Genomic DNA, 144,179 nt, shown 5'->3' on the forward strand with positions numbered 1-144,179 from the left:
CACTGCCTTAAAAATGCTCTGGGCTCTGCTTGTTCATCCCTCCTCTCCCCCCCTCATTGATATCCCTACCCCAACTTTTGGGCAAGCACTAATCTATGGTCTTCATAGTTGTGGCTTTGGCAGAATGCCATGTTATAGAGTTAGAACCATACAATATGTAGCCTTCTTAGATTGCTTTCTTTCACTGAGCAATATGCATTTAATCCTGCTCCATACATTTTCATGGTTAGATAAATAATTGCTTTGGGGCGCCTGGGTGGCTCAGTTGATTGAAGGTCCGACTTCAGCTCAGGTCATGATCTCACAGCTTGTGAGTTCAAGCCCCGCATCGGGCTCTGTGCTGACAGCTCGGAGCCTGGAGCCTGCTTCTGATTCTGTGTCTTCCTCTCTCTCTGCCCCTAAGCCACTTGCATTCTGTCTCCATCTCTCTCAAAAATAAACATTTAAAAAAATTGCTTCTCATCACTCACTAATATTCCATTGTATAACTATATTATAGTTGCTTTTTGAAGGATGTCTTAGTTGCTGACACATTTTGGTAATTATGAATAAATCTGTTATAAACATTACTGTGCAGGATATTGCATGGAGAGTTTTCAGTTGATATGGAAAGTAAGGTGAGTCTGTTTAATTTTGTAAAAAAACCTATCAAACGATCTTCCAAAGTGGCTGGAGCATTTTACATTTCTACACAAAATGAATGAGATCTCCTTTTGCTCCATATTCTCCCTCGCATTTGGTGTTGTCAGTGTTTTGAGTTTTAGCCATTCTAATAAGTTTGTAGTAGCATCTTGTTTTAATTTGCAATTCTCTGATGACTATGTTGAGCATGTTTTCAGGTGCTTATTTACAATCTGTAATTCTTCGTTGATGAGGTAGCTTACTGCTCAGATCTTCTGCCCATTATTAGTGATTTTTCAAAGGTCTTTGTATATACACAAGTCCTTCTTCAGATAAGTGTTTTGCAAAGACATTCTTCTAGTTTGCAGTTTGTCTTTTCTTAACGATGTCTTTTGCAGATAGATGTTCTCAATTAACTTAACCTCTTAAGGAAGTTCTTGAATTTTTTTTCTTGAAATAACCCAGGTTTCGTGATCATTATTAATCATCATTACACTTAACTCTTGCACTAGTAAATTTATCTGTGTTATTCAAATGGTAAGTTTATATATGCATACTAAAATATAATTTTAATCTTAAATTTTTTCAGATATTTTAGCTCCAAATTGTATATTTAAATATCCAATTATTAAGAATAAATGTCAATTGAACCTTTGTTTTTACTACAGACATGATTTAACTTTAAATATCATGACAACTTCTGTTATCAACTTATTATTGATTAAGCACAAGTTTCAGGAAATTAAGTAAACATTTGCTCCTATGGCCTGAGCATGCTCCATTCTTCCTTACTACTAGTCTCTCTAACTGCTGTGAATAGAAACAGTCACAGAAAATGGGAGTAAAAATTTTAAAGTGTCTATTGTAAAGGCTGAGATATTTTCATACTGTACATTAAACATTACGGAAATAATTCTCCACAAAGAAATTTGTGAACCCGGGATAATTCTCTGGATATCACTAACTGTAGTGAGAATGGTTTAATAAAATGCCATGCCCATAAAGCACAAGCCAGATTGACAACCATGTATGCCTAAATGCAGAGCCTTTACTCCTTACAATATAACACATTAAGTGATGGTGCAATGTGTGAGTCACTTATAGTATTTCTAATATGATGGTTTAGAAGGTAGCAGTAAGCTAAGAAAATATGGCAGACAGTACTGTTGTTCATACAATCAACTATCAAGCAGTGGGGTATTGGCAAAATGTTAACAATTGACTCTTTAAAAACAAAAACAAACACCAAAGTGGTACTTTGTAATATTTGAAGACTTTTTGTAGTGTGAATATTCTCACCTGGGACTATTTCAAGCTGCTAAATTTCTTTTTTTTTTTAATCTTTATTTATTTTCAAGAGAGAGAGAGAGACAGAACACAAACAGGGGAGGAACAGAGAGACAGGGAGGCACAGAATCTAAAGCAAGCTCCAGGCTCTGAGCTGTCGGCACAGAGCCTGACACGGGGCTGGAACCCACGGACTGTGAGATCATAACATGAGCTAAAGACGGACGCTTAACCGACTGAGCTCCCAGGCACCCCTCATGCTGCTAAATTTCAAGGACCATGAAGGGTGTGAGTTTTTACTCCAACTGCAAGCAAATAGATTAGCTTGCCACAGTTTCATGGATGCTGGGAGAAGAGCTGAGACTCTTGAATCCGAGCTAAAGGACAGTTTATTCCTCACAGCAATAGCAGTTGTCAGAATACCAGAATTCGTGCCACCCTCACACCCCAAATACAACAAGGTGAGACAATGTGGTATAGATAACACCTGCACGTATGTTACAGAAGAGAAACCTTGAGTGTAGGGTACCTGAATCTTTCATAATGGGCAATATGGAAATAAACTTTTCCCAGAGATGGCATCTGTATTATGTTGGGTAATAAATAAGTCCATGTTTTTCACAGAGGTAAGATACTTTCTTTCAATTTTGTTTACTATACAAACTTCCTTGAAAAGATAGATTATAACAAGGTAGTCAATGCCTTTTTTCACAAGAAACCAATAAAGAATTATCCCCCGATACTACTGTGATATCCTTGAACATGGGAGTTAGGAAGACACATGCACAATTAGCTGTTGTGAGTCAGGACAAGCCACTCTAGGACATCATCTCAAGCAAGCAATGCTACAAAGAAATATTAGAAAGCTCTTTATAGGTAGATAAGACCAACAATGTAACAATTATAAGACATATATTAGAATCATAATTATTTTTATTGAAAAACTTATGCTATCTCTAAAAGAATAATTTGCTAAAATAGTATAATAATTTTGCAATCCTTCCCGATATCAGCACTGAGTAGAACAAGTGTTCAAATTCTTTGCAGATTGCGTGTCACATGTAAATTAAGGGATAAGGATATCACATAATTTTAATATTATGATTCCATCAAAATAAAATATTTGGGCAATTCTAAGAAAGTGAGTTGAAGGCAAAAGGGTTGAACAAATACAGGTGATTTGCTAGTATTTGTTTTCATACAGATTACTTATAATTTTCAAGATAAATGTACTTTTGGAAAGTCGTTTACAGCTAAATAATTGGAAAAATCACTCAGTAAATTATGATTTATTCAATTAGCTAATTTGTTTATAAGTTTCCTTAGTTCTTTGCATCCCTACATCATCATATTTGTCACACTGCACTGTAATTATCCACTTACCAGTATGCCTTTCTTTGTAAGTATTCTGGGACTTTGTTTTTAACAAATGTTTTCTTTATTTTTGAGAGAAAGAGAGTGAACCAGGGAGGAACAGAGAGAGAGGGAGACAGAGGATCCGAAGCAGGCTCTGCACTAACAGCAGCAAGCCTGATGTGGGGCTCAGATCCACAAACCATGAGATCATGACCTGAGCCGAAGTCAGACACTTAACCGACTAAGATACTCAGGTGCCCCGCATTTTGGGGCTTTTAATCAGAGCTGCATAGCAGAAGAATGAGCTAGATGATGTGAAACACACACACACACACACACACACACACACACACACACACATACACCCCTGGGCCTATACATAGAAACTCAGTCATTGGATTTGGGAAGTAGTCAATATCTATATATTTTTTTAATTACCACAGGATACTGTAATATACATCATGATTTAAAACAACTGTCCTACAACGTGTTACATTGTATGGCAGTGAAATTACTTGTGCATCTTTGTTTTCCTAATATCCATCATAGTTTTTGAAGCATGGTTTTGTGCTTAGTATATATTAACTACATTTGTTTCCAGCTCACCTTAACACATTCCACTATTGCTTTTCATAAATAATGACTACTCCAACAGCTTCCTATATGTTTTTCCATTTATTCCTGCCGCTAATAACATTTCTGCCCAATATAGGAATTAATTTAAAATTTATAACTACTGTACTTACTCAGAATTCCCAATGCTTTATTCTTCCAGTAATAAGTTGAACCATAGAAAATTACTGTCTTTATAGCAAAATGGTCAAATATTAACAATTTCATATGGTTCAACCTAAAAAACTACAATTCAAAATTCTTAACATGAACTATAAGCCATCACATAATTTTATACCTATATATTCAAACTCATTTCATGCCATCTCCTTCTATTCTCCCCATAACAGGGATACATCTGCTTCTCACCAGAGTAAATTTATTTCAGATTCACAGACTCAGTAAATGCAATTGCTGTCTAAGCATTATATCAGAAGTAGCTTTTTCTCCCATGACTCTCTCAGCTCCTTATTGATTTCCTTTGTCATTTAAAAGATTTATCTAGGGGCGTCACTGTGGCTCAGTCGGTTAAACAGCTGACTTTGGCTCGGTCATGATCTCATGGTTCGTGAGTTCAAACCCCACATTGGGCTCTGCGCTGACAGCTTAGAGCCTGGAACCTGTTCAGATTCTGTGTCTCCCTTCCTGTGCCTCCCCTGCTCATCATGCCTTGTCTTGCTCTGTCTCTCAAAACTGAGTAAATGTTCAAAAAGTTTTTTTTAATATAAAAGATTTATCTAAGTTTATTATTTTGTCCATTTTGATAGCTATTTCTCAAAATAAATCATTTATACCTATGTCTCCATAATTTGGAGATATTTTTGGTATTTTTCTTGCCATGTGCTCCAAAAGTGTAATAGAGACCCTGACAAATGTTTGTGTGTGTGTATATATGCATATGTATGTGTGTGTGTGTGTGTACATAATAAATATTTAAAAATATTTTGAGGAAAATATGATTAAGTATAATATCATATCATAATAAAATGATACAAACTGCTATAAAATAAAATCCTGGCTATGTGGAAATGGTAATCTTCATAAATCCTAAAAACTGTCTCACACTTGGTTCTTTTTTTAAGTCTGAAAATAAATACAGATATATATTTGATTTTTTCTTATATATATTTTCTCATATATATGTTTATCTTTCACAAAACTTAACTGAAAAATCCACTTAAAGCCATAGATTAACCCCCAAATGAAATGCTTTCCTACTAAAGAGAACTGGAATGTTCACCTATATAAGGTATTGTTTCTATGGCTGTGATTATTTTCCACCATATGTTGCTTCATGAAATACGAATAAAACAATGTATAAATACTTACTGAGATGAACTGTTGAGATAAAGATATTTCATTCAAAATGTAGTATTTCCCATTGACAAGGATGTGAAGACAAAGAAACTCTCATGCACCATTAGTGGAAATGCAAACAGGTACAGCCACTGTGGAAGACAGTAATGAGGTTTCTCAAAAAATTAAAAATATAACTACCCTACAATACAGCACTCACATTACTGGGTATGTATCAAAAACCAAACAAAATATGAAAACATTAATCTGAAAAGATATAGGCACCCTTATGTTTATTGCATTATTTACAATAGTCAAACTATGGAAGCAGCCCAAGTGTCTATTGATAGAATTATATTCAGCCATAAAAAAAGAATGAAATCTTGACATTTGCAACAACATGGATGGATCTAGAGCATATCGTGCAAAGCAAAATAAGCTAGGCAGAGGAAGACAAATACCATATGATATCACTCGTGAAACTTAAGAAAAAGTACAATGGAAAAAGAGATAAACCAAGAAATAGACTCCTCACTATAAAGAACAAATAGATGGTAACTGCAGAGGAGGTGGGTGGGGGGATGGGTGGAATAGGTGAAGGAGATTAAGAGTGTGCTTATCTTGATGAGGGCTGAGTAATATATGGTATTGCTGAATCACTATATTGTACTCCTGAAACTAATATAACATTGTATGTTAACTACACTGGAATTAAAATTTAATAAAAGAAAAGTCAACTTACAGAATGAGAGGAAATATTTACAAATCGTATATTTAATAAAGGATCAAGATCCAAAATATATATACAACTCAATAGCAAAAAAACTAACAATCCAGCTAAAAATGGACAAACTAACTGAATAGACATTTTTGTTCTGAAGAACACATACAAATGGCCAAAATGTACATGAAGAGATAGTCATCGACACTAATCATCAGAGAAATGTAAGTCAAAGCTGTAATGAAATATCACCCCATACCTGTTAAAATGGCTATCATCAAAAAGACAAGAGACAAGTGTTGGTGAGGATGTAGAGGAAAGGGAACCTCGGGAAGTAAATTGGTATAGCCACTGTGGAAAACACTATGAATGGTCCTCAAAAAATAAAAATACAACTTATTACATAATCCGGCAATTCCACTTATGGGTATATATTCAAAGAAAACAAATAGGATCTCAAACACTTACCTGAATTCCATGTTTATTGCATCATTATTTACAGTACCCAAACTATGGAAGCAGCTCAAGTGTCCATGGATAGAGCAATAGATAAAGAGATGTGATGTATGCAATTCAGCCATAAAAAAGAGGGAAATCCTGCCATTTTTGACAACATGAATGGATTTTGAGGGACTTATGCTAAATGACATAAGGCAAACAGAAAAGGCTAATACCAAAAAGTACCACATATATATATAGAATCTAAAAAATAAAGTCAAACTCTTAGAAACAGGGAGTTTGAGGATGGTTGCCATGGGATGCTGGTAATTGAGTCCAAACTTCCATCTGCAAAATGAGTAAGTCTGAACATCTGATGTGAATAATGATAGCTATCATTGATAACACTGTATTCTGTATTTGAAATTTTGTAAAAGAGTAGAGCTTAAATGTTCTCACCAAAAATGAGAGAGATAAATAGGTGAAGTGATGGTTATGTATATTAATTAACTAGATGGAATTCTTTCATAATGCATATCAAACATCACAATGTATACTTGAAGTATATTTAAAATTTTGTCAGTTATACTTCAATAATTCTGACATATGAAAAATAGAGATAATGAAAAAAAATCAGATATTTATAAATATCAAAATAGAGTATTTCCACAAAGCACAGTAATAGTCATAGTGTTGCTTCTACAGATGGTATTATGCGTTAAAGTTGAGACATGACTGAGTGCATGGCCTGTATTTTGGGCCAAAAATCGTTCTATTAAAAAAGTCGGATGCAAAAATCTGTGCTTTATCTATAAATGTAAATCCATATCCAGATATAATATATCAAAAGTTTGTTTTTTTTATCCACAAAAGGCCCTAGCAATTAGTAATGATAAAAAAACCCACAAAAACTAAACAAAGCAAAAAACTACAAACATATACCACATGTGCTCAGTTTACTTTACTTTAGCAAATTTTTAGCAAATATTATATCCCAGTACAATAAAGGTAAATAAGATAATATAATTAACAGTGGTTCACTTCTTTATTCAACAGCACTCAAAAGAATTCAGTCTTAAGATCTAATTATATATATATATGTGTGTATATATATATATACTCTCAATGTCAATTATGCAGTTTAGGGATTAGGGATTATAGGGATAATTAGGGATTAGGGATATAGGGATTATATGTAATATATGTATATGTATGCATATATATAATATACACTGTGTATATATATATATATATATACACACTATATATATATATATATATATATATATATATACACTCTCAATGTCAATTATGCAGTTTAGGGACAGTCTTTTGAAGAAATACTATGGTTCAAAGTGAAAAAAATATTTGGTTTATTAATAAAATGCTATATTCCTCAGAATTAAAAGGAAAATCCATTATTATCGTTATTGTTATTATTATTAATTTATTTTTAATTAAACTGGTATCTTTGAAATGCAGAGACATTTTAAAACAAATTAATACAGTTTAAAATTTTTTTTACATTTATTTATTTTTGAGAGATAGAGACAGAGCACAAGTAGAGGAGGGGCAGAAAGAGAATGAGACACAGAATCTGAAGCAGGCTCCAGGTTCTGAGCTGTCAGCACAGAGCCCAACACCAGGCTCAAATTCACAAACCATGAGATCATGACCTGAGACAAAGTCTTACACTTAATCGACTGAACCACCCAGGCGCCCCATAAAAAAGAGATTAATACAGTTTAAATTGCTGGAAGTCACAGGTAATATGTAAATTTTCCACATGCAGTCTCTGGGAGTCAACAGTTACATAATCCAACAGCTAGATAGGAGAGATGAATACAACTGTGGGCTTTGGGTATATCCTTAACATATCACCAGTCACCATCAAGAGAGCCCAATGGAGAGTGATACTAGACTGTCCTGTTAGGTAATGAGAAGACACCCAGGAAAAAACAAGAAATGGTTCTATTCTCTGAATTTCCTGCAAGTAGTCAGGAAAGAAAGAATTCATCAAGAAAGAATTTTAAACAGGTGACAGACAATAGTTGAAACAATGAGCTTTAGTCTCCAAATGAGGTAGGCTGAGGATTTCAAGGTATTTTAGGAACAAGATTGTACATATTAGGAAAATATAGGTTGTCAGTACTAAGATGAACACGAGAAAAAAAGAAAAAAAGTTTCAGTTATCCAGACAGGCATTTATTTTGGGGATTATATCTCCAAATGAAAGCTGATTTGTTACTTTCAGAGCACAGAAGAGACCTCACTGAGGAGAAAGACCACACATCGAAGACTTGGAAAACCAATCTCATGCAGAGTGATTCTAGAGGTGGTATTGGAAAAGAGCATTCAAATATAAGTTCCAGTTTAGAGAGAGAAGAATGAAGCATTTTCTGACACCACAAAAAATACAAAAGATAATACAGTAACATAACATCAGCTCAAGAGATTTTCATTTATTTGAAATAACATGTCATTAGAAAATATATTTTTTCTTGTGTTTTTTTTTCATATAATGGAGTCAGAAAGGAGAAATACAAACAAGATGTGGAATAGTGGCGATTAATACAAGAGATAATTTTTTTAATGTTCAGCAGTAACAAGTATAACAAATAAATGAAGGGAAGAAGAAAGAGCATGAATCAATAAAGCCCTACAATTGTTTTGGCAGAAATCAGTGTGAAGGAGTGTAAGGACAAAAATATGTGATTGGGGTATAAAATCTGTATTTCCAAAAGTTTCGTAACCTGACACAAACTTTATTGAATTGCATTTGAGTGCTTTTACCATCCCCAAGCCCACTTTGCTAGATTATGTCTTATTTGATCTGAATACTTAGCAAACTTACCATAACCATGATATTTGTAGGAAACAACATCAAATATTTACAAATTCTGCAGTCAATATTTTTTATCCTTATACTTGCTGTTTCAGAAAAATATATATTTTAGATGTTTTATAGTTTATGATAAATTATGGCATAAGGATTAAATAATTTTATGTCAACTTTTTCAAAAACATAGTAAAAACTGAAATATATGCAGAGTATATATGCAGAATAAAAGCTGGCTTCTCTAGACTTTCACCTTCATTTGGGAGAGAGAAAAAGAAGCATTTCAGGGGCCACAGTCTTTTTCTATAATGCATTTTTAAATATTCTTGTTTGAGGATTTGATTTTTCTTGTATCTCTAAAGCTACTTGGAAGCTGAAAAGAAATAGAAACACTCTTTGAAATTAGCATATGAGGCCACTTTACTCAAAACTTAAGGGGCTGGCATTTAGTATTCACTACACAAACTGAAAACAATTTAGTATACAGATTAATACACAACAAATAAGGGTTTTTTTTCTAATTAGAAACTTTTTCCCAATATAACCTTTAGTATACAAAATCCTAGAAAAAATTGATTTCTTTCATTTCAGTCCTAAATTGATCTAGTCAACATGTCACCTGAAGTGACCTGTGTTATTTTTTATGTTGCACTATTTAGATTTCTCATTTAGTGATTCTATTTTTGTTTAGTTACTTTAGATTAGAAATACATGATATAGTATGACTCTATTCTTCATTGATACAATTTTAATGGTAGCAAATTACATAAAATGTTATGCTTAAATAACTGAACATATATTTTAAAAATCATAATAGGATAGAAAAGATGTCTCCTTAAGAATATTTTTGTAAAAATAAAATTATTTTATACTGGACAATTGGTGGGTCACATGGTCTCTATATCAGTGAGATTAATACAAGATTTTGAGTTCTCATTACCAACTTTTTCTAGAAGGATTTATTCTCTATATAGTTAGCTCGATGAAACCAATCTTAACACTTGATGATTTTATGGAATCTTGTGAGTTAAAGGAATTCTTAACTTTTTAGTCTACTGGGTAAATTATTAAAAGTGCTTCTATAAACTGATATTCTTCAGAAGTTCTCACTGGTGTAGATTTTCATGAAGTTAACTGTATTAAACTTAAAAGTCTCTCCTTATTCTGGCATTGTATCTTTCACATACTTTTATTACTAGAATGTTCTTTGTAATATGAAAGTATGATGTTTGATAGTATTTTTATTTTTTCTAACATTTAATGTGAAAAAATGGTAGCACAATGCATTTCTCCATTTTACATAATAAAGAAAAAAGATGTTGCTTTGTTAAATGCAAAACTATTATAGGACTACTATTAGTTACTAGATTAGACCACTATTAGTTAATATTTATAGATTATAACTATTATAGTTATAATCTTGACATGAGCTCACATGCTACATAGAAAAGTTCTTTTCATTTATTCACCTAGAGGATTTCTTTATGAAAGTCAACATTAAACAAAAAGTATAATAATAAAGGGAAGGCTACAAGGCCATTTTCAAGACCAAGAAAAGAGCAAGAAATTGTATAAATATGACAGTAAAAAAATAAAGCATCATCCAAGACTCAGTTTGGGGATTACTCTACCAGAAAATGTGGTGAAGTGTCAATAATGTAGTTTGGAAATTAAAACAAACACACATGTTTAATTGGTAAACTTAAGACTTTAAACAGACTTGGTAAAATTAGTTAATGTCTCTGAGTCTCAGCACATCTAGACAAGTTGTAATAGAGACTAAATGAGCTAAACAATATGAAAAGCCTTGTTTTATACCTCACCTAATATTAATTTTTTTCCTTATAAATTTGTGTTCTCATCATCAGTTAACAAACATACACACATATAGTAAAAAAATGGAATGATTAACTCCTAAATGTTTAGCTCACTCTCACATGATTTGTGAGTGTATATCATCTTACTGATCTTCATTTTTTTAAGTTTTTTTTTAATGTTTATTTATTTTGAGAAACAGAGAGGCAGAGCATAAATAGGGAAGGGGCAGAGAGAGGGAGACACAGAATCCAAAGCAGGCTCCAGGCTCTGAGATGTCAGCACAGAGCCCGATGTGGGGCTCGAACTCACAGACCATGATATCATGACCTGAGCCAAAGTCGGACACTTAACCGACTGAGCCACCCAGGCGCCCCTGATCTTTATTTTTAAACTATTAAGAACATAATACAAATTTCACTTAAGTGTCTTAAAAATAGTAAAATATATAGAAAAAAGGAGTACAAGAAATAATCACAACGAATATATTTGTATTTGTGCTTTTCTTTCAAGCCAAGTGTCCTGTACAATGTTAAACAATATTATAACCATATATCATATATTTAAATAAATAAAAATATACTTTTAGCTCTAGTTCATTAATATTTCTGGTTCTGGATAAAGTCAACTGTTTCTGATATTAATTCTAATGGACTTATTTTCCTTTTTACATAAACCTCAATAAAACCTATTCCAGATGTATTTCCTTCCAATTAAATATTTGAATAAATCTTTCATTATTCAAATATATATATGTAGAATCTTTAATATACAGTATTACTAAATTCATTTAAAACATTTTTAAAGCCCCCAAATTTGGACCAAATCTATCAGGAGGACTCCATATCCATTAACAGTTTTATACTGTGTGTGTCTGTGTCTCTGTGTGTGCTGTTTTCACATAATATTAAAACTGAGAATTATGAATGGATAATATATCCCCTTCTCCTTCCTAAACTAAAGATTAATTACTTGGTTTCTTTTATAAGATTATGATTGAAAGATAGGAATTCCAAGAAACAGATACCAGTTAAAGGGGTTTTTTTCAACAAATCCTTTAGTTTATGCTCAAGATGAGATTAAGCAATGGTCAAATACTGGCAAATGCTGATTATTAAGCCTTATTATGGAGAATGATTCTTCATTTTTATGGGTTATAAACTGATGGAAAGAAAACATTAACATATATAACTACATAATAATCCTAATTTCTCTGGAGGGATACAAAACTTGGAGGGAAGTAAAGATAGCCACAAAGTCGTCCTAGATGCAGCATATCCATCATAGCCCCTTTTGTGTGCAAATGTCCTAAAGGGAGTACTTGGCAGTGACTATCATGTACTACTATGACTAGTAAGAGAAGTAAGGTCTTAGTAAGTCTGAGAAAGTCATTTCTCTTTCTGTAAGGTCCTTTCATATTCCTGGCTTACACCATATTTCACATGAATTTGTTTCTAAAAACAACTGACACCTCAAAAAAAAATAGGAGCTGCAGACATCCAGAGCTTTCTGCTTCTCCTCCTGGATCCCAAATCAATTTTCTGCCCATAGCTTTCTAGAATCACAGATTCCTTACTTTTTGTTTAAAATATTCCAATTCCTTGTAGGAGGGGCACAAAAAAAAAAAGTAAAGCCAAACAAACAAATTCTGTTTGTGTTAACACACAAAAGCAAATGGCTAAAGAGTTGAAGAAGTCTCATGTGAATTATTGAACTTACCTAAAACTTTTTTTATATTTTTATTTATTTATTTTTATTATATGAAATTTATTGTCAAATTAGTTTCCATACAAACACCCAGTGCTCATCCCAAAAGATGCCCTCTTCAATGCCCATCACCTACCCTACCCTCCTTCCACCCCCCATCAACCCTCAGTTTGTTTTCAGTTTTTAAGAGTCTCTTATGCTTTGGCTCTCTCTCCCATTCTAACCTCTTTTTTTCTTTTTTTTCCTTCCCCTCCCCCATGGGTTTCTGTTAAGTTTCTCAGGATCTACATAAGAGTGAAAATATGGCATCTGTCTTTCTCTATATGGCTTATTTCACTTAGCATCACACTCTCCAGTTCCATCCACATTGCTACAAAGGGCCATATTTCATTCTTTCTCATTGCCACGTAGTATTCCATTGTGTATATAAACCACAATTTCTTTATCCATTCATCAGTTGATGGACATTTAGGCTTTTTCCACAATTTGGCTATTGTTGAGAGTACTGCTATAAACATTGGGATACAAGTGCCCCTATTCATCAGTACTCCTGTATCCCTTGGGTAAATTCCTAGCAGTGCTATTGCTGGGTCATAGGGTAGGTCTATTTTTAATTTTTTGAGGAACCTCCACACTGTTTTCCAGAGTGGCTGCACCAGTTTGCATTCCCGCCAACAGTGCAATAGGGTTCCTGTTTCTCCACATCCTCTCCAGCATCTATAGTCTCCTGATTTGTTCATTTTGGCCACTCTGACTGGCATGAGGTGATATCAGAGTGTGGTTTTGACTTGTATTTCCCTGATGAGGAGTGACGTTGAGCATCTTTTCATGTGCCTGTTGGCCATCTGGATGTCGTCTTTAGAGAACTGTCTATTCATGTTTTCTTCCCATTTCTCCACTGGATTATTTGTTTTTTGGGTGTGGAGTTTGGTGAGTTCTTTATAGATTTTGGAAACTAGTTTCCTTTGTCCGATATGTCATTTGCAAATATCTTTTCCCATTCCGTTGGTTGCCTTTTAGTTTTGTTGATTGTTTCCTTTGCTGTGCAGAAGCTTTTCATCTTCATGAAAATAGTTCATTTTTACTTTTAATTCCCTTGCCTTTGGGGATGTGTCAAGTAAGAAATTGTTACAGCTGAGGTCAGAGAGGTCTTTTCCTGCTTTCTCCTCTAGGGTTTTGATGGTTTCCTGTCTCAAATTCAAGTCCTTTATCCATTTTGATTTATTTTTGTGAATGGTGTAAGAAAGTGGTCTAGTTTCATTCTTCTGCATGTTGCTGTCCAGTTCTCCCAGCACCATTTGTTAAAGAGACTGTCTTTTTTCCATTGTATATTCTTTCCTGCTTTGTCAAAGATTTGTTGGCCATACTTTTGTGGCTCTAGTTCTGGGGTTTCTATTCTATTCCATTGGTCTATGTGTCTTTTTTTGTGCCAATACCATGCTGTTTTGATGATTACAGCTTTGTAGTAGAGGCTAAAGTCTGGGATTGTGATGCCTCCTGCTTTGGTCTTCTTCTTCAAAATTACTTTGGCTATTCGGGGCCTTTTGTGGTTCCATATGAATTTTGGACATGCTTGTTCTAGCTTCGAGAAGAATGCTGGTGCAATTTTGATTGGGATTGCATTGAATATGTAGATAGCTTTGGGTAGTATTGACATTTTAACAATATTTATTCTTCCAATCCATGAGCACGGGATGTTTTTCCATTTCTTTATACCTTATTCAATTTCCTTCATAAGATTTCTATAGTTTTCATCATACAGATCTTTTACATCTTTGGTTAGACTTATCCCTAGGTATTTTATGCTTTTGGTGCAATTGTGAATGGGATCAGTTTCTTTATTTGTCTTTCTGTTGCTTCACTATTAGTGTATAAGAATGAAACTGATTTCTGTACATTGATTTTGTATTCTGCAACTTTGCTGAATTCATGTATCAGTTCTAGCAGACTTTTGGTGGAGTCTATCGGATTTTCCATGTATAATATCATGTCATGTGCGAAAAGTGAAAGCTTGACTTCATCTTTGCCAATTTTTATGCCTTTGATTTCCTTTTGTTGTCTGATTGCTGAGGCTAGCACTTCCAACACGATGTTAAACAACAGCGGTGAGAGTGGGCATCCCGGTCGTGTTCCTGATCTCAGGTAAAAAGCTCTCAGTTTTTCCCCATTGAGGATGATGTTAGCTGTGGGCTTTTCATAGATGGCTTTTATGATGTCTAAGTATGTTCCTTCTACCCCGACTTTCTCGAGGGTTTTTATTAAGAAAGGATGCTGAATTTTGTCAAATGCTTTTTCTGCATCAATTGATAGGATCATATGGTTCTTATCTTTTCTTTTATTAATGTGATGTATCACATTGATTGATTTGCGAATGTTGAACCAGCCCTGCATCCCAGGAATGAATCCCACTTGATCATGGTGAATAATTCTTTTTATATGCTGTTGAATTCGATTTGCTAGTATCTTATTGAGAATTTTTGCATCCATATTCATCAGGGATATTGGCCTGTAGTTCTCTTTTTTTTTACTGGGTCTCTGTCTGGTTTAGGAATCAAAGTAATACTGGCTTCATAGAATGAGTCTGGAAGTTTTCCTTCCCTTTCTATTTCTTGGAATAGCTTGAGAAGGATAGGTATTATCTCTGCTTTAAACGTCTGGTAGAACTCCCCTGGGAAGCCATCTGGTCCTGGACTCTTATTTGTTGGGAGATTTTTGATGACTGATTCAATTTCTTCGCTGGTTATGGGTCTCTTCAAGCTTTCTATTTCCTCCTGATTGAGTTTTGGAAGTGTGTGGGTGTTTAGGAATTTGTCCATTTCTTCCAGGTTGTCCAGTTTGTTGGCATATAATTTTTCATAGTATTCCTTGATAATTACTTGTATCTCTGAGGGATTGGTTGTAATAATTCCATTTTCATTCATGATTTTATCTATTTGGGTCATCTCCCTTTTCTTTTTGAGAAGCCTGGCTAGAGGTTTATCAATTTTGTTTATTTTTTCAAAAAACCAACTCTTGGTTTCGTTGATCTGCTCTACAGTTTTTTTAGACTCTATATTGTTTATTTCTGCTCTGATCTTTATTATGTCTCTTCTTCTGCTGGGTTTGGGGTGCCTTTGCTGCTCTGCTTCTATTTCCTTTAGGTGTGCTGTTAGATTTTGTATTTGGGATTTTTCTTGTTTCTTGAGATAGGCCTGGATTGCAATGTATTTTCCTCTCAGGACTGCCTTCGCTGCATCCCAAAGCGTTTGGATTGTTGTATTTTCATTTTCGTTTGTTTCCATATATTTTTTAATTTCTTCTCTAATTGCCTGGTTGACCCATTCATTCTTTAGTAGGGTGTTCTTTAACCTCCATGCTTTTGGAGGTTTTCCAGATTTTTTCCTGTGGTTGATTTCAAGCTTCATCGCATTGTGGTCTGAAAGTTTGCATGGTATGATCTCAATTCTTGTATACTTATGAAGGGCTGTTTTGTGACCCGGTATGTGATCTATCTTGGAGAATGTTCCATGTGCACTCGAGAAGAAAGTATATTCTGTTGCTTTGGGATGCAGAGTTCTAAATATATCTGTCAAGTCCATCTGATCCAATGTATCATTCAGGGCCCTTGTTTCTTTATTGACTGTGTGTCTAGATGATCTATCCATTTCTGTGAGTGGAGTGTTAAAGTCCCCTGCAATTACCACATTCTTATCAATAAGGTTGCTTATGTTTGTGTGTAATTGTTTTATATATTTGGGGGCTCCCGTATTCGGCACATAGAAATTTATAATTGTTAGTTCTTCTTGATGGATAGACCCTGTAATTATTATATAATGCCCTTCTTTATGTCTTGTTACCGCCTTTAATTTAAAGTCTAGTTTGTCTGATATAAGTATGGCTACTCCAGCTTTTTTTTGACTTCCAGTAGCATGATAAATAGTTCTCCATCCCCTCACTTTCAATCTGAAGGTGTCCTCAGGTCTAAAATGAGTCTCTTGTAGACAGCAAATAGATGGGTCTTGTTTTTTTATACATTCTGATACCCTATGTCTTTTGGTTGGCACATTTAGTCCATTTACATTCAGTGTTATTATAGAAAGATATGGGTTTAGAGTCATTGTGATGTCTGTAGGTTTCATGCTTGTAGTGATGTCTCTGGTAATTTGTCTCACAGGATCCCCTTAGGATCTCTTGTAGGGCTGGTTTAGTGGTGACAAATTCCTTCAGTTTTTGTTTGTTTGGGAAGACCTTTATCTCTCCTTCTATTCTAAATGACAGACTTGCTGGATAAAGGATTCTCGGCTGCATATTTTTTCTGTTCATCACATGGAAGATTTCCTGCCATTCCTTTCTGGCCTGCCAAGTTTCAGTAGAGAGATCGGTCACAAGTCCTATAGGTCTCCCTTTATATGTGAGAGCACATTTATCCCTAGCTGCTTTCAGAATTTTCTCTTTATCCTTGTATTTTGCCAGTTTCACTATGATATGTCATGCAGAAGATCGATTCAAGTTACGTCTGAAGGGAGTTCTCTGTGCCTCTTGGATTTCAATGCCTTTTTCCTTTCCCAGATCAGGGAAGTTCTCAGCTATTATTTCTTCAAGTACACCTTCAGCACCTTTCCCTCTCTCTTCCTCCTCTGGAATACCAATTATGCGTAGATTATTTCTCTTTAGTGCATCACTTAATTCTCTAATTTTCCCCTCATACTCCTGGATTTTTTTATCTCTCTTTTTCTCAGCTTCTTCTTTTTCCATAATTTTATCTTCTAGTTCACCTATTCTCTCCTCTGCCTCTTCATTCCAAGCCATGGTCGTCTCCATTTTATTTTGTTGCTCATTAATAGCATTTTTTAGCTCCTGCTGGCTGTTCCTGAGTTCCTTGATCTCTGTAGCAAGAGATTCTCTGCTGTCCTTTATACTGTTTTCAAGCCCAGTGATTAATAGTATGACTATTATCCTAAATTCACTTTCTGTTACATTGTTTAAATTGTTTTTGATCAGTTCGTTAGCTGTCGTTATTTCCTGGTGGTTTTTTTCAGCGGAATTCTTCCGTTTGGTCATTTTGGATAGTCCCTGGAGTGATGCGGGGCTGAGGGGCACTTCCCCTGTGCTGTCTTGACTAACTTGCATTGGTGGGCGGGGCCCCAGTCAGAACTGATGTCTGCCCCCAGCTCACCGCTGGGGCCACAGTCAGACTGGTTAGTGTACTTTCTCTTTCCCTCTCCGAGTGGTGGGATTCACTGTGGGGTGGCATGGCCCGTTTGGGCTACTTGCACACTGCAATGCTTGTGGTCCTGGGGATCTGGCATATTAGCTGGGGTGGATCGGCAAGGTGCACAGGGGTGGGAGGGGCAGGCTCAGCTTGCTTTTCCTTCGGAGATCATCTTCGGGAGGGGCCCTGCGGCACCCGGCAGGAGTCAGACCTGCTGGAGGGACAGATCTGCAGAAGCACAGCATTGGGTGTTTGCGCAGTGCAAGCAAGTTCCCTGGCAGGAACTGGTTCCCTTTGGGATTTTGGCTGGGGGATGGGCAAGGAAGATGGCACTGGCAAGCGCCTTTGTTCCCTGCCAAGCTGAGCTCTGTCGTCCGGGGCTCAACAACTCTCCCTCCTGTTGTCCTCCAGCCCTCCTGCTCTCTGAGCAGAGCTGTTAACTTATAACCTTTCAGGTGCTAAGTCCCACTTGCTGTCTGAACACACTCCGTCCGGCCCCTCCGCTTTTGCCAGCCAGACTCGGGGGCTCTGCTTGGCCAGCGGGCCGCCCCTCCACCCAGGCTCCCTCCCGCCAGTCCGTGGAGCGCGCACCGCCTCGCCGCCCTTCCTACCCTCTTCCTTGGGCCTCTCGTCTGCGCTTGGCTCCGGAGACTCAGTTCTGCTAATCCTCTGGCGGTTTTCTGGGTTATTTAGGCAGGTGTAGGTGGAATCTAAGTGATCAGCAGGGCGCGCGGTGAGCCCAGCGTCCTCCTACGCCGCCATCTTCCCAGAACCCTCCTAAAACTTTTATTAGTGATTAAAGGCAAAAACCAGGGACAACATTACTTTCTGAAGAAGCTTGAGTCCGTGAGTACAGTTTCTAAATGTCCTCTTCTTTCTAGCTCTAATCAAATTTTGGATTAACAGAGGATTTCTGAATGATGTGTGCAGAATCATTACTCTTAAGGGAATATGTTTCAGGTTGGGTGCCCTGCAGTTTTATATTTTCTAGGTGCAACACAAAAAAATGCCCATGTGGCGAATTCCCATTTTTGTACCAATGATTCCATTCTTCATAAGCCAATAATTCTAATTTTATTTAAAATAAACTATTGACAAATATGTTTTATATCACAAAAAACAGTTTTCAATATTCTTTCAAATTTTGAAATAAGACAAGAATTATCTAGTTCTCTGACTCTGCTCAAATGTTGACAATTGCCCCAAGGGTCTCTTTAATAGAATATGGATCCCTTTCAGATTTGTTTCACAATATTCTTAGGTTTCTTTCAGTCTACATTGGTTCCTCACATTATCCTTGACTTTCAGGGCTTTGACACCTAAAACACATTTCTTAGATAGGGTATCTATTAAGTCTACTGATAAGTACCATTAGCATGTTTACAAGAAAGCCTGGCAGGAGGCATTCTTTGGATGGGATATCACCTCAGTAAGGGAAAAATGAGTTTCACTCCTTGCCTTTTCCTTTCCCAGGTACTTGATGTACTTAATCTGTTCCTTCAGGGAAAGGCAACATGAATCCTTATCTTATAACCAAGATAACAAAGAATGATAAGTTCTAGTTAGAGTTCTTTATTCATCATTTGATGCTCATGGCATTTATCTGGTTGCCAATAAAATTTTTATAAAAACCCTCCTGTCTGTTTTATCTCCTTATTGTAACCTATAAAACTATACTATAGAAGGGCAAAGGTCAGGCCTTGAAATACTATGTTACAGAAGCAGTAATAAAGTATTAGACCCATATTTTTCAGATAAAATTTGGATTATCACAAAACAAATGGCTACAAAGTACCTAGTCCTTCATCCTTCAAACATTTCCAAGTGTTTCAAGTGTACCTTTGGGTACATTCATGTATGTATGTATATTTTATTAAAACCTTATTTGTGGGTATGATATGTATAAATACCTTAACAAATTTCTTATTGATAGATTCAATTATACAAATTGTATAATAAATATAAATATATAAATAAATGTAAGGAGTTTTCTTTTTTATCTTTAAAATTTTTTAATCAAAAATTTTGTACACCTTTCATTATAATTCCTAAAACTTAAATTGTTTTCTATTAACACTTCCATTTGAATTTTATAATGTGTTTATATTCTCAAGGTCGTATTAAATTCCAGTTTGTAAACATTAATTAAAAAAAAAAAAAGGAGGGTGCACCTGGGTGGCTCAGTTGGTTACGTGTCTGACTTCACCTCAGGTCATGATCTCACGGTTCATGAGTTCAAGCCCTGAATCGGACTCTGTGCTGACAGTGCAGAGCCTGCTTTGGATCCTCTGCCTCCCTCCCTCTCTGCCCCTCCCCCACTTGTGCACCCTCTGTTTTTTTTCTCTCTCTCTTTCAAAAATAAAAAATAAACATTAAAAAAATACGTTTGGTTAGAAAAAAAACAAAAAACAAAAAACAGCTACCAGGATGAATTTTCAGTTAAGGTTTTTAATCTAATAATATCAGAGATGCAAGAATTTTGGTGGGGATGACCACTGATGTACACTTTTAATATATTATGCAGAGAGACAGAGGAACATGTCCGTGAGGTATCAAAGAGCACTAGTCAGATGGTCTGCAACACAAAGAGCAACATAGTAGGAATTTTAATTTGACCACATCAAGGGAACAGTGAGCTTTCTAAAAGTCCTGGCATTTTAGTTTGTTTCCACTATCTTTGTAGAAGAGATTGATTGTGTTAATGTTTTCATCCGCTTTATGATGATAATCATTCTGGTGATGGGAGAGATAGTCTCTACCTTTCCCCATGTCCAAACAAAGAATATGAGATTTCTATATTAGTTAGAAAGCCCTATATATGCATTCTTAGAGGGTCCTATGTGGCGATAGATGAATGATGGAAGAGAAATTTTGTTCTTTATATGTCTGAAATGGGTCCATTGGATAACCTTTCTACTGAAAAGGGAAATTTTTCTATTTAGGTTTATGGCCCAGATAAATAAATAAGAATTTGTCCTAGTTTTTAATCTGCTTCTCTTCATAGCACTATTTTCCCTCACAGAGCAGGCAAATAGCAGAGTTCATTTAGCAAGGTAAAGGTCTTCAAATACACAAATGTTCTATTAATGGGTTTGCAACTTATTTTTGTACCCTCAAAGGTACTTCATGCTTCTAGATGGGCAGAGTAAGTTATTTTAATAGATATACTAATAAAAGAGAAGAGAGCTTTCAATTTGTATATCGTGCTGAGCTGCAATCTGTATTTAAATGCATCTGGGGCTCCCTTTGCTAGTTGGCTAGCAATTAATCATGATTACAGTGTTTGATTGCCTAACACCTACAGGCCATTACCAAGAGATTGTTTTGTAAGTACCATAGGAACCACATTCCATTGTTGTATTATTTGATTTGAACTTCCATCACAATGTAGATTACAATTGTGTATAATAATAATATATATAGACGTATAGATGTATATTTATAGATGCATATTTTAGAGAGAAGGTGATGTCAGGAAAATACTAAGATTTTGATGGTATAAAATTTAAAACATTAAAATATAGCCAAGTTAGCAATGTTATAAATCTATTCCAAAAAAAAAAGAAGAAGGTATTTTGATACTGCCTAAGAGTAGTTAGGGATCCTACTAAAGATTATTCAAAAGTGACTAAGAATATTAGGATGAACCTTAGCCAGATAGCTACATATTGGGATTTTGCTCTAGGCATACATAATACACTATTCTTCAGCCTCACTGAACAAGGCATTACCCTAGAATATATGATAAAATGCATTTGTTCTTTGACAGGTGAAGTCACATGCTTAAGTCTGATAGTTATTAATTTTTTTGCAATTTTTGATCTGTACAAAACCTCCATTCTATTTCTAGTCTGTTGCGAATAGATTTTTTTAAAAGGATGGTTTAAATCTAATGCTATTGACATTAAAACACAATAGTATCACATCGTCATCACTGATTATTTTATTTCCACAGGGTATGCAAGAAGATATCCAAATTGAAACAGAGAAGTAAAAGAAAAAGGAAAGAAAAGGAGGGGTAGAATGGAGGGAGAGAGAGGAAGGGAGGGATGGAGGAAGGAAGGAAAAAAGAACAAAGAACTGCAGGAATTCTGTGATAGTGCCAAGACTTAGAAAATAAGCACACATATGTAACAAGACTCTTTAGTAAATGGTAAGCACTGGGGTAAAAAGCATTTCATTTGTTATTAGTCTATTACATGGAAAATATAATTTACTTAAGGCCATTTGGAAACATTCATTCAGAGTCCATATTAAGCAAACCAAGCATCCTAAGTCATTTAATTTTTGCATTTCCGTCTGAAAATTTAGGCATAATAGAAATAAACCAAAGAAGCTTTTAAATCAAATAATTCCACACTGCTATTTTCCCCTTAGCAAATGTATATGTCTGCATAAAAGTCTGAATAAAATTGGGGAATGTTACTTTACATGATTTTTCAAGGACAATCACCATTCATTGGAAATGAAAGTCCTTAAATTTTTACTACAAAGAAAAAATTCTGATGATTGTTATCCCTGGAATAACAATAATAGGCTTAATGCTGCCTAGTCAATTTCATTAAAAAAAAGAGAACCTAGTCTTACTGGGATTAAAAAAAAAGGTTAAAACTGTGTAAAAGGAAAACTTGTAGGAAGCAGTATAGTTAATATCATTCAGGGGGACATATCCTCAACATTCCATGAGTCCCCATGTGAAATAGCTGTAAACTCCTGATATATTTTAATCCAAGCCCTTAATTATGAAGCCTTCTCACGATTAAGGTTATCCACTGCTTATGGTAGTGTTATTAAAACATATAAAATGGTTTGAAGATTGTTGAGCGAGTTTCAATAAAACAACCTATGAAGTAACAATTATAAAGAAATGAAAAAAAAATGTTCACTGCTATATCACAGCTGTTTAGCACAAGGTTAATTAGGGTTTTCATTTAGAATCTTGTTGTATCAGTTTGATAAAGCTGAATTATGCTGCAAAACCAAGCAACCCTAAATTCTCAATAGCTTAAAACAATTTAAATTTATTTATAACTCGATTGACATGACATCGCGAGTTTCTCAGGCTCTGCTCCATATTCTTCTCTGGCACTTCATCACAGATGATTATATGAAAATGTTTTTTCTTTGTTATGATGTAAAGCTATTTAATGCCACTTCGAATTTATTTATAGGCAAGTCTGAAATCTTAGACAGATGCTTATTCAAGTTATATTTTATAGGAATAAAAATAACTATTGTTCTTATCTGGTAAAAATCAAAATGAGAGCCTAGAAGTAAACACAATATATAGAGATGAGGAAATTAGGAAAAGAGAAAGAGAGAGAGAGAGAGAGAGAGAGAGAGAGAGAGAGAGGGAGAGGTGTAATGAGACAATTGCATTCATTACCTTTGATGAGGTATGGTCTTTTTTTTTTTTTTCTTAATAAGTGCTAGGTATAGAAGGAACATAGTAAATAACATTAGGTGCTTACAAAAATATGTGAAAAACTTTGATTCCCAGATATCAATAAAGATGATCATGGGGTGCCTGGTGACTTAGTCAGTTAGGCGTCTGACTCTTGATTTGAACTCAGGTCGTGATCCCAGGATCATGGGATGGAGACCTGTGTCAGGCTCCACATTGAACATGGAGCCTGCTTAAGATTCTCTCTCTCTCCCTCTGGCCCTCTCCCCTCCTCACATGCTCTTGCTCTTTGTCTTTCTCTAAAGTAAAATAAAATAAAAATATTTAAAAAACAATAAAGTTGGCCATAATTAATATCAAGTATTTCATCATTGCTTCCTGAAAATTTTTGTTGAAATAGGTATGATTTTATTTTTTTTAACTTTTTTAAACTTTTATTTATTATTGAAAGACAGAGACAGAGTGCTAGTGGGGAAGGAGCAGAGAGAGAGGGAGACACAGAACCCAAAGCAGGCTCCAGGCTCTGAGCTGTGAGCACAGAGCCCGATGTGGGGCCTGAACTCACCAGCCTTGAGATCGTGACCTGAGCGGAAGTCGGACGCTTAACTGACTGAGCCACCCAGGTGTCACAAGATAGGTATGATTTTAGTGGAAAATATCTAAAAGATATCTGAACACACAGACTTGTATCATATATTTTAACAAGTAATATGGATTATTTATTCTATAAAAATGCATTTGTATTAAGAAACATATTCAGTGTTACATTTTCAGTATTTAGTAAGATTTGTTTTTTAGTATTTTATAAATAAATGAATAAAACCTATGCATATTTCTATCCCTCTACAACTTTTATTTTACAAGAGAAGACAATTTGGAAAAAAATATTCAAGATTTTGACAAATGGTATAAAGGGTGTTATAACATAAAGATGAGAGTAAAGGAGTTATTTTAGATAAAATAACAAGAGGGCCTCCATTGCCCTTGTAGTGACATTGAAGGTTGGTATCTAAAAGATGAGAAGTAGTTATTCATTTCAAGATACAAGGGAAAAGTGCATTGAGGACAATGTAACCTGGAAGGATTGATGTGTTCTACAAACTATCAAAAAGCCAGACTATTGATTTTAGATTCAGCATCTGAAGAACTTAGAAGTCTTCACTCTTATTCTTACAATAAGAGGAAGGCACAAAAAATAAAAATCAATTACTTTTTTGGGGGGCTCATATGAAAACGGAGGTTATATGGCAAACCATCACTTCAATGTCTAGAAAATAAGGCACACCTAGCGACATACGGCAACCAAGGTCTGCTTAGATGGAGCAGTGGGTGCTACAGTCGTAAAATGGTAACAACACTTAAACGGCACTTTTAATCAATAGCTGCAGACTGAGTGCCAACTAGTGTGAGGGTGAGAAATTGTTGAGACTTCTGAGGAGCCCTATATACTTTCACACCAGTTTTGCTTTGTTTGGTCTGCTTTGATGGTTTTGTTTGTTTCTTTTTCTTTTTCTTTTTGTTTTTGGTAAGGATTACAAAGATCACTTTGTGTCTATGGCAAAGGGAGGTGCGATCATTGTGAAATACACCCAGATAAAGACAGTACAAGAAATCTCTGCTGAATATTAATACAAAAATTCACAGCAAAATATTAGCATACCAAATTCAACACCGTATTAAAAGGATCATTACCCATGACTGAGTGAGATATGTCTCTGGGATATAAGATTGGGTTAACATACACAAATCAATAATTGTGATAAAATACATTAATAGAATGAAAGGTAAAAATCATATGATCATGTCAAGAGATGCAGAAAAAGCACTTGACAAAATACAACATCCTTTCATGATATAACCCTTCAACAAATTGAGTAAAGAAAGAACATACCTCAACATAATAAAGGTTATATATGACAAGCCAGTGCTAACATCACACACACCTAATGAAAGCTTCCCTCTAAGATCAAGAACAAGACAAGTATATATAGTCTCATTACTCTTCAACATAGTACTGGAATTCCTGACTAGAGCAGTCAGGCAAAACAAAGAAATAAAAAGCATCCAAATTGGAAATAAAGAAGAAAAATTGCCATTATTTGCAGATGATATGATCTAATATGTAAAAATCCTAAAGACTTCAACCCAAAATTTTGGAATTAATCAAGGGATTCATGAAATTGTAGGATATAAAGTCAACATACAAAAAATTGGTTGCATTTCCATATATTAGCAATTACAAATCCAAAAAAAGAAATAAAGAAAACTATTACATTCACAATAGCATCAAAAACAATAAAATACTTAGGAGTAAATTTAACCAAGGAAGTAAAATATCTATACAATGAAAGCTGCAAGTTTTTGATTGAAAGAAACTGAAGAAGACACAAGGAAATGGAAAGGCATCCCATGTTCATGGCATGGAAGAATTAATATTGTTAAAATGTACTTAATACCCAAAGAACTCTATAGATTTAATGCAATCTCTATCACAATTCCAATAGCATTTTTCACAGAAATAGCAAAAATAAAACCCTTAAAATTCCTTTGAAACCACAAAAGATTCTGAATAGCCAAAGGAATACTAAGAAAGAAGAACAAAGCTGGAAACATCACATTTCATGATTTCAAACTACACTACAAAGCCACAGTAATTAAAACAAAACAGTACAGTACTAACATAAAAATAGATATGTAAACCAATGGAACAGAACAGAGCCCAGAAATAACCCTCTGGATATTCAGTCAACCAATATCTGATAAGAAGAGCAGGAACATCTAGTGGATGTGGAGAAAAGGGAATGGTTGTGCACTGTGGTGGGAATGGAAATTGGTTCAGCCCCCATGGAAAATAGTATGAAGTTTCTCAAAAAAAAAAAATGAGAACTAGCATTATTATCTGACCCAGCAATACCCCTTCTGGGTATATCCATAGGAAATGAAAACAGGATCTTGAAGAGATATTTGCACTCTCATATATATTGCAACACTATTCACAATGGGCAAGATAGGGAAGCAACTTAAGTGTCTGTCCACAGATACACAGATAAAAATGTGAGACATTGTATAACATGACTATTTATTATTCAGCCACAAGAAAGAAGGAAATCCTGCCATTTGTGACACTTCGAGGGCATTATGCGTAGTGAGATAAGACAGGTAGAGAACAATCAACAGTGTATGATATCACTTATATATGGAATCTAAAAGAAATGAACTTATAGAAATAGATCTAGCCTCTTAGCTAGTTTGAAGTTTAAAATACTGTTTTGCTGACTATAATTACTCTTCTCTGCATCAGATCTTTAGAACTTATTAATCTACCAGTAGCAAGCCTGTACCCTTTAACATCTCCTCAATTTCCCCCTCCCTCAGCCCCTTTTACCACCCAAATCTGTGCTCCCTGAATGGCAATTCTAAGACCCTCAAATAAACGTGTTTGTTTCATTTCAATTCTGTGTTTTTTCTTGGTTGACACATGATAGACAAACAAAATTTTTTAAAGAAATGACAAAATCACAACAGTCAAATCCTACAATTCCCAGCCACCCATTCTACTGGTGAGGCCACAACTCAAATCTGGCAAAGTGGAAGAGTGGCAAGTACAAAAGGAGCCTGGGTCTCTGTGCATCACGGCACCAACACAGCAGTAGCTGCTTAACCTCCGACCTAATGTAGGTGAGAAAGAAACTCCTATCCTGTTTACATCGAAGTTAATAGTGGTTTTTGTCTTCACAGCTAAATATAACCTAATGAGTATAAGGATAGCTTACAGTGAGTATACCTGTCTTCATTGAATGGTTGGTATGAAATTAGTTTCTTTTCCTATTACCCAGTACATGAGGCATGTAAGGAAGATTAGTGAGTTGAGAGAGAATATAGACAGGTTATTTGCTCTTCTGATATATACATATATATAATATATATATTATATAATATATATATATATATATATATATATATATATATATATACACTTACTTATTTATTCATACTTGGTTTCAAGCTATAACATACAAAAGTTTTTGCTGCTCTTATACTCCTGAGCTACTGAGTAATTTGAGTTTGGGTGCTGGAAAGTTGTGAGCTACCATTTTTAATATCATAGTGTGAATCAAAAACAAGCCAAAAGTATGGAAAATATGGTTTAAAATAAACATCACCAATTTATTTGTTTATAGCTATATTCTCCTGAGCATGCAGTTTCTATTTCCTTCTCCCTAATGCATAGATCAAGCTTCAGATTTGTGTTGCCTCCAGAGAACATATTGTGAGGAATAAACTAATTTTTTTTTCTTTACAAAACTTGGTACTGTCCTTCACCTTCTACATTCGTTGAAAGTTTGTCTCTCATTTAATCTATTTTATGGCACCTCAGTGCCCTACAGGAGTCTTCCACTGTTCTATTTATCTTTTCTATGGAGAATTATTTTAAAGTTTAGCTGTTTAATAGTGACTAAATATAGTAGAGAGCATACATTAGGACACATTAAACAAACTTTTAGTTATTTTGGTGTATAGGATAAAAATATTACTATACATTTGATGTGTTCTATTATGTTATTATGTCTATAAGCCTTTTTAGATTATTCATCTAAAGAGTATTTTTAAAACATGGCACTCCATGTGGAATATATTTTGGTAAATGCCAGCATTTCAAAGTCTATTAAAATTGGTTCTCCTTAAAGATGATCAAATGAAGGAAAACATTTAAATGGAAAATTGGAATAAATACACTTTACTAAGTACTTCAATAGATCTATCACAAGGCAATATTAGCTCTTTAAAATAGATATAAAATCTGGACAGGAGAAGCTTTTCGGGATGAATGTAACAGTAAGTGAAATCCACAGGAGCAGAGTAAAATAGCAAGGGGATTCAAAGGGATATTGTACCAGAGGACATGCAGGTGTAATAACCCAGAGGCTTGAAACATTGTAACACATTTTAAGAATTTTATTTATTTATTTATTTTTTTGAAAAGCTTAGAATGCCTGGAGGTAAGTATGTCTATTATGTAGCAGAGTAATAGGAGCTGAGAAGACAAGAAGTCAGGCATCAAATTTTGAATTGATTGGTCAAATGAAGAGTGAAATTTATCCCAGGAAGCCTGGGTGGCTCAGTCCATTAAGCTTCTGACTTGGGCTCAGGTCATGATCTTATGGTTCGTGGGTTCATGCCCCGCATTGGACTCTGTGCTGACAGCTCAGAGCCTGGAGCCTGCTTCAGTTTCTGTGTCTCCCTTTCCCTCTGCCCCTCCCCCAACTGCCCGCGCGTTCTCTCTCTCTCTCTCTCTCTCTCTCTCTCTCTCTCTCTATCTCTATCTCAAAAGTAAATAAATATTTAAAAAGGGGTGAATTTTACCCCAATAACTATTTTTACACCTGGAAATATTACTCTTAGAAGAATGGCAAGAGAAATATTACATGAGTAGAATATTTTGAAATAGTACTTTTAGAAGAATGGTAAGGAAATATTACACCAAAAGAATGGTAAAAGACAAGAAATACAATTAAAGTTATAATGAGAATCTGAATTAAATGAGAAGTGGTAGAAGGTTGTGCATGATACAAAAAATGCAAAGAGTGTGTAATATATGTGATCTTATGATTGATAAAGGAATAGTAGCAAAGACAATTTCCTGGCTTGGGTAATTGTGTGAGGAGGTATAATTCTTCATGTAGACTGTGATGGACAGATTGTTGAAAAGAAATATAAGTTCATGTTGGCATTTTGAATGTAACTATAGGACACATGGACAAAAGTATTAAGTAAGAAACTTGAAACAGAACGCTAAAACTCAGTAAGGGGGGATATGTAGAGATTTCTGGCTTAAAATGACAAGCTATATATGAAAATGTTTAAGTAAGAAACATTTTTTATGTTTTAATGGAAAAAGCAGAAAATATTACGTAGCTACACTACAACGTCTCCCAAGATTTCCAAGTTTAATTATAGAAAAAAAAATTTTAATTATAGAAAAAATAGTCATTATACTAAGGATAAATGAGTAAAATATCACTTTCAGGGGGCGCCTGGTTGGCTCAGTTGGCTAAGCGTCTGACTTCAGCTCAGGTCACGATCTCACAGTTCGTGGGTTTGAGCCCCATGTCGGGCTCTGTGCTGACAGTTCGGAGCCTGGAGCCTGTTTCAGATTCTGTGTCTCCCTCTTTCTCTCTGACCCTCCCCTGTTCATGCTCTGTCTCTCTCTGTCTCAAAAATAAATAAACGTTAAAAAAATTAAAATATCACCTTCTGAACACCAAATATTAATATGGCTATTATAGCTCTCTTGTAATTTCCAAGGCACACATACTCTTTGGTGGGGCTTGGAGTTTTTTTTTTTTCTTTAGTGTATACATCTCTTTTAGAAGACTCAAAATTATACTGTCAAAACTTCTGCTTCTGGCCATGATAGAGTAACTCTTAATGAATAAACCCTTCCACTGTAAACAACTATAAAACCAGATAAAATGTATGAAGTAATAGTTTTCTTTCAGCATATAAGACTATAATCCCTGAAAGAAAGGCAAATTACAGACCATGAACATTCTAATTAAAAGAAAATTAAAAAAAGGAGATAAGAAAAAACTAAATATGAGATAATAGTAGAATACAACTCAGGAATAAGGTGATCAAAACAAAAATTACACTGTATAATTTCCAACCCTGTAGTGGAAAAAGTGGAGAGGGGACAAATGAATCATGTTTGACATGGTACAACAGTGAGAAATAAACCATAAAGTAATTTAAATGAGGGAAAAACTGATGTAATAAGTATTTGCTGTTACAGAAAGGCAAACACCATATGATTTCACTTATATGTGAAATTTAAAAAACAAAAAAAAATGAGTAAATAGGCAAAAAGCAGAAATAGTCCCATAAATACAGAGAACAAACTGACGGCTGTCAGAGGGGCGAGGGTGAGTGGATGGGCAAATGGGTGAAGGAGAGATACGGGCTTCTAGTTATGGAATTAATATATCATGGGCATAAAAGATACAGCAAAAGGAATACAGTCAGTGGTAATCTAATAGCGTTGTATGGTGACTGATGGTAGCTATACGTGTGGTAAGCATAGCATAATGTATAGACTTTGAGCCTTATGTTGCATACCTGAAACTAATGTAACATTGTGCATCAATTATACTTCAATATTTTAAAAATGTGTTATAAAAAAGAATTATAGTAATGTGGGATTGATTATTAAGAAGATATCTCCAAAGAATGAAGGAATCATTCATATAAAGAGCAGATATGACCAAAAGACTTGAGATAGAATACACTAGGAAGCTTTCTTCAAAAATCCATAGGCAGCAATGTAAGGCCCTGGTAAAGTCACACGCATGAAGGTGACCCCCTGGATGGAGAGAAGATGCTTTGGTTCTTTGCTTGAAAATACTTCCTCTAGGCACAGGAGAAGCTGTGCATTGGAGGCACTATGAAAGGGTGTGTAAGTGGAAGCTGCCGGTCCCTAGGCCATGGTGACCACAGGGCCTTTGGACACTGGATATGGGATAGCTGCCCACTCTGTATGAGTTCATGAAGAAGAAACCATCTGTACTGGAGAATTCTGGCACTGCAGAATTTACCCCTGTAGACAGAAAGATACTGGTTCTGGGGAAGCTGTCTGTGCTGTAGAAACCTTTCAAGAGGTTTTCTGATCTGTCAAACATACCTGTTATGCCCATGATATCTTCTGATATGAACATCAAGAGATGTTCAAAAACATCTGAACCAGGAAGAAGGAAAACTATCCCTTTCCCACTCCTGCAATGTTTCTACCATCATCTTCTACTCATAAATCTTAACTTCATGCCAGATAGCAGAGGAACTTTTTAAATATCCCAGATTTATTTTTATGGAGTAAGCAATGGAAGGTGAATTTGGAGCTAAGAGACCAATAAATTGATAACTAGAATACAATTTGACCAGCTTTTCCATTCCTAGGCATTTACTAAAAGGATGAAAATGTATATCCAAAAAAACAAAAACAAAAACAAAAACCAAAAATAAAAAGAAAACAAAACTTTATGAATGTTCATTGCAACTTCATGGCAACAGATTGAGGTACTTCCATACAAGTAAATAGTTTTTAGCAATAAAATGAAACAAACCATTGATACATGAAATGATATGTATAAAATTTAAAAGCATTATTCTGAAGGAATGAAGTCACAAGGAAAAGAGCACATAATGTATTTTTAAATTTATATGAAAATCTTGAAGAGGAAAAATAATCTATATAGAGAGAAAAGTCAATTTGTAGCCTAAGGCAAGTGGTGAGTAAACTGGCAGCAAAGTGAAATAAGGGAGCCTTATGGGGTGATGAAAATATTCTGTATATTGATTTGGCTGGTGGTTATGTGATTGGGTCAATTTGTCAAAATAACCAAACTGGACATTTAGAAGGTATACATTTTACTGTAGGCAAACTATGCTTAATTAAAAAATGTCTGAAGTTAACTATGATATTAATTAATTTTAAGGAACTGGAGGTTTTATCCATACATCACTGAACTAGAATAATATACTGAATTTTGATACTTATGTAAACATATATTTTCTATATTAACTTTACCTACAAATCATCATGTTGAAAAATACGTATTTATTTGGTATCTGGTTATTTAAGACAAAGAATTTTTTTTAAATAAAACAAAAACTTCCTGATGCATTTTTACATAAGGAAATGTAGATGGTATCAAAAGTAACTATCATCCAATCTTACTCATGCATATGAGAACTGTTAACTAATACGTTAATAAATTGATCCAAGCAGTATACTAAAATAATCTTACTACACCATGAAGAAGTAGGTTTATTCAAGGAATAAAATTTAACTTGCATTACTTAAAATAATACAATGGATTAATAAATAAGGAATTATTTGATCACTATAATAGAAATAAAAATTCAAATTAGTAAATTTTCACATCAACTTCTGATGAACCATTCTTAGTAAGATTGGGTTAAAATGATACAAGCATGGCTGTGTTACTACCAATAATTAATATTCTTCTAAACGATTTATCCCATCAATTATCAGTAAGAAATTTTGGCTGCAAGTAATAGAAAATTGCAGTTCACACACCTTAAACTCTATGGAATGTCATTACTTCAAAATGGAGCTCTTTGAAAAGTAGACACAGTTTCTTAAAACTAAGCTTTTTTTTTTAATTTATATTTTCCACCCTTGTTTTTCTTCTACTTTCCTCAAAGTACTATCTTTGCTCTCAGGGTGGCTCACTGCATGGTTATAAAAGACATGCATCAGTTCCGGGCGTCATCAACAGTTTTTGTTGCAGAACCTACCATACTTTACATACTTTAAGCGCCATTAATTGCCCACATCTAAATTTACTGTAATGGGAGAGAGAATAGTGTGATTTGCTTAGAGTAATCTGAATATATTTGTAAAGCATGAAGAAAGAATGTTCAATAGAAACAAGTTTCATTTCCATTAGCTAGAATGAAGTATCAGAGAGATGGTTAGGTTAGATGCTATACTAATGTAGTAAAATGCAATAAAGGGGAAGGTAAGTGTAAAAAAAAAAGATAAACACAGGAATTTATTATATAATCAAGAAAGTATGAGCTTATATCATTTAATACAATCACCCAATGACAGAGAAACTAAAAAGAGATCTAAAACTGTCTCTATGTAAGATAAATACGCTAATTACTTCCATATATACCAATAATAAAATAGGCAACTTAAAATAGGCATTGCCACTAAAAATAAATTTAGGAATAATTGCCCAAATCTAAAATCTAGAACACTAAAACTTTCTTGAAAGTCTTAAATGGTATGAAATAATAATATTGTATTCCTATATAGGAAGATTTGATATGGCAAAATTGTTAGATATAAACTCAATGCAGTTGACAATAAATTAGGAACAGAATATTTTGTCTGACTTAGCAAAGTTATTCTACTATTTATCTAGAAGTATAAATGAAAAATGTATTCTTAATGTATTAATAGCATGAGCATTTAATATATAACACTTGTCATTATTAGTGGGAAAAGATAACTATTTAATATATAGTGTTGGGTAACTGACTTTTACCTTTAAAATAAATAAATTTGTATTTCTACCCCATGCCATGCACAAAATAGAGTAGAATATAACTTGCAAATTACAAAGTAAAAAAAAAATAGTATAGTCAAATAACATTTATGAGTGTGAAATGATCTCCTAAGAAACAGATATACCCTAGAAGCAATTAAAAAACAAAACAAAACATTATTTTCTTTCAGTATGTCAAAATTTTACACTAACCTACAAAAAAAGTTATCAAAAGCAAATGTTAAAGAAAAAGAAACTGATGAAGGAAAATACTAGTAACATATACAATAAATAACTGGTTTCTACAAATCAATGAGAAAAGGACAATGATCCAAATTTTAAAATAGCAAACAATAGATGCAGATAATTCACAGAAATAAATACAAAGTTTTAAATAACAAAAGAAAAGAACTATAGCTCAGGGGTCACTTTTTTTTTTTTTTTGTTCTGTACAGATCCACATAGTAGATATTTCAGTCTATGTCAGCCAGATGTATCTGTTGCAATTATTTAACACAGTCATAGGCACTAACTACACAAAAGGACATGACTGGGCTCCATCAAAATTCCCTAATATAGCCAAGATTTTGCATTTGCCAACCTCTTGCCTAGTCCAAAGAACCAAGAGAAATAAAATACTTTTTTATAGTACTTCAATTGCCAGATTAAAATATGGGTGATTCATTTAAGCATTTTTTCAATAATTAAATATATATACCATTTTTATAATAAGAAAAAATATATCAATAAGGAGTCATTTTAAAGTTATTTTATTTAAAAAAAAAGACAATGCATGCAGAATGATAGAAATATATAAAAAAATTATATAGGTTGATACCATAGAACTTAGTTTATTCAAAAATATTTGGCTGCTATTTTATCATTATTTTAATTTAAGTAAGCCACTTAACACTATTTATTCTTAAATGAACTATTTTTAATATTAAGCCACTTAACACTATTTATTCTTAAATGAACTATTTTTAATATATAGGCATACTTGTAAAAATAGGAAAATTATTGCAGTAAAGCAGAAAAAAAAGGTTATCACCAGAAATCTCTACTTTTGTTACTTCTAGAAACCTCAAGGGATGTATAAGAGAGGTTGCTTAATAAATTTAAGTGATAAAAGTGATTACCTTAAAATTGGCTATAGAATGTTAAATGATTATATATTTAAAATAGGAACATTTTGATAGACTATCAACTCAATGTTTATAAATGGAGAAATAGTATTTTTTAGTTTAATTATGAAGTAACATTATTCATATTAAATGGAGAAACAATAGGCTACACTCTTGTTCAGATTTCCTTCTCAATAAATTTCCAAAACATTCCCTTAAGATTAAGAAATCCAAAATGGGACATAGGCTAACTTTCTGCAACTATGACTAATGCTTCTGGCAGTCATGAGGTGATTTGGGTTATCTGTTTGCCTGCAGCAGCAAACTAGTGTTCAGTTAGTAGCTACAGGTGGGTCCAGAGCATTGGTGTTATCCTCAGGTTCCTGGTGTCCTGAATGTGTCAATGGTGTGGTGTTCTTTAAGTCAGTTATTGTCAGTGGCTTCAGTTTGATTTTCCATCTATCTGATTATGAAAGAGGTAACAGCTGCCCTGGGGAGAGTCTGAGTTGTACTGTTGACTGGTATTTTCTCTAGATACAAGCATAGAGACCACTCTTTCAGTAGCTCTGATATATTTATAAGTATCAGATTTATTGTATTAAATCCCTTTCTCTTAATAAAGTTGCTGGCAGCAAACAAGTCATCTGGAAGACAATAACTAAACAACATTATTTGAGGGTAACAGAGAAGCTGAAACAAAAAGCATTATAGGAACTAATAAGACTCCAGAAAGGGATAAATCTTCAGGTGGAGGACTGAGCTTCTATAGCAGCTTTTATCTTAGATCCACTCAGGCGGCTGACAATTTGGGTTCTGCACCCACAAATAGCTCTTGTGGGGAAAAATAAAACAACCAGCAAAATCTTTGGCAAAGACTCAGGAAACCTCAAGCACACAGGTACTTTTCTCCATAGGTTTGTTTGCCCAGCCCTGCAACTATGGGGGAGAGAAGCAGAACATAAAAGAAAGCCACTGAAAATTAGAACTGAGATTGGGGACAGGTAGTAGAAACAGATATTAGATTTCTGAATCTACCCAAGTGAGGGACACTACAGAAAATACCAGGTTATCAGTTTAAAACTCTGGAGGATCAGGAGCCTAAGCTTTAGGATTTTGAGGGCTGTAATCCAGTTTTGGATCGACAGAGTCCATCATGAGATTAAGATTATCCCTCTATTTGTTTAGCATATAGGAGGTTGAGTCTTCTAAGAAGAAAGATAACATAATCTGGAGTCTTTACAATTATTTAAACAAAATATTTGACATAGGTAAAATGAGAAGACATTGAAGAAAATTGGACCTCATGATTAAAAACAAAGAGGCAGAAAATATAACTTCATGACTAAAAACAAAGGAGGAAGAAGATATTCAAAAGAAAAACATCTACACTATCCTCCTATATTCAGTCAGTCCCTACCCCAGCCCAGTTGTAGATGTCCAGGAGCCTGGGAAGATGGCAGATTAAGAGAATCCAAAACTCAACTCATCCCACAGATACAGCTAGATGACAGCTTTTATCAGTGCAGTAACCCAGAAAACAAAACAAAGACTGGAAAAACAGACTCTTCACAGTTAATTACAAAGAGAAGGCCACACAGGAAAGTGTAGGAGGGGCAGATACATGAGATGTGGTTGTGGACCAAACACCCAGAAAGACTAACCACAAATGGGAGAGACTCTACAAAGCATGGAGAAAGGAGAGGAGAAGATCTCACACCAGATACTTCAGGCACTGGAGACCTCCACAGGGAAGACAAGTCCTCATAACATTTGGTTTTGTAACCAATGGGTCTCGACTCTGTGAGTTTGTTTTGTTTTGTTGTTTTGTTTTTAATGTTTTTTTAGTTACTGTTGACAGAAAGAGAGAGAGAGAGAGAGAGAGAGAGAGAGAGAGAGAGAGAGAGAGAGAGAACGTGAGTGAGAGAGGGGCAGAGCGAAAGTGAGAGAATCCCAAGCAGTTTCCACACTGTCAGCACAGAGCCTGAGGTGGGCTCAATCTCACAAATGTGAGATGATGATCTGAGCTGAAATCAGGAGTCAGATGCTTAACTGACTAGCCAACCAGATGCCCCAGACTTTGTGAGTTTTTACAATCAGTGAGGCTTAACTCCAGGAATTTAAAAAAAAATCAGGGTGCTTAGCTCTGTGAGAGACACAGGGCAATAGGAAACTGAGCCCCCACCTCGAAAAAGACAGAATAAACAACCCCACTGAAATGCTGCATAGAAACAGCAGTTTGAAAGTGCCTGGGGTATACAGGAAGATGCATTTACTAGTCTTAGAATGTGTGCTGGAGGGGCAGGTATCTTTAGAATACTTCAAGAACAAAAGAGCTGGTGGGTCCATTTTTCCTTCTAGCAACCACCAGCCTAGACTTTGACAAACTGCATGGAAAAGCACTAGCACTCTCCACCTAGCTTGCAAACACTGTGTGCACTGCCTGTGTGCTCTACTGCAGACTCGCCTCATCCAACCCACAGCAGTGGGTAGGAGTCCCTCTAAAGTGGCTCTCTATGTGACTTTTCTGCAAGCAGCCCTGACAGCAACTGGTCCTACTCCATAGTGACTCCTGCTCTGGGGAGAGGGGAAGATAACCACACACACAAATTTGACTGTAGCCCCAGCAGTGAGTGGGGACAGACATCTGATCTGACTGCCAGCCCTGCTCATCAACATAATCCTGATAGATGCAGTATAAGGAGATAGCCTTGTAGTTTAGGGTCATTGCAACTGGTCTGACTTCAGGCCCCACTCACAAATTAAGGCTTCTCAGAAGACAATGTAAGGAGAGTGCCTTGCAGGTATGTGTGATCACAGCCCTGGTAAGTGAGCTAAGGGCAAGAATTTGGCCTGATTCAATGACTAGACCAAGGTAGCTCCAGACTGGCTCCTTAACAGCACAGAGATTAAACCCTGACCACAACCAGCAAAGAGGGCCATTGCAGCCAACTTACCATTGTAAGGTACATGTGACTCAGCCACAGTAGTAGAGTTCACTCAATACACATAGGAGATGGCCTTAAAGCACCTGGTTCTAGTGAACAGGGCACATAGCACTACAGACCTCTTCTTCATAAGTCCACCCCTTTCAAGATTAGGAGACATAGCTGACATTCCTAATACATAGAAATAAGCACAAAGAGATAAACAAAATGAAGAGATAGAAAAATATGTTCCAAATAAAAGAATGGGACAAAATCACAGTGAAAGAGCTTCATTATATGGAGATGAATAATATGCCTGATATAGAATTCACCAAATAATGATCATACAGATACTGGACTTGAGAAAAGATTGGAGGATCTCAGTGAGACCTTCAACAAAGAGACAGAAAATAAAAAAGAACAAATCAGAGATGAAGAACTCAATAACTGAAGCTAAAAAATATGTTAGAGAGAAACAATCATAGATTAGAGGAAGCACAAGAATGAATCAGTGAGCTGGAAGACAGAGTAATGGAAAGCAAGCAAGCTGAACAGAAAAAAGGAAAAAAAAGGAAAGAAGAATAAAGTGAGAATAGGTTAAGGGAACTCAGCAACATCATCAAACAAAATAACATTTGCTTTATAGGACTCCCAGAAGGAAAAGAGACAGAAAAGGGGACATAAAATTTAGTTAAAGAAATAATAGCTGAATACTTCCCTAATATGGGGAATTAAACAGAAATCCATATTCAGGAGTCACAGAGAGTCCCCCCAAAAATCAACCCAAGGACGTTCGCCTCAAGACATGCAATAATGAAAATGATAAAAAGGAATGATAAAGAGAGAATTTCAAAAGCAACAAGAGAGAGGCACCTGGGTGGCTCAGTTGGTTAAGCATCCGACTCTTGGTTTTGGCTTAGGTCATGATCTCACGGTTCATGGGTTCAAGCCCTGCTTTGGACTCTGAGCTGATGGTGCAGAGCCTGCTTGGGATTTCTCTCTCCCTGTTTCTGTGTGCCTACCCCGTTCATTCATGCTCTCTCTCTTTCTCTCTCAAAAAAATCCATGAATAACCATTTTAAAAAATAAGAGCAACAAATGGAAAAAAAAGTTACATACAAGGGAAACTCCATAAGGCTATCAGCTGATTGTTCAGAAGAAACTTTGCAGGTCAGAAGGGAGAGGAATGATATAGTCAAAGTGCTGAAAGGGCGGGGGAAGGGTTGGAAAAAGAAACAAAAACAAAACTGCAGCCAAGAATACTCTATCCAGAAAGGCAATAATTCAAATTAGAAGGAGAGATAAAAGATTTCACTATAATAACACAAGTTAAAGGAGTTCATCACCACAAAACTAGCCTTACAAGAAATATTAAAGGGTATTCTTTGAATGGAAAGAAAAGGCCATAAATCAGGAGGAAGAAAATTAGGATACAAAAAAAAAAGTCACAGGCAAATACAAACATAATAAATTAGTAAGATTAATCATTTATAAAACCAGTATAGAGGTTAAAGCACAAAAGCAGTAAAATCAATTATACCTATAAACTCAAACAAGAGATTCACAAAATAAAAAGGATGTAAAGTATAACATAATATACATAAAACATGGAGGGGGGAATAAAAATTTACTGTTTAGAATGCATTCAAAATTCAGTGACTATCAGCTTAATATGGACTGCTATATCATAGGATGTTATATATCAACCTCATGGTAACCACAAATCAAAAACTTGTAATATATATGCAAAAAATAAATAGAAAGGAATCCAAGCATATCATTAAAGAAAGTCATCAAACCTCAATAGAAGAGAGCAAGAGGAAAGGAACAGAGAATAACTACAAAAACAATTGTAAAATAAGAAGCAAAGTGGCAATTAAGTACATAATCCAGCAATAAGTACTTTGAATGTAAATGGACTAAATGCTCCAATAAAAACACGTAGGGTGACTGAAAGGATAAAAAGCAAGAGCCATTTATATGCTGCCTACAAGAGACTCACTTCAGACCTAAAGACATGCAGGTTGAAAGTAAAAGGATGGAAAAACATTTATCATGCAAATGGAATCTAAAAGAAAGCTAGGGTAGCAATACTTACATCAGACAAAATAATTTAAAAGAAAGATTGGAACAAAACAAAAGGAAAACACCACATAATGTTAAAGGGAACAATCCAACAAGAAGTTACAAAAATTATAAATATTTATACACCCAACATGAGAGTACCCAAATACGTAAAGTAACTATAAACAGACAAAAAGCATAAAATCAAAAGTAATACGATGACAGTAGAGGACTTTAATACTCCAGTTGCATCAATGGATAAAATATCCAGAAAGAAAATCAATAAGGAAACATGGCTTTGAATGACACACTGGACCAGATGTTTCTAACAGATATATTCAGAAAATTCCATCAAACCAGTGGAATACACATTATTTTCAAGTGCACATTTCCAGAACAAATTGCATGTAAGACCACAGAACAAGTCTCAAAGCATTCAGAAAGATTGAAATCATATCATGTATCTTTTCTGACCACAACAGTATGAAACTAGAAATCAATCATAAGAAAAAAAAATTTGGAAAAAAACCTTACAAATACATGGAGGCTAAATAGCATGCTACTAAAGAATAAATGGATCAGAAAATGGGATATGGAAGCAACCCAAGTGTCCATCAAGGGATGAACAGATAAAGAAGATGTGGTACATATAGACAATGGAACAATCCTCAGCCTCATAAAAAGAATGAAATCTTGTCATTGGTAACAACATAGATGAATCTAGAGGGTATAATACTCAGTGAAATAAGTCACACAGAAAGATACTAATATATGATTTCACTCACATGCAAAAATTAAAACAACAAAACAAATGAACAAAGAAAAAAGAGACAACAAAAATACAGACTTTTAAATACAGAGAACAAATTGGTGGTTGCCTGAAGGAAGGTAGGTAGGGGGATGGTTGAAATAGGTGAAGGAGATTAAGAATACTTTTATTGTGATGAACACTGAGTAATGTATAGAATTTTTAAACCACTATATTGTACACCTGAAACAAATATAACACTGTATGTTCATTGTACTTGAATAATAACAATAATAATAATAAGCACCTAAAAGGCATATAGTTACTGGAGAAATTATAAGGATTTTTAATATACTATGATTATAGTTTCAAATAAACAGAGAAAAGAAAGAATACATTAAAGAAGAATCTCAGAAGAAAATCTGAATCAATAAAAAATTAAATTATTAATAAAATTAAGAAAAATAAAAGTTTAAAAGTTTATTAGACATAGAAAAAAAGAGTACTTATGAATTGGAACACAGACGTTTACAACTTATATACAACTCTAACAAAAAAAGAAGACACTAGAGAAAGGTGTATCATAGGTATAGGGGACTGAGGTAAAAAGACTAACATATCATGTCATTTGAATCTCAATGGAGCAGACAAATGTAATGGGGCAGAAATAGTATTCCAGGTTTTAGTGGATACACACATACACACACACACACACACACACACACACACACGCACACATATGCACATGAACTAATCTGGGTACATTATAGTAAAAATTCTGAATAGTAAATCAAAAAATAGAGAGAGAAAATACTAAAAGTAGCTGGAGAATTAAAGGATTACCTTCAGAGGATAAAACAAAGATGTACAGCTGATTTTACAATAGAAAATGTTGGAAACCAGCTTTTACAAATTGAAGGACTGTGGCAGCCTGGCACTAAGCAAATCCGTTGGCGCCATTTTTCAAATGGCATCTGCTCACTTTGTGTCTCTGTGTCACATTTTGGCAATTCTCACAATATTTCAAACTTTTTCTTTGTTATTATATTTGATATGATGATCTGGGATCAGTGATTACAACTTGCTGAAAGTATAGATGATGGTTATCATTTTTTAAATAATAAAGTACTTTTAAATTAAGATATGTACATTGGTGTTTTAGATATATACTATTTCACACTAAATGACTCCAATATGGTGTTAACATAACTTTTATATGCATTGGGAAACATATATATATATATATATATATATATATATATATATATATATATATATGACTTGCTTTAATTGTGATGTTTGCTTTGTTGCAGTGGTCTGGAACCAAACCTGCAATATTTCCAAGACATACCTATATAAGACATTAGTTGTATTTCTATACATAACAAACGTTTGAAAATGAGATAAGGAAAATTATTGAATTTATGATAACATCAGAAAAAATAAAATACTTAAATTTAACAAAAGAAATGCAAGACTTACATTCTAAAATCTATGAAATATTAAAAAAAATTAGAGGTGATAGGGGTGCCTGGGAGGCTCAGTCGGTTAAGCATCCGACTTCAGCTCAGGTCATGATCTATTGGTCCATGAGTTCAAGTCCCGTGTCAGGCTCTGTGCTGACAGCTCTGACTCTGGAACCTGCTTCAGATTCTGTGTCTCCCTCTCTCTCTGCCCCTCCCCTACTCATGTTCTGTCTCTTTCTCTCTCTCAAAAATAAATAAACATTAAAATTTTTGTTTTAATTAGAGGTGATAGGAATAAATGGAAACACATATGATGTCTATAGATCAGAAGACCTAAGATGAAAATATTCTCCAAATTGATCTACCAATTCAATGCAATCCCTATGGAAATCCCAGATATCTTTTTTTCATATAAATTGAGAATCTGATCCCTAGAATTAATATGGAAATACAAGTTACTCAGAAGAGCCCAAATAATCTTGAAAGACAAGAAAAATGTTGAACTTAAACTTCTCATTTCAAAACTTAACTACAAAGCTTTATTACTTAAAACAGTGTGGTACTGACATAAGTATAGATGTATAGAATAAAGGGATAGAATTCAGAGTCCATAAATAAATGCTTATATTTATAGTCATTGATTTTTAATAATTGTGTTGCAAGCAAAAAAAAAAGACTATTGAAAAAATAATCTTTGCCACAAATGGTGCTGGGAAAATTGAGTATCTACACATAAAAGGATGACCTTGGGATTTTTTTAACTCAAAATGGGTAACAGACTTAACTTTAAGTTAAAACCATAAAACTCTTGTAGAAAGTATAGGATTAAATATTTGTGGACTTATATTAGGTAATCATTGACTCAAAAAAGCCAAACAAACAAAAAATACAAACACAATTTACACACAAAAAAAGATGAATTGCACATCATAAAATATTAAAATAAAGAAGTTCTGAGGCACCTGGGTGGCCCAGTTGGTTGTGTCTGACTCAATTTCAGCTCAGGGCATGAACTCACAGTTTGTAGGACTGGGCCTCCAGGGTTCTGTGCTCACAACGTGGAGCCCGTTTGAGATTCTCTCTCCCCCTCTCTCTCTGCCCCTCTCCTACTCATGCTCTGTCTCACTCTTTTGCTCTCAAAATAAATAAACTTTTAAAACAAAGTACTAATTCCAATAGTTTCACTGATAACTCCACATATTTAAGAAGAAAAATAGAAGCAGATAAATTCAAAATAGAAGCAGATAAATATTTAGCTTTGGGTGGGCAGAAGAGAATTTAGATTTTAATGGGCTGATGTGATTAGATTGTGCCTACTTGAAGAATATTCCTTTTGATAATATCAAATTATCAAACAGATTAGTGACTTTAATTACATCTACTATGAATTCCTTCTTGTCAGTAATATAATGTGCTCATGGATATAACATCTTATAGTATTCATAGTTCCAGAAATTACAACAGGGAATCTTGGGGGGTGTCATTTTCAAATTCTGCCTACCCCATTCACTAATATACTTGCAGAAATATACTGGTATTGTTTTTACTTATTTGTTTTTTCTTTTTCATTGCTTGTAAACGCACATCTTGACTGAGAACAATGAGAGTGTGAATGCTGAGAAAGTACATGATAACTAGAGTGGATTCTTTAAACAGACTTCATTGGATGACTGTGCTTACATTTCATTAGATTGATGACAAATGATTAAACATGAATGTAAAAATGTTAGAAGTCAAAGAATTTTTAATCTAATAAATTGTTGTCCACCCCTTACACTGTTCCATCTGGGATTTGGTTATTAATGTAGAAAGGCTCTTGTATAGTGTATGGGCAACTAGATATATCTACATATACCAGTGTTTCCATTTCTCATAATATGTATTCTCCATACTTCCAAGTATTTATGTGTATGTTTCAAGGGACATATATTTTAGTCTCAAACAAGCATAGCACCTCTTTAATAATTCAGTAGGACTCAAAATTATTGTTGAACTTGGAGTTGCATATTAATAGAAAAAATTTTTTTTAAATAACAAATTTATTCTGACTTCTTCTGTCAAGGCATCTGTAATATACCATATCATTATTAAGCTCTCATGTCTTCTGTTTTTTAATTTTTTTAAATGTTTATTTATTTTTGAGAGAGAGGGTCTAGGTACAAGTGAGGGAGGGACACAGAGAGAGAGGTAGACACAGAATCCAAAGCAGGCTCCAGGCTCCAAGCTGTCAGCAAAGAGCTGGACGTGGGGCTCGAACTCAGGAACCATGAGATCACGACTTAGGCTGAAATTGGACGCTTAACCGACTGAGCCACCCAGGCGCCCCAAGCTCTAATGTTTTCTTTAAGGAAATTAGGTGATGAAAATTTAGAAAATGTTGTTTTTAAGTTTTAACTTAAATTCCAGTTAACATACAGTGTAATATTAGTTTCAGGTGTACAATATAGTGATTCTACACTTCCCTACATGAGCCAATGCTCAGCACAACCATCACCTATTTAACCCATCCCCCCACCTACTTCCTTCTGGTAACCATCAGTTTGTTCTCTTAACTAGTTAAGAGGCTGTTTCTTGGTTTATCTCTCCTTCTCTCTCTTTTTCCCTTTGCTGGTTTGTTTGGTTTCTTAAATTTCACACAGAAGTGAAATTGTATGGTATAATGCCCAAGTAAATGAATGTTATTTTATTTAGTAATAGCAGTAAAGGTAATGAAAAAAATATTAACCTTAGTAATAATATTTAAAAGTTAATCCTTATTAAATACAAGACACCAGTCTTAATACTTCACATACATTCACTTAATCAATCTTAACATTAAACCAATGATCTGAGTGTTTTTATTTCCTTATTTTACAATAGGGTGTAGAATGTAATTAAGGAACATAGATGTTAGGTAACATCCATATATTTCAGCATATAGTTTCAGTCCACTGTTAATATAGTTGACTTTTGTGATCAAAAACAAGCATATTGCCTACCAATTTGGGTAATTTACTATATTCTAGATCGTTTTGTTGCCATGAGTTTATATATTCAGTGTAGATTCTTAATTAGGAACTTCTGGTCATATCCTAGGAATAAACAGATGTATATTTTACATTATATTCAATTTTAAGCCAGCAGATGTGATTTTCAAGTCAATGATTTCATACAAAGTGGTTTCTGATTGTGCTACATATGGTATGGATGCATTAATATAATGAGTAACTTCTGGAGTAACCATGTAAATTTCCCATGAAATATATATTTTATAGACATATAAATCAAGGTGTTGACATATGAAAATCATGGCATTTCAAGGCAGTTTTAGATTCTGACATATAAATTTAATAAAACTGTTTACATCCAGAAAAAAAACACTTTAGAGGAATCTTTTTAACATACTTTTAATTCCAGTGGAGATTGCATCATAAAATCTGGTATCTGCAATAGTAGCTGACTCAAGGCATCTATATTTAATGTTTCCTCCAGACACTTAAACACTTATGCCATTATAAGCACACTTGTAAGAGAAGGCTTATTAGTCCATTAAAAATAATTGTAATCAATGCACAATTTCAAGAAATATTAGTTGAATAACTCCATGACTCATACTATGGAAATAATTAACACTTTAGCAATGGATTTACAAGTGTATTTATTAAGGTCCAATCAGAAAGGAAGAACAATGCTAGGTATTTCCAAGAGAGATAATCATACTATAGGTAATTGATGAAATAATTATTAGGGTTGAAGGAACAAAAAAGAGATGCTGAGATGAGCCAGTTATGAATAACTGGAGGAGCAGACACCATGTCTAAGTCGGAGCAAAGAGAATGTGGGAGGGGAATTCACAGGAGACACAGGTGCTTGGAGTAAAGGGGTTTACACACTTGGGGGTTGGAGGCCAGCACATTACCAGTGCTGGGACTTGTGAGGGAAATATCTGAGTGCTTAAGGTCAGAGTACTTCTCCATGCTCAGATCATGTATCAGACATTCTGTTCTTTGTTCTCTCTCGAAATTTATAATCAAAGACAGAGTCCATTCAGCTAATCCCACTTTTGACTTGTTAATCTTGTGGAATAGGGATGATTTCAATTTCCAGTTTAATTAAACAATTGTTGTACACCTTTGTAATATAAAGTCTAAGTCAACAGAGACAAAAGTCAGTAAGAAGGAGATGAAACACAACTTTGTAAGTGAATTATTTGAAAGTTATAGAAAAATGCAAATTGGTTAGGTTATAAAAGGGGGAAATATGGAAAAATATGGAAAAATCGGCATAAATAAATTGATTCAGATTATATGAACTATCCTATAATGTGGCAATTTAATGTCACAAGGTGTTGTTTCCAGCAATATAATAATTGAACATTAAATAGAAACTTCCACTGGTACAAAAGTTTAACTGCTTCAGTATGATAAGGTATAGGTAAGCACAATGGAATCTATTGTCAGCTCACAGTCTAATTTAAGTTGTTGAAAAATTTGTTGTCTGGTTAGACAAATTTTGTGGAATGCTTTGGCCATAAATACTTCCTTCAGTGAGTTCTGAAAAGGTGTTCCCAGCAGATGCATTAAGGGCAGGACAGGCAACCCAATTTCTTGACATCGCTTTGTGTTGGCCAAACACAAAGAGTAGGCAGGGGATGGCAAATACATTCACTGATATTACTAGTAAAAATATCAGCCTCCAAGTATGTAGAGTAATATGGATAAGGATAGAGAATAGTTTTGAAAGTCCAGTGAATAATACTCAGCACACTGTAATAATTTCATGATTTTAAATAAAAGAAGGAGACATTACTGATACATTTGTAGTCCTCTTTATTTCCTATGATGTTAGTGCATATTTTTATATCCTTGCTTATATAATATTATATGTATATATCCAAGAACATAATTGTTTTATAAGTTTCTATTTTTTCATACTAATAGCATATTTACATACCATGCCACAACTTATTTTTTTCTCTATTCATAAGTGTCTTTATATCTTCATAGAATTCTTTGTGATATTTCAAATTGATCTAGCATACTCTGATTACATTATTATGTCATTGTGGAAAATATTACATTTTATTCATCAATTTTCTTACTGATTGATTCTTGGGCAGTTTTCACTGGTAAATTCCTTTTCCTATGTCATTTCACACAGCAAGAGTTTCTTTAAAGAAAATACCTGTCATAGAATTGCTCAATCTTAGGATATTTGTATTTTCAATTATATCAATACTGCCAATTTGATCTACCAAGTAGTTGCACAGATTTTCATTCCCACTAGCAATCTAAATGAGTTCCTATTTCAATCAAAATTTGGATGTTGTACATCCTTAATATTTGTCAATATTTGCTAGTCTGATTCAGTGAAATGTTTTTTCACTTTCACCCACCAGGTTATTAGCAAATGTGATATGTTCATTTTTTGTATACTCATTCAATTAAATTTTAAATTAATTCACACCTGCAAGTATTTTCCTTGGGTTTGAGGATATACAGTGAAACAAACAACGAAACAAATCACATCCCACAAACGACTCACATTCTAATGTAAGATAGAATATATAATCAACACAATAAATCAGTGACCTACAGCATGTTAGGAATTAATCACTACCGTGCTGGATGGATAGATAGGGTGTGGAGGGACAATACAATTTTACATTGGTTGTTTGGGGAAGGGCTTTTGATTTCAGCTCAGGTCATGATTTCATGGTTCATGGGTTCTAGCCTCACGTTGGGCTCTACACTGATGCCACACAGCCTGCTTGGGATACTCTCTCTCCCTTTCTCTGCTCCTCCCCTACTCATTTTCTCTCTCTATCAAAAATAAACTTTAAAAAATATATAAGATATATTATGAATAATTTTATGCCAATCATTTTTAAAATTTAGATTAAAATCCAAAAATTCCTTAGCTGACACAATGTACTACAACTTAATCAAGAAGATATATTAAATCTTATATGTAAATATTATTAAAATGATAATGTAAGCCCCAGACTAATAGAAAGTACTTGTAAAACTCATGCTTCATAAAGTAGTTGTATCTCGAATATATAAAGAACTCTTATAGCTCATTTTTAACATAATTAAACACTTTTTTTGGATAGCCACTTAACAAAAATTATGCTATAAAATAAATACATGAAAATTTGCTGAACACCATTAGCCATTAGAGAAATACAAATAAAATAACACAATGAAATCCCACTACATACCCACTAGAATAGCTAAAATTAAAAAGACTGACAAAAATAGGCACATAGATTAACAGGACAGAATAGGAAACCCAGAAATGAACCCATAACTATATGGTCAATTAATCTTTAACAAAGCAGGGAAGAATACTCAATAGGAAAAGACAGTTTTTTCAACAAATGGTGTTGGGAAAACTAGACAGCAACATGCAGAAAGATGAAACTGGATCACTTTCTTAACACCATATACAAAGATAAGTTCAAAAGTGTGAAAGACTTAAATGTGAGATCTGAAACTATTAAAATCTTGGAAGACAACAGAGGCAGTAACCTCTTTGACATCAGCTGTATGAACTTCCTTTTAGATATGTCTCTGGAGGCAAAGGAAACAAAAGCAAAAATAAACTACCAGGACTTCATAAAAATAAAAAGCTTCTACCCAGTGAAGGAAATAATCAACAAAACTAAAAGGCAATTCAGAATGGGAGAACATATTTGCAAATGATATATCTGAAAAAAAGTTAGTATTCAAAATCTATAAATAACTTCTCAAAATCAATATGCAAAAAAACAAATAATCCAATGGAAAAAATGGGCAGAGGACATGAATAAACATTTTTCTAAAGAAAGGAAACAGATGGTCAACAGACACATAAAGAGATGCTCAACATCACTGATCATCAGGGAAATACAAATCAAAACTACAATAAGATATCACCTCACACCTGTCAAAATGGCTAAAATCAACAACACAAGAAACAACAGGTGTGGGTGAGGATGTGGAAAAAGGAACCCTCTTGCATTTTTAGTAGGAATGCAAATGGTACAATCAGTTTGGAAAACAGTATGGAGGTTCCTCAAAAAGTTAAAAATAGAACTACCCTATGATCTAGCAATTTCATTACTAGGTATTCACCCAAAGAGTACAAAAATACTAATTCAAAAGGATACATGCACCCTAATGTTTATAGCAGCATTATCTACAATACCCATATTATGGGAATAGCCCGTGTCCATTGACTAAAGAATGGATAAAGAGGAGGGTGTGTGTGTGTGTGTGTGTGTGTGTGTGTGTGTGTGTGTGTATTCAGCCATAAAAAGAATGAAATCTTGCCACTTGCAATGATATGGATGGAGTATAATATTAAGTGAAGTATGTCAGTCAGAGAAAGACAAATATCATATATTTTCATGCATATGTGGAATTTAAGAAACAAATGAGCAAAGTAGGGGAAAAGACAGGCAAACCAAGAAACAGACTTTTAACTATAGAAAACAAACTGATGGTTACCAAGGGGTGGGGAGATGGGTAAAACAGGTGATGGGGATTAATGAGGGCACTTGTTGTGATGAGCACTGGGGTTGTATATAAATGATGAATCACTATATTGTACACCTGAAGCTAATATACAGTGTATACCAACTAATTGGAATTAAAAAAAAAAACTTAAAAAAAAGATTTTAAGCTGAAAAGTATAAGAGAATAAAGCTCATAAACAACAACAAAAACAACAACAACAAAAACAACAACAACTAAAGAGACTGGCCACAGGCAAGTGTTGGCAAAATGGATGGTGGAAACGTTAAAGGACACAACAATTTGAAAAAACTAGTTCAGCAGTGTAATTTTTCTAATTTAAAAATACATCTAGAACTTGACCCTAATACTTCACCCCTGGTTCTCCAAGAGACATTAAAATATATGTTCATAAAAAGACTTGTGCACAAATGGTCACAGAAGCTTTAGTTATAATAGCCAAGAACTAAATAGAGCCTAAAAGTCCAACAACAGGGAAAGTATTAACAATTTGTGATGTGTCTATACAATGGAATACTATACAGCAGTAAGAAAGAACATAATCTTGAAACGGACAACTTCATGGATTAATCTCAAAATGATTAAGATGAGTGAAAGATGCTGTAAAAAGAGTATATACTATAGAATTCCATTTACATAAAATTTTAGACAATACAAATAAATCTATATTTATAGAAAGATTACCTGGTGACAGACAAGGAATAAAAATGGAGGAGAGAGGGTTTGTAAAGAGGAATTCATTTACATGTACATTATCTCAATTGTGTTGATGATAAAATACACATTGGTAAAACATCAGATTTTACATTTTACATATAGGCAATATTCTGAATGGCAATAATATCCACAAGGTTTTAAGAAACATACACATAAAATATAAATAAATATAGGGGTGCCTAGGCAGCTCAGTCAGTTGAGTGTCTGACTTCAGTTCAGGTCGTGATCTCATGGTTCGTGGATTCAAGCCATGTCAGACTCTGTGCTGACAGCTCAGAGCCTGGAAACTGCTTCTGATTCTGTGTCTCCCACTCTGCCCCTCCCCCACTTGCACTTTGTGTTTCTCTGTCTTTCAAAAATAAACGTTAAAAAAATTTTAAAAATATATAAATAAATATATCTATCATACTGCTCAAATATACTCAATATTAAAGATTAGAGTATGGTATATATAGATGTATAAATGTGTATGTGTGTGTGTGTGTATATATATATATATATATATATATATATATATATATAGTATATTATTACATGTAGTTCTGGTTTCAAATGTCAGCTTCACTATGTACAAGCTATTGGAGAAGTTATAAAGATTTTCTTCATCTGTAAAATGGCAATAAATATAGAATCTGCTTCATAGGGTAGTCATGATGGCATAAAACAAAAGATTGTTCTAGTATATATATTATAAACATTTTGTTACTGTTTTTAAATTTATCATCACAATTAAGTCCATGTTATTAAAGCATTTTCTAAAACACAATTTTACTGACTACATAGTGTCTCATTATATGAAAATATAACAATATAATTGATTTATTTTCCATTCTGTGTTATTTGGTTTAATTTGCAGGAAATTTGTGAATAAATCTTTGTACAAAACAATGTTGAATTCTTTTTTTTTTTTAGTTTATTTATTTACTGGGGGATGGGCAGTGAGAGAGGGAGAGAGAATCCCAAGCAGGCTTCACGTTGTCAGTGCAGAGCCAGATGCGGAGCTCAAACCCACAAACTATGAATTCATGACCTGAGCCAAAATCTTGAGTGAGATACTTAACAGACTGAGCCACCCTGGCACCCAAGAAATATTTAATTCTTAATGATAATTCTGTATACCTCTAACATAAAGCCTGCGAGTGTCCATTTCTCCCTCATTTCTACTTATACCACCATTGTTTAAATCACCATCATTTCTTGCCTGAGATTTCCCATACCAACACAGCAGAGAGATCAATTTTTAAAATATGAATCTTATTCTTCCCTTATGAACTTTGAATATCTTTCCATTGGATTAACTGTAAAAGTCAAAATTCTTCCCAACTTTTCTTCTAGTGGCATGAACTAGCTGGTGGCAGGGCAGTACTCTTGCCCCAAACCACTCGAAATGTTAGATAAAATATGCAATTGTTTAGAGGAAGTGGAGGGACCCTGAAGCAACAAGTACTAGAGGTCCTCAGAGTCCAGAAAAAGAACCTTGGAAAGGAAAATGGGATTCAAGGTTCTTCCCTTGAGGGAATTTGTCAATGTGGGGGATAAGAAAGCTGAATTATTTTTAGCCAATATTATGAAGTTATCTTCATGCCATCCATTTTTTATTTTAATAAATGATTTCTAATGTGTGCTGTTAGGATACTTCTAGTTTTATCTTTATTATGCAAACAAAATAATGGATATTAACTATGCTTGAAGAGAAAAATAAAAGTTAAAATTGAAGATTGAGCAGATTTTTAATTAATTTGCATAAAATCAGTGACAATTCTCATCCTTTTGCACTTGCAGAAAAAGAAAAATTTTATTTTCTCTGGATATGAACAAAGACTAAAGATGTGGAGAATAATTAATTGGAATAAGCATTAAACATCATGTTACCTACTTAAAAGGAGGAGCAAAATGATGATTATTTTTCTTGGTAGATGAGCAAGTAAGAGAGATTTGAATACCAATTAACTCCTGACCACTGGGTCAGAACAGAGTTTATTAAAGAGTTTTCCTATCAAATAATTCACCGTACTTCAGGTTGGACTGAGGCATTTTCTTAGAATGTTTGGATCCTTAATATATGATTTAAATAAGTTATTGAAAAAGGAAAGTTTTTTGATTTTGAATAAATCTGTACTGTGTAAGAATAATAAATCTATGTAACTGTAGATCAGCTGATTTAAAATATTTATTAGCTATTTGTTTCATGTTTATATTTGTTTCATGGTAATCAAATAAATACTGGTTTTTATTTATAGTTAAATATATAACTAAATATGCTTATATAGTACACAATTTACATATTTTCCAGGAAATCTTATAAATTCTCCAAGAAATTAATGAATGGAAGAAATCATAGGCAATTGTTTAGTGAGTAAACTAATCACTGATTGTTTACTGAGTATCTTTTATGTGTACAACAGATGGTAGTCACTACAAATGATGAAAAAGTAACTTCTGTCAAGGTATTTATCACATATTTTGCATCTCAGAAAAAAAATACTATAAGTAAACTATATAAGGCAGTTTACAAGTAAAAGAAAAATGGTACTTTATAGCTAAAAACAAAATCTATGGACATTTGGAGGATAGATGTTAGAGTGAAAACGGCACATCCAGGAAGTGTTTTCTGTAGGAGTCATTTCAGAGTGGTAACTTGAAAGAAGGACAGAATTTGGTGAGGAGGTGAGAAATTGAGAACAAAGAAAATAATCAAAGTTCAGTGTGAGCACAATGACTTGCCAGCACAGAGAAACCATTATCTACAAAAGGAAAGAAAGCATGTAGCAAACATGAAAGTTGCCAGTTGGGGCAAAAATAGGGATAAATAAATATTTGATGAAACATTTAATGAACTGTAATTTTTTAGGGGGGGTCAGTTTTTCCACAAATGATTTGGAGGCTGTGAAGGGTGCTGGAGAATGTTTACTGGAATCAGATGACAGATTTAAGCCTGTGTCTACCACTTACTAGTTATATGACATTGGGATGCTACTTAATATCAGCTTCTTTCAGCTGAAAAAAAAGTTTCTAGCTCAGAGAATAGTTGCAAGGAATTAAAAGGTTAATTATGGACTGCATTAGTTTGCTATTTCTGCCTTTAAAAATCACAAATTTAGCAGCTTAAAAAAGAATGGATTCATTTTCGCATGGTTGTGTAGGTTTGACGTCCAACTGGTTCTCTGTTCCAGGTTGCACCAGGCAGAAATCAAGTTGTTGACAGCTCTATAATTCTTTTCTGGAAGCTTTGGGTATGAATCCACTTCCAAGCTCATTCAGGTTGCTAGAATTCAGTTCCATGTAATGGTATGTCATAGATTCCCATCCTTGCTGACTGTAACTGGGAATATTTCCCAACTTGTAGAAGCTGACTGCATTTTTAGGCTCTGCATCCCATTCTTCTAGCTTTAAGGCCAAGTCATAACTAAGTCAATGCCTAATCTCTTTTGCCTTATGTCTCTTCTCTATTTTCTTCTGCTGCTGTTCCTGTCTCTCTAAGGCTTCTCCCTTCATCTGCAGCTTTTAAGTGTTCATGTGATTATATTAGGCCAATATGGAAAATGCAGGATCATCTCTATTTTAAGGTATCCTAGTTACATCTACAAAGTTCATTTGAAGAAGTACCTAGATAGATTAGTATTGACTAAATAAAAAAGAGACAAGAATTTTGGAGGGAATCTTGAGAATTCTGCTCCCCATATTGTCCAAAAGGAAACACATTATAAATGGTAGCTACTAATATGTGATTTACTCAGAGAAACTGAATTTCATTTCTTATAATGAAAATGTTAGGTAACTCTCAAAATCTCATAGAATCATGAATACATACAAGTCAAAGTAATCTTCTAAGTATTGTATTATTAAACAATTAGGTGTACCATGAAAATTCTAAGCAAGCAAATCTAAGTTTAAATAAATAAGACTTTTACCTAGTAGAAATTATTTTATATCTGTGAACTTTTTTATTTCAAATGATATAGACCTTGATATCTATAAATTAAATCTTTAAATTAGCAGAAAAATACATTAGTTGTACATCTATTTTAAATATGTGATAAATGAAAAACTAAAATTGATTCTGAGTTCAAATGACAGTGCTAAATAAAACCTCATAATTTTAGCAATTATCGTATTTATGTATATAGCTATATCTGCAGGAACTGTATTTTCCTCTTCAAATAAATATTATGAGTTAATAACCTGAATTATTTTAAGTGTGGAAAAATAAAATACACTAAAGTTCTCACTTGTTTGTAGGTTTATGAACTAAAAATATATTTTTGTCACTATATGTTGAATTCTTATTACTTAAAGGTAGAATATAATAAATTAGGATTCCACTGTGGTGATTGTCTCATATATTAAAGAATTTATTTTTCAAAGTTTTGGTCCTGTTACCCTTTCATATTCTTAAAAATTATTAATGGCCCTAAATACAAAGACCCTTTGTTTGTATAGATATCTGTCAGTATTTACCATATTTGGAATTAAAACTAAGAAATTTAAAATATATGTGTATGTGTATATATATCTACATATGTATTTATATCTATAGATTAGAGATAGAGATAGAGATAGAGATAGAGATAGAGATAGAGATAGAGATAGAGATATCAGTTCATTTATATTAATTCATCCCAAAAGAAAGAACAGGAATAAATGACAATCAGGGGCTTAATCAACACAGATATAAGCAAGATGTCTGAAATAGAATTTAGAACTACAACAATAAGAATACTAGCTGGGGTTTAAAAAAGCATATAATCCCTTTCTGCAGAGATTTAAAAAAAATCAAGTCAGGATGAAATTAAATCCTTGGTTATGTTATAACCAAGATGCAATCCCGAATGGATGCCACGACAGCAAGGACGGATGAAGCAGAGCACAGAATCAGCGATATAGAAGATAAAATTATGGAGAATAATGAAGCAGATAAAGGAAGAAAACAAAAGCAAAAGATCATGATACAAGACTTAGGCAACTCAGTGACTTATTGAAAAGGAATAACACATGAATCACAGGAGTTCCAGAAGGTGAAAAGAGAGAAAAGGGGGCAGAAGGTTAATGTGAGCAAATTATAGTGGAAAACTTTTCTAATCTGTAAAGGACACAGACATAAAAATCCAAGAATGACAGAGAACTCCCATTAGATTTAACAAAAACCAACCATCACCAAGGCATATCATAGTCAACTTCACCAAATACAAAGGAAAGAAATATGAAAGCAGCAAAGGAATAAAAGTTCTTAAACCATAAGAGAAGGCAGATCAGGTTCACAGCAGATCTACCCACAGAAACCTGGCTCGCCGGAAAAAACTGGCAGGATATATTCACTGCGCAGAATTGAAAAAATTTGCAGCCAAGATTTTATTATTATTATTATTTTTTTTTTAATTTTGCTTTTATTTTTTTTTAATTTACATCCAAATTAGCATATAGTGCAACAATGATTTCAGGAGTAGATTCCTTAGTGCCCCTTACCCCTTTAGTCCATCCCCCCTCCCACAACCCCTCCAGTAACTCTCTCTGTTTGTTCTCCATATTTATGAGTCTCTTCTGTTTTGTTGCCCTCCCTGTTTTTATATTATTTTTGTTTTCCTTCCCTTATGTTCATCTGTTTTGTCTCTTAAAGTCCTCATATAAGTGAAGTCATATGATTTTTGTCTTTCTCTGACTAATTTCACTTAGCATATATACAAAGGAGTATTACCCAGCAATCAAAAAGCATGAAATCTTGCCATTTACAACCATGTGGATGGAAATGGAGGGTATTATGCTAAGAATTTGTTATCCAGCAAGGCTGTCATCCAAAATAGAAAGAGAGATAAAGACTTCCCCCAGACAAACAAAATCTAAAAATGTTTTTGACCACTAAACAAGCCCTGCAAGACATTTTAAGGGGGGGCTCTTGAGTGGAGAAAAGACAAAAACAAAACAAAACAAAACAAAAAAGACCAAAATCAACAAAGACTAGAAAGGACCAGAGAACGTCATCAGAAACATCAACTCAACAGGCAACACAATGGCACTAAATTTATAATTTTTGGTACTCACTCTAAATGTCAATGGACTAAACGTTCCAATCAAAAGACATAGGGTATGTATCTGAATGGATAAGAAAATAAGACCCATCTATATGCTGTTTACAAGAGATCCATTTTAGACCTAAAGACACAAGCAGACTGAAAGTTAGGGGATAGAGAACCATCTATCATGCTAATGGTCATCAAAAGAAAGCTGGAGTAGCCATTCTTATATCAGACAAGCTGGATTCTAAAAGACTGTAACAGGAAATAAAGAAGGGCATTATATCATAATTAAGGGGTCTAGCCAACAAGAAGATCTAACAACTGTAAATATGTATGCCCTCAATGTGAAAGAATCCAAATATGTACATCAATTAATCACAAACATAAAGAACTCATTGATAATAATACCATAATAGTAGGGGAGTTCAACACCCCACTTACACCAATGGACAGATCATGTAAACAGAAAATCAATACGGAAACAATGGCTTTGAATGACATACTGGACCAGATGGACTAAATAGATATATTCAGAATATTTTACCCTAAAGTAGCAGAATACACATTCTTCTCAAGTCCACAAGGAACATTCTCTAGAATAGATTACACATTGGATTACAAATCATCACTCAACAAGTACAAAAAGACAGAGATCTTGTCTTGCATATTTTCAGACCACCATACTATGAAACTCAAAATCAACCACAAGAAAAAATTTGGGAACCATGAATACTTGGAGATTAAAGAACATCCTACTAAAGAATAAATGGGTTAGCTAAGAAATTAAAGAGGAAATTAAAAAGTGGTAGCCAATGCAAATGATTACATGACAGTTGAAAACCTCTGGGATACAGCAAAACGGACAAAAGAGGGAAGTATATAGCAACCCAGGCCTTCCTAAAGAAGGAATAAAAGTCTCAAATACACAACCTAAATTTAAACCTAAAGGAGCTGGAAAAAGAACAGTAAATAAAGCCCAAACCAGCAAAAGAAGGGAAAAGGTTAGAGCAGAACTCAATACTAAATTGAGTAAATTAAAAAAAAAAAACAAAAACAAAAACAAAACAGCTGCACAAATCAATGAAACCAGGAGCTGGTTCTTTGAAAGAATTAACAAAATTGATAAACACCTAGCCATATTTATCAAAAAGAAAAAGGAAAGGACCCAAATAAATACAATAATGGGTGAAAGAGGAGAGATCACAACCAGCACTACAGAAATGCAAATAATAATAAGAGAATGTTATGAGCAATTATATGTCAACACATTGAGCAATCTGGAAGAAATGGACAAATTCCTAGAAACATATAAACTACCAAAACTGAAACAGGAAAAAATAGAAAATTTGAACAGATCCAGAACCAGTAAAGAAATTGAATCAATAATTAAAAATCTCCCAACAAACAACAGTTGAGGGCTGGATGGCTTTTTCCAGGGGAATTCTAACAAAAATTTAAAGAAGAGTTGACACTTATTCTTTTAAAGCTGTTCCAAAAAATAGAAATGGAAGGAAAACTTCCAAACTCATTCTATGAAGCCAGCATTACCTTGATTCCAAAACCAGACAAAGACCCACTAAGTAGAAGAACTACAGACCAATTTCCCTGATGAACATGGATGCAAAAATCGTCAAGATACTAGCCAACAAGATACTAGCCAAGATACATTAAAAGAATTATTCACCACAACCAAGTGGGATTTATACCTGGGATGCAGGGTTGGTTCAATATCCACAAAACAATCAATGTGATACATCACATAAATAAAGGAAAGGACAAAAACAACATGATCTTTTCAATAGATACAGAGAAAGCATTGGCAAAATACAGCATCTTTTCTTGATAAATTCCCTCAAGAAAGTAGGGATAAAAGGATCATACCTCAAGATCATAAAAATCATATATGAAAGACCCACCTTTAATTTCATCCTCAAAGGGGAAAGCTCTCAGCTTTCTCAGCTAAAGTCAGGAACATGCCAGGGATGTCTACTCTCACCAGTTATTCAACATAGTATTAGAAGTCCTAGTCTCAGCAATCAGACAACACAAAGGAATAAAAGTCATCCAAATCAGCAAGGAGGAAGTCGAATTTCACTCTTCACAGATGGCATGATACTCTATATGGAAAACACAAAAGACTCACAAAAAACCTTCTAGTCCTGACAGATGAATTCAGCAAAGTCACAGGACATAATATCAATGTACAGAAATTGGTTACATTTCTATTAACCAATAATGAAGAAACAGAAAGAGATATCAAGGAATCAATCCCATCTACAATTGCTCCAATAACAATAAAATACCCAGGAATAAACCTAACCAAAGAGATAAAAATCTGTATATTGAAAAACATAGGAAGCTTATTAAAGAAATTGAAGACACAAAGAAATGGAAAAATATTCCATGCTCATGGATTAGAAGAACAAACATAATTTAAATGGTTATACTATTCAAAGCAATACACACATTCAATAAAATCCCAATGAAAATAGCACCAGCATTTTTCACAGAGCTATACTAAAATTTCTGTGGAACCACAATAGTCCACGAATTACCCAAGTAATGCTGAAAAAGAAAACCAAAGCTTAAGGCATCACAATTGTGGACATCAAACTGTGTTACAAAGCTGTAATCATCAAGACATTATGGTGCTGGCACAAGAACAGACACAGATCAATGGAACAGAATAAAGGACCCAGAAATGGACCCACAAATGTATGCCAATTGATCTTTGACAAAGCAGGAAAGACTATCCAATGGATAAAAGACAGTCTCTTTAGCAAATGGTGTTGAGAAAACTGGACAGTGACATGCAGAAGAATGAACCTGGACCACATTTTTACACCATAGACAAAAATAAACTCAAAATGAATGAAAGACCTAAACGTAAGACAGGAAGCCATCAAAATCATACAGGAGAAATCAATCAACAACCTTGTTGACCTTGGCTGCAGCAACTTCTTACTTGACATGTATCCATAGTAAAGGGAAACAAAAGCAAAAATGAACTGAGACCTCATTGGGGTGCCTGAGTAGCTCAGTCAGTTAAGTGGCTGACTTCAGCTCAGACCATGATCTCACAGTTTGTGGGTTTGAGCCCTGTGTTGAACTCTGTGCTGACAGCTCAGAGCCTGGAGCCTACTTCAGATTCTGTGTTTCTATCTTTGCCTTTTCCCCACTCATGTTCTGTCTGTCTGACTGTCTCTCTCTCAAAAATAAATAAACGTCAAAAAATTAAAAACTGAACTATTGGGACATCACCAAGATAAAAATATTCTGTACACAGCAAAGGAAACAATCAGCAAAACCAAAAGGCAACCAACAGATGGGAGAAGATCTCTGCAGACATATCAGATAAAGGGTTAGTATCCACTATAAAAAACTAATCAAACTCAATACCCGAAAACAAATAATCCAATGAAGAGATAGACAAAAGACATGAATAAACACTTTTCCAAAGAAGACATTCAGATGGCTAATAGACACATGAGACAATGCTCAAAATAACTCACCATCAGGGAACTACAAATCAAAACCACAACGAATACCACCTCACACATTTCGGAATGGCTAAAATTAACAACTCAGGCAACAACAAATGTTGGTGAGGATGTGGAGAAAGAGGAATTCTTTTGAACTGCTGGTGGGAATGCACATTGGTGCAGCCACTTTGGGAAACAGTGTGGAGGCTCCTCAAAAAATTAAAAGCAGGACTACCCTATGACCTAGCAATTGCACTAATAAGTATTTATCCAAAGGATACAGGGGTGCTGATTCAAAGGGGCACAAGCACCTCAGTGTTTATAGCAGGGCTATTGACAATAGCCAAAGTATGGAAAGAGCCCAAATGTCCGTTGACTAATGAATGGATAAAGAAGATGTAAACACACACACACACACACACACACACACACACAGAATGGAATATTACTAGACAATCAAAAAGAATGATATCTTGCCATTTGAATAACGTGGATGGAACTAGAGTGTATTATGCTAAGCAAAATAAGTCAGCCAGAAAAATACAAATATCATATGATTTCACTCATATGTGGAATTTAGGAAACAAAACAGATGAACATAAGGGAAGGAAAAACAAGATAAAAATAGAGGGAGGCAAGCCATAAAAGACTCGTAAATACAGAGAACAACTTGAGGTTTCCTGGAGGGGTGGGGATCGGGGATGGGCTAAATGGGTGAAGGGCATTAAGGAGGGCACTTGTTGGGATAAGCACTGGATGTTACATATAAGTGATGAATTACTAAATTCTATTCCTGAAATCAAAATGAGAGAGAGAGAGAAAAAACTGATATCTTGGGGTTTCTTTCATCTTTATTATCTTTCTGTGTGTTTGTTAAGTCACTCCCAAAGTAAAGCTTTGCAATGTCTGCAATAAAACAAAAAAAGAAAAAGAAAAAAAAATAACACAACAACAAAACAAAAACAAAAAAAACAAACCCTTATCAAACACAACACCAAAAACAAAATAATCCAGTTAAGAAGTGGGAAGAATAGATGAATAGAAATTTATCCAAAATACACATACATATGGCTAACAGACAACTGAAAAGATGCTCAACATCACTCATTATCAGGGAAATACAAATCAAAAATCAGGTTTCTTTCACATGGTTTCAAGTGGGGAAAAAGTACAATGTGTCACATTTGTCCCCATCCCTCCATCCTACCTGCTATTCAGCAGATACAAAGGTAAAATTTAGTGGAATCACTGAGGGATATAATCTATGAACTTTCTGATGGTCAGGCATTATCATTTTCTTTGGGACTTCTCTACTCTCATTTCACTATCCAGTTGGCTTCTAAACAGTTTTTTCTCTGTTGTATTTATTTTATTTTTGTTGTTTTTAAATTAGAGATCACGATACAAAGGGTAAGTTGTTCCAATAGCAAGTATACAAGTATACAATATGATAAATACAAATATTTGTTTCCATTCATTGAGGAAAGCATTTAGAGCTGAAATGTAGAATTTATACCTAATAACAACTGGATTAAAGGGTATGTGTAGTAGCCCCTGTTCACTACAGCTGCTTATATTTAAGTGAGAAAACAGTACAATGGAGTAAGGGCAATTAATTAATATTATAAGTGAATAGAGTAGTTAGAATACAACAATTAATGTAATATGTGTCAAACTGAAAAGGCAGGATGGAAGAACACAAATTAATGCAATCAAGTAAACTCTGGAAACTTCCATATATGTGTCTTTGTCCTATAAGAAATAGTTAAAAGCACATAAACTGTATATTCTGAAAGCTTTATTTTTTTTAATGTTTATTTATTTGAGAGAGAGAGTGCATGAGTTGGGGAGAGGCAGAGAGAGAGAGAGAGAGAGATAGAATCTGAACTGTCAGCACAGAGCCTGATGTGGGGCTTGAACTCGTGAGCATGAGATCATGACCTGAGCTGAAGTCCAATGATTAACTGACTGAGACACCCAGTGGCCCCTATTCTGAAAGTTTTCAATGCTGAAAACAATAAAGCAATTAATATGTTTTGTTCTTAAATAAATTGTAAATATTAAAGCATAATCTATAATTGGTTTTAAAAGCAAGGAAAGTTTGAAAGTTATGAGGACATGGTCTTACTTTGAACATTCCATTTTGTTGTCTCTAACAGTGTTCTTTCATTAGACAAAGGAAGAATATTATAGATGATTATACATATTAAAGAGGAATTCTAGCCACTTGCCAAAAATTTATGGATTGTATTATTAAATACTCTCAGATGCTAAGTAGCAGAAATATTGTTCATTGAACTCCAGGGACTGTTTTTTATAGGCCTATATGATGTTTCAGATTTCAGGAAGAAAAAAAGTAACACAATAAAAGCTTTAATAGCTGTTCAACTCCTAGGTGGTTTGAAAGGAAAAAAAAGTGTCATAGAAAAGAGTCCAAATACACAGTAATGAGATATTAAATGTGCCTAAAAGAATTATGAACTGTTTGACTTTGCAGAATAAGTATAATGTCTGTGTCAAATGGAAACAAACACTTTAGAAACAAAGTTTCGTTTAGAAATAAAGTTATTTCTCTGGCAAATAAAGGAATGATACATTATCAAAGTCAATTTATTTTGTTATTTAATGTTAATTAATATGAATTAATTCATTGATTTTGCTTTATTCAATTATAAACTACTGATTACCAGTACGTATCTTCTATAATAAGCAATTTACATGAAAACAAACAGTCAAAAAACTAGACCTTCCATGAATCCTGAGCTCAATTCCTAAGCACGAAGCCTATTAGTGGGTATCAAACCTATAAAATACAAATAAGACATAGGATATTAAACACAAAAGGTTAATATTAAATTTCATTGGGATTTCAAATGATTAAGAATATACTAGAAAACATAAATAAAAGTTGTCTAACCCACATTCTTCCACCTCCTGCTTTTCACATTTGAATTTTTCTCCAGAAAAAAACAAAACCATGTTTTATGTAAAATTGTCCCTCCCTTCCTAAACATGGTGAATCTACAGGTGGTCAGCTCATTCAAAATGGGACTGTCCTTTCCTGGAATTTTTGGACGTGACATATATTTCATGTGGTGGAAACTACTGTATGTAAAACACAGGAGATAAGAAATATAGCAGTTGTCTCCTTAAACATCTTGCAAGCAAGAAAACAAAAGACTTACACCTTTAAAGTGACAAAAAAGGAAAAAAAAATCTGTCATTCTAAAAATCAAATGTGAACGAAAAAGACTGACACACATAAAGTTAGAGGATTCACTGACAAAGACTTACTCCCCAAAAAACTGTTAACAGAAGTTCTTCAGGGAAAATGAATATAATATGGGTTGAGCCAGTTAAGGACTCCTACAGGTAGTTAATACACACTCCTCCATTAATCATATCTGTGGTACAGCACCATACAGTGGGGAGGAAACCCCCAACTCCCAGCTTTTCTCTGAGGAGTGGAATGTTTGGATCACACATACAGCACCCCAGATGTTCAGGCTTCCACCTGAGTATGGGAGTACTACAAAACTACAGGAAACAAACACTCCTCACAGGAGTGAGTGAAAGGGCTAGTGATGACACCCTATGACATTTCTCTCCCACTAGCTCCAACAATAAAACCAAGCCTCTTGTCTCTCTCTCTGGAAAGAGCTTGTCCACACATTCAGTGTCCCAATGTGTGACTGCCATCCAAGGGCTAAGCCCTCAATCACCTATTTATGAGACCTGACAAGGCTCAGTATTCACAAGTTCCTCAGGAAAACACAAAATCAAAAAGTGGTTTTATTTGTGTGCAAAGCACTCTCAGTGACTATTCCTTCTAGCTCAGCAAAGAGTGAGTGCACAAAAAACAGCCCGTTCCTATTTTCTTTCTGGTAGGGACTTGATTGCACATGTAACATCCTGACTTTCCCAGCTACGTTTGGAGGTTGTACTTCCATTAGCGTTCATCATTGAGCTGAAGGAGCAGACAATTAACAGTTATCTGAGAGCCTCGACAGACATGTGGACATTCCCCATAACTTTAGGACACTGATGGATCTTGGCACACCCTCAAATACTGGGAGTCACTAAGAACAAACACGGTGACTTGGATAATCACAAGGGTTTTACAGGTAACTGATATCTCAGGCCAGGTTGACTGATGAGATTCATCTCCTACTTGAAATAATATGCTAAGACTGGTAGAGTGACTGTCTTATCAAATTCATAGAGATGAATACACAGAGTCAAATTAAAAACAAACAAACAGGGGAATATATTCCAAGAAAAACAAGATAAAACTCCAGATATCAACCTTAATAAATCAGAAATAATTGTTTCACTTAATAGTTCAAAGTAATGGACATAAAGATACTCACTGAGTTGAGAAAAGCAATTCTTGAACAAAGTGAAAATTCCAACAAAGAGAAAATATAAAAGGCATGAAACAAAAATCATAGAGCTGAATAATAATAGAACTGAAATATTTGATGGAGAGTTTCAATAGTAAACTAGATCAAGTGGAAGAGGGGATAATAAACTTGGAGACAGGGTAGCAGAATTCATCCAATCAGAAGAATAAAAAGAAAAGAAATAATAATAAAGAGTAAAGATATTTTTAAACAGGACATCATCGAGTTAACACATTACATATTACATTACATATATTCCAATTAGAGAAGAGAAAGAGGCAGAAACCTTGTTCAAAGACATAATGACTGAAAACTGTTCTAACCTGGGGAAAGAAAGAGATGTACAGATCTTGGAAACCCAAAAAAATTCCAAATAAGATGAATCTAAAGGAACTCACAAGGAGACCTTTATAATTAAATTGTGGGATGCCTAGGTGGCTCAATCAATTGAGCATCCAAGTTTTGATTTTGGCTCAGGTCATGATCCTAGGGATGTGGGATGGAGTCCAACATTGGGCTCCATGTTAAGCATGGAGACTGCTTAAAATTCTCTCTTTCTCTCCCTCTTCCCCTCTCCCCAACTCATGCTTTCTCTCTCTCTCTCTCTCTCTCTCTAAAAAAGAGGAAAAAAAAGAAAAAAGAAGTTGGAGAACCCAAGTAAATGGAAGGATATCCAGTGTTCATGGATTGGAAGAAGTCATGTCATTTGTTTACACAACCCAAAACATTCTATAATTCAATGCAATCCCTGTCAAAATTCTAATGTTTTCACAAAAGTAGAAAAAAAAATCTTAAAATGTGTATGGAACCACAGAAGGTTCTGAATAGCCAAAGCAATCTTGAGGAAGAAGAACAAAGCTGACAGCATTACACTTTCTGACTTCAAATGTATCTAAAAAAACATAGTAATAAAGAGTATAGTATTGCAATAACAAGACATATAAATCAAAGGAGAAAAAGGAATGTCATAATAAACACATGCATTATGGTCAGTTAAATTTTGACAAAGGTGCCAAGAATAGAGAGTGGGGAAAGGATAGTCTCATCAATAAATGGTATTGGATAAGTTTGATATCCATATGCATGTTATTGAAATTGGACTCCTCTCTTAATCCATACACGAAAATCAACTCAAAATAAAGACTTGAATATAAGACCTGAAATGATAAAACTCCTAGAAGAAATTGTAGGGACTAAGTCCCTTGACATTGGTGCCAATGATTTTTTTGTGTTTGACACCAAAAGCACAAGCAACAAAATCAAAAAGAAACATAAGACTACATTAACCTAAAAAGTTTCTGCATAGCAAAGGAAACCATCAACAAAATAAAAAGCAACACTGGGAATGAAAATATTTGGAAACCACGTATCCAATAAGGAATTAATAGTCAAAATAGACAAAGAACTCATACAACTTAACAGCAAAAACAATTTACCCAAGCAAAAAGTGGGCAAAATATCTTAATTATTTTTCACCAAAAAAAAAAGACATACAAATGGCCAACGGATACATGAAAAGGTGCTCAAAATCACTAATCATCAAGGAAACGCAAATCAAAACCATAATAAAATGTTACCTCACTTCTGTTAGAATGTCCATTCTCAAAAAGATAAGAGATAACAAATGCTGACAAGGATGTGGGGAAAAGGGAATCTCATACACTGTTGGTGGGAATGTAAATTGGTATGGTCACTATGGAAAGCAGTATGGAGGTTTCTCAAAACAGTAAAAACAGATCTACCATATAACCCAGCAATCACACTTCTGGGTATAGATACAAAGGAAATGAAATTATTATATCAAAGAAATTCCATGTTCATTGAAGCATTATTTACAATAGCCATGGTATGGAAATAACCTAAATATTGGATAAATGGATAAAGAAATTATGGTACGCAAATACAATGGAATATTATCCAGCTTTATAAGGAAATCCTACCATTTGTGGCAACATGGATGAATCTAGAGGGCATTGTGCTAAGTGAAATAAATCAGTTATAGAAAGACAAATACTTCATGGTATCGCTTATATGTGGAATAACACATGGGGGGAATATGTAAAGAATAGAAAGAAAACAAAATAATTGAACTCATAGAAACAGTAGAATGGTGGTTACCAGGGCTGGGTGGTGGGGGAAATGAGGAGTGGTCAGTCCAAGGGTACAAACTCTGAGTTACAAGATGAATAAGTTCTGAGGATCTAACATATAACACGGTGACTATAGTTGATAATATTGTATTACATAATTGCTAAAAGAGTATAACCTAAATGTCACACACACAATAAAAGGTAACTATGTGAGGTGATGAATATGTTACCTAACTTGGTTGATTGTGGGATTCCTTTTACAATGCATACATATATGAATGAATCATGTATAATATATTATTATCTTATTTGTCAGTTATACCCCAGGGAAGCTAAAAACTAAACTAGAGAATTCTCACTTGGGGGAGTTTCTCTACTGTGATGCAATTTGCATATCATCCTGAAAGGGGAGATGGAGTATGGAACACTGATATGCTGTTACCAAAAGTTATAATCTGTCCCTGATCCAGATACCTCATATATCCTTTCAGGATAGTGTCAATAAAAAAGGTCATTACAAATTTAGGAACTGCAAGGCTAAAGACAAAAATGTATAAAAACAAAGTGATATAATTATTAAATTTGTTTTGACATAAGTATAATTTAGCGATTATGAAACTACTTCACATATATTCTAGATATAAGCAAATACATAAATAAATTGTACACACTGGACACCAATGTCAAAAAAAAACACATTACAAATAGGCAACAAACTCTGTGATGCTGGATTCAAATTGGACATATCACAATGGACTCATATCTATGTAACTGTACTTCGCTATAAGATAGATAATGGAGACAGGGAAAGAAAAAAAAACATAGGTAAGTGTATACACATCACATTGGTCAGAATACCTACATACATTTCTTAGTTCTGTCCACCGAGAGACCCTAGAAAATAGTAAAATCAAAGTAACAACAAGCATTCCAATGCTCAGATCTTGTTTTGTAAATACAACTTCTTGTTGGGTTTTTGGGCTCCAATGGCTCCTTGGAGAAATGGGTGATCACAGACCTGGGCAGGGAAACTACAAAATACTCCTGGAGGGTCTTGCAGCAAAATAAAAAAAGTAATAAGAAGAAGAAGAAGAAGAGGAGGAGGAGGAGGAGGAGAAGTAAATGTTGTTAAATAGAAAAAAAGAAAGAAAGAAAAAGGACACAGAGATAAAAAGCTCCTAATTGCCAAAGGTGAAAAAAATTGATCAAGAAAATAAATAATATATTGAATTATGACACAAAGAATAAAACAAATATCTATGAGTATACTGACTTAAATGAGATACAGGAGAAATAAATAAGCTAGGGGAAAAGACTGAATTTTCTTTACAGAAGAATCCCAACATATAACCCAAATATTTATACATATATGTGTAATGAAGGGAAGAAATAAAAAATCACCATTAGAACACCACAGTAATAATTGTTGCAGGCAAGAACCACTAATGAATGCTAATAGAAATATGCAAAATTTAAGAAGAAACAGGATATTTACATAGTTCCAAAGACTGTACCTCAAAATATTTAATTTCTGTGGTTGTTTTAACATATTTTGACAAATACTTCGATACTTGGCCTTAAAGCAAGTGGAGCTAAATTTGTCTCCCCTTAATTATGAACTAAGTAGACTTGGTGACTCACTGCTAGTGAGTAGAGAATGGAAATGAAAAAGCAGTAACTATAATGTCAAGATCTGCAGACACCATCCGAATTGAGTGCTCAAAGTAAACATCACTAACAAAAGTGAAGGATATCATGTACCTGCTGATATGATGTAATGAGAAAGGTATTATGCCACGTAATATTTCTTCAAAAAATGTACTACCAGTTGATAATGAGAATGTATGAGGCAAACAAACATGTGGGAACATTTTACAAATTAACTGGGCAGTATTCTTCAGAAGGCCAAGGTCATAAAAAGAAGAAAAGACTGATAAACTGTCAGAAAACAAAGTTAACTAAAGAGATATGATGACAAAACACAATATGGAATCTTGTTTGATTCCTGAAACAGAAAAAAAAATTATTGTAAATATATTATTGTAACAATTGGTAAAATTTAAAAACTTTTAAAATTTAGTTAGCAGTATGCATATTATATATTGCATGTATATTGTATCAGTATGAATAAATGTACATAAATGTACCCTGATTATGTAAGCTAGTAACACTAGGGGCAGGTGGTTGTAGGATATACAGGAACTCTCTGTGATGTCTTTTTATCTCTTCTGTAATCAAACAAGTATTCAAAACAAGTTTTCAAAAGTAGGTTTAGTAATTCTCAAATGCAAAGTAAAATAAAGCTTATAGATGATGACTTAGAAAAATACAAGAATATTTGTTAAAACAAAAATTGTGTCTTACTGATCTCTGTATTTCTGGACACCAGATTGTAATTTGGCACATAAAGAACAAACATGATAAAGGGAGTTACTAATTATTTAAATGAATGTTTGAATGCTTCATATCACTATTTTGTTTATAGCTAATATCAAAAATTTAGTTTATTCTCAAATAAATCAATAATTTTGTTTTAACAGTAAGCTATACACGATCATGAAAATTTCTATACAAATGGTTGTCAAAACCGTCACCTCCATGAGCTCAGTTTCACCTTGATCTAATACTGCCTAGTACGGGATATGTTGGCAGGTACAAGATAGAAAAGAATTATATTTTCTACACCTCACTAAATCAAAACTTTATATAAGTTTTCTAACCTCTTTTTTTGCCTGTATAAGATCATTTTTTGGTAAGGTAGTACAACTGACATCTTTTGAAGCTAAGTAATGTCTTTTATCTTATTGTGTATCTTTACTTGTGCATTGACTAAATCATATACTAACTTTGAAAGGCAAAAGAAAAAAAAAAGACTACATCTTCATCTCTCCTGTAAGAACAATTTATCCATGAAATTTCAAGGTCTTGTTCACAAAATCAATGTCTTCATGAATAACTTGGGACATCACTAGTTTCCACAGAAGATCAAGGCTATTGATGAAAAATTAATTTGAATTTAATAAGACAGAACAACAACAACAACAACAGCAACAACAACAGCAAAGAAAACGCTACTTTTATGGGCTCTTTGAGAGATACCATTTAAAATGATAATCTTTTGGTCATTCAGGTGTAATATTTAACCATCTGTTATGAGGTCAGCAATTTTATTCATCTCAAGGCATATATATTACATCATATCAGAAAACTGAGTATATTGTCTTTAAATTCATATCAAAATTAAAACCAATGTTTAGATATCACCAGTATAATTTCCATGAGAATCATATAGCAATTAAACTGCATATTTAGGCAATACAGATATATTAGTGTTCATTCTCTCTGTTTCCCATCTGGGATTGATACATTATGTCACTTGGCATTACATGAATGTCAGCTGTTGTATTTGCACAATATGCTTTTTTGCTCTTATCTGTGCCTTTCTAGACATTTTTAAATTTTATATTGTAAAAAATGTGTCTGATCAGGAAAACAGAGAAGTGTGTTTGAAATGAATACTCTTTGAACACTTTTTAAAAAATGGCTAATATTTCACTCAACTCACATTGTTTTTCTCAATGAATGTATGTTTGACATGAAATACTTCAAACATTAAAACACTAGCCATAGTGAATCTTCAAGACGTAATGTGCCAACTAGGAATTCAATACAGATTTTCTATACTATTTATAAATCAAAAATACTAAAATTTTACAACAATCCATAAAGCAAATACATAATACTTAATTCATCTCCTGAAAATCTGTATTTCTGAATTAATTTTAGTTGTCCTCTGTATTATCAAGAATGTATTTATGATGAGATCATTAGTTGTATTTTGGATTAATGACTATAATTTATGAATCTCCTTCCTTTTCTAAAAGTCAGGTGCACTCAAAGTGCTAAGAAATAGAGTATTTGCAATTAAATAAAGTTGTATGTTGAGCTTTGTCATACGGGGTATTCAGGATGATGAATATGGTCAGAATTCTTAATCCAAAGCCATCATCACCTTCATAGGCTACAGCAGAACTTGCTAAACACTAAAGACACATCAGGTACACAGCACTTTTACTGTCAAAATGTCTTTGCCTCCAATTCTCTGGTCATCTCCTCTCATGACTTGGCTAGGACACGGGTCAGCTAATACTTGCTGTTGCACATACATGCTATGAGATAGTCTAGCAATAATGGAAAATGGGGAAAAATCTCCCAGAGGATGGAACCAGGGGCCACAGAGGATGATGGACAAAGGAGCATCTGTCTAACAACAGAAACAGGACTGAAGTAGGAAGTCCCCCAATTTACTCTGTCTCCCACAATTTGACTTGCTACCGAGAAGTGAATATGTCTTCCACTTGTCACCCTTCACATAACCTTTTTTGTGACTTCAGCTCAACCTTTTGACTTAGTCATTCACAGGCTGAATCAACCACTGGTGAATCCATGCCCTGTCAGAGTTACAGTTTAGTTAAGTTCTCTGACACAGTTTCAATATGTGAAAAATAGGTGTGATAATATATAATTTTCCAGGTTGTAAAGTTCAGAGAAAAAGCTATGCATGTAAACACTAAGCACAATATGTGTCATACAGTTTCAAAAATACGTTTCATTATCACTATTATAAAAATAATATCCTTCGCTTAGTTGATCAAAACAATGTGCTCCTTATAAACCATTATCTTAAAAATAAAAATTACCCAGCCCATGGTACCTGGATGTCTCAGTTGGTTGAGTGTCTAACTTTGATTTTGGCTCAGGTCATAATATTACTTTGTGAGATTGAGCCCCACATCTGACTCTGCACTGAGAGTGTGGAGCCTGCTTGAGATTCCCTCTCTCCTCTCTCTGCCCCTCCCTTGCACTCTATTTCTCTCAATCTCTCTTTCTCAAAATAAATAAATATTTTTTAAAAAATTGCCCAGGCCATTTGTCTTGTAGATGAAAGATCTAATGAAAAAAGTGGTTTTAAAACTTAAAATTTTTTAATGTTTATTTTTGAGAGATAGATTGACAGAGCATGAGTGGGGGAGGGTCAGAGAGAGATGGAGACATAGAATCTGAAGCAGGTTCCAGGCTCTGAGCTCTCAGCACAGAGCCTGACATGAGCCTCAAACTCATGAGCTGTGAGATCATGACCTGAGCTGAAGTCAGAAATTTAACCAACAGAGCCACTCAGGTGCCCCTACAACTTAAAATTTTACAAATAGGATTAGTTGTGAAAAACAAAAACGCTTTATAAAAACTATCAATATTTTGCCTAACCATTTATGCAAGAACTTATATGTCATTAATAATTTATCTGTGTTACCACAGATTGTTATTAATAATTAGAATCTATATATCTATATCTATATCTATATCTATATCTATATCTATATCTATATCTATATCTATCTATGCACACACACACACACACACTTGTTTAAGTGGAGGAAGTGGGTGTCATCTTAGGAATTGAAGCACTCCTTTCACATAGCTCTTATGTACATACAGATTTGTTCATCTGTGTTCTGAGAAACTATTGTACAAAACTAAAATTTTCATGATCTTGCACCTACACACAATCCCCATTCCAGCTATGTCCCAGAACTTCCCCCTCTGTGGTGCTAACAAATAGATATAATCCTTCTATAATTCTGTTCATTTTCATGTGTGTTAATTCTAATGCAAAGGCATAATAAGAGACTTCCATTGTTGAGTTGACTGGAATGAAAAATACACAGTGCAACCTTGAGTGAAAATTTGAAATCTATTTGTTCAGTTTCCTGGACTCTCATGGTTCTGTTTGAAAGAATATAATGCACTTTAGTGCCACCTTCTCGCTCTCCACAAAGCATATTCTTCTCTTCAAACATTCTGGCTGTTTGTTTTGAATTTATAACACTACCAAAAAATTGCACCTATTTCTATGACCTAAATATACAATTCATCCTCTCTTTCACACATTAGCTTTCCTTTTCATCCTGCTTTTTTTACATGTCAACATCTACTTGTGGTAAATATGTTCTTTATTATTTTTATGCTTTTTGAGATTATAACTCACGTCCACTTAAAGCTAAAAGGGCAATATGCTCAGATTTTGGTGTTCTCAGTCAAAAGAGGAGGGTCGTGAGCCTGAAAAAGAGAACTCCTTCTGTCATTAAATACTTAATGAGGGTCTAGTATGTGCTGTCTATGTGGCAAAAACTGATGTGGTCTTTTTTGCTTTTCATGGAGACTGTGGTCTGCCAGTATAAATAGACATGTTGTCAAATATAACACAATTAATTCTGTTGATTCCTTCAACACACACTGAATATTCACTATTTATCAGGCACATTCAAAATGTTGTAGATGTAGAAGTGACCAAACACAAACCAAATTTACCTGTTGCCATTAAATTTATACTTAGTTGTGATGTCTCAAAACAACGAAAATACATAAAATATGTGGTGATAAGCAATGAGAAGAAAAGGAAGAGATGGAGATAAAACATGAAAGGTGCCAATTGGGGGGCTGACTTAATTATATCCTTTTCTGGAAGGTTCCCCCCATATGGTCACTATTGAGCTAGGGCATAAAGGAATAATTGGAAAAAAGTTGGAAAGAAAGGAAAGAAGCCTTCCAGGCAGGAGGATCACATGTTAACAATGTCTTGTGGCCAAAGATGATACAACTTCTCAGAAGAACAAAAAGTTCCTTGTGGTGGGGGAGAAAGAAAAGTATGAGAATTCCATCATCTAGTCATTCTGACTGTAAACACTAAGCATCAATGGTGGATATTCTGCTCATTCCCTTACTGTATGTAGGTGTACATCAGACTGCTACAGACCTCTTTCGTAACTGTCCTTCCATCACTGACATGAATAACAAAGTTGAGACTGTATGTCTAAGGTCAGCTACTCCATTTCAATTGCTCCTGTAATTCTGCTTTCTGCATTGTAAAGAGGTCAAGTGCTAGAGTTAGACTGGGTGGTCTTTGTGTAATATTTATTAGCCCTGTGACTTGGACAAACGACTATTTCAGAGCTTCATTTTACTCGCCTATGAAAGGAAAGCAATAATGCTATCCATTACATAGTGTTGTGAGATTAATATGACAGTGTCGTGTGAGATGATGCATTTAGCACAATTCTGGGATGATAATCAAGCATTCAGAGATTTGTGATTTTTAATGAAAATAATAATAGGGATAATCCCTTACTATAACAGAATCAACGTGACATATGGACTTTAGGTGATCTAACTTTCATAAACAACCTACATTCTCTGTCGCTCCTTGAATTACAGACAGAGACTTGAGAGGTTTTATTGGCTTAGTAGATAAAACATAAATCTTTCAGATATATTATTACCTGGAATATTATCCCTTTTGTGGCTGTTTCTTGACTCTAAAATATCTCTCTATTTCTTCCTGGGATAAAATTGCCTGCTAATGAAAACAATACTCTCTTATTTAGCAGTGCCTACAATAGTGAGGAGGAGAGACTCCTAATTTAAGAAGGCCTCAGGACTGCTATGTAGATAACTAATGGCTTTTTTTCCAACTTTCTTTGTAGTGGTTTTGTTCCATCCTTGACAATGAAGATTCTTGCATAATTAACACTCAGATTAATATATTCCTACATGAGTGAAACAATGCTCAAATTTTATTTAGTAGAGTATCATTACAGCTCCAAACAGAAGTGACCAAATAAATAAATAAATAAGTAAATAAGGGATCATGAGTTATTCTTAGGAACAAAATTAGGAACCTTCTGTGGCCATAATGACAGTGATTTCTACTATTAAGTTTTAATAAGCCAATCATTTTAAATTTAAGTGATACATATAAACAAGATGTCAGTAAAACTGTCCTATTATTTTGATGAGAAATTAAGAAAGACATATATCATGCACTATCACACTATTTCATAAAAGCAGTATTTTTTTACTCTTTATGACATTCAATTTAAACATTATGCATGCATAGAATTCCACATCTCTTTCTAGAAGAAATGAGATATTCATTTTAAATGGCTAGGGTATAAATGCAAGGTCAAGTTGGTGCCAAATCAATCTGAGGGTTACCGGATCTATTATTTGAAAGTGGTGCTTGATATTTCTTACCTTAGGTGATGGAATTGGCTTTCCTTATGAGCGAAGAAATCTCTATCTAGTTACAGTAATACCTCTAATTTACTGATTTTATTTTGAAGATGAATTTGATGTAAAATACACATAATTGGATTAAATGATTGAAACTATCCTGCTCCTTCTGAGAAAATAACCATCTTAAGTAAATAACATCCCTTCTGTAAGATTGAACAAAACATTAATACTCTTTCCAATTATTTTGGGAATGTTGATTATAAAGTAAGAAGACTTAAAAAAAAAAACCCACTATTGAAAGTATATATCTGAATACATATTATTCCCTTTGAAATAGTTCATGAGAGATGCTGTATGATATTTTCCCATGATGCCACCTGGCTCAAAATAAATTTTGAACATGTTTTCACTGTTGTTACCATAGTATATGATTCAATGCAGGAATCAGAAATATGTGTTTTGTGGGATACTCTAATATGTTGACACAATCTAAAAACATTTAGAGTTCACATTCAATAAATATTAATGGAAGAAATTGAAAAAGAAGGGTGAATAAAGTGAATTAGGAGGTTGGATAGCATTTTTTTTTACCTTTTTAAAAATATTTTTCAATGTTTATTTATTTTTGAGAGAGAAAGAGAGTGAGAGCAGGGGAGGGACAGAGAAAGAGGGAGACTCAGAATCTGAAGCAGGCTCCAGGCTCTAAGCTGTCAGCACAGAGCCCGATGTGGGGCTCATACTCACAAACTGGGAGATCATGACCTGAGTCAAAGTCAGATGCTTATCCAACTGAGCCACCCAGGTGCCCCTGGATAGCATTATTTTTAATAAAAATAGTATGTGACTTTAAAGCAAAAATAATATTTCTGCATGACTCAGCCATATTTGGAGAAAATAATATCGAGAAAATATTGATTTATTACTGCAGATGTAATTAATATAACTATGTATCAAACTCAATGTGATTACTACCAAAAACACATATAATGTTTAAATTTATTTGGGTTTATTCTGTAAATATAAACAAATTTTAATCAGATTTATATATACTGACATGAAAGGTTTACAATGGTTTTAATTTTAAGATGATGGATTGAGCATATGTTGAAATCATCTCCTTCTGTTTACTTCAGGTACACTAAAATGGCAGCCGATGCATGAAAATAAGGAGGAGAACTTGCCAGGGTACAAATGGAAGACAATTTCTAACAGAGAAAAAAAGCAGTTAAGCAAACCCCTTAAAAAGTTGAAATTCAGTGGCTTGAATTTAGAATTAATTCAGAACCTTATAGTTAAATTAGAATTTGTTCAAATAGCTTGGATCGGGGTCTTGAGGACTGTGCAGGGCTTTGCAGGACTGGAGGGCATATTTATCTGCTCAGTAAAAGGCTGGGGAATGTATCTACTCCACAGTTGTGAAACTGGATAGTAGAAACCCTACATTGTCATTACAAGGGACAAAAATAGTATCCCTTGCAAAACTGAAGTTATTATAATAGTGTGGCATTAGTGCTAGAATAGAAATATAAACTAAGAAAGAGGATAGAAAAGCCAGAAGTAATAATAGCAACAAAAAACCCTCATATATAGTAATTTGATGTATCATGGGAAATCATTGTTAATCTGTTGGGGAAATGATATAATGATCCATAAAAGTTATTGGAAAAGCGATTTATCCATATTAGGTTACAATGAAACTGGATTCTTACTTTGTAGGCTACACAAAGATTTATAGACTTAAATATAAACAAGTATAAAATCTTTAGAAAATAATATATAAGTATCTTTATATCACTAGCGCAGGAAAAGGGTCTTTTTAGTCTTTTTTTTTTTTTAACATTTATTCATTTTTGAGAAACAGAAAGACAGAGCACGAACGGGGTGGGGGCAGAGAGACAGAAGGAGACCCAGAATCCGAAACAGGCTCCAGGCTCTGAGCTGTCAGCACAGAGCCAGACGCGAAGCTTGAACTCACAAACCCCGAGATCATGACCTGAGATGAGGTTGGACGCTTAACCTACTTAATCACCCAGGCGCCCCAGGAAAAGAATTCTTAAATAAGGCACAAAAGCACAAATCCTAGAGTAAAAGATGAGTGAATTAAGCTACATTTATACAAAGAACAGAAGCTCTTAGTTCATCATTGTTTTATTCATCAAAAGCACCATAAAGTGAGTGAAAATATACAAGTAGTATATTTTTATAACATGCACATTTTAATAACACATAAACCAAAAACTATGTAATATTTAGAATACATAATAAAAAATTAAGAGTTCTTAAGAAAACAACTAACAACTCAATACAGAAAATGAACAAGAAACATGAACGTGAAGAGGCATGTGAAAAAACACAATTAGGTATGACCATACATCGACTAAGGAATGCTCAGCCTCCGTAAGGATTATGGAAATACTGATTAAAATGAAAGGTAGATATCTTTTCACTAACAAGAAATAAAATAGCAAAATACCAAAAGTTTGTAAAATTGTGGAGCAATTTCATCCACAGGAGATTATAAACACTTTTCACAATTAATTAACTTTTTCTAGTAAAATGTGTGTAGTCTGTTTCCTACAACTGAATTATACCCAGGAAGCATATGCACATGTGCACGAGAATCTGTACACATGAATGTTGTTACACAGCTGTTTATGGCAGAAAAAAAATGCAACAACCCAAATCCTCACAAAGAGAATGGATAAATTATGTCACTTTAATAAAAATGGACTTGTTATACAGTGAACATGAAGCAAAGCTGCATTCGTATGTGCATATCGCATATATGCATATAACATGGTGAATCTCAATATCACAATATTGAGTTAGAGAAAAATATCATAGAATAATTTGTAATTTATTTCCATCTATAAATTTAAAAAAACGGGACAAAGGAGAAGATATTATTTAAGGTTACATAAATATAAATATAGTAAATCTACAGAAGCAAAGAATGGAAATGAGTAACCTGTATTGAAGCTTATGATTACCTCTGTGCAAGGTGGCACTCAGGAGTATGACCAGTTAAGGAAATGGAAAGTATAGGTGAAATATTAAGCCATATAGAGATGACAACATTCTCCCTTGTCAATTGTATCCCATGACCCATCAGTGTGTGTTTCAGATCCTACTCCACATTTTTGATGTATACAAAATTATAGTTACTGCAATCAATGTCTATACCCCTTAACAGATGTTCACAAATATATCTGCTTGCTTTTTTTTTTTTTGAGCTAAACCTGAATTGATATTTAGTGTAAATTCATTTGCAGAAAAAAATAATGAATTTCTATTTGTTCCCTTTTAGTAAGATTATCCGCTGGGGGTAATTTGTACAAACATTATTAGAAGAACTCATTTTGAGCTTTTGTAGAAACGTTAAACAAAGGTTTATAATATATATAAAATAGGTACATGGGAATTTTATACATGCACATTAACACTGTTTGAATCTCATAGGTATTTAATTAAAAGTCTTAAATAAAGGTTCTACTTAATTTTCTTTATATAAAATAAAGCAGGATGAACTGTTGCTTGGCAGATACACCAAGGAGCACTATGTTGACCATTCATTAAACAATCTGGGAGAGAGAGAGAGAGAGAGAGAGAGAGAGAGAGAGACGGAGAGGGAGAGATGATATATAAAAGAATGAAAAAGTAAGAAATTGCTTCTTCAAACTTTCAAGAAAAATAATTGATCACAATTCCATAATCAACTATAATAAAATGAAGAGATTTCTTTGACCTATCTTTTGTTTTCTGATTATTTCTTCTAGACGTTTTAAATGTTAAACTTCTTTTACAGAAACCATTTTCTTTCTCCCCTTTCTATCACAGAATCCTTCCCACACTCATGAACTAAGGGTCAAGCCAATTTCTACTATACCCACATGAACTTTAATAGCTACATGAAAAATAACTGAAATATGTACACTAACCCAAATGAAAAGACAAGTGAAATGTGTAATTTTCAGAAAAAAACTGAACATGTGGAATTATTATGAAGTTAAGATATATAACATAAATAAAATCTTTACTGATTAGACAAAACAAATTAGCAAAGAATATTAAACAAAAATACTTCTATGACACACTTTTTTTTGTTTCAATCAGTACAAATCAGATGCAACAGATGTATTTTTTTATTTATTAATTTTTGAGAGAGAGAGAGAGAGGCAGAGAGAGAATCCTGCACAGGCTCCACAGTGTCAGTGCAGAGCCCAATGTGGGACTCAAACTCACAAAACTGTGAGATCATGACCTGAGTTGAAATCAAGAGTCAGATGCTTAACTGACTGAGCCACCCAGATGCCCCTGATGCAATAGATTTCTTCATCAAGATTTTATATATACATACTTTGAATTTATTTCAATTACTCAAACGATATGCCTGTTATTACTTCTCTGTTGATTTTTTTAGAAGTTATTTGAAGCAGAACAATCAAATTTGACAAACAGGAAGACAATACTTTCCATAAAAACATAAAGTAAAAATACAATTTTTAAAATTTTACAAAAAGTAAAGTCATCTTTCCTGTTTTCTCTAAATGTGTTCATGGGCTAGCAATACATAAATAGACACATTTTAAAAACGTATTTTGGTAAGAACACTTAACATGAGATTCATCCTCTTAAAGGTCTAAGTGCCCAATAGCATACTGTAAACTGTAGGCACTATATTTTACAGTGGATCTCTAGAACTCATTACTTTTGCATGACTGAAATTTTATACCTGTCGAACAGCAGCTATCCATTTCTTCCAGTCTCCACCCCCTGGCATCTAACTTTCTACTCTCTATTTCTATGAATTTGACTATCTAAAAGGAAACCAGAATTAATGGGAATGAATTTCCAAATTGAACATTTCCAGCATCGTGTATGTGTGCATGTACAATATTGTGTTTTACCAAAAATAGTTGAAAGTAAGATAAATAGGCTATCATTTAAGTCTCGGGAAAAAAATTGAGACCAAAAAAAATTTTAAAACCTGATACAAACTTCACATTGAGCTTCCATCTACAACTTTGAAGCCAAGAAGAAAATTCCCTCAAAGTGTGAAGGATATTAACTTTCAAACTAGAATTGAAACCCATCCATACTCTCAATTAAAAGCAAGAGGAAAATTAAAAAAAAAATAATGCTTTTTAGACATACAAGGACTGAGAAATATTATTTCAAATGTGCCAATTACCAGGAAATTGGTGGAAAGTGCAATAAAGCCTGAAGTTTAAAGCATGGGATCTAGAAGACCAGAAATATGATAAAATAACAAAAATTTCTAAGATGATAGAGGGCCACGAAGTGTAGGATGTGGATAGAGTAGCAGGCTTATAAAAATAGAGGTCAGAAAGGCCTACAAGTCATAAAAATATGCCTCAATTATTTTTTTTAAAGAAAGAAAGGGAGGAAGGGAGGAAAAAATAGAATAAAGGAACTGGTGTGTGGGGGTATATTTTTTAATGCACTCAGAATCTTGGAAAACAGTAGTAGGTTTAAAAATAGAAAGAAACATAGATATAGCACTTGGACCATGTGGGTGAAGGTATACATCACAATGCCACATGTCTAGGGCATAAAGCAGGATTTACCGGGGAAACTTTTCAAAAGTGCAGCATGAGTGTGATGAGTAACTTGTTTCAAAAGCTCAACTCATTCAACAATGAGACATGAACTGATGAGGACATAACTAAACATGCTGTGGATTATGCTGCAAGACAAGAAAGATGCCACTTGCTACTTTATCTTTTTAAAGGGCAAACATAATAGTGGCCTTGTACATAGGGGAGACTGGTAATATTTGGCCAGGGGATTTATTTCTTTCCTGGTGCTGGAAATGCAGTATTTGTCCTTACGGGCTCAGGCCTACTTCCTGTCCACAAATCCAGAATGTTATATCTTTAATGTTTTATTAAGGTATAAGTAGGGAAGTCATATGGTCTGCATGAAGTCAGCAAAAGTATCTAAGGTGTCAAGTTTTCCTTTATATACACGTAAGTAATCCTTTCTTTCTTAGTCCCACATGCAACCAACTTTAGAATTCTTAGTATCTTCAATCTATAGAAGTAAAACTCCCTCTAATCCTATCATATCAGGGGTGCATAATAGGCATATGCCACCACTAATGATATTGACCTTCATAACTTATCAAGGTAGTGTTTATCAGGTTTCTTCAGGGAAAAGTTACTATTACTCTTTCCCAATACACTCTTTGGAATACAGTCATTTAGTCTAGTTTACCCACATGAGGAGAAGTGGTAAGAAATAAGCTCTACCTATTGAATAGGGAGTGTTTACATATATTATCTAGAATTTTTCTGTAAGGAAATTTTTTTCTCTTGAAATGAGAATGGCTTTACTTTATTTTTTGAAGTAATTCCTACACCTAACATGGAGCTCAAACTTATAACCCAAGATCCAGAGTTGTATGTTCTGACTGAACAAGCCAGGCGCCCCACGAAGGGCACTTCAGCTACTAGTTCTGTACGGTATCTTCATCAGATAGAACGATGATCATAAAGATGCAGATTGGTGACATAAACTGTACAAGACAATAAAGCTTCTAAGTGTTAGAACAAGAATTTGAATGTAGTCCACATAGGAACTCCAGAACTTAGATTCTTAATTACTACTTTATCATTTTCATTATCTTCTATAGGTGAAATTATAAAAATAAATTTGAGAAATTGTTCTTGAATATACTAGATGCCTGCTATCAGCAATAATACATAAACAAATGTAATCTATCTTTCAAGAAAAAAATATTACTGTCAGCATTACATTTTTATGATAATTTCTATTTACTGTTGAGAGCAGGAAATATGGTTTTAGTTAGACACCCTTTTAAAATTATCTATAGGATAATGTGCACTCAAAGGAACTAAAATTTTTTCTTTGCTTCAGGTAAGCAAATGTGTCCAAGTATGTTACAGATAAGTTGCTATTTATAACCTTATTTATAAAAGTAAGGGTTTATTGCACTTTTGTTCTTTTTGCCTTATTGGACTTTATTATTATTCCTCTTGAGACCCATAACCCCAAACTATATAATTTAAAAATAAACTTGAGTTTACAGTATTACTTTTCCACACTATACACAGTAATATGCTGGCAAAATAAATACTCTCTTGGTTGTAAATTCATAAATATTCATTACTAATTAGTTAAAAATTGTACAACAGCAAAAAACTAAAATATTGGTCTCTAATCCCATCACTCAGCATTATACACATATATGTATACATAATATATGTAAATGTATCTATGTATTATATGTATATGTTTGTTCATGTGTATTGATATTTATAATATGTATGTATAGTTTATACATAAATACACTCACTTAAAATTGGATTTAAATAATACTTTAAAATAAAAGTTTTTATATTGACATGTATGTTTATATAAAGGAGTGAAACCTAAAAATAATAAAGAATATAAACATTACTTCTTAAAATAAATAAAACTACAATAGAATTAACAAACTTTTTTGTTCTAGGCCCTATTTCAAGGTCTTTACAAATGAAATTACATTAATGCTTAATACTGCATAGTAAGAGATATACTACATTCAAGCAAAATACCAATTATTTGCCAGAATAAGATAAATATATTGAGAAAATATATAAGCACAAAGAATTTTAGAGAAAATAAAAAAAAAATCTAACAACAGTAAATGAGTCAAAAGACAGACCTCAATAAAGAAAAATGAAGAAGGGAAAACACTCAGAATAGATAATGACACTATGCTTAGGAACACATAATGTAAGCACTAAGTATGATTCTTTATGCAAAAGAATATTTTTTTTTCAACGTTTATTTATTTTTGGGACAGAGAGAGACAGAGCATGAACGGGGGAGGGGCAGAGAGAGAGGGAGACACAGAATCGGAAACAGGCTCCAGGCTCTGAGCCATCAGCCCAGAGCCCGACGCGGGGCTCGAACTCACGGACTGCGAGATCGGGACCTGGCTGAAGTCGGACGCTTAACCGACTGCGCCACCCAGGTGCCCCATGAGAATATTCTTTAAGAAAAAAATGTTTAATTGTAGAAAATTTCTATTCTTAATTAAGAAAATAAATTTATAGGAGAAAGGATTACATTGAAAAAAGGAAATATAAGTTCCCAAATATTTTATTTGGAATGAAAGTAGAAGACCAGGTAAAATGTAGGAGTTGGAGGTAATATATCTGGTTTTCACACATTGACAGAGAAACACGTTTGATTATGAACACAGCAAAACAGAAACTAACATTAAAAGCAGTAGAAAATAAAGTTTAACTGTCATATTAATAAAGGGAAAATGTGAATAAATAAGCAACTTGATAAAAGCATCAAAATATTGGATAAATCTTAAAAGATAAACCAGAAAGTAAAATGAATACTAAACATAGGTAAGATTTAAAATAAGGAATTATTATCTACTTTTATATTAAATGCAAAGTGAATTATATCTCTCATCAAAAGCAATGCTGGTCTCATGATAAAAATAATCATCAGTGAAAATGTTTGATGTAGTTACTTTAAAAGAGTCAGATATGTAGAGCAGAAAAGAGTATATAATAGAAATATTTTCCAATATTATTGACAAATTCCATTTAAGAGATATATAGGTATATGTTCCTGAAATAGGGAATAGAATTTTCCGTATTTTAGCCCATGATCATGTTCTGGGTAAATGGAAAATTTAAGTATTTTAAAAGTAAGGACTGGGTGCATGGATGGCTCATTGGCTAAGGGAATAACTCATGATTTAGGCTCAGGTCATGATCTCACAGTTCATGAGATTGAGCCCTGTGTCAGGCTCTGTGCTGATAGTGCAGAAACTGCTTGGGATTCTGTCACTCCCTCTCTCTCTGCCTTTTCCCCACTCACTCTCTCCCTTCATCTCTCTCTTTTTATTTATCAAAATAAATAAACATTAAAAAATAAAAGTAGAGATTAAAAGGAAGAACAGACAAAAAAACAAAACCTACAGGCCAATATCCCTGATGAAAATAGATGCAAAAAAACTCAACAAAATATTAGCAAATCACATTCAATAACACATTAAAAGGATCATTTACCATGATCAAATGAGATTTATTCCAGGGTTGTAAGGATGTTTCAACATTCACAAATCAATCAACGTGATGCACCACATTAATAAAACAAAAGATGACAACTATATGATCATCTCAATAGATATAGGAAAAGCATTTGAGAAAGTTCAAAATTTAAAAATCCATTCTTGATAAAAACTCTCAAAAATTGCATTAAAAAAACAAAACAAAAACCCAACCCCAAAACCTAGGAATAAACTTGACAAAGAAGGTTAAAGCCCTGTACTCTGAAAACTATAAGACACTGATGAACAAAATTGAAGATTATACAAACAAATGGAAAGATGTAGCATTGGATTGGAAGAATTAAAATGTCCATACTACCAAAGCAGTCTACAGGTGCAATGTATCCCTATTAAAATTCCAACAACATTTTTTCACAGAATTAAAACTAATAATACTAAAATTTGTATAGACATACAAAAGACCCTGAACAGTCAAAACAATCTCCAGAAAGAACATAGCTGAAAGAATCACAATTCCAGATCTCAAGATATACTACAAAGCTGTAGTAATCAAAACAGTATGTTACGGGCACAAAAATAGACACAGATCAATGAAGCAGAATAGAGAGTGCAGAAATAAACCCACACTTATATCATCAATTAATCTATGAAAAGGGAGGCAAGAATATACAATGGGGGAAAGGCAGTCTCTTCAACATACAGTGCTAGAGAAATGGACAGTTACATGCGAAAGAGTGAAACTGGACCATTTTCTTACATCACACACAAAAATAAATTCAAATGAATTAAACACTTAAATGTGAGATTTGAAACCATTAAAATTTTAGAGAAGAACGCAGGCAGTAACCACTTTGCCATCAGCCATAGCAACATTTTTGTATATATGCCTTCTAAAGCAAGGAAAATAACTATAAAAATAAACTATTGGGACTATATCAAACTAATAAGCTTCTGCACAGTGAAGGAAATTAACAAAATGAAAAGTCAGCCTACTAAATGGGAGAAAATATTTGCAAAAGATATATCTGATAAGAAGTTGATGTCTAAAATATATAAATAACTCATATAAGACAACACCAAAAAACAAATAATTTGATTGAATATGGGCAGAGGATCTGAATAGACATTTTTCCAAAGAAAACAAAGATGGCCAAGATACAAGAAAACAAAGTGCTCAACATCGCTAATCATTGGGAACTGCAAATCAAAACCACAATAAGGTTCTACTTCACACCTGTCAGAGTGGCTAAAATAAAAAAGACAGTATGAAGATTCCTCAAAAAATTAAAAATAAGAAATATTATACAATTCAACAATTCCACTACTGGGTAGAATTATTGCAACATTATTTACAATAGCTAAGATATGAAAGTGTCCAGTGATAGATGAATGGATAAAGAAGATGTGCCACATGCACAAATACACACACACACACACAAACACACACACACACACACTCTAACACACACATTGGAATATTAGCCATAAAAGTTGACAAGATCTTGTAATTTGTGACAACATGGATGGTAAGTGAAATAAGTCAAAAGAGAAAAACAAAAACCATATGATTTCACTCATGTGGAATCTAAAAACAAAACAAAACAAATGAATAAACAAAAAACAGAATCAAATCTATAAATACAGAGAACTGATGGTTATCAGAGAAGAGGAGGCTGGGGGGATGGGCAAAATGGGTGCAACGGAGTGGGAGATCCAGGCTTCCAGATATAGAATGAATAAGTCACAGCAATAAAATGTAGCACAGGGAATACAGTCAGTGGTATTGTAATAGCATCAGATATTGACAGATGGTAGCTATACTGTGGTGAGTACAGCATAACATACAGAGTTGTTGAATCAATATGTTGTATACCTGAAACTAATGTGACACTGTGTATCAAGTATACTCAAACATAAAATAAGATGAGACAAAATAAATAACAAAACAATAAAAAGCAGAGATTTTATAGGACACATTTTCTTATATTCATATTCATATTTTATATATATTTATATTATATAAATACTAGAAAAAGTAAAATAAGTTTTCTAATATATTTTAATTATGGAAATTTGAAATCTGTATTCCTAGACAAACCTTAGATAAAAGAGAAACTCAAAAGGGAAAACATAATAACCAGAAAAGAAATAAAGCAATGGAAAATGATATTTCTATATAAAACCTCAGACAAAATAGCAAAATCATATTAAGAGAAACTTAAGAGAAATATCATATTAAGAGAAAATGCATCTAAAATTGAAGAGGGAAAACCAAAAATAAAGGAACATATTAAATGAAAAATAGCGGTACCTGGATGGCTCAGTTGGTTAAGTGTCTGACCCTTGATTTTGTGTCAGGTCATAATCTCATGGTTTGTGAGTTCAAGCCCCACATCAGGCTCAGCACTGACAGTGCGAAGCCTGCTTGGGATTCTCTCTCTGCCTTTCCCTCTTTATCTCCTTTTCTCTCTCAAAAATAAATAAGTAAACTTAAAAATATAAAAAATAAATAAATAAAATGAAAAATAGAGCAATTGAACAACCAAAGCAAATAGGAAAAAGGAATAATAAACCTAAAGCCCCACACTAACAAAGTAGAAATCAATGTAGTATAAACTACAAACACTTCCAAGATTGACTACTTGATAGATATTATAAATAATTATTCACATGTGTTATACCTAGAAATAGTTATAGAAAAAAAATGACAAAATAGGATTGAGAAATGTGTCACAACCACAGTTTAAACTAACTGAAATATTTAGAAGATAATTTACCTATTAACTCTTCAATAGAACATTTGGAAATCCAGAAAAAAATTGATAATTTCTACCAAAATATAGATTAACAAAAGTGAAAAAGAATATGCACAGGGGTGCCAGGGTGTCTCAGTTGATAAAACATCCAACTCGATTTCAGGTTGGGTGATGATCTCATTGTTCATGGGACTGAACCCTGTGCTGTCAGCATGGAGCCTGCTTGGGATTCTCTCTTGCCTTCTCTCTGCCCCTACCCTGTTATGTGCTCCAAATAAAGAAAGAAACAAACAACAAACAAACAAACAAACTTACAATAAAAGGAATAGGCATTTACCACTGAATAGATAAAATAATTATGTAAGTTTAATGAAAACACAAGACTCTAAAAATATATAAAATCATATGATAGAATATAAAACTAGATCTGAAATAGAAATACTATGTTTTCACATCAAAGAGCAAAACAGCTGGTAAATGTTGATGTTTCTGAAAGAATAACATATATATATACACATATATATACATACATATACATATATATACATACATATACATACATAACATATATATATTTAATTTCCATTTAGAATTGCAACTGGTGCTTTTCTGATGCACAATATCAAAGAATAGAAAATAAAAAAAAAAAAAAAAGAATATCTAGGGAGGAGATTTCCTTCACTATGTATAAGAAAACATTCTGAAAACGAACAAACAAAAAAGAATACAATCTGGCACCAGTATCATCAAACAAAGATCACCAAAGGATGATTAAAATATCAGTCAAAACCTACAATGAAATGAAAAACAAAACCACTGCTGATCATAGTAAGGGAGACATATGGTGGTCAGGCACAGTCTGGCTGAGAAGATGTCTGCTCATTTCATATAAGGTATTTGGGAAGCACTGAATAGGGATTGGTGGACTTTCAGAGGTGTGAGTGGATTGACACCATTTATAGAAAGGTGGTTACTCCAATGAGATTGTCATTGATTAGGTGTCACTCAGAGTGTTTTGGAGTGAGTCTGTCCTTGATTGGCTGGTTTTCAGAAGAGAGGGGCTGACATTAATTGCTCACAGAATTGAAGAGTTCTGGTTCTAGTGACTACTTGTTTCTATGACTACAGACCAATGAATCTTTTCAGTGTGTTTGAACTCTCATTGAACCCCAATCTTCACTATTGCAGTTAATTTTTATTGAAAATAAAGTTTCATCTGTGAAGATCTGGTGTTCAGTTTTGCATATTAATAAGCATGATTTTATCTGCTTTCATCTTTGGTGTTTTATTTTTTCAATCACCTGTTGGAACCATGACAGTGTTATAGTATTTATGACTCTAGACAACAGGCATCAAACAATAGGAAAATAGACAAGAATTATACAATGGATCTACAATAAAATCATAAAATGGACAAAAACACTTTGGAACAATGATACAAATTTCCCCAGTCATGAACAATGACTTCCTGAGTCTACTTGCAGTGGATGGGCATTTCACCTGTAGTTTTAATCCCCAAACAGCATGAATTGTTAACAATAGCAGAGATTCTTCCCAGGTTATCCAAAATGAGATCTAAGACCATTTAGTTTTCTATAATGTGGGAGGATTAAGAGTATTTGAGTTGTTTTTTTTTTCTTCATCTACTAGTTACCGTGTCAGTCAATGTTCTGAGAGAAGTTCAATCCAAAATGGAACTGGATAATATAAAATGGAAAATCTCACACATGTGCTCTCAAAACAAAACTTCAGGATTAAAAGACTGATTTTTGAAAACTGTCTGATTTACAAAAAACTAGTAATATTGGAATTTTCTTAAATAATAGGGAGTTGGTCAGGGGCTACCTCATATCAATTTTAGGAAACTTTTGTTCATGGTTTCCAGAGACATAAGCAAGAAACAACCCAGTTCAGGTTCATCTCACAAAATAAGTGGTTTGAGATTTATTTGTATGGCTGGAATGGGCTTGCTGCTCAGTTTTCAAAGTGCGTCTCATTTGATTTTTATTTTAACAGACTCTAACTGTCCCTTCTTTAAAGCCTACTCCAAACCCTCCACAGACTTGCCTATAACGTGCTACAGTTTGCATGTTCCAAGTTGCAATTCCTCTCTTATTCCCAAATAAACTCCTTTTTTTTCCAATGTTAAGCATGCTTGGCTTACTTCTTTTTTTTTTTTTTCTAATAAATAATGTGAAGAGGAAACACACTGATAACCACTTCAAGTTGTTTAATTTGGATGGGATTGCTTTTCACAGGAGTTTTCTGCATAAAAGCTTTTACTTTTTTGGAGTCTAAGAAAGTTTTGCTGAGTTGTCCCTTTTGAATAGCCTCACAGAGAAATTAAATAGGTATAAATTGAAGAGCCTGATCCCGAAATAGGGCAAATATGTAAAAGATATACAAAAGATTAAAGAACCTTGATGGAGCTGTAGGTATAATTTCACAGTGAATTCTGTATATATTTTGAAGGGTAAGTTCTTATTTTTCAAATACTCATATTATTTAGAACTTATTAAGTTTTGAAATATTTGACAAAACAAGCATAAATGAGGTTTAATGTCACTAATTTAAACATATGAATTTTGGGGGGATACAAACATTCAGCCCATAGCATATAGGTATGCCTTCTCTCATTGTTCATTTTTTAAAGAATAGGAAATGAGAACTTGAAAACTAAAACTTTATGTTCATTAATTTGACAGTTTATTTAACTCCTTACACACATATACACCACTATAGTTTGGCCTTAAGTACATGTGACCATGTCAGAATCAGGTGAGAGAAAGTAGCAAGTTGAGAAAAGTAACCCAACAACCAGAAGATTATAAAATTTACAAAACACAAAGATCCTCATGGAAAATAGACCTCATAAAAATTTGAATGAATATTTTCAGTGTATTTTAAAGAAAAAGATGTTTGAACATCTCTGAAAGACAACTATGACTTATCCTCATTGAGAAGGTGGGAGGCTGCAATCCAGGCGGAGAGACTATGGACAAAAGCATAAAGCAACAAATACGATGATACATCCCAGGGATCACACTTACTATGTGATATTATATGTCATGATGTCACAGTTACAGTGAAGGGTGCATTTGTAGGAATATTGAAAGATAGTAGAAAGAGAATTCTTTTGGAACCTGATAAATACAATGGTGAACAGGAAAAATACACTATGAATCGTGAGGAATATTGTCTGTTACACAGACTGGTTGAATGTGGCATTGACAAGGTCAGATAGTCATTAGCACTAATCTGACTGAATATCTCAGCTTCTTTTTTCACGGTGTACTTCAGTAAGTATATTACTTTAAACTCCTAAGAAAAAAGTTAGTTCTTAAGTTGCATTTATTTTTTTATAAGTATGGTAAATATTCTAGGAAAAAAAGTTCTTCTTAACATAAAGTATCTCCCGTATTGCTTTGTAAATAATAGTTCAAAAATCATATCTAATCACATTTGCTTTGAGTTTGTTGTTGTTAATGTGTATTAATTAAGTCATAATTTGATTTTCTAAAAACTAATCTTTTGATGAAAATGCCATTAGCAGAGGCTAATGATGAATTTATATATGAAGTGAACCATTGCATAGCTCATTAAAATTAAATAGTATGGAGTTAAATAAACTGACAGAGAAAATTAATGAACATAAAGTTTTACTTTTCAAGTTCTTATTTTGAAGGTTAAGTTCTTATTTTTCAAATACATTATTTAGAGCTTATTAAATTTTGAAATATTTGATCGCTTCTTGGCCTTTTGGCTAAGATCAAGTGAAGTTTTGAAATATTTGACAAAACAAGCATAAATTAGGTTTAATGTCCCTAATTTCAACATATGAATTTTGGGGGGACACAAACATTCAGTCCATAGCATATAGGTATGCCTTGGCTCCATTGCTCATTTTTTAAAGAATAGGAAATGAATTGAGTATAAAATTTTCATTTTTAAATTTTATTTATTTTATTTTTTAGAGGGAGAGTGAGCAGAGGAGAGGGGCAGAGGGAGAGAGAGAGAAACTTTTTTTAAAAAAAGGTTTTTTTAAGTTTATTTATTTATTTTGAGAGAGAAAAAGAGCACAAGCAGGGAGGGGAAGAGAGAGAGGGAGAGAGAGAATCCCAACAGACTCCACATTGTCAGTGTGGATTCTCATGAGAGGCTTGAACTCACGACCCATGGGATCATGACCTAAGCTGAAGTCAAGAGCCTATGCTTAACCAACTGAGCCACCCAGGGGCTCCAAGAGAGTAAATCTTAACCAGGCCCCATGCTCAGAGCAGAGTCTGATGCTGTCCTCCATCCCACAGCCCTGGGATCATGACCTGAACCAAACTCAAGAGTTGGACACTCAACGACTGAGTCACCCAGGTGCCCCGATTTTTTTTAAATCCCAAATGCACATATATTATTTTTCAAATTCTGATTATATATTTAAAAATTAAAATGCTTCATTTCTAATTCTAATGTATAAAAAATCGAGTACTCTGCATTTGACAGTTGTTATGCTCACTGTTCATGAATAAATGTTTTTTAACAATTGATAAATCATATCTTTAATGCTGTTGTCTTAAAAATGCAGAAATAAGACAGTTTTAACTGTTTTCCTTATTGTTTACAGAGTTAAGCACTTTAGTGATTAAATACTTCCATATCTTTCATGACTATATAAATTGTCTTTTGTTTCATTATTACATATTTTAACTTTTTGTTGCTTGTCACTTTCTCTCCCTTTACATGCCCCAAGTTCTGTTTCACAAAAGGGTCAATAAGGTTTAAACAGAGAACTTAAACTTAAATGTCAAGCAGGGACAATAAATGAGTGAAACAGACCAAGTGTGTTTGATCATTCATTCATGCATTCCCAGACAACTAATTTTCTATTTATCACACATTAATTAAGTAGTTCCTATGTGCCAAACCCACTTCTAAGTTCTTATTATATAGCATTAAACAAAATAAAGGTCCTTACCCCATACTTCTTACATTCCACAGGGGAAAACAGACAATAAAAAAATAAATGTAATAAATAATAGCAGGTTTAGAAAGTGAAATGATTGACTTGAAGTGTAACAGCAGCCCCATAAATGTAGTGCCAGGGCTAAACAGTGCTTAGATTAGTGTTAGGGAAAAAAAAATCTATGCTATGTCTCGGCTGATTGATGCCCTATTAAGTGCAAGGATACTGTGACAACTTTCTGTTTCTCCAAGGAGTCACAAAAGCTGATTTTGATGTGAAATCTCTTATTTAGATTCAATATTGAACAGCATGGTTGCACATTGTTCAGGTCTTATAAAACATACTTGTTTATCTCATTTGGCCCACGAGCCTAGGTCTAAAGCCTGGCACCAGTTATCTCACACTAGTATTCATTATTGCTGAGATGTTTACACTTATCTTCCTTTTCTTATCAGGAGCCATCCCACTGCTCAGCTCACTCTTTAAGCTGGTCATATGTGTGACATCTTAACTCTTGCTGAAAAATCTGACGGATATCTGATGGATATTCTTTGATAATTTGAACGCTTTCTCAGATAAATTATATAATATCGTTGTATATTAGTATAATAAAAGCTTGACCCCACACTTAAAAAATATGTATATCAGAAGTTAATGAGGCTGGGTGCCTGGATGACTCAGTTGATTAAGCGACTGACTCTTGGTTTGGGCTCAGCTCATTATCTCACGGTTCATGGGTTCAAGCCCTGCAATGGGCTCTGTACTGGCAGCATGGAGCCTACTTGGGATTTTCTCTCTCTCTATCTTTCTTTCCCTCCCATGATTGTGCGCATGTGCTCTCTCTCTCTCTCTCAAAAATAAATAAACATTAAAAAAAAGTTAATAAGCTACTATCTTTTAGCAGGCCTATGAAAAAGTTTTTAAAAAAATTTCTAGCACAAATTATTCAAATGTTATTTCCACAAATAATACAATTATTCTGACTAAAGGAGATAACAAAGTTTAATTTTATAGTATAAGGTACACTCTGCAAAAAAAAACAAAGTCATTTAGAAACCCAGATTTATAGTTTAAACTGTTTTTGTACTCAATTATAACTAAAAAAAATCCAAAGATATAACTTTTTGTCAATATAAGTTACAACAAATATATGTATCAAATTATGAAAATTATTTCAGTGTCAGTTCAAGTCTCCACATCCAGCCTGTACATACTTCTTATGGCTTCTTTGTCCTGTCCCCCTATATAGGTCTTCTATATTAGATATAGGAAAATAACCCAATCAGAGTTGGCTATGCCGAACTAGGAAAATGAGAGTTTATACCTGAAATTTTGGTAGGCAAAGTTGTAAAGTCGTGAAATCTAAATTATTTAGCCAGATTTTTTAAAACTGTCAATCAAAACACTGTTCTCTGATTACTAAAATTTTAAATATTGAATAACAATCCTCTACAACACAAGGATTTGGATTTAGTATGTATTGTTAACTTTAACTGATACTGTATGAGCTCTAATTTATTTTTCATGGCATGAGGTTATGTGAGTTTTGTTTTGCTTAAGTTATCTTAGGAAGCACATTTTTTCTGCATATAAAACCATTACTGGAATCATTCATTTTCATCTCCCAAAATCCCCACTGTGAGGTGGTTGTCTATATAAATAATTTTTCCTTTAGAGAAAAAGGGTAGAAAGTGTACTTGTTAGTAGAAATTTACATGATTTTGGAATGTTCCAGCTGAAAGCAATTTAATATTACTTTTGCTTCTAATTCATATTCTGAAACTTTACCACAAGCTTTAATTCATTGATAATGTAATAGACTGACAAATTTTGATTATGGTTTTTGTTTGTTTGTTTAAATGTTTATTTATTTTTGAGAGAGAGAGAGAGAGAGATAGAGTGTGAGTGAGGAGGGGCAGAGAGAGAGAGACAGAGACACAGAATTCTAAACAGGCTCCAGGCGCTAAGCTGTTAGCCCAGAGCCTGATGCAGGGTTTGAACTCAGGAACAGCAAGATCATGACCTGAGCGGAAGTCAGGTGCTTAACTGACTGAGCCCCCCAGGCACTCTGATCATGTTTTTTTTTTTTTTTTACTTAAAAGCATTTCAGCATGATTATAATGTAAAAGATGGGAAATTGAAACAATTATCATACAAAAAATAAGAGGAAAATATCCTACCATGTAACTTTTTAAAAAATTATTTAAAATCAAGTTAGTTAACATACAGTGTAGTATTGGTTTTAGGAGTAGAACCCAGTGCATCATCACTTACATGTAACACCCAGTGCTCATTTCCCCTCCTCAGTGCCCATCCCCTCCTATTCCTCCATCCACCAGTTTGTTCTTTGTATTTGAGTCTCTTATGGTTTGCCTCCCTCTCTGTTTTTATCTTATTTTTCCTTCCCTTCCCTTATGTTCATCTATTTGGTTTCTTAGACTCCACATATGAATGAAATCATAAGGTATTTTTCTCTATTTCACTTAACATAATACACTCAAGTTCCACCCACATTGTTGCAAATGGCAAGATTTCAATCGTTTCCATTGCTTATATATATATATATATATATATATATATATATATGTATGTATATATCATGGAATACTGATGAATGAATAACTGATGAATGGATAAAGAAGATGTGGTGTGTGTGTGTGTGTATGTAGTATGTGTGTATGTATATGTCATTTGATATATGCTTCTTTATCCATTCATCAGTTAATGGACATTTGGGCTCTTTCCATAATTTGGCTATTGTTGAAAGCACTGTTATAAACATTGGGGTGCATGTGCCCTTATGAATTATCATTTTTGTATCCTTTGGGTGAAAACCTAGTAGTGCATGATGAATCTTAGGGTAGTTCTATTTTAAACTTTTTTGTGGAACTTCCACACTGTTTTCCAGAGTGGCTGCACCAGTTTGCATTCCCACCAGCAGTGCAAAGCGTTCCCCTGTCTCCACATCCTCGCCAACATTTGTCTGAGTTCTTCATTTTAGCCACTCTGACAGGGATGAGTTGGTATCTCATTGTGGTTTTGATTTGTACTTCCCAGATGATGAGTGATGTTGAGCATCTTTTCATGTGTCTGTTAGCCATCTGAATGTCTTCTTTGGAAAAGTGTCTATTCATGTCTTTTGCCCATTTCTTCACTGGATTATTTGTTTTGTTTTGTTTTGTTTTTTCAGTTTTGAGTTTGATAAGTTCTTTATAGATTTTTGATACTAACCCTTTATCTGATATGTCATTAGCAAATATCTTCTCCAATTCTGTTGGTTGCCTTTTAGTTTTGTTGATTGTTTCTTTTGTTGTGCAAAAGCTTTTTATCTCAATGAGGTCCCCATAGTTCAGTTTTGTTTTAATTTCCTTTGCCTCCAGAGACATGTCTACAAGAAGTTGCTCCAGATGAGGTCAAAGAGGTTTTTGCCTGTTTTCTCCTCTAGGATTTTGATGATTTCCTGTCTCACATTCAGGTCTTTCATCCATTTTGAATTTATTTTTGTGTATGGGGTAAGAAAGTGGTCAGTTTCATTCTTCTGCATGTTCTTGTCCAGTTTTCCCAGCATCATTTGCTGAAGCAACATATGACTCTCATCAAGTTATTTTAAATAAATTTGCCCATGAAAATTTTCTATTTTGATACAGTCAACATTTGTCAAGTTACTTTCAATTTAAAACAATTCCTCTCCTCACCCCAACCAAACACATAGAAATAGAAAGAAAAATCTGATTGTCTGGAGATAGAAGCAAATTGCCCATCGATTCATGGAAGGTATAAAATATTTGCCAAATATCTGTAGACTCTACATCTCATAACAAATAACCTAGCATTTGTGTTGAGGATGACTGGGATTAGAAGTGTTCTTAATGATACGGTAAACTTTTGCAGGAAGTAGAAAAATTAGGTGAAGCATTTTGTAGAAGCTAAAATTATAAACACATTGGTTGTCTGAGGGATAGGAATTTTAGACTCAGTATTCTGAAGATCTCTCGGTCTGTTTGTTTAAAAAGAGGTATAAATATTCTAGGGTAATTAGACAAAAAGGTACCCAAGAAGACTATTTTACTTTCTGAATTATAAAAATAGTCTTATAATTTATGAATACTTATTTGCATTTTATTACAAATTCCTCTTCTATCATTTTTATTTCAGATAAAGTATACATGGACAAGTATTTATTTAGCAAGGTTGCCTATCACTCACTACTGCCTTCTCTGTCATTCATCTCATGGCCTCTAATCTGATGGGTTTTTTTTAAGTGCATTCCTCAATAGGTATATGGTGACATATTGCATGATTTGTTTTTTCCTCTTTACACATCTCTTCCTTTCACTGTACCTGGGTATATAGGACTATGGGGTTCCTGGTCTTTTCTTTTAATAGCCTTGTTCTGCTACCACCAATTTCTAGCAGATGAGCAGTCCTACATCAGTCTGGCTCTTTTTTCTTTGTAAATTCCATTTCTTTTTTGTCTGAGATAGCATTTATTTTTTTCCCCTGAGTATTTAGTCATCTTACTAAGTTATGACTATGTTTGTGTGTTTTATAGTCAATCCTAACAAGAATTTAATGAGCAGTAGATTAACTCTTAAAAATCAGATGTTAGCTTTAAAAAGTTGTGCTATATCTGTAATGTTGCCTTCTCTCCATTCAGAATCCTCCAACAGAGCCTCACAGATTGTGTCTCCTGCTGTTGTACAATACAGTGGTCCTGTCTCCATCTGTTCTATTTTTGCCTTTTGAGATACCTCTGATTTTCATGTCAGATTCCCTGAATCAATCCACAGATCTCTTTAGGTTTTCTTAATGAGGTATGTACCTTCAATTTTTTTTGCTTTTGTGTTTTGAAACATCTCTTCTATAGGGTGTTTTCCAAGACACAGCAGTAGTTTTCTCCTTCAATTAATTTAATAAAAGCTTTTGTAAAAAAAAAAAGCGTTAATTTTTAACATTGTTTGTATCTTGTATCTGAAATTCCATAAGTGTTTCACACACCAATATATGCATATGTAAAAACTACATAAAGACACAGGGACATATATATCTATTCACATATATGTTTCATAAGAGTCCTTTTTATCTTTAGAATTTTATCTGATATTTGCACTTCTGATTGTTGGGGCCCTTTAGATGTGATGCTCATTATTTTGCTAGACTGGGATTTATTCCTGATGATATTGCTATTCCCTCTTGAAGCACAAGGAGGAAAATTCTCTGGTCCCATGTTTTCTAAGCTTCTCTGAGCCTCAGGAGTGGAGGAGCCTCTGATACCTCTTTGTCTAATTGTCCTCTCCATGGATGTCAGGGAAATGGTTTTTCTCACATAGCCAACGTGTACTTTCTTCTTCAAGTGATCTTTGTGTCTCTTTAGAACCAAGCTTTTTCGAGGGTGCATGAATCTGTGTCTGGAATTTCCTTTTCATTAAGAACATAAAACATTCAGGGGCGCCTGGTGGCTCAGTCAGTTGAGCGACCGACTTCGGCTCAGGTCATGATCTCATGGTTTGTGAGTTTGAGCCCCACATCGGGCTCTGTGCTGACAACTCAGAGCCTGGAGCCTGCTTCTGATTCTGTGTCTTCCTCTCTCTCTGCCCCTCCCCCACTCGTGCTTTGTCTCTCTCTGTCTCAGAAATAAACATTAAAATTAAAAAAAAAAAAAAGAACATAAAACATTCACCGCAAATTGTATTTTCTCACTTTTTCTTGGAAACTGGGGATGAACCTGTTTTCTGAAGCCCAAATCTGGCAGTTGCTTGTCTCAAATTAGATGAGTTAGAAGTAGAGGAGAGACAAAAATAATTGGCGCAAAAATCCTTTTGGTTTTGAATGGCATTTAACATATATTGTCAGCAAAAATTTTTTTTCTGATTATGTCAACATTGAAGTGAAAACTATAGGTTGAGCCTAACCACCAACCCCCTCAAATAAAAAAAGTTAGGATTATAAATCATGAAAAATTTGTCAGATAAATATTTGTTTCCAAAATAAGTAGGCATTTTAAATAAATGAGGAATTCTTTTAGATGATGCTCTTAGCCTTTTGGGACATGGGAAATTGTCTATTGGTATTATTAAGGATTGTTATGACACAGATATAGGAAGCTACTCACTTGATATTCTTAGACAACACATTTGTGACACAATTCTTGTGGAATTTGTACATATTTTTTTGTATTCATATGTAAGTATAAAAGTCCAGTGTGTCTGAAACTAAATAAATTTACATTCCTATGTTTCATTTGAATGAGGTCAAACTGTTTCCATTTCCTTAACTATGAAGAAGAGATAGGCTGACAAAAGGGGGAAAAATTACTACAATATTTGAAAATAACATTATAGACTTGTGATATTTTATGCTATGATTTATTTTAATTATTATTTTTCAATTGTGCTTTTATTTATTCTATTACTTATTTTATTAAATATTTAGAATGTTTAATTTATTATTTATTTGCTACCATCCTTGAAATAATGCCTTGTACATTGCCACTCAGTGTCTTATCTGTCCACTTTTCCAAGAATAGAAAATAGTTTATTTTAGTTAGTCTAAGCATTTTCCATTTTAAATTTGTGTGTGTGTTTGAGTGCTCTGTTTATTTCTCACCAATATCAGAATAGTCACCTTAGATTAAGTTTGATTATATATGAATCTGCCATATAAAAAGCAAAGTGTAATAAAACAAATAGTGAATTATATGTTCATCTGATACTATAGCTTTCACATTTATTCCCATAATAACTTTGATTAGCTTAAGTCTACTAATTTTCAACCCACTGCAAGTTGTATATACAAATATCAAATATTTAGCAGGCAGATTATGGCATATAAAAATGTTTGGGTGTAATATATGTTGTGGTTTTTCAAGTAAAATCAAATTAACTTAAATGAAAAGAAAACTGAGGAAAAAAATGAATTAAAGTAAAGGTTCTAAAAAAAATTACTCAGGGGGTTGTGAGTTCGAGCCTGATGCTGGCGGTAGAGAATACTTTAAAAAAATTACTTGGGGGGTGTGGGTTAAAAAGCAATGAGCTTATATTTGTATCTGTATGTAAGTTAAAGTGACTAGGTGTTTATATATGTATCTGGATATGCGTGGAGACAAGATAAAAAATATCACCTCTCCATAGGTAGAAATGTGAAGAGGTAAGGCAGAAATTACCTTTTGTGCCTCTCTGGTGAAATGAAAGGAAAGCCAGAAAGTCTTGGGAGAGACACAGAAGTTATAAAGTTGGAAATTTAGAACTGAAAAATACCAAAATTAGAAATTCTTTCATGAGCACAGTAACAGAAGGGAGATGATAAAGAAAAGAGTCAATTAACTTAAAGATAGCTCAATATCAATTATTCAATCTGAAGAAAAGTCATAAAATTATTCAAAGAAATAGGGCCTCTGGACCCTTGGGGCAATAAGAGATGATTTTTTTAATCAACGTCCCAGAAGTAGTGGGAAAAAATGTGTAGAAGAAGAAGAAGAAGAAGAAGAAGAAGAAGAAGAAGAAGAAGAAATAATGATGTCTGCATCATTTCATTGCCAAATTTGGCAAAATACATAAACTTACATATCTGAGAGCCTCTGTGAACTCTAAAAAGGTTAACTTTAAGAATTCCACACCTAAAACATCATAAGAGAATCAACTTTTGAAAATCAAAGGCAGAGTAAACTTGAAATCCACCAAAAAACCTACCCTATCTATACAGGGATGAAGAAATGCAGATTTCTCCTCAGAAAACACAGAGAGCTGAAGGCAGTGGCACAGCAGCGCTAATGTCCTAAACAAATCTTTTAACCCAAAATTCTACATCCACCAAAAATATGCATTGGAATGAAAGTAAAATGAAAACGTTCTCAGGTGAAAGTAAACTGAGAATTCTTTGTCAGTGGCCCTGCTCTAAAAGAAATGCTAAAGGAAATTCTTTAGGAAAAGGGAGACTGATAAAGAGAGGGATTGGAACTTAGAAATGAAAGAAAAGGAAAAGAAATAGCAAATATGTAGATAAATATAACAGACTATTCTGTCCTAATTTTTTCTTTAAAATGTATAGGAGAGTTAAAAAAAAAAAGGAATTATAATATTGTATGGAATTATAGTTTTGCTTTTTGTTTTTTGTTTTTTATTTTTATTTTTTTTGCTAATGTATGCATTTGAGAATTCACCTATGACATCGGTGCTATTGTTACCGCCCTGGCAAGTGACACAAGAAGAGCAAGATTTTAATTAAAAAATTGACAACATCTCCTTCCATTTAAAGGATACACTCTCAATACCACGCCGGTGCTCAAATGCCACAAAAGGTTGATGGATTAAAAACAAACAAACACACACTAGGTTACTTTTTCTATGGAAGTATCATATAAAATATAAATGTAGGACATTTAGATTGATGTGGTGCAGAATAAAAAAGTCGTTAGTAAGTTTGTGAAGATGAATGATAAAATAAAAATATTGAGTCCAGACAATCATTTTTATTATGAATTTGACAAATGCTAAGGAGTCCATAAATATTGGCACATTGGGCCAGGAAGAAAGTAATTTCAATAATAAAACAAGTTAAAACAGAAATAATATTTACAAATAAGAACTGATGAACTGCATTACAAATTATGGTTGAGGAGATGCATTATGTTTTCCACAGAATAAAAATCAGATAAAGATAAGTGCACTGTGTAAATAATAAATATAAAAACAATTCTAGATAGGGGTGTCTGGGTGGCTCAGTTGGTTAAGTATCTGACTCTAACAATTTAATGTAATGATCTCGTGGTACATGAGTTCAAGTCCTACGTAGAGCTTTGTGCTGACAGCACAGAGCTTGCTTGGGATTCTTTCACTGTCTCTCAGTCTGCCCTTCCCTCTCTCTGTCTCAAAAATAAATAAATAAACTTAAAAAAAAAAAGAATTCTAGATAGATTGAAGAAATAATTGAATAGATAAAGCCAAAGAATCTAAATCATTCAGGTAAAATAGACTCATCCATGAGATATTCACTAACTTTGTTATCAGCCAAAGTACTGAAGTGTCTCGTATTTGGAAACATTTTAGTCAAACTTAACATTCACAGTCAACTTCATAGTGACACACAGAGTACCTTTTTCTTCCCTTGTTTTACATTTTCTTAGAAAATAGCATGGTAGTTTATTAAGCAGGAATATTTAGTTGTGATAATATTAATATGGCCTACAATCACATGAAATCACAATCCTACTGGTGACCTGGAAAATGCAATTGAGACTAAAAATAGATATCATTTTGTATTCATTCAATGGGAAAAATTTAAAGTCTGACAACAACAACTTTTACTCAGAAAGTAGATCCACAGTGTCTATTAAACATTACTAATGGGAGTAAAAACTGTTAAACATACCTTAGAAACACTTTGGCATTTTCTTACAATATTGAATATACTCCTTCCATACAGTGTAGAGATTTCTCTTCTAGCTATAAACTAAAGAGAAACTCTGATACATGTACACCACTAGTTCAGAGTACTAGCTAAGTTATAATAAGAAAAAGTTCTGGATGTCACTTTTAGTGTTCAATACAGAATAATGTGGCCACTTGAACATGTATTTTCTACCAATAAAGTACCTCAAAATCCCATTAAAGCAGAGACTTGCCCAAGCTTGAATGATTAGTGAACCTTGAAATCACAAGTGAAACAGGAACTCAGCTACCTTTCCTGGACTTTCTAATTTAGAATCACTCTTGTAAGTATTTTAAAAAGGAACAATTAAAACTGTTCAAAGATTGCTTTAGAAAACAACCACCATGTAATTTAATAACTTACAAATAAATCTGACTTTTAAAGAAGAACTTAACAAAAAGGTAAAGTGAAAAGTGTCTACTATCATTCTCATTAATAAATGTATTTATTATTTCAAAATTTAGTTATTGATTTTTTAGACTTTACTTTAAAAAATCCCCTTGTTATGTATAAGACATATATAGTATGTAGTATGTTGTGCATTTTTAACTAGTCTTTGTTACAGGAATTTCAATAATTTATGACAGATTATAAATACTTACTACTCAAAAGTATAGTGACTCTAAATTTCAAATGAAACAAATATATAAAAATATAATTTCTGACATTGGTTGTTTTAGTGGAATTATGTAGCACTTTGACTTATGAATCTGCACTGAAAATAAGCCATCTTGAAATTTTTGTCCTTTTAATAAAAAAATATTAGCATAAATTTAAAATAAAAATAATACTCTCAAAAATAATTTTTACTTTCAAACTACTAAGTTGTTAAGAATATCTATAGGCTTAAATGAGTATATATTGAGAGGAAGAATATATTTTATATTTATTATTTATTAACCTCAGTAATTATAAAAATCCATCTCTTCCCTTTTAGAAGAGTGTCAAAATCTTTAAAAACAGCCAGAGGTTTTAAATACTCATCTTCTATATGAGCAGTAATTTATTCCAAGTTATCTTTAAACACTTTTTTTATGTTAAAAAACACAGGAAAGATTCTGTGAAGCATTTATTAATGATAAGAAAGAAAAGCTTAATTTCACAAAAAGAGAACCCCAGGAACCTAATACTTTTTCTTGATACTTACACTATTTGGGCAAGATTTAAGGAAATAAAAGTATCTGTTTTTGAGATTTAGGAAAATTTAGATGGTTTAAAGAGTGTTTTGATTTTTGTACTTGGTAACTCTTTCAGTATATATGATTTCACATCCTTAAATATCTTGGGTAATTTAGAAAATTTGTGTGTAAGTTAAATATTACAACACACTGTTGCAAAATCAATTACTGATATTTTATGCATTTATGGAATTCAAATAATTCAATTTGCAGTTTGAATTTGACTTCTATTGTAACTATTACATAAGTAAATGACATTGAGAAGTATACATGAAAGCTTTAGTACTTTCACAAAGCTTCATTTTAATTGTTTAGCAAGAAAGTTTCTTTGCTTTTGTTTTATAGATAATAAAGCAAATATCTTGGATATCTTAGTTATAGATTTTTAGTTAACTTTTTATAATTTCATGTAAACATTCACTCTATTAAAATGTAATAATTCTTACAGACAGCTACATTATCTCATGTTCGATTTTACTGCTGTTTATGATTAAATTCAGGCCTTTAACATATTTATATTCTCACTTTTATGTTTGCTATAAATTTTTTAAAATAATTTTACTGTTTTTACCATAGTCACCTTAAAATTGGCAGAACTCCCATGACAGAACAGAGACCTGTCATGCAAAAAAAAAAAAAATTAAAATTTTTTATAAGACAAAATTTGAAGAGGAAACTTTATACTTTTATACCTTTTAAAACTGTCAAATGATAAAATTTCTTATGTGACAGCCTAAGAATTTTCAGGTCTCTTTTGTAACTGAGATGAGACAAAATTCTCTTTATTGGTATACACTGAAACATTCACTTTGCTAGGTCTCTGAATCCTTGCTTTTAAACTGTTAAAATCTCCTGTGAGTTAAGTCTCAGCAGAGGCTTCTCTGTGAAAGAGATGATGACACAGTATATATTCTCAGGATGCCACAAAGTTCAATCAGCTTTAATATTTTCAATTTGCACTTTAATACAGTTCATAAAATTTCCATTATAAAATATTTCTTTGAAAAAACTTAACTTGTATGAATATATTGGTTGGAAAAAGATACTTTAAAAAATCTGAATATTATCAGAAAACTAAATTGAAAGAATTCACATAATATTCTATAACACATGTGTCTATTTCCCTGTAATTTTCTTTTTTTAATGTTTATTTTGAGAGAGAGAGAGAGAGCGAGCACGTGTGCAAAAAGGGGAGGGGCAGACAGAGAGGGAGAACAAGAATCCTAAACAGGCTCTGAGCTGTCAGCACAGAGCTGGACACAGGGCTCTATCTCACTGACCCTGGCATCATGACCTGAGCTGAAATCAAGAGTCCGACATGCAACTGACTGAGCCACCCAGTTTGTTTTTCAACTGCAGTTATCAGTACAACCACACTGTCTTTGCAAAGTGGAAGCTGGGCTCATAGTAAAGCAATTATCACAATCCTCTTGAGAAGTGACAATTGTAAAGCAAAACTGTTGTAGACTGTCCTGTCATTTCAGGACATAAATAAAGAATAGCTCATTATTAATGAACAGGGAAGCTGAATGAATGGTAATCTTAATGGACTTTGCAATGTATGTATAATATCTAGGGTAATTGGATTTGGAATGAAGGGCCATTATACAAGAACAGAAATCATAATAAAAGTACCGCCTTTCTTTATAAAATAAAAAATGATTCATAGTTTTGAGTAAGATTTTATTTTTAATGCAGAAAACTGGTTATAACCTTCCAATCAAATGGTGGATAAACTTTTTGACATTCATTTGGGTCTCTAACAACACCTGAAACTATTTGTACGTAATGTTTATTTTGATATTACTCTTAATTGTACCATGCTTAGGAATTTTAAGGGAAATTATTGCTGAGAAAAAAAATAACCCCCTTTACATAGATCATGGAACTTTTATTCTGAAAAGATCTTAAATCTTATCTAGGTGTGTAATTTTAGATATGAAAGCACTGAAACGAGCAGAGGTTGGTGATATGTTTGAAGTTATAAATGAAGTTAAGGATGGGTAATATCAAGATTAGATTTTGTGACTCCAGATTCCAACTGCTTTTTCTATCATGCAACAATAATTTTCCAAATCCCAAATTAAGACGTGCAAAGGGATAATAGAAAAGTAAGTCATAGTTAATAAAAATTTGTCTTATTTCAAAGTCAGAGGTCAGGTTAAGGGTCAGGCTTGGCAAGAGAATTGGTGCGGTTGATCCGCAGCACTTTACATCCAGTTGCCAATTTCTTAACAGAAAATGATGATTGAAAACATAATATCATTGTTATACAGCACATAACTGTATAACAAATCTATTATTAATCACAGATATTCCAAAATTCCATAATTCAGAAATTTACGAAACTTAGAACAATTATTATTTAGGATAGATTATTTGTCTTTTATTTCTTGACATTTATACTACAAAGGAATTGAGTTTTGAAGGTAATTTAAATTATTTTAAGATTCAATCCACACCTGGCACCATGTACTAAAAATTACTAAAAATTGACTATAGCCTTAAATATAATACGTCAGACTACAGAAATTCCAAGATGAAACTTATAAGAAAATCTATCTGATCTTATAACCCCCCAATGTTTCATATATATATATATATATATATATATATATATATATATATATGAAAAAAGACCACAAATTTGACTCCATCAAAATAAGAATGTCTGCTCTTTGAAAGACCCTGTTAAGGGACTAAAAAAGACAAAACAACACAGACCTTATACCATTTACAATAATTAACTCAAAATGGATTAAAGACCTAAATGCACAACTCAAAAGTATAAAATTCCTGGAAGATAACTTAAGGGAAATTCTACATGGTCTTTGGTTTTATGATGACTTTTTAGATACAATACCAAAGACAAAATCCATAAAAGAAAAATTGATATGCTTAACTTCACTAATGTTAAAAATTTCCACTACATGAAAGACATTGTCAACAAAGGGAAAAGGCAAGTTACACAGGGAGAAAATATTTGCAAAATACATACATTACCAAGAACTGTTATCAAATATGTAAAGCACTCTTAAAACTTGAGAAAAAGGCAATTAAAATGGGCCACCCTAATGGAACTTCACCAAAGAAGATATGTAGATGGAAATTAGCATATGAAAACATCTCCCTCATCATAATTTATCAGGAAAATGCAAAGTCAACCAATGGGACACCATGACACACTTATTAGAATCGCCAAAAGCCACAACACTGACACACAAAATGCTGGCCAAGAAGTAGGCAACAGGAACTCTCATCTATTGCTTGTGGGAATGCAAAATGGGACAGCTATTTTGGAAGATAGCTTTGTAGTTTCTTATGAAACCAAATATGTTCTTATCATTTGATAAACAGTCACATAGCCTAATATTTACCCAAAGCAACTGAAAACCTATGTTCACACAAAAACTTGCATATGGATATTTGCAGCTCTAATGATCATTGTCAAAGCTTTAAATCAACCAAAGTGTTCTTCAGTAGATGAATAGTAAATCAACTGTGATGAATCCAAACAATAGAATATTATTCAGTGCTAAAAAGAAATGAGCTAGCAAGCCATAAAAAGACACGGAGAGTTAAATGTATATAATTACTAAGTAAAAGAAGCCAATTTAAAAAGGCTACATACTATATGATCCAACTATATGTTTAATATATTCAGTGAAAAGATGAAACTATGGAGACAATGAAAAGATCAGTGGTTGCCAGGTTGGGGAAGAAAGAGGGATGAATAGGTGGAGCACAGATGATTATTAGGGCAGGGATACTATGCTACTATACTGTATACTACTATAGAGTAGTATGAAACTATAATAGATATACACGTCAATATGGATCTTTGCAACACCAAGCGTAGACACTGATGTAAATTATAGACTTTGGGTGATAATTATGTGTCACTATAGTTTCATCTGTTGCAATATGAGTACTATTCTGGTGGGAATTGTTGATAATGAGGTAGGCATATGTGGGGGTAGGGAGTTAAATGGGAAATTGCTCTACCTTCTGCTCAATTTTGCTGTAAAATTAAAACTGTTCTTAAAAAAGTCTATTAAAAAAAGACAAACCACAAACTAGAAGAAAATATTTGCAAACCATACATCTGATAAAGAATTTTACCCAGAATATGTACAGAACTCTTAAAACTCAACAATAAAAAAATCAGTAAAAATCACCAAAATATTTGTAGAAACACTTCACCAATAAGATATACAGAATGCAAATGTGCTGAAATTAATAAACAATGACATAAACATCTATTAGAATGGTTCAAACTTAACAGTTTGATATTACCATATATTTGCAATGACTTGGAGGAACTGAGAGTCTCATATAGGCATGGTGGAAAACAGTTTCTCAGTCACAAAAACAGACACAAAGCAAGTATAATCATTAACCACACAGTAGATTTTGAACGTGAATCCAAAGAGGAATACAGTAAAAGAAAAACAATTATATCCAGTGTGTCAAAGAAAATTTTTTACATAATGTGACTTTTCTTTAAAACTGTTTCCCTCTAAATTGGTTTCAGATTTTAGCTAATAGAGAAATGACTAAATTGAAGCACAAGGCAATATGTCCACTCTCCTCATTTCTATTCAGGATTGCAATGTCATTGATTTCTCATACATTTCAGTAGGCAAACAACAACAACAACAACAACAACAACAACATAGAAAAAAAAGTTGAGAATAATAAGAAAAGTTTACTTTACTGCAGGTTACTCCTTGCTGAGAAAATCTGGAGACATCTAAAAATTAACTATGAGAACTAATAAGCAAATTTATCAAGGACATTCAAGAGAAGGTTAACACACACTGTCAAGGGTATTTTATACAGTAGGAGTAAACAATAGAAAAATTAAATAAATAATTCAATTTATTTTGCATCAATATATATAACTTAACAAAAGATCCACTGAAAACTAAAAATATTGTAAGAAATGTTAGAGAAAACATAAAGATTATTAGATATATTTCATGAATTGGAACATTCAATATTGTTAAGATACCAATTTTCTGAAAATTGATATATAGTTTAATGTAATCCTAATATTAATTACATAATTTTTAAAAATACAAAGTTATTCAAAAATTCATATGGCACTCAAATTATTTAATATATTCAAGATAATGTGGAAGAAGAAAAACAAATTTGGAAGACTTAAAAGCTTAGTTTCTAGATTTACTGTAAAGCTACAATAAATAGGTCTGGTGGGATTGGTATAATGATAAACCTATGTTTATCGGATCAACAGAAGAGAGTAGAGAATAGAAAAGTAGAACCATGTATATATGTCCAACTGTTTTTCAACAGCTTTATTAATATAATTCAATGGTGCAAGATAATCTTTTCAATAAATGGCGATGAATTGTTATATATCCAAAGGGAAAAGCACATGATTCTCAATTATAACCACTTACTATTCACACACACACACACACACACACACACACACACACACACACACACAAATAACCAGAGTTGTATTACAGTCCTTAACATATAACATTTCTAGAAGAAAACAGAGAAGAAATCTTTGTGACCTCAAATTAGGCAAAAAGAAAATTTAAGAGTACCCAAAACACACAATTATAAAGGAGAATAAATAACAAAATGAACCACATCAAACTTTTTTTTAATCTTTATTTAATTTATTTTGAGAAAGAGAGAGCATGAGCAAAGGAGGAACAGAGGGAGAGGAAGACAGAGAATCTCACGCAGGCTCCATGCTGCCAGTTTACAGAGACTGACATGGGGCTTTAACCCATGAACAGTGAGATCCTGACCTCAGCCAAAATCAAGAGTCAGATGCTCAACCAACTGAGTCACTCAGGCACCTCCACCCCACCAAGTTTTTTTATTTAATGGTTTCATTTAATTCCAGTTAGTTAGCAAACAGGGTACTATTAGATTCTGGTGTGCAATATATTGATTCAACATTTCCATACAACACCCGGTGCTTCTTGTAATGAGCACCAGGCGTTGTGTGGAACTGTTGAATCACTAAATTCTACATCCGAAATTAATACTACACTGTATGTTAACTAACTGGAATTTAAATAAAAACTTTAAAAAGAGAAATAAAACAAATGAGCAAACAGACTACATCAAACTTAATTTTTTTGTCCTTTGGAAGCCACCATTTAGAAAATAAAAAGACATTCCAAAAACTGAGAGAACTTTTCACTATACCTATGCCACATAAAAGGTTTCTTAACAGAAACTACAATGAACTCTTAAAAATCAGTAAGAATACAAGCCACCCAGACAAAAGATTTGAGCATACATTACATAAGAGAAAATATTGAGTGTTCAGTAAGTATGTAAGAAATTTCTCTTTATTGTTACTTATCAGGAAACCAGAAACTAGCACTGCAATATTAAGACACACACACTAAAATGGTGTAATTAAAAAGACTAACAATATCAGGCTTAGTGAGGACACGTCGCTTCTGGAATACATTTCTCCTGCTTGTCAGAGTACAGAGTATCGAACGACAAAAACATTTTGAAAAGGTTTCTTATCAATTTATCCCATGACCCACCAATCTCATTTAAGGGAAATTAAAAGATAAATCCCCATGATAATTTATATACAAGAGCTTTATTAACCTCACCCCAAATCTGGAAACAACCTATCTGAAACAACATCAACAAGTGACTGCATAAACAATTATAGTATAACTGTTCAAGGAATACTACTTAGCCATGGAAGGGGAGGGGCAGCTACTGATACATGAAACAAAATAAAGGAAACACAAATTAAGTTAAGTGAAAATAACCTGATATAAAAGAATACCTACCATATGATTTCATTTTTGTGTAGTTCTACAAAAAGCACAAATTATCTCTGGTCCCAGAATGAACATTAGTTGCCTGAAACTTTACGTGGAGATGTGTACGAGGCGATATTGACTGCAACACTGACAATAGAAACTTTTTGCATTTTTGACATGTCCTGTGTTGCGTGTGACATGTAACAGCAGTCCTCATTGTAATCGCAGTGACAGGAATGTGTACATTCATCACAACTCATCTACAGGTAAACTTAGAATAGATGTGTTTCAATGTATTTCAATATACTTCAGAAAGCTTATTTCTAAATGATTTCATACAGTAAGGTTTAATAGTTTAATCACAAATCTCTTAACTTCCATCCCACCAGACATAGTTCAAAGTAAGCTGTTGGACTTATAAAGGTGTATGGGTAGACACGGATCTAAAATAGTTCCTTCCCATTTACACTTCGTTTTCAAGGCTCTTTAAGATTAAAGTTAGGTCAGGGAAAAGAAATAAATAATTAGTTTTACTGAGGGGAACAAAAATGTTCTTGACCTCACTGAGTTTGGGTCTAATCTTGCCTGTTGATGGTAACCTCTGATGATGCGACAATGTGACATCATTTATTTTTAGCCTTGAAGTCTTGCTGAGCTTCTCCTCAGTCTCTGTCATGGAGGACCCTCTTAGAGACATACAACCATAAGTCCTTTTGATATCAGCAGAAGTTTGTACACCAAAAACCTTCCCTGTATTCAGTGCCCCATCACTTTGGTCATATGGCGTCTAAGGCAGCACCTTGGCTCCTTTCCATTTTCTACATTCCATTTTGTTTTTCAAAACAGAATCTGATGGGTCTCTCTACTTCATGTTCTATGATTTTTAGAGAACTGGAATGATTGACACAATGTTCATTATTCTTCACAGGCATCTGTACCATTGTCTCTTTAATCCTTTCTGGCTCAGAATACTCCAATGACTCCTCAGAAGTCGTCATATCCAAAACAAAACCAATCTTCCCGTATCATTCACCCTCAAATTCTAAGGGGCCCATGTCAAATTCTTCCAAGAATTCTATCATGTTCTGCTCCATGTTTCTGGCTTCACAATGATGATCTTGGGGATTCCACTGCTCAGGAACTATTCAGGGAGGGAGATGTCTGTCTCTTCTTTCTATTAACATTCTCAATTTCTACTGATACTATTGGTGTAGAGCCCTTGCCACTTTGCGCACTTGCCTTGTTCTCACATGAGGCAAGGGAATCACTTTTCCCCATGAGCACTGTAGTTTGGAAGTCAAATAAATATGCCTTCTGTTTCACTCAAGTCTTTTTTCTTTTATAAGCTAGAGGTACAGGTTGGTGGTGGAGGATGGGTAGTAATTGGTTAACTGGTGTCATTTCCAAGTAAGGCCTGGGGAAATCATAATGGCTCATTGGGGTTCGTTTTCATAATGTGATTCTTTTCATCTATTTTCCTCTTTTAGGGCTTTAGCTGTACTTTGTGACAACGTGAAAGGGTCATCTCAAATTCTGTTACATTGCTTGTCTGCTTTTATTTACATACTTGTTTTAACTTTTTAAAATCTAAATGTTATAGACATAAACCTGTTTGCAATGTTCAAATAGGTAGGAGTTTTGCAAAAGGCAAAAATACTTAACTTTTGATTTGGAAGACAGTCCTTTTTTAAAAAAAAATAGAAAGTAGGGTAATATCCTCATTGACTACTATTAATAATGCTATAAGTCAATGATATAGAAGCATCAAGTGATCACTTTAAGTGTATTCCTTGCAGTAATTCTCAAATATTCTACTTTATAGAGTTTCTTGGGAATTTTAAAAAAACATAGAAACTCTATCATGCATAATATTTTTCATATACAAGGTCAATGGATTTACTCACCTCCTGAAATTCTTTGAATCATGGACATCTGTTAAAACCTATGGCCTAGAAATGATTCCTGAGTCAAAATTAAAATGCATAACACAATAAATAACTTCAAACCACTAAAATTGGCAATAGTCCTCTACTATATCCTTTCTTAGAGGTCATCATTGTATAAAAATCATTCCTTTTACCTCATAAGATTTTCACATCTAGGCCTATTTTTTTCTAGTTTCTATATTCCATTCATAGAAATTGGATTATAAAGTAAATTTCAAGCTCACAGTTTCAGCTATGAGTATTGTGTAGCATTTAATAACCTCAAACAATGCTATTTGATGGCTCACATTAGTTTTATTATTTCTGAAGTACTGTAATAAATAATTTTAATTGGGTTGCTCTTTTGAACAAATGGAGAAACAAAATGTATAGCAATTCATGTCTTTGTGGAGATTTGGGGATAGGATCTTAATCCTTTATATATTATACATTTTTAAAAATGCACTCCTTGTTATTAGGAAAAAATTAACATTCAATACTGGTATTTAGAATTATGAAAGCTTTATGAGCCTTTAAGAGCACTTTTGAACCATAATATTTACGAGGCTTTCCAGAAATTTTCAAATGTCAATGTTAGGCTCTTGTTGACATGTTATCATTCTAGTAGGGAAACGTTATACATTTATGTCATGCAAAGAAACAATTTTGTCAGAAAATTTATAAGATATTATGATTTCAGTCCAAAAATGAGATACTATATTTGAAACTTTGTATCTGAACTGATGCAAGGGCTTTATTACAGGTGATCTAAACCAAACAAAGCACAAATCAGCTGTGTATATTTTTCCAGTAATCACCTAAAATCCAGAGAGAATGGTTTGTGCTTTATGTTAACTCATTACATTGCTCATATCAGGAAAGGAGACTATGCACAAATGTAATATCCATTTACATAAATGCTTCATAAAACCTAATATAGTACTCACATCTCTACAAGGAAGAAAGGAAAAAGGGAAACCTGCATTTGTCAAATGTCTTTTAATGTCAGCTTTTGCACTTAATGCTTTTATACTGAAGTACAATAGAATTAACTGAGTGACCCTGTGTAATTGAAAAGTCCCCATTAAAAATAATGTGTTAAACATAAACATCAATTCTCTACTGAAACTCAAATCAAATGGTAGTAAAAAGAATGGCAGAAACATACAAAACTACAAATTCAAAATTAGAGAGTGGACAACTACAAATGAGTATTAGTAAAAACTTTTGGAAGAATAAATGCAAATAAATTTGTTGCAGCTGATTAAGCAGAGTGGCTAAAACCAATGTGTGTGCAATGGTGGGGGGGGGTTGGTAAATGTAAGAAGCAAGTTAATTATTGCCAGAGTAATGTGTTAGAAAATGTTGAAAGTTGCCCCCCACCCCTCTCCCAAAAACATAAAGTTCAATATTCAAAAGCTAGTAGTCTACACAAATACAAGATTTGAAAATAATTGTGTCTCTAGAATACCATTTGAGGCTGGGAATGGGCAGCACAGGCAACTGCATAAACTTTGAGGTATTATTTACACTGTAAAATGATATTTATGTAGTACATATAAAAATATATAAGAAAGTCAAATAAATAAACACGAGAAAAGACAGCTTGTCTTCTTAGTTCAAAGTAGTATCGTTACCCTTCACAGAGTGTTCAGCATACAGTAAATGCACAACAATGCATATACAAATGAGTGAATAGTGGCTTTCTCAAAATAATATTGATAACTTTCTAGTGAAAAATAGAGGCTCAGGAAATTTATTAATTCTAATGTCATGCAGTAGTGGATAGATTTAAATAACAAACCCGTGTTAGCTTCACTTTATGTTGAGTGACTTGCCATCTAGATCCTGTTAGGGATTTGTCAAGAAATAAAGGAGATATAAATAAATATAAAGACAGAACAGGAAGTGTCTGGACTCTTCTCCCCACAAGAACAAAATGTTTAGGTCAGTGAAAATTATTTATAAGTGAAGAATACATATTTGACTCTATATGACAAAATGAAAACTGATATCTAGATTATATACAGGTACATTATAGTACCATTAAATGATTAAGCCATTAGGATAATCATATTAAAAGAACGGCTCAGCACCAAACAAGGTTGCCCAGAAAAGCAGTTCTCATACTGGGATGCACACACATTGGAGCCATCCAAAGATTTTGCAAGGATAAATAAGCAAGGCTCTCAAAGGGAACTATCTTTTATGTAAATACTAAATGTGTACTGCCTGGGAGAGTACTTTCTGTTGAGGGATTATGTCAAGTCTTCTAGCTTGCTTTCCTTATGTGAATTATTCTTCTCTCACATTCAAAAAAGAAAGGCATACTTCTCATCATACAAGATTTCACAGTCAGGTACTGTTCCAGGTTTTAAAATGTTCTATATGCAGGCAAATCATGATTTTGAGATTGAAGCTTATAAAAGATAAGGAGACTTCTATAAGAGAAAATACAAAATGGCAAATACAAATTAGGTATGAAAGTAACTATTTATTTAGAATAAGAAAAGAGATCATACATAATTACTGGACCATTGGAGTGCAAGGTCCATTTCTTGTGAAACCGCTTTAGGCAATTTACCAGACTTCTTACACAGAAATGCTTCTTGCTTATAATATGTCTTCATTTTATCTCCTAGAACAGTCTACAACTAACAGTAACTCCAAACAACAACAGGAATCTGTCCAAGGGAGAGGGTCTGAAATTTGAAGTTCATTATTTTCAAGGCTGTCTTGTTCTGCTTCCAGGCCTCCAAAGACAAAATTCGAAATGTGAATGGCAGTAAAGCTTTCCGTACTCAATGAAGTCAACATAAGCCCATGAGACTGCTGTGACTCTTTCCTTGCCTTGAAAGTTTATGCTAAGATTAAAGTATATAGACATAAACAGATAATTTGGCCCATGTTCTAAATTCAGATATATTATAAAAAAGGAGGAAAAAATTAAAAACCATATCATAGTTCTGAACTTCCACCTCTGGTCATCAGGAATAAAGAGTGAGTCTTCTCACTCTAAAAACAACAAACAAACAAATAAACAAACAAAAAACCACGCGACTAGAAATCTGAATAACACATTACGTAGGCAGTGGGCAAAAGGCAGCACAAGACTGTGACCATAGACATTGTGAAAATTAAAACTGTCACTTATGATAGGGTTTTAAAAACATTGGGGCGCCTGGGTGGCTCAGTTGGCTAAGCGTCCGACTTCGGCTCAGGTCACGATCTCACAGCCCGTGAGTTCGAGCCCCGCGTCAGGCTCTGGGCTGATGGCCCAGAGCCTGGAGCCTGCTTCCGATTCTGTGTCTCCCTCTCTCTCTGCCCCTCCCCCGTTCACGCTCTGTCTCTCTGTGTCTCAAAAACAAATAAACGTTAAAAAAAAATTTAAAAACATTAAGGATGATATCAAAGGGTGAAAGGGAAATCTATAGAGACACGATATTTGCAAATTATATACCTGATAAGGGATTATTATCCAGAACACATTAAAAGAAAACTCATACTATTCAATAACAAAAAAAGACAATCAAATTATAAAATGAACAAGAATGCGAGAAATGTTTCTCTTAGGAAGATATACAAATGGATAATAGGCAAAAATAACCGTGCAATATTATAGTAATTAGGGAAATTCAAATCAAAACCACGATGAGGGCACCTGCGTGACTTAGTTGGTTAAGCATCCAATTTTAGACTCAGATCATGATCTGACAGGTTCATGAGTTCCAGCCTATTCCAGCCCTGCATCTAGCTCTGCACTGACAGAATGGAAGAGGTTGCTTGGGATTCTCTGTCTCCCTCTCTCTCTGCTCCACTGCTGCTTGCATGCACAAGGGCTCTCCTTCTCTCTTTATTGATCTCTCTCAAAAATAAATAAATAAACACTTAAAAAGAATACACAATGAGATAATGCTTCACACCACACCCATTAGAATGGCTTTAAATGAATAAACAAACACATAAATATATAGTGTTGGCAAAGATGTGGAGAAATTGAAACCCATATGCATTGATAGTGAGAAGGTAAAATGGAACCACTGCTGTGGAAAATAATGTAACATTTCCACAAAATAATACACATAGAATTACCAAATGATACTGCAATTCCACAGAAGAAATGAAAATAAGAACTGTCCATAATTTGGTATTGTTGATAGCACTGCTATAAAAATTGGGGTACATGTACTCCTATGAATCAGCACTCCTGTATCCTTTGGACAAATTCCTAGTAGTACTATTGCTGGGTCATAAGGTAATTCTATTTTTAATTTTTTGAAGAACCTCCATACTGTTTTCCAGAGTGGCTGCACCAGATTGCATTCTCACCAACAGTGCAAGAGGGTTCCCCTTTCTCCACATCCTCATCAACATCTGTTGTTTCCTGAGTTGTTAATTTTAGCCACTCTGACAATTGTGAGGTGACAGCTTAATGTGGTTTTGATTTATATTTCCCTGATGATGAGTGATGTTGAGCATCTTTTCATGTGTCTGTTTACCATCTGGATGTCTTCTTTGGAAAAGTGTCTATTCATGTCTTCTGCCCATTTCTTCACTGGATTATTGTTTTTTGGGTGTTGAGTTTGGTAAGTTCTTTATAGATTTTTGATACTAACCCTTTATCCACTAGGTCATTTGCAAAAATTTTCTCCCATTTTGTTGGTTGCCATTTAGTTTTGTTGATTGCTTCCTTTGCTGTGTAGAAGTTTTTACCTTGATGAGGTCCCAATAGTTCATTATTGCTTTTATTTCCCTTGCCTTCAGAGACATGTCAAGTAAGAAGTTGCTGAGAATGAAGTCAAAAAGGTTGTTGCCTGTTTTCTCCTCTAGGATTTTGATGGTTTTCTGTCTCACATTTAGGTCCTCAGGTGTCCATCAACTGATGAATGGATAAAGAAGATGTGGTATGTATGTGTGTGTGTATATATATATATATATATATATATACACACACACACACACACACACACAGAAACACACACAATGGAATACTACTCAGGGATTAAAAGGATGAAATCTTGCCATTTGCCACAACATGGATAGAACTGGAGGGTACTATGCTAAGTGAAGTAAGTCAGTCAGAGAAAGACAGATATCATATGTTTTCACTCATATGAGGAATTTGAGAAACTTACATAGGAGACAATAGGAGAAGGGAAGGAAAAGTAAGTTACAAACAGAGAGAAACAAACTATAAGAGACTCTTAAATACAAAGAACAAACTGAGGGTTGATGGAGTAAAATTAATGATGGGCATTGAAGAGGGCACTTATTGGGATGAGCACTGGGTGTCATGTGTAAGTGATGATTCATGGTAATCTACTGCTGAAGCCAAGACTACACTGTATGTTATCTAACTTGACAATAAATTATTTTAAAAAAATAAATAAAAAGAAATGGAAAAGGAAAGAAAAGAAAGGAAAAGAAAAAAAAAGTAAATAAGAACTAGTTATACATTTTTACAACAATGTTCATAGCATTATTCACAATAGCCAAAAGATGTAAACCACACAAATGCCCAGATGAATGGATAAAGAAAAGGTGGCATATGTGTACAATGGGATATTATTCAGCCTTAAATAAAAGGAAATTCCAATACATGCTACAATATGGATGGACTCTGAAAGCATTATCCTCAGTGAAATAATACAGACTTAGAACAAATATTGAAATTGTGGATGATTCCACTTATATGGATTAGAGGATGATTCCACTTATGTGGATTACTTAGTATAGAAAAGAGGAGAAACACAAAGGAGAATCGTGGTTAGCATGGACTGAGGAAAGGAGGAAATGGGGAATTATTGTTAATGGGCATGGAGTCTCAGCTTGGGATGTTTAAAATATTCTGGAAATGGATGGTGATGATGGTTGCACAACAGTGTGAATGTACTTAGTGCCACAGAATTGTATACTTGAAGATAGTTAAAATGGTAAATTTTATGTTTTACATATATCTTACCTAAGTCAAAAATGAAGAAAAATTAAAAACAACTAAGAAAGAAATTGAATGAAATATTTTTAAGACCTCTAATGTCTCCAAAACTACTGGAAAAAAATGAGGAAAAATGTCATAGAAAGAGATATGTCATTGATTAGAAAAATCAATAGTGTAGCAATGTCCATTATACCTAAACTGATCTGTAGAGTTAATGAGATTCTAATAAAAATACCAGTAAGTGATTTTTCATTGTTTAACTTTTTTAAAAATCATGAAACTAATTCTAGAATTTACATGGAAATACAGAGGACCCAAAATAACCAAAACAATTTATTTAAAAATAAAAACAATGTTCACGAACATATGCTACTTCATTTTATAATGTAATATTAAACAACAGTAAATAGTACAGTTTGGTTTGGCCATAAAGTTAGACATAAAACAATATGACAGAATGGAAAGTACAAAAATCGACTTGTATATAGATGGTCAATTGATTTCGAAAAGATTCACCAAAGTAATTCAAAATGGAAATGATTGTCTTTCAGCAATTGATTCCAAGACAACTAGATATCTGAATGGGGAAAAAAAAAATAGACACATATACATACATAGAGAAAGAGAACGCATTCTCCCATTATAATGACAATTAGTTTAAAATATAGATTTAAGTGTAAAAGGTGAAACTAAAAACTTCTAGAAGTAAACAATTAGAGAAGAGAAAATTTTGTAGACAGGACTCAGAAAGCAATAAATATTAAATGATGATAAACTGGACTTCTTCAAAACTGATACCACTATTCAAAAGGAGATCTCAAGAAAAGAAGAAGGCAAAATACAGTCTATGAGAAAATATTTACAACATACAAATGACTTGTATTCTTAATTTTATAAAGAACTCTTACAAAAGAATAGTAAGACAAGTCAATATTAAATAGGCAAGAGATTTCAAAAGACATTAAAAAAGAAGTTATCTGAATGGCAAATAAGCACATGAAAAATTGCCCAATATGAACAGCCAATTAAAACCGTGATGGAATATCATTTCACAATCACTACCATAGCTAGAATTCACATCATTGGCATTTCCAAGTGATAATGAAGATACGGGTCAACTTGAAATTTCATGCACTGCTGCCTAGAATGGTGCCACCTCTTTGGAAAAGAAGTTGGAAGTTTCTTATAATGTTAACCATACACTTATAATATGACTGAGCAATTCTACTCCCTGTATTTATTGAGGTATAATGAAAACATATGCTTATAGGAAGATATGTACGTGAATGTTCATAGCAGCTATTACAAAAAAATCATATCCAAAAGCAAGACAACACAAGGGTCAACCAGAAGGTGAATGAATAAACAAATTGAGGCATATTGATACAACGAAATACCACTCCACAATAAAAGTAACTACTGATTCCTTCATCTACATAGATTGATTTAACAGACAAATTGCTGGTAGAAATAACCTAATGCAATAGGATGTTGGGAGATGATTCTTCATGGGTTTCTTGTGTTCCTGCACTTGTGAGTAGGAAACATCTTCTGTTTTGAACTATTTTTTAAGGATGTCTACAGACCAAATAGTCTTGAAAGATAGCTTTAGAGTCTCCCATCAGGATGGAAGATAGATTTGTTTTCTGATCATAAAAACAAACAACAACAACGACACAAAACCCAACCAAACAAAACCAAAACTTCTGAAGCAAAGTTTGGCCAAACTTACCATTACCCCTCTTTTAAGGTCTAAAGTTTCCTAGGCTCTGGATTCCTGAACTGTGACGCAGACCTACTAAAGCACGCTCAGCATTTACCTCTGCTGCTGTCTACATTCTTCTGTGGTTAGCCTGGCTTGGACTTTCTGGAGGTTTTCATTCCCTTTTTCTTAGGCGTTTTCTCAGTGACTTCTCCATCGGCTTCAAATCTTTCCTCTCATCTTGACCCTTCTCTAGCTGTAGACTGGTGCCCTAGTTACCTATTACTTGAGACTTACTAGGTTTCTGGTTTAAGGTATGGAAGGGGTTGGATTGTTCTCTGTTGTTCCCATTTACCCTCTTAGGCAAGGTGTCCCTGATTATATGTCCAATGAGGATTTAGGGATTCTGCCCTCCTCCAGTGGGTCAAAAATGTTTTGTTTGTTTATTTGTTTTGCCACTCTCCTGTAAGTAAGAAGATCTCTCCACTCCTTCTTCACCCCACTCCTACCCTACCAGCTGGAGTCTACCTTTACCTGTGCCCAAGGCAACAAGTTTTTCTGCCCTTCACTGAATGCCTTAAGGCTTTTGTTTCTAGGAGAAATATATTTACAATATATTGGAGATCACATCCTTTGGGAATATTTAAACTTAGCTTAACAACTGTGCATGCCAAACTAAGAGAGTGATAAAGGCACATAAATTACAAAATTATTTTAAGAGTATATGACTAAAAATGTTAAAGGTCCCTATAGTAAGACACCACATCTTTCCTACTATCATCCCCCCTGCCATGGAAAAGAGAAGAAAATGGAAATATACATTTTAAAGTTTCCATCAGTAGATATATTGTTAGACCTACGCAGAAGCCAAGAAAGTATAAAGAGGCAAAGGAGGTAGAGGCTTAGATTCTGGATAAATTTGTTATTAGAGCCAGCTGATTAAGAGTTTCACCATACTTAACTTTTATTACACTCAACAAATGCTACTGTTTTAAATAAATACAATTAGGAATATTGTACTACCTGACCTTCTCTGAACACTTTCCTACAAGGACTGTTCCAAGGACTAGAGGTTATGGAATTCATCCTCTTCCTGTTTGTAAATTCAGTTGACATTTCGTGGATTTTGGGGGCCTGCTGAATCAATTTCCCTTTCTATGTGTTATGCTATTTCCCAGTAAAGTCAACAATTATACTGAGTAAAAGTAAAGAGGAAATCATCAGTAATTTTATTAAGTGGTACTGAGATCAAGGAAAGTAAATTTAAATACTAATATGCCTTTGCAATTATAGGAGAAAAATCTAAAAAAAAAATTAGTAAAATGTTAGAATAAATCTAGTAATTGACTAATTCAGAATTCCCACCTATGTGGTTCACTCATTCATCCAGAGTACCCCATTACATTATCAGAGTATTGTTTATCAAGAGCTCTCAACATCTGGACTCAGGATACCATGTGATTTTTCCTATATTAATTGTTTTACAATAAAAGATTAATGTATCATTTTAATACTTGACTGGTTAGTTCACTTATTGGTTTTATTTGTGATCCTATAGCATTAATCTTTCCTATTTGGATAGAATTTCCCATTGTGTATATGATCTTGTGCTGCCTTTTGCTCTCTCCTACTATGGGTAGGAAAAAAATCCCTCTCCATTCAAACCCTGGCAGCCAGTGTGCAGGCAAGTTACCTACAATTAGTTCAATCTGATGCTCCAGCTGGGACGTTTTTACTTGAGCATGTGATAGAAGAAGCGGGGACATTTGGAGGACTTGACATCACAGCAGTAAGGATGATCGTGGCATTCAGAATAGAAATGGAAGTGTCCTGACTAGACCATTGTTGCTCAAGTAGATCCTTGACTTTAGTTTCTGCTAAGGAAAGTCCTGGAGCTCTACACAGGTCATTCCTTTCCAAGGTGATGTCTAGCCCTCCAGTTAAGTATATGTACTGCCCAGTTACCTAAGCTGATTAAAATAAAACAACACTTAGTGCTTCACAGCTAAATATAGATTTCATAAGACATAAGCAAATTCCTTTCCACAGCCTGTCCTACGACGTATGAGTGATTATAAGGAGTATCTGATAATGCAAAATTGAAATTACAACCACCCTTACATTAGTTAATATTAATTAACTTAATCATTAATATTAACTATTGGAAATTAATTTAACTTAACTCAATAAACCTGACTCCATATATTGTCCTCACTGTTGTTTTGATTAAGCTTCATATGAAATTTTTTTTGAGGACATTAATGGAAAAATCCCTATGTTGAATTATGATAGCCATGAGAAGTGTTCATACTATGAAGGGCACTTGAAAACTGATTTCTTCATGGAGCAACAGAATCTTAACCTCCATTTCATTTTCATCCTAAATGGTTAGCAAAATTGCCCTCCCTATTTAAGGGTTTTGCTTTCTCACTCTCTGCCGAGAGTTTAGAGTTACATTCATGCCAGTAAGTGTGCCCTTGACATGTTTCTTTAGTTGTAAGATACAGTATTCTTATGCTTACAAAATAAAGTTTGTATGAACTGTAGTAAGTAGGAAAAAACATGAAATTCTACCTAAATGCACTGTAGAGCTTAAAGTCTTAAAAGATTTCTTAAAATATGATTTTCATATTTGTTGTGATTGTTCACATCTGGAATTTATATTTGATTTAGTCATACGGAATTTCTCTCCTTTCCAATTATTGTTCTCTTCATTTAATATTATCTGTCCAAGTTCATCAAAATAGAGTTTAATCTTGCCCTCAGTTGATTTGATCTCTTTTCTAATATATTATTCTGTCTTAAACAGTTTCTGAGAGGTTTTCGTGCATGGCTTAGCAATTTTCTAATGACTAATATCCATCTTCTTACAGTTTCTACCCTTAGTCCAGATTCTGTGCCACTGACAATATATTTCCTCTTTCATTTGAGGTACTACCACATATTTGAACATAAACAAGGATAGAGCTCTTCTCATTTCAGTTAAATGCCCTTTCTTCAGAGAATATTTTTATATATTGTTCGTTACTTTGTTTATTATTAATTTTGTGAAGATTATCATTAGAGATTTTCCATTCCCGGAAATAGAAATGATGCCTCATTATATATGAAAAAAAAATTACTATTGACCATATTTTGAGCATCATACTTGCACTGGTCCACTTCTTGGTATGGCAACTTTAATGTAAAAAAAAAAAAACAACAAAAAACCTTCCCTCCTCATAAATAAGCAACTCCACAAGGTATAATTAAAAATTGCTCAGTTTATGTCTTAATTTCACCTTTCTTTCTTATCTCTATTTAAATACAAATTGTGGCTTCATGTTTATTTCTGTTATGGTTAATTTTAATAGGTTCAAGTTTTAGTCTTCAATTATTGACTGACCTTGGGCAAATTTATTAATCACCGTGGGTCTCCATTCTTTTACTGGTTACACGATGTTGGTAAACTTCTCTGACTTAACTCATTCATTTGCACTGAGGTTTATATACTTCAAGATTTTTTTTTTTTGTCCAGGAATGAAAGAAATGCCATATTGCAGTGCTTGCCATATTACCTAACATATTTTAATTATCCAATATATATTTCCTGCTGTATATTAAATGGATAAGAACAGATACTACACTTGATCTTAGCCAAAAGGCCGAGAAGCGATATTTCCTGTTGTATAAAACATGGTTTCTGTTTGTTTTTTGTTTTTTGTTTCAGAGAGATAGAGATAGAAAATGGGGGAGTGGGGCAGAGAGGAGGAGTGCAGAGACAGCGAGAGAATCCCAAGAACACTCAGCTATCAGCAGGGAACCCGATGTGGGGTTCAAACCCATGAACCGTGAGATCATGACCTGAGCTGAAATTAAGAGGCAGACAGTTAATCAACTGAGACACCCAAGCACCCCCCAAAATATGTGCTTTTTAAAATGTCTATTTAGGGCACCCAGGTGGCTCAGTCAGTTAAGTGACCAACTCTTGATTTGGGCTCAGTTCATAATCTTAGGGTTTATGGGTTTGAGTCCCAGATCAGGCTCCCTGCTGATAGCTCAGAGCCTGCTTGGGGTTCTCCCTCTCTCTCTCTCTCTCTCTCTCTCTCTCTCTCTGCCCCTCCCCCCACCCTCTCTCTGTCTCTCTTGCGCGCACGCGCGCACACACACACACACACTCTCTCTTCCTCAAAATAAATTAATTAATTAAAAAAATTTGAATCTATTTAATTTTTCCATTGGGCAAACTTCTGCCATGAAGTGCTCTACTTATCCAAGTCAGCATTGTAACGTACAGTTTGGGATTGCACGCTCTATTAGTTTCCTGTGGCTACTGTAACAAATTACTGCAAACTAGGTGGCCTAAAAGAGTATAAATTTATTCTCTCACAGTTCTAGAGGAGAAAATTTTCAAACCAAAATGTTGGCATCGCTGGACTCCCTCCAGAGGCTCTAGGGGAGAATCCCTTCTTTGCCTTTTCCAGCTGTGCATGGCTGTAGGCACTGTTTGACTTGTGACCTCATCACTCCTATATACACCTCTGCAGCCACATGGCTTTCTCTTATTTTGTCAAATCTTCCTTTGTCTCATTCTTATAAGGATACTTGCTATTGAATTTGAGGTTCATGTGGATAATGCAGAATAAGTGCCTCCTCTCCAAATTTTTAAATCATATATTTTGCTATGTAAGGTAGTATTCATTTTTTAACTATATACAATGATATTCACAAGTTCTGGGATTAAGGGGCAGAAATATGAGGGTGGCTATTATTCAATCTACTATGTACACCAATGACATCACTATTCGAATCACAGACACATACAAAAACATTTATAAGAAGAGGGCCAAGGAAAGACTGTTGCAATTTATAATTTGGAAAATTTTGCCAATATTTACATGATTGGAAGTATAATGACAATATCACTACTCGGTACCTGGGACACTGAGAAACTTACTCAAGACTAATTAGCTATGTGAAGCTGGGCAAGTGACCTCAACCTCCTGAGTCTTTAATTTCACCTATAAAATTAGGGACTTTATCTTGATTCTCAAATTATTTTCAGCAATAATTTTACATTTGTATTATTTACTCAGGGAGCTAAATAAAAATGACCTAGTCTTTCCTTCTTATGATGTAAATTAAACTTTGAAACCTAATGGATATTTTTATGCTTGCATAAAATGATAATATTAGTAAAGTAAGGATTCTGTGGCATATGTCACATGAATAGAATAATCAGTAATTGCTATATAATTTCCAGAGCGTGAATATTTCTAATTCAGATGATCAGAGAAGGCTTCATAGAGGAAATCTGGAAGGAATCAGTCAGAGAGAAAATAAGGAAGAAGAAAGGAAACAGAAATGCCATTGCCAAAATCCTATAACCCAAGAAGTCCTCCATAATTCAAACACATTAAATGGACATTTATTAAACATCTTTAGGAACTGAATACTCTTCTATTAAAATGCTTCATTGGAATTGACAAAATCTGAAGCTACAAGCTAACACAAAAACTAATATACTGTAAAGCAAACTGATGCAGATTTCAATAGTTTAATGAAATTCAAAGCTACTTTATCTATATAGCAATACTACATAGTCATGAGAATAAAGACAAATTCTGTACACGAATTGATTACAAGATAAAATACAGATGTATGTCTTTGCATCTGTTATCTTCTATATATGTTATGCAATCCAATCCAAATACACATTTCATTGTCTGTTATGACCCCATCATTAACGTAGGCCCTAGAAAACATTTTATGTGTTCCAAGAGTCTATAGTAAGGCAAATATACTATGTGTCATGTCACAAAAGGTAAATAGGGGAGGTGCACTTGGGTAGCTCAGTCATTTAAGTGTCCAACTCTTGATTTTGGCTCCGTTCATGATCTCATGGTTCATGGGATCAAGCCCTGTGCTGGCTCTGCTCTGTCAGTGCAGAGCCTGCTTGGGATTCTTTCTCTCCCTCTTTCTCTGTCCCTCCCTCTCTTTCTCTGTGTGTCTCTCTGCCTCTCTCTTGCTCAAAAATAAATAAATAAACTTTGAAAAAAAAAAGGTAAATAGGGTATTGATATGGAAATAGTTTTGAATGCATAAATAGAACAAATAGTGAAACAGATATTTAGGAGTTGGAGAGTAACATTTCTATATAGACTATTTTGGTTCCATGGAGTTCTTAATCTAGGTGACTTTATGTAAGTATATATGTAACTAAGTATATATGTAACTAAGTCATTTGTGCCTCCTTATTTGAGATATCCAAGCCAAACCTTGGAAGAATTGGAATAATGCTTACCGGGGCACCTGGATGGCTCAGTCAGTTAAGCTTCTGACTTAGAGGCAGGTCATGATCTCACAGTTCATGGGTTCAAGCCCCATGTTGGGCTCTGAGCTTACAGCTTGCAACCTGGAGCCTGCTTTGGATTCTGTGTCTCCCTCTCTGTCCCTCCCCCACTTGTGCGCTCGCTCACTCTCTCTCTCTCTCTTACAAAAATAAATAAACATTAAATAAATTTAAAAAAAGAATAATGTTTTCTAAGTTAGACATGCCTAAAATAAAATTGCTTCTGAATAATTTTGTCACTTCATTTATAGAGTTATTTTACTTTTCATTCTACATGAAGTTATTTACACACTTAATAATCAATGTGCCCTATTAATAGTAATAATAGGAATGTCTTTCCTATGTAAGAGATTTTTTTCCCTGTCACAACACTAAAAGAGAATGCATAAATTACCATTCCTATTGTGCATCTGAAGTTTAGAAAAAGTATGCAAGAGTTAATTGATAAAAGAGTAAAATATATAAGAATAAGAAACAAACTCTTAGTTTTATTCACTTACACTTCTGCTTGTGCACATCCCACCTCAGTGGATGTGATTATTACTCAGTGAACTGTGAACTGTGATTATTACTACTTGTGTAGGATGCTTTATCCACAAATACAACATGAGCAGAGGAGTAATCATTGTGTGTTTGGAAGCTGGGGATGTTGTTTCCACAAACTACTGAGAAAAAGACAAAAAACAAGTCCTATCTTTCCAAAATCTACTGGTAAGTTCGCATTTGAACCTCTTCCTAATAAAATAAGTCAATAAATTCTCTTTGTTTCTCAACAGAGTGAGATTCAGGAAATTAAATAGTGTCCCTGTCATTCTGCATTGATAATACAATACTTTCTGTGGATGTGAAAAGAAAAAAAAATGCTTTATCTCCTTAAAAAATGAGAATAATGAAACATACACTATAACATATGAGAAAGAAATGATCTTCCAAGAGAGAAAACAGTACAAGGATACAATTGTAACTGTCATCATCAGACATGCAAGTGCCTGACTTTTCTGGTAATCCAGAAGTTCCATTGCAGGAACAAAAGGAAAAGAACAACAATTCATAGAATCACCATATAAATATAAGTCAAATAAATCCACTCAATTGGTTGTCATTTATTTGGCTAGCAATGCTAAAGAAGTACATTTTTTTCCTATATTTACATAGTGTAATATTTTTAATATATGTTTCCCAAACACTGAAACCATAGAACCGAATCATTTACAATTATGTTACGTTCAAAGAGGTACTCTTTTCTTGGAAGAGGCAACCAAAAATAGTAAAGTTGAACAGTTTATAAAAAGTAACTAGGGAATCAAACAGCTTCACCAGGAAAAGTTCTTCTGCCTGTTAAACTGAAGCCTGTAGAGGATATTATACTGTAGATTTCTGGGTGTAAAATGTAACAAATGTAAAATGAAGCAAAAATGTTAATTTCACAATTAAGTCTATGAAATTATACTGAATGGATATGCATTATTTCCTTAGTCTATTATTCTTTCTCAAAATTTGTAGAGGTATAAAATTTATTGGTCAGCATAATTTCTCTCCATATACAAATACTGGCAGGCCAGAAATCCTGAAGAAAAACAGTGAACCTAATTGTTACAATTTCAAGACAGATTCATATGGAAATAAATTATTTTTCAGACTCCAAAGTTAGTTACAAATTGCTGTTTGTGTAAAATTAAATGAAACGGCATTGATTTTCTACACATAGTTTACAAGTGTAATTGGGCATATGCAGAAATTTTCTATTGTTTTTCTGCTTGTGAAGTACTATACTGATGCATTTATATAAGCAACTGGAGCATTGAGACATAATCACCTGCCACATAATTTTAATTGCTCTTTAAAAGCCCTAAACTATCCGTTCAAATCTAACTAGTTGGTGGTGTCACATGAAGAAATTATACTTCCAGCTGCTGCAAGAACTTCTCAATTTCAAGTTCAAACAATAATATTCTGGGTTCTTTTTTCCAAGTAAAAAGTGAAATAAGCAAAATATATAAGCAATCAGAAATGTTTTCCAGTCCTAAAATTAAAAGACATTTAAATACCATCAGTTGCTATTATGAACATCTTCCACACATGCCCTAGCATTTTATATTTAAAATTGAATATAGGGAATAGCTGGCCATAACTATGTGAATCCAACCCAACCAAAATGTAGTCTATTTCTGCAGATAACAAATATATATATATAGGTATAAATATATATATATATATAAATAAATGTAAATGCTAATAATTATATATATATATAGTGTGTGTGTGTGTGTGTGTGTGTGTGTATATATATATTTAAACACTATTAACCATTGGCAAGTGCTACATATTTTCAGCATTGTGTAAAGAAAGTTTTATGCCTTGGTAATTTTAATAAAATATTTCTTTAAGTTACAAAATCATGAAATGAATTTCTCCTCTAGAAGACAAAACACACTTGAGTAGAAACTTTTACTTTCTACAATGTGTTTTTATATAACATTACAGAAGTTGTACCATTTTCTTGAGAAAATAGTCTAATAATGTTTATTAGAAATAAGAATTTCAAATTTTGACAATAAATTAGATTAACTGATTCCTATAGAATATAGATACCTCATGTACTATACATTATGTTTCATAAAGAAACAAAAATAAATTACTTTTCTTGGTAAAATTCCTTAATGAGATAAAGAGTAAATCATTCTTCCAAATATGTCATGATTGTGATATCATGTATCATAAACACTGATTAATAAATCTCAGAAAAGTATCAAGAACAGAATAGCTATGACATAAAAATTAATAATATGTTCCAATTTCAAGTTATCAATATGAGACTATATCGCAGAAAATATCTTACATCATGTAGACATTTTAGTTATCCTTAGCTACACACCATGAAGTAGATGTATTTATTGTTCTGTCAACAACCTAGATTGTTGTATTTAACTTTATTTTCTCTGACTAGTTGGGAAATTCTGTTCTTATTTTGACATGTTTGTGTGACTAATAATATAAAGCTAGAAGCCAGAAAAAATCCTATTACTAACTTATGTACCTAGGCAGGTATGTATTTTTTGTTCCAATATGACTTAAAGGGACATACTGAAATATGTACAACATCAAAAATTATTGAAACACTTGTAATAAGAAAAATGAGAGTTAAAGAAATTACATTGTTGGAAACTAGATAAAAATTTCAAGAGTCATAGTTTACCAGACGGTAAAGGACCTCCTGTTAGGGGTACTGGTATTCATCTTCTGACACTATATGCTTTAGATATAATCTCAATTAGATTATATTACTGATTAATTATTTTGTATTTCTGGATATCAGTAGGTATAACATAGGACATGTGAATTTAAATGGCTTATAAAACAATTTGATTAAAGATAGTATTAAATGAAAATCCATAACAAATATGGTGATTCATGATAGACAAATTAAAAATGCCATTAAATAAAGTAGAATAGAAAATATAATAATAGGAGATGTAACAGAGAGCTGAATATATATTATTTAAATATAAAATGGATTAAAATGAGAGAAGTTAATATAAGTGTTGGTGAGAGAAATGCTCCGAATGTAAGAAAAAAGAAGAACATATACAAAAATAAAGTAATATGGGACCTAAATCTAATTTGATAGACAACACCTCAAATACATAAAGTAAATAGCTCCTGGATTGTTTTAATTCTTTGCTTAATTATTTTTATCCTTACAGTAACTTCTTAAAATAGAAAAGACAGATATTATTACTTTACTACTTTACGGTTAAGAAAACTGTAGCTGATAGATTTTTCCCACAATGGCAACACATATGGCTACTTTAGCACTTCACTCCTGATCAAAATAGTCAATTTAATGAAAGAGTAGCCACTATTTCAGATTATGTATGCATTTTATATCTGATGCAAGTTGTTGCTCTCTGGATATAGCAGAATAAGAAGTTTTAGGAGGTATTAATTGTGAAATGAAATCTTGTGATATTACACCTACACACACACACACACACACACATATACAAAGAATTTCTTTCCCAAATTTCTGTCCCAAATTGAAGATGCAATTATAAAACAGTTTAAAAGACTATTATAGTTTATCATCAATAGTTTTCTGAATTATATATATTATTATATATTATATTATATTATATTATATTATTTGTTGAATAATATAAATTTTATTTCCATAAATGTTGTTTTAAATGCTTTGAATATTGTGGAGTTTTGAAAATCATTTGGACCTTAAACTTTTCTCTCTCTGCTTTAGAAAAAGATTTTAAATCTCAACAAATTTCTTTTCCAAAGCTCAAAGGTGAAATTTTGCTTTTGATCAAAATCCAAAGAATAGAATGATCACTGAAACACAATCTACGTAAGAAATTTCCTTCAAGTACGTAGGACCCCCACAAATGTTCTTTGTTCCCATCATCAAATTTGAACAGTGAGTAAATTATACAAGAAACTAGGTTTTGTATAGAACAAATAACTCTCTAAGGGAAAAGATTTATGAAAGCCTTGGACTTTGGACTTTGCAATATGATGCTATGCAATACTACTTTCAAATTTCCATCTCATAACGACAAAAGATAAAATATGGAAAATAGGAGGAAAAGGACAGAATCTGTGTAATAAGAAGCCAATTTTAGTTTTATCTTTAACTAACTAGCTGTTTGAATAGGACTAAGGTATATAGTCTTTTGAACTCAGAAACTTATTTGTAAATTAACAAGGATGAAGTCTGTGGTTTTGAAACTGCGTTTCTTTGAAACTGTGTTCCATGAAAGTACCATGTTATTATTAATAAAGATATGAAGAAAGTCAGACAGAGAGCTCCATTAAGCAGCCTATCCACAATTTAAAAGGAACAATTACATTATTTATACTTATTATATATCTTATCGGTCATGGTAAAATATTTCAATATCATTTTATTGTGTAAATAAAATTAAGTATCTGAGCATGTAATGCACACTTATCTTTAATTTACCTCTTATGCCATTATAGCACTGCCAATATCACTGCTACTTTTCTAGGTGAGAAAAATGAGGCAAAAAGGGATTAAGTAAATTGTTCAAGGTCACAAATATAGTAATTGGCTGATCTGAAATTAAATTGTAGTTCCATACTATTCCAACCACAATGCTTGTTATATTCCCAGCTTGTCGTATTCCTATTCACTAATGCCCTTTACCTCAAGTGTTCCTGTAATGAGTGTGAAGGAGTATTTTTGTATTAATATATTTCATCTTTATTGAAAAGTTGTCTATATGCAAAATATAAATATCATACCAAATTATATTATGATACATGATTATTATGAAATAATGAACATTTTCACGTTGGGATACCGTTTTCTTTTCCCATCTTATGAGAAGGGTTTTCATTCATTTCTTTTTGCAAAACTTTCTTTTTCTCATTGTGGTTTTCCTTAGTGCTCTTTTTTCTCCCAAACAAGGACACTTGGGCATGATCCATGATAATTCTAATCAAACACTGTGGGTTGGCAGATGTCTTTTTGTTTGGGTCTTTCTGACTACTTCTAATAGATGCTTATTTTACTTAAATTAGCTAGTGTAGATTTCTGTTGGTTACTTACAAAAACCATTAATGATACAACTCATAAAGTGTTCCTTTATGTAATGTAATTATTATAATATTCCAATGTCCAGAAAATTTTTGTTAGTTCATAGACATAAAACATACATTCTTCACATAAAGTACCTTAATGATATTACACACATACAAACACACACACACACACACACACACACACACACACACACACACACACTTGTTTATGTTGGGTTTAAAAAGATAGAAAATGTCACCAAAAATGGTATCAAATGCTTACATATTTTTAAAAACTTTGCTTTTATCCTTCAACATGGAGTAATACAAAAGTTTTACTGTTTTTTGTATTGAGAAGTATCTGTCAATGGCATATTGAAATCTATATTTCATTAATTCTTCTCCTCAGAAACTTTGAACTTGTTGCTGCTTCGTTTTAAACACTCTGCCTTTAATAGTCTGTCTTGAACTTCCATAAAACTCCTAATAAATGTCACCTTATTAAAGTGATCTTTCAGGGGCACCTGGGTGGCTCAGTTGGGTAAGAATCCAACTTCAGCTCAGGTCACGATCACACAGTTTGTGAGTTCAGGCCTTGCGTTGGTCTCCGTGCTGACGGCTCAGAGCCTGGGGCCTAGTTTGGAGTCCGTGTCTCCCTCTCTCTCTGTCTCTCTCTCTCTCTCTCTCTCTCTCTCTCTGTCTCTCTCTCAAAAATAAGTAAACAAACATTAAAAAAAAATGTTTAAGTGAACTTTCAGATCACACTTCACTAAAGAACACTTACTGCTGTCACTCTGCCTTCTTACACCTTTTCTTTTTCTTCATAGCTCCTATTCACCATTTGATATATATTTAATTTTTATTTATTTATTTCCTCAAACCTCATCACCAGCACACACACTAGAATGAAAGTCACAAGAACAAAGGCTTGTTTTGTTCACCAGCATTAGAACATTACTGTGACAGGATATATTTCAATAATAATTGGTAAATAAGGGCGCCTGGATGGCTCAGTAGGTTAAGCGACCGACTTTGGCTCAGGTCATGATCTCGTGGTTCGTGAGTTCGAGCCTCGCATCGGGCTCTGTGCTGACAGCTCAGACCCTACAGCCTGCCTCATCTTCCATTCTCCCTCCCTCTCTGTTCTTCCCCTGCTCTCTCTATCTCTCTCTCACTCAAAAATAAACATTTAAAAAAATAATAATTGGTAAATAAATAAATGAACACCTTATTACTGACTCCATCTTGAATATGCAAAAGGTAGTGTGGATTTTTTCATAACAAGAAATAATATTAGAGAAGGCAAACATTACATCAGAGTTGGGATTTGTGCCTATATCGCTTCAAATAAATCACTTCCCTTACAAGTGACCTATTGCTATAAAAGATTAAGAAATTTTGATGATGTCAGATGCCTTACAACGATAGAGCTGATCCGTAACTCAATTCAAAGGTGAACATTGAAAGACTCATTGCCTAATTCAAGATTATTTTCTGAAATTGGGTGGTTCTCTGCACTTAAGCCACATATGTACCATGCTTAGCTTTGCCAAAGCAGAAAATTCTTGTGCTTATGGCCTTTCTTACTTATATCATACAGTTATGTCCTCTGCAATTTTTACTTCTTCGTGGTACAACAGAATGGGTCATTATTAGTCATCAGTCAAAATTACCTTTGTCTCTTTCCCAGTCACCTAGAATCTCTCCTTTCTCTTCTGATCTTTACCCCCTTCCTCTCCAACAATTAACAAAATCATACCAATGTGTACATGCTTTTAATAATAATGTAAAAGGAATTATTTTCAATCTTTTAAAAACTTATTTATTTATTCTGAGAGGGAGAGAGAGAAGGAGAGAGAGAACAGCAAGCAGTCTCTGTGCTGTCAGTGCAGAGCTCAACGTGGGGCTCGATCTGACCTGGGGTTATGACCTGAGGTGAAATTAAGAGTTGGACGCTTAACTCACTGAGCCACCCAGGCAGCCCCATAAAAGGCATTATTGTAAATAACCTTCTATTTCTTTACTTCAGAAATCCTTGAGGTGAGACAAAGTGAAGCAAATCAAATTATCCAGGTGTCAGAAATGTGGTATTGAGAGTCTGGGTACTATAGCAAATGGCACACATTTGTATCTCAATAAAATGTGAAGTTTAGTCAGCTGAAGGCCATTTCTGAAATGTGTTCTCCTTGCTTTAAAAAAAAATACTAGGAAGTTTGAATTTATGATTCTGGACATAACAGCGTTTGGCTATCCTCCCTGGAAATGTTATTGCTACTTCCCTGAAAATAAAGACATGTGTAAAGGACAGTTCTACTTTGCAGAGAAGCAGATCCAGAGCCAAAATATCTTGCTAGTAGTTTTTATATCTTCAGGGTGGCTTATTATGTGAAACAATGCTTCTCTCTCCATTTAAGCATACTGAGTCTTTTGCTTACATATCTGAATCATCCTACTTTATTCTTGTGATACCATGAATTGAAAACAAAGATTTAATTTACGGATTTTATGATAAATCATGGCATCATATCTCAAAGTTTCACTTTGCTAATAAAAAGAGCTTAGCACTTCCAATTGCAAATCTGTCCACATTTTTCTAAAGTATTGAATGATTATTGCCATCTACGTGAAAAATCGCTACCAATGTGTGTCTTGATATGCCAAATACCACTATGCAATTTTTTTAATATTAATTTTTTTTTGAGCGAGAGAAAGAGACAGAGTGCAAGCAGGGGGAGGGAGCTGTCAGCAAAAAGCCTGACTGTAGGGCTCAAACTCACAAACTCACAAATCACAAAATCATGACCTGAACCGGTCTGATGCTTAACTGACTGAGCCAAGGCACCCCCTATTATGCAATTTTAACTTTTGTATTTAAAATACCCAAAGGTAGTCTTGGCATTGAAATGCTTGTGGGCAGTAAACTTTTGGTCTTCTAAATTGGTCCAAAAGACCAACCCTGTTCTTATCCGGAGCTGTATGTGTCTGGGAAGAGGTGGGCATGACTGGAGAGTCACCGAAGTGTGGGCTTGAAGTGCCAGAAGTCTGCTCGTGTGGGCGGCATCTCAAGTTAACTGCTATTGTTAGGAATGGAGTGCAGGCACTGGCAGGACAAGAGGGAGTCACAGTCACAAAATTAACCCCACAAACAGCAACCACGTTACAGGGCTGAAAATCCATTCGAGAAAATAAAACCAAACCAAACTAACCTAATGTCGCCAAACTAAAGCAAAACAAACAACAAAAATATATCCCAAGGCCTGAACATTTACTTTATGAGTGGAAATTAGTGTCCTTATGTGTGTTGAGCTTGCCTTTGAGGACTGGTAAATGGGCTTCCATGTTTTTATCACTATACACAACACACAATAATTTGCACAGAGCTCTTTTTATAGTTCTACTAGAGACGCGTATCATATCCACACTTATCATTGGTGACAACTGTCTGAGGCCATTATAGTGTCTGTCTGAATGTATTGAGTGCCACTGAATGGTACACTTGAAAATGGTTAGAAAGGTACATTTTATGTTATATATATTTTATCAAAATAGAAAAAAGGAAAGAAAACTTAAAAACAACTTAGAAAGTGAATAAAATATTTGTAAGATCTCTAAAGTCTCCAAAAATATGAGAGAAATGAGGAAAAGCTTTGTAAAAAGAAAGATGTAAGATGTCAATGATTAGAAGAATCAATATTATAGAGATTTCCATTATCCCTAAACTGGCCTATAGATTTATTGGGATTCTAAGAAAAACACCAGTAAGTTATTTTGCACTGTTTTCTTTAGGATAGTTCCTGTCCTGCTCAGCTTCCAGGAAGTGTGGCAGGCCTTTGAACAAGCCTGAGTATGGTAACAGCCTACAGAGTCTTTAAGCTGTGTGACCAACTAGAACCAATATTCCCACAGCTATATCTCCTCTGTGATTCCACCGAGTTTGAAGGTTTCATTCTAGTGGGTTCATGTCTTTGTCCTGTTTCCTAAGTTCTTTCTTTTGAGTTTCTATACCACCCCCTTCCACCCCAGATTTAGTCTTCTTACTCATTTCAAACCCACTCACTTGGAACTAGAACTTTGGAAGTACCTCATAACGCACCAAGCCAGCCCTCTGATCAAAAAGAGATCTATTTACTTCTTATGGCTATTAGGAAAGCCTGACATATAAAATGTCTCAGACACAATGGCCTGGATATCTTCTTGGGAGGGGAGAAAATAACACACTCTTGCTTTTTAATCTCAGGAGATTTCTTGTTATATTTCAAATGAATCACTCCATTATACTTCTATTGCCCTTACACTTTTGCATGATGTCTGGAAAATTATAAAAATGCTTTTATGTATTAGATACAGATAAGATTAAATACTAAGAGAAATATTACATTTTCCATATTATATATTAAATAATTTTCTCTCCTAATCTTGGTTCCTTTTTGTATGGTAAATCAAGAATTGATTATACTTGTTTTAACACAAGTGAACTGAATTGAACTGAGCCCCAAAGAACATTCCTTCTGATCTGAGATCAGGAAAGGATAGAGTCACATAAGCAGAGTACATTATATAAATCTAACAGTATTATATATATATATATATATATATATATATATATATATATATACACACACACACACACACATAGCTATATCTATATCTATCTATCTATCTATCTATATGTTTGGACATGCTAAAGCTGAGATTATTAATTTAAGATAAATCTGTTTTTCCCCAGACTATGAAAACTCAACTTCTTAGTATACAAAGATGGTAATACTGAGGTCAAACTATCAATGCAGTCTTTTGATATTTATCTATGTTCAGAATTAGTTAGAAAATTAGAGAAAGAAATATTTAGCATCTTTAAAATTTATAATTTTTTAATACACAACAAAATTCAAGTAAAACAACCATTTTTAACATAAATTTTAGATACATGTTGGGAAAGACAGTCACCTTGGTATGGTTGCATAAGTATGTGCTTTGGGCCTGGGACAGTTCCCTTCAAGGAGATAAAGAGCCCTCACACCCCACACTGAGCATATCAACTTCTTTGGAAACATCTTTCCCTTTCTGGACTTGATATGTACTTCTTTGTTCTGCTTAATGTGTGTACATCATTTGGCACCTCCCAAACTATATATGTTCCTAGTGGGAAGAAAATTGGGTCCTTTGCCTGCAGCACAAGAAGACTACCTCCTTGTACTGGCTTCTAAGAAGATCATTTGGCCATGGGGAATTGACTATTTCTCTGCCTTCCCTAGGTGAATAAAGGATTCCATCAGAGCAAGTGTGACTCTTGACTTCCTTAGTGACTCCAACCCCTATAAACCAAACAGTGGGAAATACATCCTGGGACTGCTGCTCTTGGTGGTAGGCACTGCATGCTCTTTGCTGTCTTTCCACACAGTAGATGCTTTCCCTGGAGGTGGTAACAGGTATCATTTACTCTGCAATGCACGTTTTCAATGTAATATAAATTATTAGCAGAGATTATTTAAAAAGTGTTGCCAATAACTGAGATGTTGCATTAAAATAAATTAAGTGTGTTTATTTATGAAATTTAAGAGTACAATTATTTGATTTACTGAAGAGTAAAATTTGACAAAAAATGTAAAGAAAAAGTTCATATAGCTCTGATAGCAATATATAGTTACTACAGCCCTGAATATAGGTCCAAATAGTCCCCACTGCAGGCAAGGATAAACTCTGCAAAGGACTGACCTGAGGGAAGGAGCAGTCAAAACACAGAAGCAGACTGCATGCAGCACACACCAGAGACACTTCCTGAAGCTCCAAGCCCTGGACAATATATGACCTCTTCTTCATGAAGCCATTCTTCTCAGGAACAGGAAACACAACAGGCTTTCCTATCACAGTAAAGAAGACAGAAACCTAGACAAAATGCCAAGATGGAGGAAGCTGTCTCAAGAGAACAAGAAGAGGTGATAGCCAGGGATCTAATCAAAAGATAAAAGTAATAGATCTGATCTAGAATTTAAGGCAACAATCTAAGGATATTTGCCGGCCTTGAGAAAAACATAGAAGATATCAGGGATACCCATACCACAGAGATAAAAGAGCTTAAGACCAATCGGCCCAAAATGAAATATGTGATAACTGAGATTCAAAACTGGAAGAATGTAATGACCACAAGAAGAAGCAGATAAATTAATAAATTATATGCAAGAGAGAATTATGGAAAATAATGAAGCTTAACAAAGGAGGGAAAGTAAAATCTTAGATCACAAAATTAGACTTAAATTCAGTGACTCCATCAAATGTATCATAGGAGTCCCAGAAGAAGAAAGGGAAAAGGGGGAAGTAGGTTTATTTGAGGAAATAATAGCTGAACACTTCTCCTAATCTGGAGAAGGACACAGACATCCAAACCCAGGAGGCACAGAGAATTCCCACCAAAATCAACAAAAGCAGGTCAACACCAAGACACACTGTAATTAAATTTGCAAAATATAGTGATAAAGGAAAAATACTAAGAGCAGCAAGACAAAAGAAGTCCCTAACTTACAAAACAAGACAAATAAAGTTAGGAGCATATCTCTCCGTAGAAACTTGGCAAGCCAAAGGGAATGGCATGATATATTCAACGTGCTGAATGGGAAAAGTTTATGGTCAAGAATACTCAATCCAGCAAGGCTACCATTCAGAATAGAAGGAGAGATAAAGAGCTTCCCAGACAAACAAAAACTAAAGGAGTCCCTGAATACTAAATGAATCCTGCAAGAAATATTAAAGGGGACTCTGAGTGAGAAGGAAATATCACAAGCAACAAAGACTAGAAAGAAACAGAAAATGCCCAAAAACAAAACAAGTAAAAAAAAGGCACTAAATACATATCTACCAATAATTACTCTGAATATAAATGGACTAAATGTTCTAATCAAAATACAAAGGGTGTCAGAATGGAAAATAAATACAAGACCTATCTATATGCCACCTATAAGACACTCATTTTAGACCTAGAGACACCTGCAGATTGAAAGTGAGGGGATAGAAAACCATATATTATACTAATGGACTTCAAAAGAAAGCCAGAGTAGCCATACATATATCACACAAACTCTATTTTAAACCTAAGACTGTAAGAAGAGATGAAGAAGGACACTATATCATAATAAAGGGTCTATCCAACAAAAAGATCTAACAATTGTAAATATTTATGCCCCCAACCTGAATCACCCAAAAATATAAAAGAATTAATAAAAGCATAAAGGAACTCATTGCTAATAATGCAACAATAATAGGGGACTTTAACACCCCACTTACAACAATGGACAGATCATCAAAGCAGAAAATCAACAAGGAAACAATGGCTTTGAGACACACTGGACCAGATGGACTTAACACATATATTCAGAACATTTCATTCTAAAGCAGCAGAATAAGCATTCTTGAATGCACATAGGATATTCTCCAGAACAGATCACATACTAGGTAAAAAATCAGGCCTCAATATGGGAACAAATGAAAATGAAAACACGACAATCCAAAACTTTTGGGGTACAGCAAAAGCACTCATAAGAGGCAAAGATACAGCGATACAGGCCTACCTCAAGAAGCAAGAACAATCTCAAATAAACAACCTAACCTTACACCTAAAGGAGCTAGAAAAAGCATAAAAACTAAGGCTAAAACCAGCAGCAGAAGAAAAATATTAATAAAGATCAGAGCAGAAATAAATGGCATAGAAGCAATCAAACAAACAAACAAACAAAACAAAAAAAAAACAGTACAATAGATCAATGAAACCAAGAAATGGTTCTTTGAAGGAATTAATAAAATTGATAAGCCCCTACCCATACTTATCAAACAAAAGGAGAAAGGATCCAAATACATAAAATCACAAATAAAAGAGGAGAGATCATAACCAACACCATAGAAATACAATTATAAGATAATATTATGAAAAGTTATATGCTAACAAATCAGACAAGCTAGAAGAAATGGATAAATTCCTAGAAATATATAAACTACCAAAACTGAAACATAAAGAAATAGAAAGCTTGAACAGACCAGTAACCAGCAAAGAAATTGAATCCATAATCAAAAATCTCTCAACAACAAAAGTCTAGGGTCAGATGGCTTCATGGGGGTATTCTACCAAACATTTAAAGAAGAGCTAATATCTATTCTCAAACTCTTCCAAAAAATAGAAATGGAAGGAAAACTTCCAAACTCATTCCATGAGACCAGCATTACCATGATTCTCAAACCAAAACACCCAACTAAAGAAGAGAATTACAGGCTAATATCCCTCATGAACATGAATGTAAAAATTCTCAACAAAATACTAGTAAATCAAATCCAATATTACATTTAAAGAATCATTCACCACAATTAAGTAGGATTTATTACTGGATTGTAAGGTGGTTCAGTATTCGCAAATTAATCAGTGTTATACACCACGTTAATAAAATAAAGGATAAGAACCATATGATCCTCTCAATAGATGCAGAAAAAACATCTAACAAAGTACAACATTGATTCATGATAAAAACCCTTTAAAAAGTAGGGATAGAGGGAACATATTTCATCATAATAAAGGCCATATATGAAAACCCACAGCTAATATCCTCAATGGGGAAAAACAGAACCTTTCCTCTACGGTCAGGAACAAGATAGGGATGTCCACTTTCACCACTGTTACTTATCATAGTACTGGAAGTCCTAGCCTCAGCAATCAGAAAACAAAAAGAAATAAAAGGCAACCAAATTGGCAAGGGAGAAGTCAAATTTTCAAAATTTAAGGATGACATGATACTCTATATAGAAAACTCAAAAAGCTCTACCAAGAAATTTCTAGAACTGGTACAGGAATTCAGTAAAGTGGTAAGATACAGATTCAATGTCCAGAAATCTGTTGCATTTCTATCCACCAATAAAGAAGCAGCAGAAAGAGAAATCAAAGGATCAATCCCATTTACAATTGTATCAGAAACCATAAGATACCTAGAAATAAAACTAACCAAAGAGCTAAAAAAATCTGTACTCTGAAAACTCTAGAACACTGATGAAAGAAATTGAAGATGACACAAAGAAATGGGAAAACATTTCATGCTCATGGATTGGAAGGACAAAGATTGTTAAAATGTCTATACTACTCAAAGCAATCGACACATATAATACAATCCCTATCAACATATCAGCAGCATTTTTCATAGAGCTAGAACAAACAATCCTAAAATTTGTATGGAATCACAAAAGACCCTGAAAATTCAAATCAATCTTGAAAAAGAAAAGCAAAGCTGGAGGCATCACAATTCCGGGCTTCAAGTTAATGTTACAAAGCTGTCATGATCAAGACAGTATGGTACTGGCACAGAAACAGACTCATGGATCAATGGAATAGATTAGAAAACTCAGAAATGGACCAACAACTATAGCTATATGGTCAACTAATCTTCAACAAAACAGGAAAAAATATCCAATGGGGGGCGGGGCTGGGGTCAGTCTCTTTTCAACAAACGGTGTTGGGAAAACTGGACAGGAACATGCAGAAGAATGAACCTGGACCACTTTCTTACACTGTACACAATAAATTCAAAATGGGTGAAAGACCCAAATGTGAGATAGAAAATCCTGAATATCCTGGAGAAGAACATAGATAGTAACCTCTTTGACATCAGCCATAGCAACTTCTTAGTAAATATGTCTCCTGAGGCAAGGGAATCAAAGCAAAAATGAACTACTGGGATTTTTCAAGATAAAAATCTTCTGTACCATGACAAAAAACTACAAGGCAACCTTCAGAATGGGAGGAGATATTTGCAAATGACATATTTGATAAATAATTATTATCAAATATATATAAAGGACTTATAAAACTCAATATCCAAAAACAAATAATCCAGTTAAGAAATGGGCAGAGGACATGAAGAGATATTTCTCTGAAGAAGACATACAAATGACTAACAGACACATGAAAAGATGCTCAACATCACTGATCATCAGGGAAATACAAATCAAAATCATAATGAAATATCACATCACAGCTGTCAGAATGGCTAAAATTAACCACACAGGAAACAATAGGTGTAGTCAAGGATGAGGAGAAAAGGGGACACTTTTGCACTCTTGGTGGGAATGCAAACTGGTGCAGCCACTCTGGAAAACAATGTGGAGATTCCTCAAAATGTTAAAAATAGAACTACCCTACAACCCAGCAAATGCACTACCAAGTGGGTCCCAAAGGATACAAAAATACTGTGTGCAGTAATGTATGTACCCCAATGTTTATAGCGTCATTATAATAAATTGACAAATTATGGAAAGACTCCAAATGTCCATCAACTGATGAATAGAGAAATATGTGGCATATATATACAATGGAATATTATATTACTCAGCCATCAAAGAGAATGAAATCTTGCCCTTTGCAAGGACATGGATAGATCTAGAGAGGATTATGCTAAGCTAAATAGGTCAGTCTGAGAAAGACAAAACCATACAACTTCACTTATATGTGGAACTTAAGAAACAAAACAGATGAACATAACATAGGGGAATAAAAGGGAAAAAAAAGCCGCAAACCAGAAAACAGACTCTTAACCAAAGAGAACTGAGGGTCACTGGAAGGGAGGTGGGTGGGGGTAATGGGTTAAATGGGTGATGGGTATTAGAGAGGGCAGTAGTAGTGATGATCCCTGGGTATTGTATGTAAGTGATGAATCACTAAATTGTACACCTGAAACTAATATTATACTGTATGTTAACTAACTGGAATTTAAATTAAAAAAAGAAAAAATAAATAAAGTAGATGATACATGAGAGGTAGATAGACCAATAGATAGATGATAAAGAGATGATAGATAAATAGATAGATGGATAGATAGATAGATAGATAGATGATAAAGAGGTATTTGAAACAGATGTCAAAGACAAATAATAGGTTTAACACTCACCCTTGGGCAAAATAAAGGATTTAATGATTGTCTTTTGCTATGGGGCACAGAGCACAAAGAGATAATCAAAAATATTCTTTCAGTTCCCTGTATTCCATTATTACATTAAGATATATACTTGGGTAACCTAAAGGCATGTAATCACAATCTTATGTTTTAGGGAGGGAAACATGAAAAGATTCCTAATATACTTGGTAGTTTTTCCCCTTATTAATTCAATATAGTTAATAAAGACTCAAGGTAAATATTGAGTTATCCCATGTTCTGATGAAGTGTTAATTTCTTAAGAGCAACAGATGCTTTTGTTCTTGGGATACTTCACAAATGATGTTCCAGATGAAGAAAGGTCCTACTGATAAACCTTATTTCCTGATGAGTCAACAAGGATAGTCTTTATATATTGGCCCCTACATTGATCATTTGCTGAGACCCTTTAGCTCAAAAGTGTGCTGGTACTAAATCGAAATTTTTATACATTGTATTGTTTTAAATATAGCCCAAATAAGATCTTTAGCTATGTCCATACTGCCTGCTTTGCCTAATCCACAAACCTACGCCCACCGTCTGCTAGTTATAGGTAATATAAAATCTGAAAATATAAAGATCTCAAGTCTTTCTGAGCTCTCTGACCCAGAAACTCTCTGTCATTCTGTCACTCAACATTACCTAGACATGTAACTCCCTCTGTGATCCCTTGACCCCCTTCTGGATGGTGTCTCCCATGCCTCTATAGCTTTTGGAAAGTCTCTGGCTGTGAGATACTTCCTTACATCCTCACATGTCAGAGTCTCACAAACTAAGTTTGTGTGTGCTACTACTGTAAGTTCTTGGTCATCTCTTTTTAAAAAATGTTTGTCCCCCAAATCCCTCGAACCCCCTTTAGAAGGACATCGAACACAGAAAGTATCCATTATAGCTGAATCTATCTCTATTTCCCAGAAACAAGTACATCCACAGAAAGAAAGAAATGGAAGTGCCTGAGAAGGGTGATAAAGATTTAGAATAGTTTGTGGAGAATGACATGAAAGTGTGCCAACTATAGGTATTTTGAAGAGTGATCAATTGATAATGGAAGCAATGAATTTATTATAGCACAATCCACAGTTTTGTTATTTGTTTGTTTGTTTTTGTTTTGTTTTGCTTTTTTTTTCTCTTGTGTTGTTCAGTAGATTTGGTGGCAAAGAAGGAAATTTGTTGATAAAAACAAAAAAAATTAACTAGTCCTTTTTTTCTCAGTATTTGCTTAGACCTTAATTTAAATGAAATTATATATCAGAAGCACCCAATCCCAATAAATGTTGAGGTGTGTTGTGTTTAAAAGACTGTACTATATGTATAAATATGTTATTACTCAGGGAAAATTAAGAAATACCCCAATTATGATTTTACAATACAATGTTATTTAAATAGCTTGTCAGAGGATGGTTACAAATATATATTAGTTATCTACGAAATTATTAAAATCTAAATTCTTTTACACATAATTGGAAGAAAAAACATGAAAGTTGCATTCTGAATAAACCTCTCTTTTAAAAAAGAATTTTATTTTCATCTAACTAGTGGCTACAAAAGCACAGTACAAAAGAACTGCTACTAAGTTTCTAGAGAAAGTAAGTCAAAGGCATAAATTTCAATTATACTCAGGATATAGTTAGATAGTAGATCTTAAATGTTGCAAAGGACATTATAAAGAATTTTGTAAATTCTTCTGTGGATTTTAAGTCAGGTTCAGTTCTACCTTAAAGTAGAAAGATAAATCAAATTAATTCCTGATATTCTCTAATCTTCCAACTTTTGTGTGATATCACCCAAATTGTCAACACACAACATTTATGCTGTGGCACTGATACTACTTAAATAATGCAACATGATGAGGACATTGACTCCTATGTTCCAGAAAACAAGTGGTGTAGTTCAGTCCAAATCCAAAGGCCTGAGAATCAGTTGGAGGCGGGGTGGGGGGGAGTTGACAGTACAATTCTGAGTCCTAGAACATGAGAAGACTAATGTCCTAACTCCATAGTCAGGTCAGGAGGGCAAGTTCTCCCTTCTTACTCCTTTTTGTTCTAGTCAGGTCAAAAGATTGGATGATGACTACTCACACTGAGGAAAACTATCCGCTTCACCCAGTCCAATCCACTGATTCAAATGATAATCTCTTCCAGAAATATCCTCTGAGGCACACCCAGAAATAATGGTTAGCCAGATACCTGGACATTCCATGGGTCAGTCAAGTTGACACATAAAATTAACCATCATAGCCATGATGACATCTACTCAAACAATTCTTCCTAATGTTTAACTTTTCCTATGCTTTGTAAAGTGTACATTAGATACAATATAAACTGTCTATACTATAACTTAAGCCAAGTTTTTTCTCTTGCTAAATTACTACTGTAGGTGAGAAGCACCCACCTACCATGTTGTGTACAACCTTCATACCCTTGAGGGCCAGGGTATTTCTCTTATAATCTTTCTTGTTATGTAAAAGAAGAGACTTTGGTAAAGCTATTACCTGTAGTAATGTGGAAAATAGGAAATGTATTTAAGGAAATAACTCAATGATCTAGCTAAAAATATTTTAACAGAGAACATGAAAAAGACCATTTTGTCTCTTCTCAATGAGAAGAATCTGAAAAGAGATAAAATCTGATGATAAATCTGAGAAGAGAAAGCTGAAGAATGAACTGTTAAATATAAAGGAATGAGAACACGGTAAGTTTAAAATAAAACTTTCTCAGTTTTATTTTTCTTAGTTTCTCAACTGATACCTATTGTCAACTGCCAGACATGTAATTAAAGACAATTTAAGATTTTACCCTGAGTATCAAGTCTTCCCAGAGGGTTCTCAGATGTCATGGAAATGGGGAAAAAAAGGAGGGGGGCATTCTTGCTGTAACTTTTTGTAATTTCTGCCCCATAGCATCTAAATTATGGAGTGAAATTTTAATTTAAAAAATTGAATGAAAACTTTTAATGCTTTAATGAAAATATCAGTTCTTCTCAAAATTGTATACACATATAAATTCCCTGTTATCTTGCTAAAATTCAGATTCTGATTTAGTGGATCCAGGCTGGGACCTAAGATTCTAATCTCTTATCCTTGGATGATGGAAATGCTGCTGATTCAACCCTAATGCATGTTGTATAGCACAGTTACAGATTTTTCACCCAGATTTATGCAAGAGAATTAAACCCTAAAGAAGAAAATGTGTGTGGCTTTCTTCTCAATTTTCCCAAGGAAGGCATACAGTTAGCACTATCCTCAATACCTAGGAAATACATTTCAATTTATATGTGTCTATGATGAAGAAACAGAGAATTTTATAATTGATTAGGTCCCATGGGGTCAGATTAAATGAGAGTTGAGATTGAAATGCTATGTTCATTCTGGATCTGTCTTACATTCCTGATATAAATAAAAAAAAATGTTTGTAAATATATTCTAGGGTGTCTCCTGCATGCTGTGTTGGTACCAAGTTTTGGATAGCTATAAAATAAAGGGAGGATTAGAGGAAAGGCACTTTCTTTGTCATTCTATAACTCTTCAGGGGATTCCTGGTACCCAAAAGATATAAAATTCGTCAGTCTTTCTTTTGCAATTACCAGTTAAAATATCTACTTCATTTATTTTCTGTCTCTCTTAGAACATCATTCTACCTCTCTTAAACAAAAGTTTAAACACATTCTACT

The 144,179-nt window shown here is 33.7% G+C and overlaps 1 pseudogene; it reads right to left on the minus strand.

The window, feature by feature from the left end:
• Window positions 1-121,212: 121,212 nt before the first annotated feature.
• On the minus strand, window positions 121,213-121,345 carry LOC113604000 (uncharacterized; annotated as a pseudogene).
• Window positions 121,346-144,179: the final 22,834 nt, after the last annotated feature.

Source organism: Acinonyx jubatus, chromosome E4 (assembly GCF_027475565.1).
Source record: "Acinonyx jubatus isolate Ajub_Pintada_27869175 chromosome E4, VMU_Ajub_asm_v1.0, whole genome shotgun sequence".
Lineage (NCBI taxonomy): Eukaryota > Metazoa > Chordata > Mammalia > Carnivora > Felidae > Acinonyx > Acinonyx jubatus.